Genomic DNA, 137391 nt, shown 5'->3' with positions numbered 1-137391 from the left:
CATGCATTTCAATTCATTCCGGAACACCCCAAGAGCCTCCTCTGTGAAAAGGTACTCGACGCAGTCCTCGGAGGCCTCAGCGGTGTGGCGAACACATTGCCAAAGAGTAGCGACGAGACCCGGCACCGCGTCTCGCCACCTCTCGAGGTTCTGCAGAATGCCAAGCAAGATCTCGATCCACTCAAAGGTAACCACGGCTGGCTGCTTCGAAACGACGGCATCCATCACCTTAAGGGAGCCCACGATGAGGGCACCAATGTTCACAGGTGGTGAGTCGGCGATCGTGAACTGTTTCGCGAGAAAGTCGAAATCCAGTGCCATCGACGCTGCCATCGGGAAGGCTGCAGCGAGGTGTGCAAGAGCGTGCAGGCCATGATGCAGTAGAGCAGGAATGTCTTTGCCCTCAGACACGATCGTGCTCGTGGACGTAACAATGGAGCCGTTGAAGACGCTCGCGAGTTCTGCGTGATCTAACGCACACACAAGATCGAAAGCGTGCTCCAACACCGCCCGCACTGCCTTTTTTCTGAGATCAGCCTTCACAGAGTTTCTATTAGCGATCCCGGCCAAAACGTCGCCCACGAGAGAGAGGCTGGGAGTACCGAGTAAAACTTGCCGCGTGGAGCACACGCGCGGAGTGCAGGCTGCGAGTCGCTGCAGCAGACGCACTACGGCCGCCTTCATGAATGAGTCACGCGTGTTTAACAGGCCGCTAAGCGACACACTCATCCCACTCACCCACAGCTGCTGCAGACAGAGCTGCGCGTACGCGTTGCTGCCACCAAGGGCGTTTCCGCAGCTCGTCACTTCGCTACGCTCGCCCTCAAGTAATGTACCGAATAGGACGTCGCTGAGCGCGTCCGTGATGGCTGTGACAACCTGCGGCGTTGGGGAATTCGCGAGGCCTCGTTGTAGCCACAGAAGCGGGTTTCCGGGAAGCGCGTGCATTAAGAAGGCGCGAGCGGCCGCCGGTATCTCACACGCCTTCTTGCGGAACGCTGTGACAGCCCTGGCGTTGAGGGCGGTGTCGTTGCAGCTGCTGCGGAGAAGGCGATGAAGCTCCGTGGCGGTTTCGATTGTCTGCTTCGCCTCTGCCCCGATTATCCACTCCAAAGGCTGCAGCGCAGGTGCAGTGGAGGCAGGCGGATGCGTCATGCACGCCCACGCATCAAGGAGCTGCTCGTACGTTTTTCCCACAGCGTCGCCCTCATCCGCTTCCTCCGCGACCGCGCATCCGTAGAACAACTTCACGGCCGTGTCGAAGTGCGCAGGGAGTGATAGCTGCGTCATCTTCGCCACAAGGGTCAGGAGGCGCTTGCTGAGTGTCGTTGAGAGGTCAACGTGGAGTGCCAAAGCACTGAGGAGGTCCAGCAGAACGGGCTGCAAGCTGACGTGTTGCCCCATCTGCATCACCTCCAACTCTACGAGGAGCCACAGCTCTTCACAGCTTTCCACGAGCGCCGCAAGAGACGTGCCGATCGCCGAGTACCGCAACCCCCACGAAAGCATATGCAGCGCCGACCAAATCTCACTTATTGTGGCCTCGTCGCCCTTCTCGATGTGGTGCAGCAGCCGTGGGAGAGAAGCAAAGGCGGTGAGCGCGTGGTCGCCAATGTCTTCTACAGCGCATGCGTTGCTCAACCACGTGCTGCGCCACCACAGGTCCCATTTGACGCCCGAGACGCGCATCTGATCCACCTGTGTGACCCCGAGGTCTCGCTCTAAATCCGCAAACGCGGAGAAGAGCAGAGGGAAGCGACCGGCAACGACCGCCACAACGGCAGGAAACCCCGCTAGCTTGAGTAGTTTGTGCTGCACCGCCAAAAGCACTGTGGCGGAGGGCTGCGCCCGCAGCTGCTCTAGAAGCTGCTCGACTTCAGCGTAGACACGGGCATCCTCAGCGTCGCCGAACGTGAACGGGGCACAGCCTATTTGCCCAAACACCGTTTCGGCCCTTGCCAACGTCGCTTTATGCGTTGCCTTCAGCGGCTTCTTCGCCATGAATGGGAATGCCAAGTGCGAGCGGTTTGCGTTTTTTTTTGCCTAATGTGGCTCAGCTGGCAATCCACAAGTGGCACGCGCACACAAGCGCAGGAGGTGAGAACCGATGGGCGCCCCAATAGCTGAGGAGGGGTGGTTGGAGGAGTGAGGCCTGAAGAGAAGGGGACGGTCCGGGAAACAGCCACACGAGGCGCGCGTTAAGTCATGGGCCCGACTGCGAGAGAGGTGCGGGCGTGTGTGGATGAGTTTGGGGAAGCGGGGGGGGGTTCAGGTCGGACGCAGGATTAGCAGTTTTGAACTTCGCCGCGTAGTAGGGCGTAAGCGCGCATGTGCGTGACAGAAAGATACAGTTTTGTGGAAGATTTCGAGGAATAGGTGCAGTGCGGATGAAGTGGGGTGAACTGAAGCCAGCAGGTCAAACTGGCCAGCGAAGCAACCCAAAGCCGCGTGAACACTACAACGTGTCAGGCGACAGAGAGGCACAGATGTACGCGCATGCAATATTATACACATTGTGTAGAACGGCACGCAGACAGACGGACCAGGGCGCAGTTTTGCTCTTGAAGAGAGGAGTGCTCGGCGTGTGTGCTACAAATGCTGTCCGTTTCCACCGCGTACGTTAGGAACGCGGCACTCGATGCAGGGAAGGCAGCAAAGTACGTCGAAGCCGAGGAGCTTCGATGCGATTATGGAGCAGGGGAAGAACGAGGGCGGGCGCGCGAGAGGAAAGGATTGTATGGCGATGCAAGGATGTGACGCGTCACTCACGCCAATAGCTACACAAGCAGTGAAGTATTTGACGCCGGAACGCCCCCGCTCCCTTCTGCTTCCCCCATACAAGCACACACAGAGACTGAAAGCACTTTCGGGAAAGAAAGGATTACCATGTGTACGCGCGCGCCTCAACGAGGGTTGGGCAGACTAGCGAGTATCTTGTCGCCATCCTTCACATGTGGGGCCATCTTTCGAATGGTGCTGCGCATGTCGAGCGGGGCATCCTGCGAGATGTCCGGCATGCGAGAGTTGAGGAAGGCGGTGCCGTCGTAGTCCATGGTCATCAGCTTCGCCTTATAGAAGCGCGCCTTGGCGTCGACCCTATCCCAAGTACCTTCAATGTTGGAAGGGTCAAAGCCATCTTCGCGGTCCTTCTCCGCGTCCACCGACGATGACCCCATCTTCTTCTTCAGCCATAGGTCGTTGATAGGTTGGCCGGCGTCCTGCATCGTCTTCATGTCCTGCAGGATACCGTACGCGTTGGAAAACCTTTGTTTGCACTGCTCGTAGTCGGCACGAATGTCTCTCATCGTCTTTTCGGCGCCCGCCTGGCCGACCCCCAAGGCGCCTTCTGCACGTGCAAAGTCACCGCCCAGTACGCCCTTCCCCTGGACGTTCTCCATCGCTGCCGTCAAGAAGGTATCGAGCGGACGCTGCGGATTGAACGTGTCGGTAAGGGACGGCTTCTGCGCGTTAGGGTGCTGCAGTGCTGTCGGCGCTTCTTCACAGTCCTCAAGGTCTCGGTGCTTCGCTGCTGCCTCCGCCAGTCGCCTGCCGGCAAACTCCACGCTCTGCTCGAGTCGCTCCTGAAAAACGCGGCTATCGATGAGGTTCGGGCTCAGCTTCCACAGTTGCACGCTAAGGCGCATGTCGGTCTCCACACGTCTGCGAGTTCCGTTGGGGGCGACGTACGTGTGAACCTCCTCTGTCTTCTCACCGAAGCGGAAGCCCCAGCGCGCCTCGCCGGAGACGCGCAGGAGCGCGCGAGAGGGCAGCAGCACCTGCCCCCGCCGGCCGGTGCTCTCGTCGTCAAAGTCTAGCACGGTATCACTCAGCAGATTGAGATAAAGGAAGGCGGTGCCTACAGTGGGGTGCTCGACATGCATCTCGTAGCCGGGGATGCAGTGCTCCACAACCCGCGCAGTGTCTGGCACTGCGCCAATGAGCGTTGGCGCCACCTCACTCAACACGTGTAGCAGTGTCGGCGACCACAGCAACCCCGGCAGCCGGCGCACCTCCCTCTTTTGCCAGCTTCTTACTTCCGTGAACTCTTTTTCAGTGCCGAACATCTCCAGGTAGACGTGCTTGACGACCCTGTCTTCGGGCGTGGACCCCTTCCAGACAGTCGTCTGCCCTTCTCGTTGCAGAACACGGCTGAGTTCGGCATAAATGCGCTCTTCCTCATTGAGTGACACGGCGTTTCGAAACACTTCGCACCCCTGGACGTTTGGTGGCAGCGAAACGAGCGACGCATCAGATGACAACGCACGCGCCAAGCGTGAAAGGCCCCGCCGCAGCATTCGTGTCTCGAAATGTGTCGGGGGCGTTAAGCGAGAAGGCAGAGGCAAGGCGACGCCGATGGCGTGTAGGCGGTGCACAGATATGCAATGAGGGGGCTCGGCAGCAGAAACTTAAAGAAGCGGCGATGATGGCTGCGTATCGGGTTGCGTGATTCACCTCATGCACGCGCCGCTACGTATACAATAAGAACTGCTCTTCAGGGGAGAAGAAAGAGAGGGGGAGAGCGCCACGGGTGGTGATTGTGCGGCGATGCACAATCGCATGGGCGCGCCACCTGAGGACTGCCTCTGCACCCACAAGTGAGTTGCCGGAGAACATCCGCGAATGGATAACAGAGAGAGAAGAGGAGACGGCGAAAATGGCAGAATCGCAAAGGTTCCACCTTTGCTTGTGAAAGAGTCTCGAGGGCGTGGCGCGGCGCGCACTTATCTCAGCCGCACAATTCGCACTGAGCGCTGTCACTTTCCCGGCACAATGCTCAGTGCATGACTGAGTCAAGGCGAGCCACGCCGAGGCGTAGCAGCACGCCGGTCGGTGCTGCCCCTGAAGAAGTCCTCCGTGAAGGTTATGCGGCAGCGTGGAAAAAAGGGAGTGCGAGGTCGGGCATAGACTCTTACTGCCATGCAAACGGTTGGTGATGGCGGTGGCTTACGTTAGCTCAGCAAGCGACACGGTGCCGGAGAGAGAAATGGGCGGCACAGCCTCATCGGCACGCACGTACCACGTCCAGGCACCGACAGAGATAGATAGAGAGGGATACACACACACACACACGCACACACACAAGCGTCTGCAGTGGAGCACAGCACGACCTACACGATCAACCCTCAACGCTTAGTTAAGCAGAGGCCCCTACCTGCTACCCCCTCCCCTGTAATGCCATAGCGGGGCTCTTCTAACGTGCGAGGGGCACGACCGCGATTCACTTAGCGTACCATGTATCTCTTCCTCTTACCTCCCCACGTATGCTGTCCATGCGCCCGTCCGAACGCTGCGTGCAGCGTGCACGCGCGCACACTTAGAAGCACTCCATAGGAGCCACTAGTGTATCTTGCCGTTTGCTGACCGCCTACTCATCACCCGGGCGTAGTTCTTCACGGTCTCGCTCACCTTCTCCGCACTCTTGCACGGCACCCACTTGTTGCTCGCCTTCCCTTCGTGGAAAAAGGGTAAGCGGATGTAGATGAGCTCACTCGTGATGTGGAGCGGGAAGTGGTAGGTTTCGCTGCCACCGGTCGAGTACACTTGGTAGAGGTGCCGTCTGCTCTCCGTCTCGGCGAAGACGTAGGCAAAGCCACCGCTCACTTGGCGTTGGCCATCGAGCGCGGCTTGTACGTATTCGGTGCTGTCCTCGAAGCGGCGGTGCGCACGAATCGACTGGATGAGCTTTACCATGGGCTCCACAAAGTTGCACAGAAAGTCGTCCACATCGGTGAACTCCCACTGCCGATCCACGACGCGATCCTCAACCCTGTAGAAGAATTGACCGCTAGCGCGGCGCTCCTCGGAGATGACCCAGTGATTGGTAGCATTGCTACCGACCTTTACCTCACACACCACTCGGTGCACACTTCCGGTACGCGGGCGCAGGAGCGACTCGCCGATTTCCTTGTCACGTAGCATCTCGGCTGCACCGTTCTTGGAGACGTCTCGGAAGAGCGGGTGGCGCGACATCTTCGTGGCGAACACACGTACCTGCTGCTCTACCTGTGCCGTATTTAGCGAATTGACGCTACTGCTGGCGGCACCGCGCTCCATATTGCCGTACGATGGCATGCCCGCCTCCCCTTCGTCGTTATCATCACCCGCTACTGCCAGCTCCTCGCGTGGTTGGCACCACTGAAGATGCAGCTCACAGCGTGTCCAGACACAGCGGCGCACGGTTCCCTGCAGAAGTGCACCGCGACGAAGCCACGCAGGCGGCTCCACACGCTCCGGAGGACGCGCGTCACCGTTCTCGTGGCGCATCCAGTCTCGCAGTGTCTCTGACCGGCGAATGTACTCGAGTAGCTCGACGCGCATTGCCTCGTCTCGGATATCCACTGCGGCGATGAAGGCGGTCACGCCACGTGAGGTAGCGAGGCGGATGCCAGGCGTGGAGCCTCCTTGGACGTTGGTGATGGTACCTGTGATATAGTCCCCCTCGCGTACCACAAATGTGCCGCGGCTTCCGCTGCCTCTTCCTACCCCAGCCCCCTTTGACAGCGCGTTGACATCCGCACTGGTGAGGTATGTGATGCCGGTAATGCAGCTCATAAACTCGACGCTTGTGAGACGGCGATACGGGCGACGCGCGAAGGAGCGCCCATTGGCAACAAGCTCGTCTACGACCAGCTCCACCTCACGACGTCCTACGTCGGAGAATCCCGCTGCACGCGCCTTGATTTTGGCCACCACAGCAGACACGTCGACGCGGTAAAGGGCAGCCCGGCGCTCTTCCTGCGACATTTCAAGCAGCCCGACGAGTAACGCCTCTGCGGGCAGCGTCGAGGAGGATGCGGTTGCCTTCGCCACGAGGCACGCAATCCAGTACCACTGCGAAGGGATCAGCGTCGCGTCAAGAGGGTGCCACGGAAGTTCCGCGTCGCACTGCTCTGGCGAGCGGACGCGCAGCACCGGCGCAGCGTTCAGCACGATGGCGGTCCCGTAGGGTTCCAGAAACCTTTCTACGTGCCGTCTGCTCGGCGAGACGTCGGAATGCAGGAGGGTGCTGGCGAGGGCGCGCGCTTTGGCAGGTCCGAGGCCGGGCACGAACTGCAGCATCGCGGCTGCGTTGGGGCGGAAAACGATATCGCTGGCCCACAGTCCCACCGCCGCTATCCACAGGCTCATTTCCCACCCAAGGCGCTGGTAGAGCAGGCGGTCGTGCGATAGCGAAATGCGCATCGTGCGGCACAGCTGCAGTGCCGTCTGCTCGCCATCGAACAAGGAGCACAACACCTGTAGCGGGTCTTGCACGTAGCGGGCAAGAGCCACGCTCGTCACTACAATGTTCTCCGCCTGCGGGAACTCCAACCGCGCATATGTCGTAACACTGTAGTACCGCGGCACCTCCACATTCGCCCACACCACTGGCACGTCGACAAAGGTGCTTTGATGAACAACCTCGCGCACAAAGCTCTCGAGAGTGCGTAGCAGCGGCAGACATGCAATGGAGGAAGCGCCAACGGCCACCACCGTAGGTCGGCACTGCGTGAACAGCTTTCGCAGCTGTGCTGCCTGCAGCACAGCCCGCTCCCGCCCGCTTAAGGTCGACACAGCGCAGTCCACCCAGCGTGTCGTACCCAGCACGGTGCCATGCTCGTCGATGAAAGTGAAGGCTGTGACGCCGCTACTGCCACGATACACGGCGCAGACGCGGCTCGCGTCGTGCGTGTCTTTTGTTGCGGGAAGCGCCTCCACAACGTTCCATTGCTGCTCCCACACCCGCGCGGCACCGTCGAAGTCGCTCAGCTGTAGTCGAGTCGCAGCGTACGGACCCTGGGCACAGAAGCTACTGAGGCGCTGCGCGGACGCCACGCTCACAACGTACTCGGCGTTCATGGTGAGCTGAGCGCGCACCTGTGTCGGCAGCACCTCCAGCAGGCGAATGACAATGAAGCTCATCGCCTCGTCGCGTGCGCGCCACCAGTCCGTGTCCTCACGGCGCTGATAGAGGCCGTCGAGATTGAGGATGTCGTACACGAGTTTCTGATCCAACACAAAGTATAGCTTGACGAGGTCGTTGCGCTCCATCTCCAGAAGCTCCAGGAAGTACTGCGCGTGCTCCGTAAACATGCTGGCGAGGGAGAAAATCTGATCCGCACGCTCTGCGCGCTTGTAGCTAACGATGAGATCGCCTTCAGCGCAGAAGACCTCCACCACCATACTCGCCAGCACCGGCGCCTTGGAGAACTGCGATACCAGCGCCTTGGTAAACAAGGACAGAATCTGTTCACCGTCTAAAGGCCGCGCCAGCGTTCGGCCAACATTTGCAGCCCATTCGCGCAGGTTCATTTGCGCGTTGCTCTGGCACAGCACCACCGCCGTGTTGGAGCGCAGGTTTTCCTGGTACTGCAGGCCGGTGATGCTGAACTCTTCAAAGGCGTCCTCGAGGCCGAGCTCTCGAATTCGAAGGTAAGGGTCGGAACCGTGCAGGCCCTGCAGGCTGTCCACGAAGGTCAGCCAAATGTCAGCCTCCACTGCGCTCTCAAAGACGAGAGAGCTGAGGATCGTCCGCTGGTCCTGCACGCGGGCGTCCGGGTGGTCCTTAAGGGAGGCAATCATGCGCTGCCGACGGTACTCGAGGCCGCGAAACAGGCGGTTCAGCTCCACAAGCCTAACGAGAAGACGGCCGAGCTCCATGAAGCACGGCTTGCGCACGGTGTGCTGACGATCGCGGCGGCCGCCGTACCACAGTGGGTCCCCTTCGCCGATGGAATGACGCGCCAGGGAGTCAAAGCCGACGTAGGTCTCGCTGATGGCCGGCTCCTGGCGCTGGCCCGTAATGACGTTGTACGCATAGGACGCCGGCGCGATGGTGTGCTTGGCGTCTTCGGTCATCACAGACCCCTCCAGCAACGCGCACAGCAGTGGGTGAAGAGGCGTCTGGCAATACACCATGAGGTGTCCAGGCTCGTAGTGCTCTACCGTCATCTTCTGCAGTGCGTAACCCAGAGCGACCACCACCGGCTCGTCGACAATCTCGGAGAGCGGACGACTGGCGAGGGCGCAGATGCGCGTATTGTGTGCAAAAGGCTGGCCCGCATTGCGCAGCTGTCGCAGCACCCAGTAAACCTCGCGCTGGAGGGAAAACTCACACACGCTGCCGTCTGGAAGAGCTCGAGGCTCCACTAGCGCCTCCTTAAGTCGCTCCGGACAAGCTTCACGCACGGCAGACTCTGTTATCTTGCCAAGCCCAGTCTGCTCCAGCTTGAACTCCAGGTCGGTGCGCAGCACCCCCTCATCGATGTGGTGGCGCGGTGGAGGAAAATGGTCAGAGGCGCCGGCCTCGATCCACCGCATAAACTCGTTGGTTTCAAAGTCAGCGAGATTTTCATCATCCGACCTCTCGTCTTCCTCGTCTTCACTACGATGCTCCGAGTCGTCAAGGTTGCTCAGCGGCTCGTTGCGCAGATCCTCCAACTCACGGCGCGCCTCCTCGCGCAGGCGACGGTCACGCTCCGCCTCCTTCCGTCGCTCCGCCGCGGTCACCAGACGGCGCGCGGCATCGCCCTCGCCGCTGTCGCCGTCTTCTGACGGAAGGCTGAAGATTACTTGTACAAATGCGTTGTGTACACGCTCCGCGGAGAGAGTGGCATCAGTCAAACCGCGCACCCATGTCAGCGCGGCGAGCACACGCTCAATGGAGGCGGCACCATTGGTGGAGGAATGCGCCGGTGTAGGAGGGGCATCTGCGGATGCGTCCATGTTAACCAAGGTATGTAGGCCTGCTTGTAAGCGAAAGGAAGTCTTCCGAGACGGTAACTTCAATGCGCACTCGCTCACCACCCTCTCTCGCTCGCTCGCCCTATGAATTCTGCTAGTTATGCCCACAGAGGGGGAAAGGAGCTGATTGGGAGCACAAAGATGGTGCTGACACGTCTGCACAGGAAGAGAAATGCTTAGAGGGAGAGAGAAGCGACGACGAAAATTCCGCTGAGCGCGCCTACTCGCGAAGGAAAGGGTGGAAAATGTTTTTTTTCAAGCTGTGCGGGTCTCGTGCCTCACTTACCGATCGCGTACCGTACACTGTCTTGCCCCCAGAAGCACCGGTACATCAATACCAACGAGGGGACGGAGGTTGTGAAACGTGCGGCAGTCTACGGGAGGGGCAGACCCCACCCCAAACGAAAACAAGCGCTGCCACTGATGGAGACGCCCATCGCAAACGGCTCAGCCACAGATCAATGGCTCAGAGAGCCTAAAAAGGAGAAGAAAAGCTGTGAGGCTTTGACCTCTCCCTCCGCCTGTCCCACCCTATTGGGGTTGTGGCGACGCAGGTGATCCTTGAGGAAGGGTGGCGGTCGGTGAAGGTGATTGGCGCTGTGAGCGTTTCCTTCTGCTTTCTCTCGGGCTCGTTGCTCCCACCGCCTCTCTTATTCACTTCTTTTTTCTCTGCCCTCTCACAGATGTGCAATACGCACTCGTTGATAAAGAAGAGCTCACCCACTCACTCACCCACTCTGCTGCGGTTGCCGTTGGCCACAGAATAAAAAGAAAGGTCCATCAGCGTACACCGGGAGATGTGCAGTCCGCTGACTGTGCTCAGCGCACACGCAAATAGAGGGGACGGCGACCCGTAAAGAGGAAGAGAGAGAGAGCAATGCAAGTGAAAAATAGCAGGAAGTCAGCCTACGCAGGGCGATAGTGAGCCGCATGCAGGGAGCGCCTTCCATTAGCCTGTGGAGCAAAATTGTGGTGCCGCTGCTCGAGGGCCTTCCAGCATAAACCTACTCGATCGGTGCAAGCATGGGGCTGAAGAAGCGCTGACTCAGGGAGGGAAGAAGGCCACTAAATGACGGCTCTCCAGCCCGGGGAAGCTTCAGCAACGAGGTTCCTCGAGGGAGTCGCTGGTAGCGGCTGCGCACGCCCATCACTCATGCATGTGCTTCCAGTAAGAGATGTCGCACACGTTCACTCGTCTAACAGGAGACGATTGGCGCCACACCCGCTCTCCTAGAGGGAAGGTGAGTGAATGGGAGAGAGCACCGAGTCAGCTGTCCCCTCCCCCTTTTGCCCTCCTCCTCTTATTTCGCACAAGCATGACACACGGCGTTTAAACGCGGCGGAGAGGCCCGCAGCCGTCAACAAGAGAGACCAAAAGATGAGATGAGCGCCCGCAAAAGGGAAGGGAGCACATTAGACAATCACATGCACATGAAATGTGCACACCCACCAACACGCGGAAAAGAAGGTTAGCCGTACAGAGTCTACAGCGAGCAAGGGAGCAAACGCAAGCATTGATGGCTGTAAGAGATGAGGGGCGATGCCGGAGCAACGAAGGGTGTGACGAGAAAGCGAGTTGACATGAATGAACAAGCTAGGGAGGGATGAATCGAGGGTAGGACGGCTGTGGCTGTGGCTTTGGCGGCAGAAGAGCCTGAAGAGAAAGAGAAGAGCACCGGTGCCGGGAAACAGCACGACAGAGAGGTATACACATTTGACCATTTTCTCCCCCCCCCCCCCGCACTCTGCGCCGGCCTCTCTCTCCCTCTCCCTTTGCCCTGCACAGCAGGCACGCTAAGAGCCCAATAGCGACGAAGAGAGCGGGAAGTAGAGGAGTGCGCAAGGGCGCTCAGGGAGGAGCGCGGCATCCATTGCGTCTGACGGCGCGCGTATGGCGTCAAGAGCAAATATGTTTGCCCGGCGTCCTGCACATCGTGTTCGCGGACTCGCATGACAGAAGGCGAACGCACAGAAGCAGCAGAGGGACAAAGAGAGAGACCTATGACGTCTGCGTTACACAGACTTGCCTGTGCAGACACGTTCGGACCACAAAGGAAACCGCGTCCGTCGCGAGGGAGGGGGTGGGGAGAGGGATCGTTTCGCACTCCTGTGTGATGTACCGCGATTTTCACCGGCGGCTCCTCCATTCGTGTACATCACCGAAGAAAGGGTAAACGACAGAGAGAAGGGAAAAGGCATTGGCGCAGAGAGGCAGACACGCGAGGAAATTTCAACAAAACACATGGACGGCGTCGACAGGAAACATTGGCAAAAAAGGGGGAGGGGGGAGGGCGGGCGGAGGACTCTCTGCAGAGAGCAGGCGGCAGGAGAAAATAAGAAAGAAGCACGTAAAGCCCGCCGAAAAGCAACAATCGGAGCACGCACTTCGCCACCTCGAGTGGGTAGGCCCCCCTCATCTCCCCTTCTCGCGTTCCCTGCATGGCCACGGGCAGGTCAAGTACACGCGTACAACGGGGCAGAGGCTGCCCATCGAAGGCGCCCAGCAATTCGCCACCGTATCCTCGAGGGAGTCTAAACCGGCACCACGAATCATCGCCTCTTCCCTAGCAGCCAGAGACGGTGAGGCGGCGCCGACAGCCCGACATACGCGCGCCTTGCGAGCAGCGGCCAATCACGACCCACAGCTCCTTCCTTGGCAAGAGCAACAGCGACAGCGAAGACACACTCTCGCACCTAACTCCTGCGTTCCACGGCGCTTGAACTGATGGTCTCTTCACGAGCTGGGCAGGGTGGCCGCTGCCGTCGCGATCATGAGGTCGCGCTGCAAGCGAGGGTAGCGCGTGCGAATGGCCTCTTCAACCATGTGCACGTCGTCCCGCAGCCTCTCCAGTAAGCTGTTCGGTTCTATAGAGACGACAACAAATGACGACGAGCGACTCGGGGACATGCTCGTACCCTGAAGCGGGGGTGCTGAGGTGCTGGCGACGGCTGACAGCATGCTAGCCGCGCTGCCGCAGCGGGAAAGGGAGGACGCGGGAGTGAGCAATGGGGAAGAGCGGCTGTGATAGAACGAAGCCGGGACGCTACAGTACGGACTCGGCACACTGAACAGCTGAGTCGTCGCCTTCTCGATCTGGCATTTATGAAGCAGCTCGTGAGGCGCCGCGGATGCACCTACGTGATGATACGCGCTGTACTGAGGGCGAAACACTGTGGGAAGGATGCATGCGGCGAGCTGCGAGTCCGCCACACCTTCCAAAGAAGAATGCGTCATGCACATGTCTAGAAGCGTGATCGGTGCCTCCGGAAAGACCTTTCTAAGGGGCAGCCGCGACCGCATGAGATGGCACTGCTCTGCCTGCAGAGCACGTGGTTTCACACCTCTGGCCTCGAGGTAGAGCCTTGGCAGAAACGCAGCCTCGTCAGCAGCGGTAATGGAGGCTGGATGAGACAGGGAGAAGACGGGTGGGGTTACTACGCTTTTCGGTCTCGGAGAAAGGGGGGCGGGCACCTGGACGGCAGGAGACGCGCGAGGCTCGACCGGCTCGGCGCTGCTGAGGACTGTTATGAGCGATGATTGTGAGATGGGCGTGGGAATACCGAGAGAGGCCTGGGCAGCCACTGGAGAGGCGAGCACTCGGACTGTCGCTCTAACGACTGGGCTGCTGCGCAGAGGCGCAGCCCGCGGCGCGGCGGCGTGCTCGACAAGTCTGTCACTCTCCGAAGACGTCGTGGTCTCTGTTCCTTCCTCCTCTTCCTCGGGCTCCGCCTCCATCGATGACACAGCTGCAGCGTACCTTGACGCTCGCTGTCGGCTGCGCCGCTTGTGCTTTGCGCGTGTGCTGCGACGATGTCGGTGGCCACGCCGCCACCGCTGCTGCTGCGCCTCCTCCTCCCCCTCCAGCGATTGGCTCTGCTGTTGTGGGGAGTTCTCCAGAAAAGAAAGTGCGGGTGGGGGGGTTGCGGCACGTCTCTTCGCTCTTGCGCTCTCACCTTCCCTGGAAGCGGCGCGCATATCAGGAACGACGGCTCCCAGGGGAACCTCCGCGACGTCGGCATGCGACGACCGCGTGGTGGTCACGGCTGCAGTCTCCAGCGGCACTAGTGACTCCAAGAGCTCCGACACCGCCGTCGGCGTCGGCAAGTACTTGAGCACGTACTCCTTCGCCTCCGTCATTTCCGGAGTGCCCTCGAACGTCCATTGGACGTCCTTTTCGATTTCTTCAGGCGGCGTGACGGCCGCCACATCCGTCTCCAGGGGGCGTGAAGATATCAGGAGCCCGGAATCCAGATGTGAGAGCCGGGGCTCAGTCAGCTCTTTGGCGACCTCGTAAGCGGTGCTCAGGTTGCGAAGGCGGCGGGACGCGATCCACTGCGCGTTCTTGGTGTACTTGAACGGACCTCGGGCCAGCATGAAGGTGTCGTACACCTTCCACAGTTCGGGAAAGGGGTACTCCTTCACCGCATCCGCTACTCGGCCTCGATCTACGTCAGTACCATCCGCCGTTTTCGTAATCTCGTACGCAATGGTCAGCCCGCCTGGCTTCGCCGCCACGTCCGTCACCGAAACGCTGCCTGTCACGGAGGCGCTATCACTGCCACGCAGGCACTGCAGCATCTCCCACGCAAAGGTTTCCGCTAGGAGGCCACCGTGCTCCTTTACCACCTGCTCCCACGCCTGCCCGCCCAGCTGTAGTGCACACGTAGTGTCTGTGACTTGATGACTCATGGAGTGGCGTGAGACTCCGTGGAGGCGGCGGTAAAGCTCCCAGACAGCAGCAAAAGGACACTGCTGCAGCGCGTCCTGTGCCGCGCGCCCCGGGCTAGCACCGCAGTTCCGGAGAAGAAATGTGAACAATGCCCCTTGGCCAAACGATGCCACGCTCACTCTCTGCACAGAAAGCTCAGAAGCGGACAGAGAGACATTCGTATCTGTGATAAGAGCCTCGCGTAGTACATCCGCTTGCGCATCTATGACCCCTGGCCACAAGGAACCCTTTATGTAGACAGCGAGTGAGGTGGTGTCTCCGCCGTCTGGCGCGGAGATGGATGCTATGCTGCAGAAGAGGTTCTCGCAACTTGCTTCCTGCGACGCTGCGTCGACTTCTATCGGATCTGGAGCCTGCGGTGATTGTGTCGCAGCTGAGCGAGCTAGTAGCTCGCTCAGCTGCGGGTAGTCATACGCCATCAGTACGGAGCGCCATTCTTCCCCCAGGTCGCTGTCCAGCACGCGCAGCGTCACATCCACCGTGAGGTTGCCAGAAAGCTGCACCTCGTCCACCAAATTCGGTGACGCGTCAAGCGCAGCGCACGCCTCCGAGAGAAAAAGAGAACGTGCCTCCTCCAGTATGCCGGCAAGCTTCTCCTGAGTGAGACCTGAGACGGAGAAGAAGCGACGAACGCGCACCCGAACAGTCGCAGCGGCTGTTGCGAACTTGGGGAGCTGACGGCCGTGAAGCAGGCGACACCGTTCCAGCACCTGCTGGGACTCCGGCGAGTCAAGCTCGCAGGACAACGTGGGTTTTGAGACTGAGAGGTCGGCCTCGGGTGAGGGTTCTTCAGCACTGCTCGTGGCCCGCATTTTCGCCTTGGCGGACCTCAGCAGCGACGGAACACCGGCTACCGCTGCCTCCGTTACGTCATCGACGTGGTCAGCCACCAGACGTTCCCCCGGGCTTCTGGGCAACTGTACCTGAAGCGTTTGCGCACACTCCGCCAGTGCAGAGGGTGCAGAGGCAGAGGTTGGGGAGAAGCACTCTAACGGACTGATATCCGTACTCTTCGCGGAAGCGTTCAGGATGCTTCCGGTGAGAAGGGCGCGGCGCTGCGTCGTCGACTCCACGATACCTGGCGAAAAGGCAGACGAGGTGGTGGCGGAGTTGGGGCTCACCCCAGACATCGGTTCACGGCTGTAAGGCTGCAACGGTTCATCCGATGCCGCCACCGACTCCGTGTAGAGCTTTGGGTCGCGCCCGACGATCGCCTTCTCTACGGCTGCCATCAGGAGGCCAAATGAAATCTGAACGTCCGTCTCCACCGCATGCTTCGCTAGCAACGGGCTCTGCACTGACAATGCCGTCCGCTTTTTCCCCGTTTTGGAGGAGGCGCACATTCCTTTCGTGCGACTCAGGTGTGCTTTCTGCACCGCTGACTTCGTCTCCACTCCAGAGTTCAGAGAAGGGGACGGGGCCTCTCTTTGGTCCTTTGCAGTGCGGTCGCCGCCTGCAATCCTTTCGCATTCAGTTGTTTCTCGGCTACCACGCTGCGGCTTGGCAGTTGAGTGGCGCGCTGAAGGCTCGTGCTGCAACGGGGCTATCGATTTCATCAGCGACGGCAGCTCAAGTGTCTGCTTCAGCGCGGTGGCGTGTGCAGAGGGTACGATCGGTTCAGGTGACTCACTGACAACCGTCCCTTCCTCTCTGTCACTGATGGCACGCATGATCTTGTACACACGCAGCGATTTCGAGCGTTGATCGACTGCGTCAGAGGACCTGTGCGAAGCGAGCGGCTCCTGCGCAACCGCTGCCGCCTGCTCCTGAGAGTCGTGCGGCACCAGCAAGGGAACAAGAGCGAGATGCAGCGAGGAGGTCGTCCGCATCTCAGTTACCTCCATGCAAGACGATCTCCGCTCGGCCCCATTATCGCTCACAAGCGAGCCCGATCCATACGCCTCCCTCTCCATGTGGACGATGGTCGACCCACGGACTCGCTCCGCAGATGAAATCGAATTCAAATCACCCAGCCAAGAACCCTCTGTGGCGGCAGAGGACGCCGAGGACAACCGTGCTAGCGCTCTCCGCACTATTCCGGAGCGCAGCCTTCTTTCATACTGCCGCTGGGCGTCGAGGAGCACAGGAGAAGAGAGCCGCTCCTGCACGACGTTTGCCGTGTGGTCCGACGAATGTGACGATATGGGTCGCGCGGGCCGACAAAGGAGGGGTGACAGGAGGGCTCTATTCGTCGTCCTTGTGTCGCTTTTCGTCTCCATCGATTGCGACGCGTGAGCAAGGGGACGAGGTGATGTACTTTTGGTGGTCATTGAGCGTGAGGCAAGTTGCTGTGCAAAGTATTTGGCCGACTCGGTAGACTCCTGCACCTCTCGTTCCAACTTATCGATCATCAAAGCAGTGCGCTCATTTGCCGAGCGTGCCCGCGGCAGGTGCTGCAACGTGCTTGTTGAGACGGCGCTCGCAGAAGGGTGGGCAATGCTTCTGGCCTTCAGTGCTGAAGAGGCGGAGGAAAGCGACGACCTTACCGAATCGCTCTGCATGAGCAGTGACATGCTGGCCGACGCCTTCATCTGTCCCGCTGCCACAGCCGTCGAGAATTTTGCAGGCATTTGGGTTGTTGCCATGTTCATTGCGCGCCATTTCGATTTCACCGCTGCCAGTTCACGGGGCGTTGTCGTCGTCACAGTGCTCGCTGAGACGGCCACTGCGCTTGGGCTCACCCGGGGCAGCTTCACGCTGGGGTGGGCACCGTTTCCAGCAATGAGACCGTAGACTGTGTCGGAAGGGTTCCCGCAGTTCTGCTCACTCTTTGCGTGCTCAGAGGCGCTAAGGGAAGCACCCGCAGGCAACAGCCACGCGCTCTGCTCACACACAGGGTGCGGTGAGGAGGAACACGCAAACGTCTGCGGCTGTGACGCGGTAGCGGTCTTGGTCTGTCCCACGGAAGAAGTCATCGTCAGCACACTCGTCTCCATCGACTGCAGCGACGGTGCACGGATGGGCGCCCTTGAGGCACCGTGCTTCACAACAAGTGGCACCGTTACGTTCACTGATGCCATCCCAGTGGTGTAGGCTCGAATCACGTCCCAGGTTTCCATGAACGGGCAGCGATCGATAGCTGTCTCGGCGTTGAACGCAAAGTATGCGTCGCTGCCGTCAGTACAGCGCAGGAGGAGCTCAACGTATAGGCCGGCTGGATGAACGGCCCATGAGTAGACTTGCACTTCGGCATCCGACACAGCGTACATAGCATCCCGGCGCAGCGCCAGCCGCAGCGGTGATGGCGCTGTATCGACAAGTCTCTGCAGCTCGTCGGTGTTCTCCGCAGGGAAAAGCAGCGGTACCCTCATGTTCAGCGGCCGGCACATCGGCAACGCTGCGGCAGTGGGCTCAACGGTTGACAACGATGCCTTTGTAAACGAGGTCGTTCCCATCTTAGACTTGTGCGGCGCTGGTAGGGGAGGCAGTGGTGACACTATCACCGGTTGCACTGTGGTTGCGGCTTTGCCCACCGCTGCAGGAGTCGTTGCAGCGCTGGCGCAAGCGGCGCTCTCGTACGAAAGTGGTGGCGACAGCACCGACGGTGGTGGTGGTGGTGTTTGGGGTACCCTGCGGGAAAGGAAGACCGCCACCGCGTTGTACACCTCCCACGCTTCGGCAAAAGGGCTACGCGAGAGGGCAGCCGAGATATTCGACCGTGAGGCGGGAGACTCCCTTACAGCCATAATGATTTCGATCTCCTCCTCCGCAGCGTACAGGCTGAAGACCTCAACCGTCTCACCGGAAAGCAGGGCAGCATCAGCATCATGTCTCAGTGCGTGGACGAGCAGCTGGCGATGATAGCGGAGGACAAACGGCCAGAGGGCACCCGGAAAAACAAGCCGAAAGCGGCGCCACTCGCCAGCTGAAGCCGTTCGTCTTCTGCCAGCCATCTTTGCTTTTTTTGACGCACGAAGCGTTCGCCTTTTACTGGTCGATCGAGAGGGGTTGATTCCTGGCGGTGGTTTACTCATGAGTAACCTCGAGGCGGTGGATGCAGTGAGCTCTGACTGCCGCGGCGGCGGGGGCGGCACCACCCCAACTGCAAGGCGGTTAGGGTACGTGAGGTAAAAGTCAATCATGAGATCGCGCCGGCAGAGCGCCTCGTACTCGATCAGCATTCGCTGCACAGAGGCGATGGAGGAGGCAGCCGCGGCAGGCCATGGGACGGATGCCTTTTCGATTGGAGTGGGGCTCCGCAACGACTGTTGCGAAGGTTTCACGGCCTTCGAGAGCGTTGGGATCGGCATATGAGGTGTCGAAACATCACCTCGCGCACTATCGGTGACTTGGCATGGATTTTCGCCGTTATACGGGTGATGCGCTGTGACGGTCACGGAGGCCATTCCTAACGCTGTGCCGTGCGCTTGAAAGGCAGGCGTCCACCTCGCTGGGAGAAGTTCGTGGCGAGGCCTCTCGCCTGTCGTAGCACGTGATGGAGACATTTTTGGCAACAACTCACAACCCGGCTCGGGTTCGCTGAATGCCAGTGCAGCGTCGACTGCAGCCGGCTCAGTGCGCTTGAGTGCTCGCCCGTTCACTGTCCCTGTGATGCCGAACCGCTCCGTCAGCGCCCCCCATCGTCGCGCAGGGCTGCCGGAGAAGCTGGCGACAGCCGCTGGCGCCAGGGTTACAGAAGAAAATCCGAGCATTTTCCCATCTACCGTTGGCGTCTTCGATGGGCGTTCCGTTAGTGCGCCATTCTTTCCAGCGCTGACAACTTGGTCGAGGTATGTACTAGGCTCTTTGTTCTTGACTGAGGGTGCCAGTGGCGGGGCTGTGCCACACACATACAGGTGTGCCGCGTGCATCCCGACAATCTGGAGGAAGGCCCTCCACTGCGAGGCGAGGTCGATCGGCTAAGTGGGGTAGGAGTGACCACATCGACCAGCGTACAATCAAAGCGCCGGTACCCCTTGGCGGGGAAGGTGCCCGTACAATTTGTACAGGAGAAACAGCGAACAGAGTGCGAGACGTGGAAGGCTGGAGAGGTGGCGGTGGAGACGAAGGTGTTCGCGCGAGAGACGCGACTTACACTCACAACCTCAGTAGGCAAATAAGGGGAAAGAGATTCACCCAATGCACGCATGCAACGAGCGTGCGAGCATCCGCGCCTGTGTAAGAAACTTCCAGTTGGTCTGCGCGTATGCAGGTGAAAGGGCATGGCAGCATGACGGTGTGGTAGGCTCGCCTTCGGGGATTGCATTACAGGAAGGCGCAACGGGAGCATCCGCGCCGCCGCACCTTTGTACTTGAATTATGCGTCATCGTCGTCGAGAGAAGAGAATGTGGAGGCGCTAGCTATCTTGAGCCATCTTGCCTGCGTGCTCTGGTCTTCCATAGACATCAGCTAGGCAGGAGAAGAGGCCGCTGCAGCAATGAATCTGCAGAGCCACTGGTGGTACTTCACTATACATACACGCGCCTTCTTGTGCTCGCATTTGGACAAATATGCGTGAGGGGGCGGTGGCGGATGAGAAGAGTGTATTCGGAGAGGCAAACAAAAACAAAGCGGGGGAGCCGGAGGGAGACGGTGCGTGTCTGTTCGTGAGTGTGTGAGGAAGACACACACTCACGAACAGATACAGAGAGGGGGAGGGGAGGGGAGGGGGCACAAATACCGACGGCCAAACAGAGTGAAACAGACTTGGAAACAAAAACAAAAAAGGGCGAGGGAGGGAGGAAGGCACAGGCAAGCGAAGACGTCAAGGAACTGGGGCACAGCCAAGAAGAGAGGAGAGAGGAGGAAGAGAGACGCAGGTGTGCGCACCGCCGCCGCCCCCCTCTCATCTTCCTTTCCTCTACACAGATGCGCCCCCCTCACACAGAGGCGCATCCTCGATGGCGTACGGACGAGGTCTGCGTGCTTCTCTGCGTGTGTGTGGTGTGGTGGTAGGGAGAGGGGATGAGGCAATAGAGAATGAGACAAATAGAAAAGGCTCTACGGGGACAAGATGAGGGAAGAGGGGGATGAGTCGGAGATCAAAGGGCGCACAGAGCTCAGCAACAGAGATGACACAAACACACGCATACATACATAAAGGGAGGTGAGCGAGAAAGTGAGACGGAGGGGAGAGGGAGGGGGAGGGAGGGATAAGCCGAAGCAATAAGAACGTGGCCAAGGGCGGGACGAACGGGCAGCCCTGCATCGATTTCCCACTGAGACACACGGACACACACATTCATACAACAATGGATCATACGCGACAGAGAGAAAAAAAATCCAATCGCTGGAAGACCGGCGGCCGTCTAACATCAGCGAGGAAGGGGAGCCAACAGAAACGTCGAAAGGACTCTGAACCCCCCGCGCGCCAACGTGAAAGCGAGAGTTGGAGAGCGTCTCGGTGTGCGAAACAGGAGAAGGAGGTAAAAAGGGAGTGGCAGAGAAGTCCCCTTCGGGGAGTGGAAGAGAGAGCGCGCGACCTGGAAACTGGAGAAAGACAAGAGCACAGACACGGGTACGTCCGAAAAGCTTGTGCGGTGCTTTTGTCCGCTATTTGTGCGTGGGTAAGACAGGCGCACACGCACCGACCCCCACGTGCGCGTGCGCGGTGAGCATTGCTGTACACTTCGCTACTCCATCAGATATCCAGGACCATTCATGTGCTGCAGGCCTGGCCGAACCTTTGTGTAGCGGGCAGGAATGGGTGGCAGGAAGCTGCGCGGCAAATTGGCGGTGGTACCGGGAGGCAGTGATGACCGGCTGCAGTTAAGCGAGCGGCGCATTTCTCGATCGAGCTGCTCTTGGCGTTCCTGGTGCTTGCGCTGACGCTGCTTACGGGACAACTCACTCTCCAGCTCACGCAGATCGATTCGACGCTGACGTCGCCGCTTGGTCTTGCTTGGAGAGCGCCTCCTCGGCGGGTGAGGAACGAGATAGGTATTGCCGCTAGGGTACCAAGGTGCACGTGGGGCTGTCTGAGCGCCGCGCGTGAGCGAGGTACCACGCGCTCGTTGCACGTTCGGCGGCTGCCAAGTCTGCAACTCCCAACTTTCGCGCGGGGTGAGCTTCTTCGCTACCGGTGGAAGCGGTGATGGCCGGTCGAACGCCACGGAGTTGCCCTCTGTCAGCGTGGCGCGAACCGTGTCGCCCACTGAGCTAGCGTGGCTGTGCACCGGCTGTGGATACCAGCCACCACCGTTACCCAATTGGGGCAGCTCCTGCTGTGGGGAGAAGCGCCGACGACAACTTGGGCAGAAGCCGTCGACAGGAAAGAGGGAGCTCGAGAGAGGCATCCGCAGTAGGGCAGGGGAGGAGGGCGATGTGCGATGGGACGTGGGGCTGCGCTTCATCACGCACGGAACGACGCGCTGCTGCTCGTCTACCTCGTTTGTGGTTCCGTAGAGCTCCCAAACGTGCTGGTAGTCGAACTGCTCGAGCTTAGCATCAATTAACTCCTCCGAGCCTGTCACTGCGTGGGCGACGTAGAAGTCAACGACAATGTCATCTGCGACTGCATAGTCGGCGATCTTCACCGCTTGCGGGGTGACACTCAGGGCAGTTGCCGTATCAGCTACGAACGCGTCGTTAAAGCGAGCCAAATCACGACTGATCAAGTCCTTCCACTTACTCCCCACAAAGCCGACGCGGTGGAATGTGGCGACGCCATCGTCGACCTCCTCCTGTGACTCCGGCGGGGCGTTCTCGTAGTAGAGCTTCCACACATCGGAGTAGGGTGCACTACGGAGGAGGAGATCGATGCGCTTGCTCGGCAGCGCGCTGGAGTGAGTAACGTGAAAAGTAACGATGGTGTCGCCTGTGTCGTCGTTGCACTGCACCTTGTCCACGGAGTCCGGCTCAACTCCAAGCTTCTCGCCAGTGCCCTTCCTGAAGGCGGCGACGAAATCGTCCCGCTGCATTTTCAGAATAGTGGTCCATCGATGCCCCACAAAGCCGACACGGTGCTTTGTACTCAACGTCTTCTGAGGCTCTGGTGACTGAGCCGTCTCCGCCACCCCAGTCGGTGTTGCATCCCTCGGCAAGTCCATCGATGGCGTATTCACAGCGTTGTTCATGTCCTCCAGAACGGCAGGGGTGGGAGAGCTACTCATAATGCCCTCTTTCTCCGTAAGACTAAAAGCAGCGCCCGCCATAAGTGGTGCCGTGAGGCTCTCCCGCGCTCCCTGTGCCGTCATCGGTGCCGAGTAAGTCCGTCCACACGACGACACCACGCTTTTCGAGGCATCTTCCAAAACCGGTAAGGGTGGATGCGGCTTTCGTTCGCCAGAGTCACTCAGTAGCAGCTCAGCATTAGCAGGGGCTGACTCTTTGTTTGACGCGCAGTCGAAATTCCGTGAGTTCTCATCGGTGACCGAGTCCCTCTCGCCCTCAGCGAGACACACTACCGTAGTCTCCTGTGTCACTGGATAGTGCCTCCACGTCAGCGGGAAAGGGTAGACTCGAAGTACGTCATCAACCGCACTGGCCGTGAGCGCATCGTGCGTGTGCACAACATCAAAAGCACCTACCAAACTGCCGGGAACTAGCACCAGATGCTGGACATCCTTTCGGGAAACACCAAGCGCATTAGCCACATCCATCTCGAACGATTCAGCCACCAATGGAGAAGAGCACACCATAAACCAATATCGTCCTCGAAGCTTTACAGAATGATGTGTCACAAGAGCTTCAGTTGATCTTTCCTCTACGCTCCACTCCCGCAACATGCTTACCGCCTCGTCAGGCACATTCGTCACTACAGAACTGTCATCTGCAGCTGCCATCGACTCCGTTTGCCGCTCACCAAGCACACGCAATCCCGCACCTACAATCAACCTGGAACTCTCTGCTGACTTCGTCGCATAAATGTCTGAGGGCTCCTCCTCCTGCTCATGCAGCACTGCGCTCTCCGCGTCTGCGAGGTCGTAGCGCGAGTAGCCCTGCAGCTCCGAGGGACGGTGCGCCAGCTCGCGTGCAGGCGGCGTCTCGACAGACGCAGGCACGCCGGCCTCCTGCGGCGGGCCGGACTGCCGCGCCCCCTGCAGTGGTTCGCCCTCCAGCGACATGAAGCTCTCGGCGTCGCAGAGGGCAGCGAGCGGCGCCACCCCTTGCTGCACAGCAGGCAGTAGCTCCTCCGGCGTGCCGACACGGTGTGGCGCAGGCGGCTGCTCCTCGGTCTCGAGCGACATGAAGCTCTCGGACTCGTGGAGGGCAGCGAGCGGCGCAGCGGCGGCCACCGGCGTCGCCTCCCGCTCCACATGGCGCTGGTACAGGACCCACGTGCGGGTGAAGGGCGCGTCGGCCAGCTGCTCATCCAGCCTCTCCGCAGAGAGGCCGTCGTGCGCCAGCTCGAAGTCGGCGATGAGGCTGCCAACTGTGAGCACCAGCTGCTGCACCGACGCTGGCTGCAGCGCCGTGGCATCGCAGACGTCGCTGGTGAGCTCCTGCATGAGCAGGTCGCGCCACTTCAGCAGCACGCCTGCCCAGGCGTCGCCCTCCAGGCGGACGCGGTGCTTCGTCACCGTCAGCCGGGCAGGCGCCCCCGCAAGCGTGGCGACGTGTGTGCCCCTCGGTGCCTCCTCCTCCTGCTCATGCAGCACTGCGCTCTCCGCGTCTGCGAGGTCGTACCGCGAGTAGCCCTGCAGCTCCGAGGGACGGTGCGCCAGCTCGCGTGCAGGCGGCGTCTCGACAGACGCAGGCACGCCGGCCTCCTGCGGCGGGCCGGACTGCCGCGCCCCCTGCAGTGGTTCGCCCTCCAGCGACATGAAGCTCTCGGCGTCGCAGAGGGCAGCGAGCGGCGCCACCCCTTGCTGCACAGCAGGCAGTAGCTCCTCCGGCGTGCCGACACGGTGTGGCGCAGGCGGCTGCTCCTCGGTCTCGAGCGACATGAAGCTCTCGGACTCGTGGAGGGCAGCGAGCGGCGCAGCGGCGGCCACCGGCGTCGCCTCCCGCTCCACATGGCGCTGGTACAGGACCCACGTGCGGGTGAAGGGCGCGTCGGCCAGCTGCTCATCCAGCCTCTCCGCAGAGAGGCCGTCGTGCGCCAGCTCGAAGTCGGCGATGAGGCTGCCAACTGTGAGCACCAGCTGCTGCACCGACGCTGGCTGCAGCGCCGTGGCATCGCAGACGTCGCTGGTGAGCTCCTGCATGAGCAGGTCGCGCCACTTCAGCAGCACGCCTGCCCAGGCGTCGCCCTCCAGGCGGACGCGGTGCTTCGTCACCGTCAGCCGGGCAGGCGCCCCCGCAAGCGTGGCGACGTGTGTGCCCCTCGGTGCCTCCTCCTCCTGCTCATGCAGCACTGCGCTCTCCGCGTCTGCGAGGTCGTAGCGCGAGTAGCCCTGCAGCTCCGAGGGACGGTGCGCCAGCTCGCGTGCAGGCGGCGTCTCGACAGACGCAGGCACGCCGGCCTCCTGCGGCGGGCCGGACTGCCGCGCCCCCTGCAGTGGTTCGCCCTCCAGCGACATGAAGCTCTCGGCGTCGCAGAGGGCAGCGAGCGGCGCCACCCCTTGCTGCACAGCAGGCAGTAGCTCCTCCGGCGTGCCGACACGGTGCGGCGCAGGCGGCTGCTCCTCGGTCTCGAGCGACATGAAGCTCTCGGACTCGTGGAGGGCAGCGAGCGGCGCAGCGGCGGCCACCGGCGTCGCCTCCCGCTCCACATGGCGCTGGTACAGGACCCACGTGCGGGTGAAGGGCGCGTCGGCCAGCTGCTCATCCAGCCTCTCCGCAGAGAGGCCGTCGTGCGCCAGCTCGAAGTCGGCGATGAGGCTGCCAACTGTGAGCACCAGCTGCTGCACCGACGCTGGCTGCAGCGCCGTGGCATCGCAGACGTCGCTGGTGAGCTCCTGCATGAGCAGGTCGCGCCACTTCAGCAGCACGCCTGCCCAGGCGTCGCCCTCCAGGCGGACGCGGTGCTTCGTCACCGTCAGCCGGGCAGGCGCCCCCGCAAGCGTGGCGACGTGTGTGCCCCTCGGTGCCTCCTCCTCCTGCTCATGCAGCACTGCGCTCTCCGCGTCTGCGAGGTCGTAGCGCGAGTAGCCCTGCAGCTCCGAGGGACGGTGCGCCAGCTCGCGTGCAGGCGGCGTCTCGACAGACGCAGGCACGCCGGCCTCCTGCGGCGGGCCGGACTGCCGCGCCCCTGCAGTGGTTCGCCCTCCAGCGACATGAAGCTCTCGGCGTCGCAGAGGGCAGCGAGCGGCGCCACCCCTTGCTGCACAGCAGGCAGTAGCTCCTCCGGCGTGCCGACACGGTGCGGCGCAGGCGGCTGCTCCTCGGTCTCGAGCGACATGAAGCTCTCGGACTCGTGGAGGGCAGCGAGCGGCGCAGCGGCGGCCACCGGCGTCGCCTCCCGCTCCACATGGCGCTGGTACAGGACCCACGTGCGGGTGAAGGGCGCGTCGGCCAGCTGCTCATCCAGCCTCTCCGCAGAGAGGCCGTCGTGCGCCAGCTCGAAGTCGGCGATGAGGCTGCCAACTGTGAGCACCAGCTGCTGCACCGACGCTGGCTGCAGCGCCGTGGCATCGCAGACGTCGCTGGTGAGCTCCTGCATGAGCAGGTCGCGCCACTTCAGCAGCACGCCTGCCCAGGCGTCGCCCTCCAGGCGGACGCGGTGCTTCGTCACCGTCAGCCGGGCAGGCGCCCCCGCAAGCGTGGCGACGTGTGTGCCCCTCGGTGCCTCCTCCTCCTGCTCATGCAGCACTGCGCTCTCCGCGTCTGCGAGGTCGTAGCGCGAGTAGCCCTGCAGCTCCGAGGGACGGTGCGCCAGCTCGCGTGCAGGCGGCGTCTCGACAGACGCAGGCACGCCGGCCTCCTGCGGCGGGCCGGACTGCCGCGCCCCCTGCAGTGGTTCGCCCTCCAGCGACATGAAGCTCTCGGCGTCGCAGAGGGCAGCGAGCGGCGCCACCCCTTGCTGCACAGCAGGCAGTAGCTCCTCCGGCGTGCCGACACGGTGTGGCGCAGGCGGCTGCTCCTCGGTCTCGAGCGACATGAAGCTCTCGGACTCGTGGAGGGCAGCGAGCGGCGCAGCGGCGGCCACCGGCGTCGCCTCCCGCTCCACATGGCGCTGGTACAGGACCCACGTGCGGGTGAAGGGCGCGTCGGCCAGCTGCTCATCCAGCCTCTCCGCAGAGAGGCCGTCGTGCGCCAGCTCGAAGTCGGCGATGAGGCTGCCAACTGTGAGCACCAGCTGCTGCACCGACGCTGGCTGCAGCGCCGTGGCATCGCAGACGTCGCTGGTGAGCTCCTGCATGAGCAGGTCGCGCCACTTCAGCAGCACGCCTGCCCAGGCGTCGCCCTCCAGGCGGACGCGGTGCTTCGTCACCGTCAGCCGGGCAGGCGCCCCCGCAAGCGTGGCGACGTGTGTGCCCCTCGGTGCCTCCTCCTCCTGCTCATGCAGCACTGCGCTCTCCGCGTCTGCGAGGTCGTAGCGCGAGTAGCCCTGCAGCTCCGAGGGACGGTGCGCCAGCTCGCGTGCAGGCGGCGTCTCGACAGACGCAGGCACGCCGGCCTCCTGCGGCGGGCCGGACTGCCGCGCCCCCTGCAGTGGTTCGCCCTCCAGCGACATGAAGCTCTCGGCGTCGCAGAGGGCAGCGAGCGGCGCCACCCCTTGCTGCACAGCAGGCAGTAGCTCCTCCGGCGTGCCGACACGGTGTGGCGCAGGCGGCTGCTCCTCGGTCTCGAGCGACATGAAGCTCTCGGACTCGTGGAGGGCAGCGAGCGGCGCAGCGGCGGCCACCGGCGTCGCCTCCCGCTCCACATGGCGCTGGTACAGGACCCACGTGCGGGTGAAGGGCGCGTCGGCCAGCTGCTCATCCAGCCTCTCCGCAGAGAGGCCGTCGTGCGCCAGCTCGAAGTCGGCGATGAGGCTGCCAACTGTGAGCACCAGCTGCTGCACCGACGCTGGCTGCAGCGCCGTGGCATCGCAGACGTCGCTGGTGAGCTCCTGCATGAGCAGGTCGCGCCACTTCAGCAGCACGCCTGCCCAGGCGTCGCCCTCCAGGCGGACGCGGTGCTTCGTCACCGTCAGCCGGGCAGGCGCCCCCGCAAGCGTGGCGACGTGTGTGCCCCTCGGTGCCTCCTCCTCCTGCTCATGCAGCACTGCGCTCTCCGCGTCTGCGAGGTCGTAGCGCGAGTAGCCCTGCAGCTCCGAGGGACGGTGCGCCAGCTCGCGTGCAGGCGGCGTCTCGACAGACGCAGGCACGCCGGCCTCCTGCGGCGGGCCGGACTGCCGCGCCCCCTGCAGTGGTTCGCCCTCCAGCGACATGAAGCTCTCGGCGTCGCAGAGGGCAGCGAGCGGCGCCACCCCTTGCTGCACAGCAGGCAGTAGCTCCTCCGGCGTGCCGACACGGTGCGGCGCAGGCGGCTGCTCCTCGGTCTCGAGCGACATGAAGCTCTCGGACTCGTGGAGGGCAGCGAGCGGCGCAGCGGCGGCCACCGGCGTCGCCTCCCGCTCCACATGGCGCTGGTACAGGACCCACGTGCGGGTGAAGGGCGCGTCGGCCAGCTGCTCATCCAGCCTCTCCGCAGAGAGGCCGTCGTGCGCCAGCTCGAAGTCGGCGATGAGGCTGCCAACTGTGAGCACCAGCTGCTGCACCGACGCTGGCTGCAGCGCCGTGGCATCGCAGACGTCGCTGGTGAGCTCCTGCATGAGCAGGTCGCGCCACTTCAGCAGCACGCCTGCCCAGGCGTCGCCCTCCAGGCGGACGCGGTGCTTCGTCACCGTCAGCCGGGCAGGCGCCCCCGCAAGCGTGGCGACGTGTGTGCCCCTCGGTGCCTCCTCCTCCTGCTCATGCAGCACTGCGCTCTCCGCGTCTGCGAGGTCGTAGCGCGAGTAGCCCTGCAGCTCCGAGGGACGGTGCGCCAGCTCGCGTGCAGGCGGCGTCTCGACAGACGCAGGCACGCCGGCCTCCTGCGGCGGGCCGGACTGCCGCGCCCCCTGCAGTGGTTCGCCCTCCAGCGACATGAAGCTCTCGGCGTCGCAGAGGGCAGCGAGCGGCGCCACCCCTTGCTGCACAGCAGGCAGTAGCTCCTCCGGCGTGCCGACACGGTGCGGCGCAGGCGGCTGCTCCTCGGTCTCGAGCGACATGAAGCTCTCGGACTCGTGGAGGGCAGCGAGCGGCGCAGCGGCGGCCACCGGCGTCGCCTCCCGCTCCACATGGCGCTGGTACAGGACCCACGTGCGGGTGAAGGGCGCGTCGGCCAGCTGCTCATCCAGCCTCTCCGCAGAGAGGCCGTCGTGCGCCAGCTCGAAGTCGGCGATGAGGCTGCCAACTGTGAGCACCAGCTGCTGCACCGACGCTGGCTGCAGCGCCGTGGCATCGCAGACGTCGCTGGTGAGCTCCTGCATGAGCAGGTCGCGCCACTTCAGCAGCACGCCTGCCCAGGCGTCGCCCTCCAGGCGGACGCGGTGCTTCGTCACCGTCAGCCGGGCAGGCGCCCCCGCAAGCGTGGCGACGTGTGTGCCCCTCGGTGCCTCCTCCTCCTGCTCATGCAGCACTGCGCTCTCCGCGTCTGCGAGGTCGTAGCGCGAGTAGCCCTGCAGCTCCGAGGGACGGTGCGCCAGCTCGCGTGCAGGCGGCGTCTCGACAGACGCAGGCACGCCGGCCTCCTGCGGCGGGCCGGACTGCCGCGCCCCCTGCAGTGGTTCGCCCTCCAGCGACATGAAGCTCTCGGCGTCGCAGAGGGCAGCGAGCGGCGCCACCCCTTGCTGCACAGCAGGCAGTAGCTCCTCCGGCGTGCCGACACGGTGCGGCGCAGGCGGCTGCTCCTCGGTCTCGAGCGACATGAAGCTCTCGGACTCGTGGAGGGCAGCGAGCGGCGCAGCGGCGGCCACCGGCGTCGCCTCCCGCTCCACATGGCGCTGGTACAGGACCCACGTGCGGGTGAAGGGCGCGTCGGCCAGCTGCTCATCCAGCCTCTCCGCAGAGAGGCCGTCGTGCGCCAGCTCGAAGTCGGCGATGAGGCTGCCAACTGTGAGCACCAGCTGCTGCACCGACGCTGGCTGCAGCGCCGTGGCATCGCAGACGTCGCTGGTGAGCTCCTGCATGAGCAGGTCGCGCCACTTCAGCAGCACGCCTGCCCAGGCGTCGCCCTCCAGGCGGACGCGGTGCTTCGTCACCGTCAGCCGGGCAGGCGCCCCCGCAAGCGTGGCGACGTGTGTGCCCCTCGGTGCCTCCTCCTCCTGCTCATGCAGCACTGCGCTCTCCGCGTCTGCGAGGTCGTAGCGCGAGTAGCCCTGCAGCTCCGAGGGACGGTGCGCCAGCTCGCGTGCAGGCGGCGTCTCGACAGACGCAGGCACGCCGGCCTCCTGCGGCGGGCCGGACTGCCGCGCCCCCTGCAGTGGTTCGCCCTCCAGCGACATGAAGCTCTCGGCGTCGCAGAGGGCAGCGAGCGGCGCCACCCCTTGCTGCACAGCAGGCAGTAGCTCCTCCGGCGTGCCGACACGGTGCGGCGCAGGCGGCTGCTCCTCGGTCTCGAGCGACATGAAGCTCTCGGACTCGTGGAGGGCAGCGAGCGGCGCAGCGGCGGCCACCGGCGTCGCCTCCCGCTCCACATGGCGCTGGTACAGGACCCACGTGCGGGTGAAGGGCGCGTCGGCCAGCTGCTCATCCAGCCTCTCCGCAGAGAGGCCGTCGTGCGCCAGCTCGAAGTCGGCGATGAGGCTGCCAACTGTGAGCACCAGCTGCTGCACCGACGCTGGCTGCAGCGCCGTGGCATCGCAGACGTCGCTGGTGAGCTCCTGCATGAGCAGGTCGCGCCACTTCAGCAGCACGCCTGCCCAGGCGTCGCCCTCCAGGCGGACGCGGTGCTTCGTCACCGTCAGCCGGGCAGGCGCCCCCGCAAGCGTGGCGACGTGTGTGCCCCTCGGTGCCTCCTCCTCCTGCTCATGCAGCACTGCGCTCTCCGCGTCTGCGAGGTCGTAGCGCGAGTAGCCCTGCAGCTCCGAGGGACGGTGCGCCAGCTCGCGTGCAGGCGGCGTCTCGACAGACGCAGGCACGCCGGCCTCCTGCGGCGGGCCGGACTGCCGCGCCCCCTGCAGTGGTTCGCCCTCCAGCGACATGAAGCTCTCGGCGTCGCAGAGGGCAGCGAGCGGCGCCACCCCTTGCTGCACAGCAGGCAGTAGCTCCTCCGGCGTGCCGACACGGTGCGGCGCAGGCGGCTGCTCCTCGGTCTCGAGCGACATGAAGCTCTCGGACTCGTGGAGGGCAGCGAGCGGCGCAGCGGCGGCCACCGGCGTCGCCTCCCGCTCCACATGGCGCTGGTACAGGACCCACGTGCGGGTGAAGGGCGCGTCGGCCAGCTGCTCATCCAGCCTCTCCGCAGAGAGGCCGTCGTGCGCCAGCTCGAAGTCGGCGATGAGGCTGCCAACTGTGAGCACCAGCTGCTGCACCGACGCTGGCTGCAGCGCCGTGGCATCGCAGACGTCGCTGGTGAGCTCCTGCATGAGCAGGTCGCGCCACTTCAGCAGCACGCCTGCCCAGGCGTCGCCCTCCAGGCGGACGCGGTGCTTCGTCACCGTCAGCCGGGCAGGCGCCCCCGCAAGCGTGGCGACGTGTGTGCCCCTCGGTGCCTCCTCCTCCTGCTCATGCAGCACTGCGCTCTCCGCGTCTGCGAGGTCGTAGCGCGAGTAGCCCTGCAGCTCCGAGGGACGGTGCGCCAGCTCGCGTGCAGGCGGCGTCTCGACAGACGCAGGCACGCCGGCCTCCTGCGGCGGGCCGGACTGCCGCGCCCCCTGCAGTGGTTCGCCCTCCAGCGACATGAAGCTCTCGGCGTCGCAGAGGGCAGCGAGCGGCGCCACCCCTTGCTGCACAGCAGGCAGTAGCTCCTCCGGCGTGCCGACACGGTGTGGCGCAGGCGGCTGCTCCTCGGTCTCGAGCGACATGAAGCTCTCGGACTCGTGGAGGGCAGCGAGCGGCGCAGCGGCGGCCACCGGCGTCGCCTCCCGCTCCACATGGCGCTGGTACAGGACCCACGTGCGGGTGAAGGGCGCGTCGGCCAGCTGCTCATCCAGCCTCTCCGCAGAGAGGCCGTCGTGCGCCAGCTCGAAGTCGGCGATGAGGCTGCCAACTGTGAGCACCAGCTGCTGCACCGACGCTGGCTGCAGCGCCGTGGCATCGCAGACGTCGCTGGTGAGCTCCTGCATGAGCAGGTCGCGCCACTTCAGCAGCACGCCTGCCCAGGCGTCGCCCTCCAGGCGGACGCGGTGCTTCGTCACCGTCAGCCGGGCAGGCGCCCCCGCAAGCGTGGCGACGTGTGTGCCCCTCGGTGCCTCCTCCTCCTGCTCATGCAGCACTGCGCTCTCCGCGTCTGCGAGGTCGTAGCGCGAGTAGCCCTGCAGCTCCGAGGGACGGTGCGCCAGCTCGCGTGCAGGCGGCGTCTCGACAGACGCAGGCACGCCGGCCTCCTGCGGCGGGCCGGACTGCCGCGCCCCCTGCAGTGGTTCGCCCTCCAGCGACATGAAGCTCTCGGCGTCGCAGAGGGCAGCGAGCGGCGCCACCCCTTGCTGCACAGCAGGCAGTAGCTCCTCCGGCGTGCCGACACGGTGCGGCGCAGGCGGCTGCTCCTCGGTCTCGAGCGACATGAAGCTCTCGGACTCGTGGAGGGCAGCGAGCGGCGCAGCGGCGGCCACCGGCGTCGCCTCCCGCTCCACATGGCGCTGGTACAGGACCCACGTGCGGGTGAAGGGCGCGTCGGCCAGCTGCTCATCCAGCCTCTCCGCAGAGAGGCCGTCGTGCGCCAGCTCGAAGTCGGCGATGAGGCTGCCAACTGTGAGCACCAGCTGCTGCACCGACGCTGGCTGCAGCGCCGTGGCATCGCAGACGTCGCTGGTGAGCTCCTGCATGAGCAGGTCGCGCCACTTCAGCAGCACGCCTGCCCAGGCGTCGCCCTCCAGGCGGACGCGGTGCTTCGTCACCGTCAGCCGGGCAGGCGCCCCCGCAAGCGTGGCGACGTGTGTGCCCCTCGGTGCCTCCTCCTCCTGCTCATGCAGCACTGCGCTCTCCGCGTCTGCGAGGTCGTAGCGCGAGTAGCCCTGCAGCTCCGAGGGACGGTGCGCCAGCTCGCGTGCAGGCGGCGTCTCGACAGACGCAGGCACGCCGGCCTCCTGCGGCGGGCCGGACTGCCGCGCCCCTGCAGTGGTTCGCCCTCCAGCGACATGAAGCTCTCGGCGTCGCAGAGGGCAGCGAGCGGCGCCACCCCTTGCTGCACAGCAGGCAGTAGCTCCTCCGGCGTGCCGACACGGTGCGGCGCAGGCGGCTGCTCCTCGGTCTCGAGCGACATGAAGCTCTCGGACTCGTGGAGGGCAGCGAGCGGCGCAGCGGCGGCCACCGGCGTCGCCTCCCGCTCCACATGGCGCTGGTACAGGACCCACGTGCGGGTGAAGGGCGCGTCGGCCAGCTGCTCATCCAGCCTCTCCGCAGAGAGGCCGTCGTGCGCCAGCTCGAAGTCGGCGATGAGGCTGCCAACTGTGAGCACCAGCTGCTGCACCGACGCTGGCTGCAGCGCCGTGGCATCGCAGACGTCGCTGGTGAGCTCCTGCATGAGCAGGTCGCGCCACTTCAGCAGCACGCCTGCCCAGGCGTCGCCCTCCAGGCGGACGCGGTGCTTCGTCACCGTCAGCCGGGCAGGCGCCCCCGCAAGCGTGGCGACGTGTGTGCCCCTCGGTGCCTCCTCCTCCTGCTCATGCAGCACTGCGCTCTCCGCGTCTGCGAGGTCGTAGCGCGAGTAGCCCTGCAGCTCCGAGGGACGGTGCGCCAGCTCGCGTGCAGGCGGCGTCTCGACAGACGCAGGCACGCCGGCCTCCTGCGGCGGGCCGGACTGCCGCGCCCCCTGCAGTGGTTCGCCCTCCAGCGACATGAAGCTCTCGGCGTCGCAGAGGGCAGCGAGCGGCGCCACCCCTTGCTGCACAGCAGGCAGTAGCTCCTCCGGCGTGCCGACACGGTGCGGCGCAGGCGGCTGCTCCTCGGTCTCGAGCGACATGAAGCTCTCGGACTCGTGGAGGGCAGCGAGCGGCGCAGCGGCGGCCACCGGCGTCGCCTCCCGCTCCACATGGCGCTGGTACAGGACCCACGTGCGGGTGAAGGGCGCGTCGGCCAGCTGCTCATCCAGCCTCTCCGCAGAGAGGCCGTCGTGCGCCAGCTCGAAGTCGGCGATGAGGCTGCCAACTGTGAGCACCAGCTGCTGCACCGACGCTGGCTGCAGCGCCGTGGCATCGCAGACGTCGCTGGTGAGCTCCTGCATGAGCAGGTCGCGCCACTTCAGCAGCACGCCTGCCCAGGCGTCGCCCTCCAGGCGGACGCGGTGCTTCGTCACCGTCAGCCGGGCAGGCGCCCCCGCAAGCGTGGCGACGTGTGTGCCCCTCGGTGCTTCCTCCTCCTGCTCATGCAGCACTGCGCTCTCCGCGTCTGCGAGGTCGTAGCGCGAGTAGCCCTGCAGCTCCGAGGGACGGTGCGCCAGCTCGCGTGCAGGCGGCGTCTCGACAGACGCAGGCACGCCGGCCTCCTGCGGCGGGCCGGACTGCCGCGCCCCCTGCAGTGGTTCGCCCTCCAGCGACATGAAGCTCTCGGCGTCGCAGAGGGCAGCGAGCGGCGCCACCCCTTGCTGCACAGCAGGCAGTAGCTCCTCCGGCGTGCCGACACGGTGCGGCGCAGGCGGCTGCTCCTCGGTCTCGAGCGACATGAAGCTCTCGGACTCGTGGAGGGCAGCGAGCGGCGCAGCGGCGGCCACCGGCGTCGCCTCCCGCTCCACATGGCGCTGGTACAGGACCCACGTGCGGGTGAAGGGCGCGTCGGCCAGCTGCTCATCCAGCCTCTCCGCAGAGAGGCCGTCGTGCGCCAGCTCGAAGTCGGCGATGAGGCTGCCAACTGTGAGCACCAGCTGCTGCACCGACGCTGGCTGCAGCGCCGTGGCATCGCAGACGTCGCTGGTGAGCTCCTGCATGAGCAGGTCGCGCCACTTCAGCAGCACGCCTGCCCAGGCGTCGCCCTCCAGGCGGACGCGGTGCTTCGTCACCGTCAGCCGGGCAGGCGCCCCCGCAAGCGTGGCGACGTGTGTGCCCCTCGGTGCTTCCTCCTCCTGCTCATGCAGCACTGCGCTCTCCGCGTCTGCGAGGTCGTAGCGCGAGTAGCCCTGCAGCTCCGAGGGACGGTGCGCCAGCTCGCGTGCAGGCGGCGTCTCGACAGACGCAGGCACGCCGGCCTCCTGCGGCGGGCCGGACTGCCGCGCCCCCTGCAGTGGTTCGCCCTCCAGCGACATGAAGCTCTCGGCGTCGCAGAGGGCAGCGAGCGGCGCCACCCCTTGCTGCACAGCAGGCAGTAGCTCCTCCGGCGTGCCGACACGGTGCGGCGCAGGCGGCTGCTCCTCGGTCTCGAGCGACATGAAGCTCTCGGACTCGTGGAGGGCAGCGAGCGGCGCAGCGGCGGCCACCGGCGTCGCCTCCCGCTCCACATGGCGCTGGTACAGGACCCACGTGCGGGTGAAGGGCGCGTCGGCCAGCTGCTCATCCAGCCTCTCCGCAGCGAGGCCGTCGTGCGCCAGCTCGAAGTCGGCGATGAGGCTGCCAACTGTGAGCACCAGCTGCTGCACCGACGCTGGCTGCAGCGCCGTGGCATCGCAGACGTCGCTGGTGAGCTCCTGCATGAGCAGGTCGCGCCACTTCAGCAGCACGCCTGCCCAGGCGTCGCCCTCCAGGCGGACGCGGTGCTTCGTCACCGTCAGCCGGGCAGGCGCCCCCGCAAGCGTGGCGACGTGTGTGCCCCTCGGTGCTTCCTCCTCCTGCTCATGCAGCACTGCGCTCTCCGCGTCTGCGAGGTCGTAGCGCGAGTAGCCCTGCAGCTCCGAGGGACGGTGCGCCAGCTCGCGTGCAGGCGGCGTCTCGACAGACGCAGGCACGCCGGCCTCCTGCGGCGGGCCGGACTGCCGCGCCCCCTGCAGTGGTTCGCCCTCCAGCGACATGAAGCTCTCGGCGTCGCAGAGGGCAGCGAGCGGCGCCACCCCTTGCTGCACAGCAGGCAGTAGCTCCTCCGGCGTGCCGACACGGTGCGGCGCAGGCGGCTGCTCCTCGGTCTCGAGCGACATGAAGCTCTCGGACTCGTGGAGGGCAGCGAGCGGCGCAGCGGCGGCCACCGGCGTCGCCTCCCGCTCCACATGGCGCTGGTACAGGACCCACGTGCGGGTGAAGGGCGCGTCGGCCAGCTGCTCATCCAGCCTCTCCGCAGAGAGGCCGTCGTGCGCCAGCTCGAAGTCGGCGATGAGGCTGCCAACTGTGAGCACCAGCTGCTGCACCGACGCTGGCTGCAGCGCCGTGGCATCGCAGACGTCGCTGGTGAGCTCCTGCATGAGCAGGTCGCGCCACTTCAGCAGCACGCCTGCCCAGGCGTCGCCCTCCAGGCGGACGCGGTGCTTCGTCACCGTCAGCCGGGCAGGCGCCCCCGCAAGCGTGGCGACGTGTGTGCCCCTCGGTGCCTCCTCCTCCTGCTCATGCAGCACTGCGCTCTCCGCGTCTGCGAGGTCGTAGCGCGAGTAGCCCTGCAGCTCCGAGGGACGGTGCGCCAGCTCGCGTGCAGGCGGCGTCTCGACAGACGCAGGCACGCCGGCCTCCTGCGGCGGGCCGGACTGCCGCGCCCCCTGCAGTGGTTCGCCCTCCAGCGACATGAAGCTCTCGGCGTCGCAGAGGGCAGCGAGCGGCGCCACCCCTTGCTGCACAGCAGGCAGTAGCTCCTCCGGCGTGCCGACACGGTGTGGCGCAGGCGGCTGCTCCTCGGTCTCGAGCGACATGAAGCTCTCGGACTCGTGGAGGGCAGCGAGCGGCGCAGCGGCGGCCACCGGCGTCGCCTCCCGCTCCACATGGCGCTGGTACAGGACCCACGTGCGGGTGAAGGGCGCGTCGGCCAGCTGATGATTGAGGGTTATCCGCGCGAGACCTTCGTGCGCCAGCTCGAAGTCGGCGATGAGGCTGCCAACTGTGAGCACCAGCTGCTGCACCGACGCTGGCTGCAGCGCCGTGGCATCGCAGACGTCGCTGGTGAGCTCCTGCATGAGCAGGTCGCGCCACTTCAGCAGCACGCCTGCCCAGGCGTCGCCCTCCAGGCGGACGCGGTGCTTCGTCACCGTCAGCCGGGCAGGCGCCCCCGCAAGCGTGGCGACGTGTGTGCCCCTCGGTGCCTCCTCCTCCTGCTCATGCAGCACTGCGCTCTCCGCGTCTGCGAGGTCGTAGCGCGAGTAGCCCTGCAGCTCCGAGGGACGGTGCGCCAGCTCGCGTGCAGGCGGCGTCTCGACAGACGCAGGCACGCCGGCCTCCTGCGGCGGGCCGGACTGCCGCGCCCCCTGCAGTGGTTCGCCCTCCAGCGACATGAAGCTCTCGGCGTCGCAGAGGGCAGCGAGCGGCGCCACCCCTTGCTGCACAGCAGGCAGTAGCTCCTCCGGCGTGCCGACACGGTGCGGCGCAGGCGGCTGCTCCTCGGTCTCGAGCGACATGAAGCTCTCGGACTCGTGGAGGGCAGCGAGCGGCGCAGCGGCGGCCACCGGCGTCGCCTCCCGCTCCACATGGCGCTGGTACAGGGCCCACGTGCGGGTGAAGGGCGCGTCGGCCAGCTGATGATCGAGGGTTATCCGCAGCGAGACCTTCGTGCGCCAGCTCGAAGTCGGCGATGAGGCTGCCAACTGTGAGCACCAGCTGCTGCACCGACGCTGGCTGCAGCGCCGTGGCATCGCAGACGTCGCTGGTGAGCTCCTGCATGAGCAGGTCGCGCCACTTCAGCAGCACGCCTGCCCAGGCGTCGCCCTCCAGGCGGACGCGGTGCTTCGTCACCGTCAGCCGGGCAGGCGCCCCCGCAAGCGTGGCGACGTGTGTGCCCCTCGGTGCTTCCTCCTCCTGCTCATGCAGCACTGCGCTCTCCGCGTCTGCGAGGTCGTAGCGCGAGTAGCCCTGCAGCTCCGAGGGACGGTGCGCCAGCTCGCGTGCAGGCGGCGTCTCGACAGACGCAGGCACGCCGGCCTCCTGCGGCGGGCCGGACTGCCGCGCCCCCTGCAGTGGTTCGCCCTCCAGCGACATGAAGCTCTCGGCGTCGCAGAGGGCAGCGAGCGGCGCCACCCCTTGCTGCACAGCAGGCAGTAGCTCCTCCGGCGTGCCGACACGGTGCGGCGCAGGCGGCTGCTCCTCGGTCTCGAGCGACATGAAGCTCTCGGACTCGTGGAGGGCAGCGAGCGGCGCAGCGGCGGCCACCGGCGTCGCCTCCCGCTCCACATGGCGCTGGTACAGGACCCACGTGCGGGTGAAGGGCGCGTCGGCCAGCTGCTCATCCAGGCCTCTCCGCAGAGAGACCGTCGTGCGCCAGCTCGAAGTCGGCGATGAGGCTGCCAACTGTGAGCACCAGCTGCTGCACCGACGCTGGCTGCAGCGCCGTGGCATCGCAGACGTCGCTGGTGAGCTCCTGCATGAGCAGGTCGCGCCACTTCAGCAGCACGCCTGCCCAGGCGTCGCCCTCCAGGCGGACGCGGTGCTTCGTCACCGTCAGCCGGGCAGGCGCCCCCGCAAGCGTGGCGACGTGTGTGCCCCTCGGTGCCTCCTCCTCCTGCTCATGCAGCACTGCGCTCTCCGCGTCTGCGAGGTCGTAGCGCGAGTAGCCCTGCAGCTCCGAGGGACGGTGCGCCAGCTCGCGTGCAGGCGGCGTCTCGACAGACGCAGGCACGCCGGCCTCCTGCGGCGGGCCGGACTGCCGCGCCCCCTGCAGTGGTTCGCCCTCCAGCGACATGAAGCTCTCGGCGTCGCAGAGGGCAGCGAGCGGCGCCACCCCTTGCTGCACAGCAGGCAGTAGCTCCTCCGGCGTGCCGACACGGTGCGGCGCAGGCGGCTGCTCCTCGGTCTCGAGCGACATGAAGCTCTCGGACTCGTGGAGGGCAGCGAGCGGCGCAGCGGCGGCCACCGGCGTCGCCTCCCGCTCCACATGGCGCTGGTACAGGACCCACGTGCGGGTGAAGGGCGCGTCGGCCAGCTGCTCATCCAGCCTCTCCGCAGAGAGGCCGTCGTGCGCCAGCTCGAAGTCGGCGATGAGGCTGCCAACTGTGAGCACCAGCTGCTGCACCGACGCTGGCTGCAGCGCCGTGGCATCGCAGACGTCGCTGGTGAGCTCCTGCATGAGCAGGTCGCGCCACTTCAGCAGCACGCCTGCCCAGGCGTCGCCCTCCAGGCGGACGCGGTGCTTCGTCACCGTCAGCCGGGCAGGCGCCCCCGCAAGCGTGGCGACGTGTGTGCCCCTCGGTGCTTCCTCCTCCTGCTCATGCAGCACTGCGCTCTCCGCGTCTGCGAGGTCGTAGCGCGAGTAGCCCTGCAGCTCCGAGGGACGGTGCGCCAGCTCGCGTGCAGGCGGCGTCTCGACAGACGCAGGCACGCCGGCCTCCTGCGGCGGGCCGGACTGCCGCGCCCCCTGCAGTGGTTCGCCCTCCAGCGACATGAAGCTCTCGGCGTCGCAGAGGGCAGCGAGCGGCGCCACCCCTTGCTGCACAGCAGGCAGTAGCTCCTCCGGCGTGCCGACACGGTGTGGCGCAGGCGGCTGCTCCTCGGTCTCGAGCGACATGAAGCTCTCGGACTCGTGGAGGGCAGCGAGCGGCGCAGCGGCGGCCACCGGCGTCGCCTCCCGCTCCACATGGCGCTGGTACAGGACCCACGTGCGGGTGAAGGGCGCGTCGGCCAGCTGATCATCCAGCGTTCTCCGCAGCGAGGCCGTCGTGCGCCAGCTCGAAGTCGGCGATGAGGCTGCCAACTGTGAGCACCAGCTGCTGCACCGACGCTGGCTGCAGCGCCGTGGCATCGCAGACGTCGCTGGTGAGCTCCTGCATGAGCAGGTCGCGCCACTTCAGCAGCACGCCTGCCCAGGCGTCGCCCTCCAGGCGGACGCGGTGCTTCGTCACCGTCAGCCGGGCAGGCGCCCCCGCAAGCGTGGCGACGTGTGTGCCCCTCGGTGCCTCCTCCTCCTGCTCATGCAGCACTGCGCTCTCCGCGTCTGCGAGGTCGTAGCGCGAGTAGCCCTGCAGCTCCGAGGGACGGTGCGCCAGCTCGCGTGCAGGCGGCGTCTCGACAGACGCAGGCACGCCGGCCTCCTGCGGCGGGCCGGACTGCCGCGCCCCCTGCAGTGGTTCGCCCTCCAGCGACATGAAGCTCTCGGCGTCGCAGAGGGCAGCGAGCGGCGCCACCCCTTGCTGCACAGCAGGCAGTAGCTCCTCCGGCGTGCCGACACGGTGTGGCGCAGGCGGCTGCTCCTCGGTCTCGAGCGACATGAAGCTCTCGGACTCGTGGAGGGCAGCGAGCGGCGCAGCGGCGGCCACCGGCGTCGCCTCCCGCTCCACATGGCGCTGGTACAGGACCCACGTGCGGGTGAAGGGCGCGTCGGCCAGCTGCTCATCCAGCCTCTCCGCAGAGAGGCCGTCGTGCGCCAGCTCGAAGTCGGCGATGAGGCTGCCAACTGTGAGCACCAGCTGCTGCACCGACGCTGGCTGCAGCGCCGTGGCATCGCAGACGTCGCTGGTGAGCTCCTGCATGAGCAGGTCGCGCCACTTCAGCAGCACGCCTGCCCAGGCGTCGCCCTCCAGGCGGACGCGGTGCTTCGTCACCGTCAGCCGGGCAGGCGCCCCCGCAAGCGTGGCGACGTGTGTGCCCCTCGGTGCTTCCTCCTCCTGCTCATGCAGCACTGCGCTCTCCGCGTCTGCGAGGTCGTAGCGCGAGTAGCCCTGCAGCTCCGAGGGACGGTGCGCCAGCTCGCGTGCAGGCGGCGTCTCGACAGACGCAGGCACGCCGGCCTCCTGCGGCGGGCCGGACTGCCGCGCCCCCTGCAGTGGTTCGCCCTCCAGCGACATGAAGCTCTCGGCGTCGCAGAGGGCAGCGAGCGGCGCCACCCCTTGCTGCACAGCAGGCAGTAGCTCCTCCGGCGTGCCGACACGGTGCGGCGCAGGCGGCTGCTCCTCGGTCTCGAGCGACATGAAGCTCTCGGACTCGTGGAGGGCAGCGAGCGGCGCAGCGGCGGCCACCGGCGTCGCCTCCCGCTCCACATGGCGCTGGTACAGGGCCCACGTGCGGGTGAAGGGCGCGTCGGCCAGCTGATGATTGAGGGTTATCCGCGCGAGACCTTCGTGCGCCAGCTCGAAGTCGGCGATGAGGCTGCCAACTGTGAGCACCAGCTGCTGCACCGACGCTGGCTGCAGCGCCGTGGCATCGCAGACGTCGCTGGTGAGCTCCTGCATGAGCAGGTCGCGCCACTTCAGCAGCACGCCTGCCCAGGCGTCGCCCTCCAGGCGGACGCGGTGCTTCGTCACCGTCAGCCGGGCAGGCGCCCCCGCAAGCGTGGCGACGTGTGTGCCCCTCGGTGCCTCCTCCTCCTGCTCATGCAGCACTGCGCTCTCCGCGTCTGCGAGGTCGTAGCGCGAGTAGCCCTGCAGCTCCGAGGGACGGTGCGCCAGCTCGCGTGCAGGCGGCGTCTCGACAGACGCAGGCACGCCGGCCTCCTGCGGCGGGCCGGACTGCCGCGCCCCCTGCAGTGGTTCGCCCTCCAGCGACATGAAGCTCTCGGCGTCGCAGAGGGCAGCGAGCGGCGCCACCCCTTGCTGCACAGCAGGCAGTAGCTCCTCCGGCGTGCCGACACGGTGTGGCGCAGGCGGCTGCTCCTCGGTCTCGAGCGACATGAAGCTCTCGGACTCGTGGAGGGCAGCGAGCGGCGCAGCGGCGGCCACCGGCGTCGCCTCCCGCTCCACATGGCGCTGGTACAGGGCCCACGTGCGGGTGAAGGGCGCGTCGGCCAGCTGATGATTGAGGGTTATCCGCGCGAGACCTTCGTGCGCCAGCTCGAAGTCGGCGATGAGGCTGCCAACTGTGAGCACCAGCTGCTGCACCGACGCTGGCTGCAGCGCCGTGGCATCGCAGACGTCGCTGGTGAGCTCCTGCATGAGCAGGTCGCGCCACTTCAGCAGCACGCCTGCCCAGGCGTCGCCCTCCAGGCGGACGCGGTGCTTCGTCACCGTCAGCCGGGCAGGCGCCCCCGCAAGCGTGGCGACGTGTGTGCCCCTCGGTGCTTCCTCCTCCTGCTCATGCAGCACTGCGCTCTCCGCGTCTGCGAGGTCGTAGCGCGAGTAGCCCTGCAGCTCCGAGGGACGGTGCGCCAGCTCGCGTGCAGGCGGCGTCTCGACAGACGCAGGCACGCCGGCCTCCTGCGGCGGGCCGGACTGCCGCGCCCCCTGCAGTGGTTCGCCCTCCAGCGACATGAAGCTCTCGGCGTCGCAGAGGGCAGCGAGCGGCGCCACCCCTTGCTGCACAGCAGGCAGTAGCTCCTCCGGCGTGCCGACACGGTGCGGCGCAGGCGGCTGCTCCTCGGTCTCGAGCGACATGAAGCTCTCGGACTCGTGGAGGGCAGCGAGCGGCGCAGCGGCGGCCACCGGCGTCGCCTCCCGCTCCACATGGCGCTGGTACAGGGCCCACGTGCGGGTGAAGGGCGCGTCGGCCAGCTGATGATTGAGGGTTATCCGCGCGAGACCTTCGTGCGCCAGCTCGAAGTCGGCGATGAGGCTGCCAACTGTGAGCACCAGCTGCTGCACCGACGCTGGCTGCAGCGCCGTGGCATCGCAGACGTCGCTGGTGAGCTCCTGCATGAGCAGGTCGCGCCACTTCAGCAGCACGCCTGCCCAGGCGTCGCCCTCCAGGCGGACGCGGTGCTTCGTCACCGTCAGCCGGGCAGGCGCCCCCGCAAGCGTGGCGACGTGTGTGCCCCTCGGTGCCTCCTCCTCCTGCTCATGCAGCACTGCGCTCTCCGCGTCTGCGAGGTCGTAGCGCGAGTAGCCCTGCAGCTCCGAGGGACGGTGCGCCAGCTCGCGTGCAGGCGGCGTCTCGACAGACGCAGGCACGCCGGCCTCCTGCGGCGGGCCGGACTGCCGCGCCCCCTGCAGTGGTTCGCCCTCCAGCGACATGAAGCTCTCGGCGTCGCAGAGGGCAGCGAGCGGCGCCACCCCTTGCTGCACAGCAGGCAGTAGCTCCTCCGGCGTGCCGACACGGTGTGGCGCAGGCGGCTGCTCCTCGGTCTCGAGCGACATGAAGCTCTCGGACTCGTGGAGGGCAGCGAGCGGCGCAGCGGCGGCCACCGGCGTCGCCTCCCGCTCCACATGGCGCTGGTACAGGACCCACGTGCGGGTGAAGGGCGCGTCGGCCAGCTGCTCATCGAGCGCTATCCGCAGCGAGACCGTCGTGCGCCAGCTCGAAGTCGGCGATGAGGCTGCCAACTGTGAGCACCAGCTGCTGCACCGACGCTGGCTGCAGCGCCGTGGCATCGCAGACGTCGCTGGTGAGCTCCTGCATGAGCAGGTCGCGCCACTTCAGCAGCACGCCTGCCCAGGCGTCGCCCTCCAGGCGGACGCGGTGCTTCGTCACCGTCAGCCGGGCAGGCGCCCCCGCAAGCGTGGCGACGTGTGTGCCCCTCGGTGCCTCCTCCTCCTGCTCATGCAGCACTGCGCTCTCCGCGTCTGCGAGGTCGTAGCGCGAGTAGCCCTGCAGCTCCGAGGGACGGTGCGCCAGCTCGCGTGCAGGCGGCGTCTCGACAGACGCAGGCACGCCGGCCTCCTGCGGCGGGCCGGACTGCCGCGCCCCCTGCAGTGGTTCGCCCTCCAGCGACATGAAGCTCTCGGCGTCGCAGAGGGCAGCGAGCGGCGCCACCCCTTGCTGCACAGCAGGCAGTAGCTCCTCCGGCGTGCCGACACGGTGCGGCGCAGGCGGCTGCTCCTCGGTCTCGAGCGACATGAAGCTCTCGGACTCGTGGAGGGCAGCGAGCGGCGCAGCGGCGGCCACCGGCGTCGCCTCCCGCTCCACATGGCGCTGGTACAGGGCCCACGTGCGGGTGAAGGGCGCGTCGGCCAGCTGATGATTGAGGGTTATCCGCGCGAGACCTTCGTGCGCCAGCTCGAAGTCGGCGATGAGGCTGCCAACTGTGAGCACCAGCTGCTGCACCGACGCTGGCTGCAGCGCCGTGGCATCGCAGACGTCGCTGGTGAGCTCCTGCATGAGCAGGTCGCGCCACTTCAGCAGCACGCCTGCCCAGGCGTCGCCCTCCAGGCGGACGCGGTGCTTCGTCACCGTCAGCCGGGCAGGCGCCCCCGCAAGCGTGGCGACGTGTGTGCCCCTCGGTGCCTCCTCCTCCTGCTCATGCAGCACTGCGCTCTCCGCGTCTGCGAGGTCGTAGCGCGAGTAGCCCTGCAGCTCCGAGGGACGGTGCGCCAGCTCGCGTGCAGGCGGCGTCTCGACAGACGCAGGCACGCCGGCCTCCTGCGGCGGGCCGGACTGCCGCGCCCCCTGCAGTGGTTCGCCCTCCAGCGACATGAAGCTCTCGGCGTCGCAGAGGGCAGCGAGCGGCGCAGCGGCGGCCACCGGCGTCGCCTCCCGCTCCACATGGCGCTGGTACAGGGCCCACGTGCGGGTGAAGGGCGCGTCGGCCAGCTGCCGATCTATTACTTTTCGAGAGCGGTTTGCGGGATGGCAAATGTCGGTCTCAACGAGGTGTTCGTCTGCGAGGAAGTTGAGGTTGCTGATGTCGTCTGGGCATACTCCGAGCGCTGTGGCCACGTCGCTGGTGATTGTCTTTTCAAAGTCAGGTTGGTACTTCGCGAAAAGAGTGTCGTAGGTAGCACCTTCGAACTTTACACGGTGATGCGTGAGGGTCGTTTCAGCGATCGTTTCCCGTTTGGCGGCTGTGAGGTTGAAATAGCGGGTCCACGTTCGAGGGAAGTCGAAAGCGGCGAGGCGACGGTCAATCTCCGCGCGTTCAATAGTTGGTGCGTGGACTAGCTTGAAATCTGCGACGGGACTGCTTACGTGGAAAGTCACAGACTGTACGGCGTCCCCAGGCACGCCGAGGGCAACCTCAAGGTCGGCAGAGAACGTTTCCTGTAGTTGTGCCATGCCTTCTCGATTTACAGTACTCCAATCTGCTCCGTCAAAGCGGGCACGGTGATGGCTGGTGACAACGTCAGTGGCACTGGAGTTCATGAACGCGGCGGTGGTCCCTGAAGCTTGCATAGACTCTGTCGCCTCATCATCGGCGTCAGGCAACGTATGAGGCCTTTGCAGTCGCACCGGGGGTTGCACATCCATATATATTGCCCACATGCGAGAGAAGTTGCCTTCACCGAGCGCTTTATCGACCGCCCGACGCGTGAGAGCTGGAGCGTGAGAAACGGTAAACGTCGCCTTGAGAGCACCGCTGAAGGAGACGTCTGTCACATGCGATTCTTGAATCGACAGCTGCTCTGCCACATCCGCGACGAGCGCGTGACGAAGAGCGGTCTCTTCCACTCTTAGCACCCGCTGCCAGGAGGTGCCGGGAAAGCGTAGATGGTGGCGAGTCGTGACGCAGTCTTCGACATCGTCGCTTCTGTGACTGCGAGAGCCTGCCTCGTTCTGAGCGTCCGAGGTCATAGGGCTCTGCGACAGCGAGGCGGCTCCGAATGAGGTGAGCCCGCTTACTGCCTCGTAGAGGTGCCTGGTGCGCTCATACTTGCACGTCCTCAACTCAGCATCGATTGTGGTCTTAGACATGTCCGCCTCGTGCTCTATGGCGAACTCGAGCTCTAATGAGCCCGTACACGTTGGCGGTTTCACTGCGTCCACGGAGAGGTGCAGCAGGACGGCCACGTCCTCCCGGAAGGCGTTGCTGATCGCTTGAGGGTAGGCTGCCAAGACCCGCTCCCACGCATCGCCCCCAAGGAAGATGCGATGGCGCGTCTCGACGGGGGTGGCGACTGTGAGCTGCGCGTACGTTGTCCATAAATGCGGGTACGCGTACCGCACAAGCAGCGCTTTTTGCTGCTCTCTCTGGTCAGACGTGAGCTCATGCGGGATGTTGTAAGTGAGCACTACCCCACCTTCCTCAGGTTCCAGAGTCACGCCAGATGTGCTGTGACTATTGACCGAGTCCGCATTTCCTACGTCAAAGCCACCGTCTTTGAGGGCGTTGGCGATGTCTAATGCGGCCGCTTGCTGAAGGTCGAACATATGCAGTATCAGTAAACGTGCCCACTTGTCTCCACGAAACTTGATCGACATCGGACTGCTCGGTGCGCCTTCGGTGCCACCGTCTCCGTCGTCCATCTGGCTCCTTGCCACGGCCGACGATCCCGTTGCCGCATTAGCACCCGACGCTCCAGCCGCAGCCGTCTCCCTCGCTCGTTTATAATCGAAGTAGAATTGCCATACCCGCACATAGTCGCCGGCGACGAGAATACGCTTTACATCCGCCTTGGAGAGACGAGCGTCGTGCCGCACTGCGAAGTAAACGGTGAAGGCGTTCTCAAAAATGGAAACGTCAAACACGTCGTCGCACGAAATGCCGAGTGCCTCGGCGGCGTCGCTTCGGAACGCCTCTGCGATCGCTTCTCTCTGCCCAAACACGATGTCAGACCATTCCGCCCCTTTGAATCCGATTTTATGCCGGGTCACGGCAAGCTCAGAGGATGCTGGCGTAGACATGCCTCACAACGCCCACACAGGTGCAATAGTAGATGGGTTGCGCACGGTGCGGTAAAGGTAGGGGCAACGGGGATGAAGGACACTGAGAAGAGGCGACAGCAACGGGAGCGTTCCCTCCTCGGCTGACTTCGTGTTTGATCGCACGTGGGCAGACGGCTGATTTCTACGACAAAAAATCCATCCAGGACGAACGCGTTTTACATCTTAAAGAGCGCGCGCGCAGTAAAATGCGGTGGTGCATCGAGGAGAAAGAGGGGAAGGAGCGCAGTAGGAAATTAATTACCGAGAAGGACGGGAGAGCGTGTCATCGCACAGATGGAATGCAGTGAGCTCGACGGGGGAGCCCGTAGACGAGGAAGACGAGAGACGCTCCCCTCAACAGAAGCGCGCATTTCTTTCGCTTACATCTATACATCTATCTGTTGTATCTGCGTGGCCCTCCTCCCATTCGAGCGCTACCAAAATCCCGATTAGCCGCACCCCGAAGGACCCTAGCTTCATTTTGGTCATCCCTGGAACGCAGCGCACTCCCATCACCGCGCGGTGTGAAGCGGCCGTAGACGCACGCATGACAGTAGCGCTGCCCTCCGTCGTGGAAGGAGCGCCTCTACCGAATATCCTACGCACCCCGCCACCTCGCAGGTCGCCTCACAGCCGCTGTCCTATCATGCCGGTCGCCACCGAGTGCGTCCCCCTGGCGATGGCTCAGGCTCTCCCCCGCACCAGTTGGCCATGAGGGCAGCGTGCGACGCGTTGCCGTCGCGCCGGCACGTCGGCATCGCGTGAATGGTACAGGCACGCTCACTGTCGCAGCAGCCCTCCTCCGCCTCCCTTTGACGCAGCGCCGGCCAGGGGCCTAGCTGCCCACAGCAGGAGCGGTAGGCTGCTGTGACCCCGTATCGTAGGCAGGTTGCCGTGCGACCACCAGTGGGGGCTTGGCATGGGTGAGGACAGGGAAGGGGGGTGAGAGGGGGGTGGTGGTGGCCGCTTCGCTCTCCCTCGCGCGCACACAGCGATCGGGGGCGTATTGGATAGCTACGATGCAGCGTTGAGATGCCTCTTCATCACCGAGAATACGCAACGAGCGCTGGTGATCACACACACACACACAGACTGTCAGCGAACGCAACGGAGCCGAAGGGGGAGAGAGAGGAAACGTCTACAGGGAGGAAGAAGCGGAATGTCGGCGGAAGGGGGAGGATAACAGCAGCGAAGAGCAAAAAAAAAAGAGGGGCATAGTGGCGGGCGAAATACACGTTGAGTCCATTTTGTGTGCGTGTGTGTGTGCGCGCGTGTTAGTGATGGTTTATCGGTTGCTGATGTGAAGAGGAGGGGGGGTAGGGCACCTACGTGCACACGTGTCAGTAGGTTGTGATGCGTCTCTTTCTTGTAGGGAAGGATAAGGATGGAGAGCTGTCCGTTGCGTGTCCCGCCGCTCTGGTGCACTAATGCTCTTCTGTGAAGTTATTAATGGACCTGTAATAAGTTGCATGCACATCTGCATACCTTTGCACCCGTGAGAGCGAAGGCCGAGGGCGTCGAGGCGGGCGAAGAGAGACAGCGGCTGCCTTTTGAAAGAGGCGCGGACGGGGCGCCGGCAAAGGGGGTGGGGTGGGGGGTCGATAGTGACCACAGATAAGAAAAGGTGGGGGGCTCAACCTGTCAGGAAAAAATAAAACAGATTTTCACCCCACCCTCGGCGCTGCATTTCACACCTCCATGCGCTGATACATGCGCGTGTGCGCGCTGAATACACTGTCAGGGAGCTGTTACGGTATCTACTTCCCTCACTCTCGGCGCTCAGTCGCTATCACTGCACACGACGCGTCTCGGCGCGTATGACATGACGCCAAGGTGGACTACTGTACTCGCCTCCACCATAGCCTCAGAGAGAAGTGACGTCCAATGGTAGCGGCGGCGTGGCGAGGCGGTCGCTGTGGCGTGTAGGAAGACAATGAAGCGAGTGCTTCTCTCAGCTACTCCATACACCGGTACGGCGGTAGAGTGCTCGCATGCTGGCGGCCTTCGCACTACTTCGCTTCTTCGCGAATCAGTGATGCCCGAGCCATACGCGCGCAAAAGGTTTGAGCGCACGTCAGAGCAGCCACTTAAAAATTTATGGGTGTGTGGGGGGGAGTGGGGGGAATGGGGGACATCGGCACCACAACCGCGTAAATAAAGGATGAGGTGAAAAGAGGGAGAGCCGAGGAGGACAGCGAAGGAGATGATAGGCACATTGTGGCGAGGGGGTGTGAAACGAAGCGCAGTTGGCCTCACCTGGGGCGCAGGGATGTAAAGGGGTAGAGACTCATAGTGGGGCAACAGAAATCCCTCGCTAGCTGGGGCGAAGGGCTGATGGCACGAGGCTCTCGAGGCACTTAATCCTCACTCCGCTATTCAGACTTGCGGCATCTGCGTCTCTAACGACTTTTTTCGTTGAAGGGGGTGGGGCATTTCCTTTGGCCAAGCACCTGCGTTTGGGTGGTAGAGCGCGACGGGAGTGCCTCCTCCACGCTCTGTTGGTCGGTAATGCGGAGAAACGAAATGGGGCGAAGGGGTCAGACACGTCTCTTCCGTGGCGGTTGTCAAGACGACGCAAGACGAGAAACGCTCCGCCATCATAAGCGCACGCTTGCCCGTTGCTCTCCTACTTTACGCCTCGCGCGCGCGCTTACGTGGGCCCTCGGTGTTGAGCGGTGGTGGCATCGCTATGGCGCGCGTACGCGGCCGCCACTTTGATAAAGGCGGTGGGAAAGTACTCTCGAACGCTTCCTCAACTTCGAGACCGTAGGCGTCCCTGCCCCGGTGCGGAACGTCTAGCACCCACGGCACATCACGGCAGTCCAGTGCCGCGGTCGCCACAGCGGCAACCTCCTTATCAGTCCCGCACCTGCGCGCTCGCAGCGCGCTTGTGCTTGCGTACGGGGTGGGGTAAAGGAGGTTGTACGGCATGTAGAGGCACGCAGCACTGGTGACGGCACCGAGAGGCGTCTCGTATAGGATTGCACGAGAATTACGGGCGGTTGGGAGCTCAATGGACGATTTGGCCACCACACTAAACCAACATGATGCTGACGGGTCAACGACAGAATGGGAATCGTATAGCACACCCAACTCGTACGACCTCACAAGCTGCTGCCGTGGGCCGCGCTTATTGGCCCTCCTGCTAAGACTGCCCCATGCCGCCTGGGAGAGGTTGGCGCTTGTCAAGAAAAACCATCGGATGTGGGAGCGGTCTGGCGCGACGGCCGCGTAGGACTTGATATGGGGGAGCGCGAACTGCCGGTAGGCCGTGCAGCTGCCGATCAGCGATATCGTCGTCTCATCACTTCCTTCTCTATCCAATTCATCTACATCCACGGCGTTCTCACGGCTGGTGTGCGATGCTATGACTTCGGCCCTCGGCCCAACTTGGCGTTTTCCTGTGTAACTCTCTACGCAGCTACCCCAGCGATGCAGGCGCTCATTCACAAAATCATCGCAGCACTGCACGCGCAGCGGGAGCGACGCGCCGCCGCGCCAGCCCTCCCAGCTGTTCCGCACCTCTTCCTCGGTGGGGTACACCACCTGCACCTCGCGCACGCCACGAGGAGCATCGCCAGACTCGACCGCTACTACCGACTCTCCGCACATGGCAGCCTGCAGCGAGTTCAGAAAAGTCGGATTGAGGGAGCCCTGGGAACTGTACTGCCAGCTAAGGTCAACGGATTCTGGCGCCCTTGCGGTCGTCTGCGCCGAGCGCCGCAGCACCTCCGCCAGCCGGCACATTCCGACACGGTAGCCATGGCTCACCTCTCCATGGGGGTAGGTGCCGGGGACGCAGCTGACAAGCCATACGGCTGCGGCGGAGAAGTCAATGTGAGGAAGGAAATTTGTTTCGAAGATCCCAAGTGGTCCAGCCGCCGATGTCGATGCTGCCAGTGAAGTGAACGCGGCAGAAAGACTCAGCCCGCACCGAATCAAGTAATGGCACAGATGCGCGGCGAATTCGGCGCCTCTTGTCGTGGTGCTGCTGTTGTCCCTGCTGCTATTGCCCGCTGCTGCGGTCACCTTCGCCGCGTCCGCGGAGTCGCCTTCTAGGCCATCCATGGCCGTCTTCCACGGGAAGTCCTGCACGTAAATGCCTTCTGACTTCCAGCACCAGTCCTGCTCGAGAAGGTTGGCGGTGAAAATCGACACACGCAGACCTCTGCTGTTGACTAAGAGTGCCATTTTGGTGTGGTGCGTCCCAAAGGATAAGGGCAGCGGCGGCTCGAGAACGGTAAGGCGCTCGCGCGAAAGAGTGGCGTGTGAAGACGGCGTTGCCTGCGCATGTTCGCGCAGCGCGGCTAGGAACGGATTCACCCGATCCAGCGACGGGGGCGTTGCTGTGTACCGGGGAGGCGACTCCCCGATGGTGTGGCGCAGCGTTGCGGTCCCTCTCTCGCCGCTGAGCAACACCAGTCTCCCCGTCACAGCGGACAGCTCCGGTACCGTCGTCAGGAGCCATCGAAAGTCAGTCATGTAGCTCGAGAGCAGAATATGCTGCCAGCACTCGCCAGGATCGGTGACGTCGCAGCGGAACAAATCACGGAGACGAAGCAGGGAGCATGGCTGAGTCGGACGACGCTGCATCGTGGAGGCAAAGGGGGCAACCTCGTTGACCCAAAATGGGAAGCCCACCGCCGCATGCTGTCCAGCCCCGTCCCCACGCATGATTGTGAGGCGAGGGATGTGATGCGGAAGCGGCCCCTCGACTCCGTATGCGTCTGTTGTGAGAGAGGTCTTTCTACCCCAGCGTAAGAAGGTAATGTGCGGTAGGTAGGGGTGGGAAGCGTATTGGCCAACGGATGCGCACACACACACAGAGCAAGACAAAGGGGGGAAGACGGGGCATATGAAAAAAGAGCGGCAGTCGAGAAGGCGGCAAATAGAACGAAGGAAGAAGAGTAGAGGAGAGTCGTGGAGGGAGAAGAATGGCGCAGCAGCCGCTACGGTGGCGTGCCTTGCTGCGGCGGCTATAGGGTGGAAGAGGGAGTGTAGATGAGGGAGACGAAAAGCCCAAGACGGTGACAGCGGGCCCTCTGCCACCATCCCTTTACGGGGCCGATGCAGTGAGGAGAGAAGCAGCGGATGGGCACCGGCACACGCGACGCCGTTGGCGTGCACCCTATCGAGTAAATCAAAAGTACATTTTGCATACATTTTTATTACCTTCGGCGTGTATTCGCGTGCACCTTAATAACTGCTTGTGTTGGAGGTGCTGAGTGCACCACAGCGAACCGCCTCACCCAGAAGTCACACGAGCGCCTCGGGGGCTTCCAAAAAAAAAGGGGGAAGGATTACTGTTGCGCCATGGCGGAGAGGGAGGAGAAAGAAAGAGGCAGTTACACGCATCGCCATTCTCTTCAACTCTCTGGATTCCTCGGGTACAGTACCCCAGCGAGGTGCGCACCTGAACAGCTTTGCCTCCCCCCTTGCGTCCCTCCCCCTCTCCCCACCGTCGAAGTCACTGCCTATTTTTTGCTGAAGGGCTTCCTTGGCGAGCGCGACAGCGATGCGTCCGGCAGCTGCTGCAGCTGCAGTTGTGTCTTCGCGAAGCGATTCGCTTTCGTGACTGATGCAGAGGGCCCGCTCGCGGTAACGCGGCCGTCTTCAACGACCAACATGTGCCGCGCCGACTGCAGCGACGACATACGGTGCGAGACCATCCATGTGAAGAGGCGCAACCCCGATCCATCCCCCGAATCGGCGCTGCCGTCTGCCACTTGCAACGCTGCCAGTGCGCCGAGGAGGTGCTGCTCATTCGCGGCGTCGAGCTTGCTCGTCGGTTCGTCAAGCACCAACCCGCCGACCGCAGCTGCTGCTGTAGCCGTGCCACCATCACCATTTCGAAGTGGCATGCCGTGCAGCAGTTCTACGCGAGTGCGCGCGAGCACGATCGCTACAACGCTCGCCAAGGCAAGCCGCTGGCTCTCGCCGCTGCTCAAGGGGCCAACGGCGTCTCGAAAACTGCGGTGATTTTTCTGCAAGAAGGCGTCGCAGCCGCACAAGCGCAGGGCTCGCTGGACATCGCACATTGTCACGTGCACCCCTGCACTGCGTACGATAGACAAAAAGCTCTGGTGTGGTCGCACTTGCGGCGTCTGCGGCAACCAGCCGAGCCACTGGCGAAGATATGTCGCTGAGAAAAGAGTCAGTGGAATGCCGTCGAGGGCAATGTAGCCCGGCTTCACTCGCAGGCGATAGCGCTGCGAGTTCACCAGGGGAGCAGATGCGCTCGGCGAGGGCTGTGAGGGATTTGCATGCCAATGAGTCACACTGTGGAGGGATGACAACTGTGGTGACTCGCAGTTGCAAGGCGGCGGCAGTGCACCCTCCACGAGAGCGAGACGCAACACCTCCACAAGAACGTCCTCTGCGTCAGCGACCGCCCCGACGCGATTCAAGTCGAGGGGCATGCGCCGATGCTCATCGGGGGGCGACCATGCCGTCCCATTGCCGTGATCGCACTCCACCACGGCTACAGGATCGTAGAGACGGCGAAGCAGCAGATTGAGTGAGCTCTTGCCCGCGCCGCTTGGGCCAACCACGGCTGTCATGCCAACGGCCGGGCACGCAAAGCACACGTCGGTGAGGGTGGGCCGCACACTGCAGCCGCTGCCTGTACTCGCCCGCCCTGTGAGTGGTGAGCCTGGGGCTACAAACAGTTGAGGGTAGGTAAAGTACACGTGGTGCCAGCTAACGCTGCGGAAGAGACGCAGCCCTCCAACAATGCGGTCATCTCCGTCAAAGCACAGCTCTGGCCTACTCGCAGTCAACACCTGGCGCCAGACGCGGCGGCGCCGCTGAAGCTCAGAGTGAGAGACCCTCAAGGGGCCCTTGTCCTGCGACGAGGGGCGCAGCAGCGTTGCTGCTTCCGACAGAACGCTGTGAGGTAGGCATTCACACAACTGTTGTAGTGGGGCTACGCCGTCTTCGAGACGCTGTAGCGCCACACCACTGCGCAGAAGATCGCGGTAGGTTTGGATGGCGTGCGCTTTCTGGAGAAGAGCCGGCAACGGGAGTGGGCAAACCAGCAACATCCCATCTACCAACTGCGAGCACAGAAGCAGCACAGTTGCGCAGGACGCAGCGAGCTGAACGACCTCGTGCAGGGCCGAGGTGAGGGGGTTGAAGGTGCTGTGGAAGAGCGTCTGCATCCACCATTCTTCGGCCATCTGCCGCGACTCCTGTTGCATGCCCGCTGCCGTTCGATAGGCAAACACCATCTCCAGCCCCAGCTGCCGCAGAACAAAGCGGTAGGGTAGGGAGAAAAGATCGAAGTAGTCCACATGCGCAGGGAGGTAGGACAGCGCACTTGGGTGCTGAAGCAGCACCGTCTCCTCAGGGTCCAGAAGCGGGTGAAGAGGCGGCACAGCACCATCAGCATCACCGCAACGCCATTCCCTCCATGTGCGCTCCATCTGGTAAACGCTGTAGTAAAGGACACAGCGAGCATCCTCCTGCATGGAAGCGATGGCGTCTGCTGCCGTCGTGCTGATTTTCACCGACGCGGCTGCATACGGGTGCGCACAGACGGCAGCGTACAGATCCTTCAGGCGGCATACGTGGGCGCGGAGGTTCGCAACGCTCCTATTTGTCCCTCTCAAGAGGTGTTCGAACGTCCAAACACGTGAACACATCACAAGAGACAAATACGGACGCCGCAGTCGCCGTCGGCGGCGCTGCAGCCAGACGGGTGGCGACACTGTGTCGCTCTCTTCGTCCACAAGAATCTCAAGCAGCAGCCGAAGGCCGACAGGGCTCCTGGTTGGCAGGCTCTCCTCCTTGCGCGACAGCAGGCGCGCAACTTCGGAGGGGGTCGAGTAGCCCACGGCGACAGAGAAGGAGGAGAGCAGCCTCGGGGGGTCCACCCACGCCGTAACAGCCGCACCGACAAGTGGCCGCCACTCTCGCGTGACAGCGGCGCGACATAAAAGCGCAGCACACTGAAGAGATCGCTTGACTACCGCGTCGTGCAAGGCGAACACGCGCTCACCACCACGCCGCCCTACCGCGAGAACGTCATCGACTGTAATGAGCTGGCGCGCTGGCAGCATACCACCAGGTGACATTCGCCCCCAGGGCGACGCTGTCGAGCAATTGGTTGCCACACCATCGCCTTCGCCAGGCGTGGCACGAAGCCAGCGACAGCAGAAGGCTTCGTCGACGCACAGCAGCTCTTGTTGAAGCCGTCGCGTAGCGGCTTCAGCCAGCAGCTGCGACAGCTGGTGCCCAGTAAGCCCTGTGAAGCGAGTAAGCAGCACCTCCGCTACGCCCGCTAGTAGTGCCCATCCCATGTCAGAGGCCATCGAGCTCAGAAGCCTCTGTACAGGTGACGCTGCCGCTGCCTCGACGGTGGTCGCCTTTGCAGATAGCGACCAGCTCCCTCTCTGCGCGCAGTAGCCAGCCACCGCCACCTCCGTGACATACCGAACGGAGAGGCGAGGGCAGCAGACCTGCAGTGTGACGACAACGGCCTGGGAAAAGGCGCGCAGAATCAGCACACGGCGTACAAGCGCGGTCGTCTCCTTGTTTTGAGCGGCAGTGCCCACTGGAGGAGATCCTGCTGATGGCGCAGCGTCGTGACAGGTGCAAGAGCTCACCAGACACCGCCACAGAAGCACAAGAGAACCGCGAGGAAGGCCGCTTGCGGTGTCGCCGCTGCACCCGGCAGCGGTGCTCAGTTCTGCGATGCAGAAACAGCGGGCGTCTGCGCGCTGCTGCTCGACACAGGCGCGCAGCAGTGGGGCTGTATAGCGCAGAAACCAGTAGTGGATCTTGACGGACATCCTCTCCGCTCGCGTACCACTCGTGAGCGCTGGCACAGCGGAGAAGGATTTGTGCCTCTGCCGCAACGACCACACACAAAGATGCTCCCACCGGGGCAGCATCGTACTCAGCAAACGATCACTGAGCCACGTCTCGCGCGCGACATACGGCAGCACCGCCTCCACTGGGAAGTAACTCAACGGTAGGCAGAGAAACTGGCTGCCTCCGGGAAGTGGTGCCAGCCAAGTAGGGCGGTGGTACAATCGCCACGCCGCAGCCCACGTGCTGTGCTGCGTGCCTTGCTCTCCGTGGAGGGATACCCAACTCCTTTGCGTCGGCGAGTGGCGTGGAAAGAGGGCACGCTCATACCAGCGTCGGTACAGTCTCACCTCCTCCATCTGGGAGACGCGGCGGAGTAGCACATACTGGAGAAGGACCACGAAACGCTGCAGCCACCGTCGATCTTCAGCGAGTCGCAAGACGCTGTCAGCCACGTAGGCGAGCTCCAGCATGTCCTCCAGCACCACTTCGTGCGAGAAGGCCATCGAGGGTACAATTCCGAAAAAAGACGATGATGATGCTAACGGCGGTGGGCACGCTGAAACGTCCACCGTCACCGACGCTCTCCACCACGCGTCAAACCTCCTTGCTGATCGACATCCCATGTAGCGAGCAAGCACGGCAGCAGCCTGCCCGTCAACATCCGCGCAGCAGGCTTCGACCTCCGCCAGGCAGCTTCCCTCCCATCGCAGGACAAACGCGCGAATTCGCGCAAGGAGGAGAACGCGCTGGCGCAGGTACACTCTGTTCCCAAAGCATAGCGCCTTACTCAGGCGCAATCCCGAAACGACGGCTGCGAGCACGAGGACGGTGGCGCTTAGTGGAACTCTGCCCCACACCCTCGGCTGCCACTTCGGTTCACGCAAGTAGGCGGTGCATGTGGACCATAGACGTGCAGTGACACTAAAGATTGCCGGCAACAGCGATAGCGGTGATTCAGATGTCATGCACAGCGGCTGCAAAGCGTGTGCGTCTATGCGGTGCTTTCGAGCGAAAGAAATGGGTACGCCCGGGAAGCGTGCATTCGACAACCCAGAGCGTATGAAGAAAACGTGAGGAGAAGGGGGTAATCGGCGATTGGGGATAGATACGAGAGCGATGGGTGAGCTGACAAGAGTGACGTGCTCATATAGCAATGCACCGCAGTTGGTCGACTTGACCTCCTGTGAACGTTGGCGCTTCCGGAGACGCTCATGTGGGTGGGATTACGCATACCGTCAGCACACAGAGCGATCCAAGTTCGCGCGGGCTCCATAGCACCTCCGTCGTCATGCCCGGTCCGACCCCTCCCTAAACAACTTCGAAGGATCCTTCTTAGTTAGTGGGCCCCACACACACACCACCACCTGGGCGCCGGAGAACGCTGGCTTGCGCCCCGCTGGTGGTGTGCTTTCGGTCTCTTTACGGCATCTCGTCACGCCTTCAGTGCATGCGGGAAGGCCGGCTAGCAAATCAGAAGCGGTGAAATGCCCTGGCAACGTCGGGGAGGGGCCGCGAGTGCGGCACCATAGGATGGGGTGAGCTGATCGTGAGAGCGGCCGTGACAGAGACGATGAGGAGACCATAAAGAGAAGAACAAGAGATAGATCATCCCAACAACGGCCGCACCGACCCGCATAAACGCGTCATCCTTTCATCGTCGTCGGTTCGGTGGTGGGCCGCACGCCATCACACAGAGCGCCCACGCGCACATCCCGCGACTCCCACACGTGCTTAAGACAGATCAGGCTGCCAACTTTTGAGTCTCCGCTTTTCCAGACGCACCTTTGCCACTCACGCGGGGAGCAACTGTAGCCGACGGCTGCACCGTCATCCGCCACAGTCGCGGCGGTCTCGGGCGAGGTGTTAAAATGAAAAAACGAGCCCAGGCGGTGAGAGAGGGGCCAGTAGCACTGATACCTCGTTTCCGGAGACGAGAGGTGAGGAGGGTTCAATGCTGCTGTCCCTTTCTCACCGCCTGGGCTCCCCGCTGGCCGGCCGACAGGAGGGGAGAAGGGGCTGTGGGATACCGGCCTTCGCATCGAGCCCGCCTCTCTCGACAGCCTCTTCCGCCTGCTCCTTCTGCTTGGGTACAGTGAGGCCAGCGGTGGCGGTCGTCACCGTCGATGCTACGGCTGTCGGCTGCTGCGTCAGCGCGCAGGGCCAGTTATGGTCAGGCACAACCTGAACCGTGCGTAACGATGGCGGCATACTCACAGTGGTGACGGTGCCCCCCTCCTTATGGTACGCGGAACGCGTCCCGCTCACTCCTGAGTGGAGAGAAAACGGGAACGGGGCCTGAGCCACCGCACTGAATGGGCTCACCTTGGGCAGTCGCTGTGGCTTGGTACTCCCTTTCGCACGGCTGCCGTGATGGGGCGGGCACACCTCAGTGGTGCTTAGAATGTTGGGTGAGGCGAGATGCGCGTGGGGGGGCGGTGCGTGGAGGGTGAAGGATGTACTCCATTTCTGCAGCACAATGGCGTCGTTCGCCCCTGTCGCGACCGCCATGGCAGCCTCACGGCGCTTCTTGGACGCCTTCAACATTTTACAGCCATAACACCGCCGTTTCCGCGGTTCCTCGGCGTAGACGAGGCTCAGCTGCGCCACAGTCGTGAGCGGCGGCCCTGGGGGCGGTGGCATCGCCTTGACGACCGAAGTGGGCGTCACCGACGGCTGTTGTGCAAGGTTAGCGGACGTGGAAGCCGTGAGCAGTGAGGTGAGAGGGTTGTCATCCCCTTCAGCCTCGCGCCGCGAAGTGTGTTCCGCAGATACGCTCGACGCCTCCTGCCCCGGCGTCATCGACAAAGGCTTCAAAAGCACGGCTTTGCCAGCGGAGGCCACAGGTGAGTCTTTTGTGGCTGCCAAGCCTGGCTCCTCCGGCCGTGCCCTGGCCTTCCATCCCAGACGCAGCAAGAGCGGGGGAGGCGGTGACCCCCAAGTGACCGAGTCGTTGGCATCCGCAACACCGCTGCTGAAGGCGATGTCAGTGCTACCGCACTGCAGCGTGAGCGGCGACGGCGCACGCTGAACCAGGGCGCCGGTTGGTTGCGGAGTACCACGATGGGGTGTGTGCACAGTGCCACCGTCCTTGGTGTGCAGCTGCTCTATTCCGTCAATGTTAAACACCACCTTCCTCTCTTGTTTCTTGAAGGTTCTCTCCACGGCACTCGCGAGAGCCACTACAGACGTTCCGTTGTTGGCATGAGTGCATGGCTGCGACAGAGTAGACACACTTGCTTTGCGACCGAGCGCGAGACCGTTGGCAGCGGTGTCGACGCCGAGACTCCATGATTCCTGCGCTGATGAATAGGTTCTTGTCGTTAATCGTGGAGGAGAGAGGCCGCATGCTGACACTCGGCTCTTGGCGCCGTCACGATGCTGCCGTACCACTTTCGAGTAGAAGTGCTTAAGCTGCTCAGCCTGGAGTGCGCGCATCTCGGGATTCTCCGCTGCCTCCTCCTCCTCCACTGTGTTGTTCCCGAGAAGTATCGCGCGCAGCCCCGTGATAGGTGCACGCACGAGGTCGAAGCCGTCCGTCAGTGACAGGGACGTCTTCAGAGCTGCCTCACCGTCGCAGCTCGAGGGGCTCGCAGAGGGAATGCTGGGCACCCTTCCTTCCACTCCGCCACCACCATCCACAACAGCATCCGCGTAAGGGCGACGCCCCGTATAATTGTGTTGGTGGTGGCACGGGTGCGTGTGTCGGTGCTGTCCGTGGAGTCGTGAAAAAAGCGCCATCTGATCAGAAGAGACAAAGTGCGGGCCGCTGACAGTCATTAGTGCGTGTGACGAGACGTCAGCCGACACCTGCGGGGACCGGATAGGGCTGGTCACGGATTCGTAGCGGCTGACGCCGAGGATGGGAGGCGCGTTCCTCCCGTTACGCGGTTGTCGCGGCTGGACGGCGAACTGCGAGTTTGCAGAGGACTCTATCCTCTTGGGTGAGCTGCTCATTTGGAACGTGGCCCCACTCCCCTCAACGCTGAAGCTGTCAACGGAGCTGCTGCACACTTGGTCATCCTGCGCCATGCCACGAGTTCTGCCGACGCTGAAGTTGCTGTTCTTACACATCTCCCTACCATGCACGGGCAGTTGGTAGACATCCTCAAATCGCGAGCTTTGTGAGAGCGTAGGGTAACGCCCGCCACCCTGCTCACGTGATCCGCTTGAGCAGTTGCAACGGCGGCCGGAGGCCCCACCGGCAGGGAATTGCATTTTGAGCACCGCCGGGGGAAGGGGTGACTCCTGGCACGAGACTCTCTCGGGTTGGAGCCCCGCTTCCGGCCTGTACAGTCTCAAGAGCACCCCGTCACAGTGCCTGTTGCCTACGTTGTCATCCTCCGTGTTCCTATCTACAGCATCTTCAGCGTCGACGTCGTGGTCGTCGTCCATGAGCGTCGCCTTCGCAGTGTCGCTGGCAACCTTAGTCGGGGAACTACTGCTGCAGAGGCCTTTGTGGTCGCTGTCGCTGAGGAGGCCGGACACCATCATAGCGGCGGCTCGCTCGCACGAATGGAAGACAATGGCACTTTCAACGCTATCGGAGGTACTCACCGTCATGTATCCGCGCACTGGCACGAAACCCTTCGTGGAGGTGGCGTCCTCCTTGAAGCCGTGCGTTGAGTTCGGCGAGGTCACAGTATTCCGTCGTTGGAGGGTGTCGTCAACGCTGATGTGCACGTCGCTACGCTTCTCCGTCGGTCTCGTCGGCATTGCTGGCGGTTCTTCGAGCACTAGCTGCGAGGTAAGATAATAAGCCTTCATCTCCTCAAGGCTCTGCGTGGCTTCTTCATTAGAAGAAGCGAGTTTCGGCCGCCGCCGGCGCGAAGAGTGCGTCTGGTGGTACGTTGACATGAGTGGGTGGATAGGGGTACGAGAGCGGAAGGAAAGGGACAATGGGTCGACAGCACGACAAAGAAAAAGATATGCAGACCTGCCGGCGCTGCCAACGAATATGCCGAGAAAGATACAGAAAAGAGTCGAGGGGTTGCTGAGCGACCGCTGAGGAGCAGCCAAGACCAACGCACACGCACTGCCACGCCGAACACAAACAGACAAACGGCCAGCCTAATTCAGGACAAAAAAGGAGGACCTTTCTGTGTGCGTATGTGTGGGGGAAGGGGCGGGGCCGCAGGGCACCAAGTGCCTTCCGCCCTTTTCCCTTCCTATTGGGCAATGGCCGCTAAAGAGGAAAGGGAGGAGGAGGGGAGGGAGGCAGAAAGACAGTCTGTGTCTCACGATGACGTACGCGTGTTGATGTGGGTGGAGATACGGAGTATGGCGAGGGGGGAAGCAGAGGTGAACGGAGGGGGAGGAGGAGGTAGTGGTGGGAGGGAAGCACGGAATCTTCCGCGCTGCCGACCTCCCTTTCGTTTCTCCGAATGGCTGCGCGTCTCGTAAGCGTTCGAAGCACCATTACCACCGGAGCGATTCGCCACTGCACACCTTTTTATGGTGGCACACTCAATTATATCTCCTCCGATTCGGCTTCGCCTTTGCGTATAAGCGCTCAGCCGCCAACGGGCAAGGGGAAGAGGGAGGGGGGAGGAGGAAGCGAAGGCGCACAGGGCTTTGCTACCGGATGCTCTGGGTGCAGCGACAGAGAAAGAAAAAAGGGCTGGGTGGGAGAGGACGGGCGGAGGACAGGCGCGAGCGCACGCGAGGAAAGTAAGGAGACAGTGGATGATACACGAGGAATGAGAGAATCAATGACAACCACGAGGACACATGTGGCAGCGCACCAAAAAGCAATGAGGCTCAACGAGAAATATACATATGTGTGTATATGAATATGTAGCGATAGACGCCAGCAGTGAGGAGTACACGAACAGAACAACGTAACGGAGAGCCAATCCAGCGACCATGCGAAGGGTCGTGCGGAGGTGATACGCCAAACGAATAGAAGCGACGCGTCAGCAGCAACAGAGAAAGACGCCTTTGCAGCGCGCAGGCGAGGGTACAGCGGAGGTGGGCGAATGGCGGCGTGCCACGTAGAAATGGGCGAAGAGAAAGGGGGAGAAAGAGAGGGGAGGGCGCTGTATAGCGGGGAGTGAGAAGGGAAGTGAGCAGCCCTGAGATGGTCTCTGGTGTCTCTCGCCGCTCTCCTTGCATTCCGTTGCTTTGCGGTGATGGGGGCCTCGCGCACGGCACCAACATACAGAGTGCGGGAAAAGAGCGCGAACACCGAGTTGTTCGGCCGCGATGGCCACCATAACACGAGCGCTGAAATTGTCCTCTCAATCAAATACTAAGACGAGAAATAGGCAAGCGCACAAGACGAGGAGGCGCCGCACTCCAGTGCGCGACACCAAACAGGTGCCCGGACGCTGAAACAGGGTCGCTGCAAAGAGGAAAAAAGAGGAGGAAGGGGAAGCAAATAGAATTCACTTGAAAGGCGCGCAGGAGCGTTAGAGACCTCTCTTCGCCACCATCGCACTGCCTTCTGGTATGTGCTGTGCAAAGGGTCAAGCGACACCCTTGCACGTCGCAACAACACGCTTCTCAAATATCAAACGAAGATCGGGCCGAGGGGAGAGGCAGTGGATGCTAATGCCGAAGAGCGGCCAAGAGAGTGAAGGAAAGGGGTGGGAGGAAGGGGCAAGAGGGGCCGCAGACGACCTGAGAGAGGATGGCAGCGGTGCGAAGAAGCAGGCTTGCGTACTCGGCACTCCTGTTCCTTCTACTCCGCAGCTTCATGCCCTTGCTGCTCTGTCTTTGGATGAGCCGCCACCGCTGTCAGCACGACGGATAACGACGGCACAACGATGTCCAGCTCCGACGCTCGTGCTTCGCTCTGCTGCAATCTGTACTCTGCGAGTGCACCTGATATTCCCCCGTCCTTGGTGCTGCCTAGCTCCCCTGTCACCAGCACCGGAGGGCGCTATCGCCAATTTCAACGTCACTGATGGTAGTGAATAAGAACAGAGAGTGTGGCTCAGTTGGGTGCTAACGATCTGCAGTGCGGCAATGTAAAGGGGGGAAGGGGTGCGCCTCTGTGCGACTGTGGCTACGTATGTGTGCGTGTGTCGAGAGCTTTAAGACCCCAGAGGAGCCGCAAACGAAGAGAAGGCGGCCACGCGGCGAGAGTAACAGAGAAAGACGGATACACACACACACACGCACACGCGGAAGACGAAAGAGCGAAGGGAGGCGAACGCGTTGGAACAGGTGGGGGAAACGGAAGTACTTCAGAACAAAGCACAGGATAGGGGAGTGAGGCCGTTGGAGCAGCTACACGAACCGCATGCATGAAGGCGTCCACCGCAAAAGAGAGAAACAAAAATAGACTACGCCACTCCCCCCGATGACAGGCGCACCACAGCGCAGACCACGCAGAGGAGGCGATGCGCAAAAAGGGTGAGGTTGACAGAAGTGGGGCAACATGGCTGCAACACGTGCGTTGTGTGTCTCTTTCTCTCATGATAGGCAGGGGTACAGGTTAGGTAAGGAGGGCAGGCGCCGATGAATAAGTGCCTGCGCATTTTTAACTTCTTCCTCTGTTTTTTGGAGGAACGAGAGATCACCACATCGGAAAGGGGGGAAGGGGTAACGAACTATTTAAGCAAGACCAGCGCTGCCATGCGCTACCGGGATTGCAGCGAGCTGAGTGCAGTAGGGCGAATAATCAGTGGGAAGAAGGGCTGAGGAGGGGGTGAAGATAATATGCCTCCTGCCTCACCAAAGAGGGTAAGAAAAGCATAAATCTACGGTGCACCACCAATGTACCTATGTATGCATCGCACCGGGCATCGATTGTGTGGCCCGCTTTTAGCTGCCGAGAGCGTCACGCCTTCCTCCTCTCGTGCGTGATTGCACTGCTGATGTTGGCAACAGCATAGCCGATCTGCGAGCGCTATAGCGGCACGGTGTTACGCCTCTCTCTGCCCAAAAGGGCACGGAAGCACGAAAGCCGACCCCAAAAGCAGAAGCGACTGAAATGGAACAAGTGGACGTGAAGACACGGACGCGGAGGCAGAGTACACCCTTTTGTGCACCATCGCGGGCATGCAACGGCGCCAGACATTTTTTTCTTTGATCGGGTGCCCTGCTCGTTACCGTGGCGTCGCACCTCAGTGAGCGAGAGAGGCTACACAGGGTCGATAACGCGAGGACCGATACAACTTCTCTCACGCTGCCCCCCACCCTCCCCACGCTCACACACACACACACACAGTGTGCCAGGGACTCTTTCCCTCCAGAGTCTCTTCCTGTCTGTAGCTTGCGCGTGCGTCGTCCGCTACATCACCGCATCTCGTTCGACGCCTGAGTGGAAAAGGGGAGAGGAGAGCGTCCAGAGCACAGAAAATAGGCAGTGAAGTGAGCAACAGCTGAAACGGCCGACGCATTCAGCGCACCAGCTCCGCGAAAAGCAGCGCGAAGGGCTCCTTTTCTGGCCACAACCGCGGCCAAACTCGGGGGCTCTGCTCCTCGAGCTCGCACTGCGCATTGCACGTCATCGGGCGCGCATGCCGATGCGGCGCGAGCGTGTGCGAGGAAGAGCGTCTCCACCGCCTTCTCATCTCGCTCCGCTACTATTATCCGGTAAGTCAGCGAGGGATGCATACTTCATGTGCGCCGCGACAGAGCACTGGATGACGCCTTCGTGCCATTCTCCTGCGTGACCGCGTACTCGCCTCCTGAGGGGGAGTCAGGGGTGGAGCACAGTCATCGCATTCTGCAGCGCAGAAGGGCTGAGACGCTACCGGGAGCTCGAAAATATATATGAGTGAAGGCACGGCATTGCAACGCATTGCGACTGTGTCTGCCAGCCAACGGCAGAGCCCCTCCCCACCCCTTCAAGGCAGTCGGTAAACACAGCGCCAGCGCCCAACAATGAGGCAAGAACAGAACAAAAAAATTATAAGTGAAGGAGAGGGAGCCAAGGGGGGAGGGAGAAGGTGTGTGGGAGCGCGTGGTGGGAACTCTGCGCTGGTAGTGATCGTATATCACGCATGCTCAACGGAGACGACGAGCCGGCCATGACACATCTCGACGTCCCTTTCGCTGGCCCAAGACGGGCGCTGCACACCTTTCAGGAGGGGGAGGGAAGGGGGGAAGAAGACAGAAGAGAAAGGGGCTTGCTCAAGCACACATGCATGCACACGGCATGCACATCGATCAACGCAGCCACGCCCGGTGTGAAAGATCGAGGGGGGAGGGGAGGGGAGGGGGTAGAAGAGTCGAAAGCAAAACGAGCAGCAGTGGCAGCCTCCCATCTCTCCCTTCCGCACACCAAAAATAACAGTGAATGCAGCGAATGGTATTTTCGTTACACTCACAGGGAGAAGAATGCCCAATGAGGTGTGCACGGCAACGTGTGCAGCTAAGGGAGAGCGACCCCCTCCTCCCATAGGTCCTTGTGCATCGACACCCACGACGCACTCGAGAGTCGAGAGGAGTCGTTCTTCGATGAAGCGTGAGGCACAGATTTCAGAGGGCGTAGAGAAAGAAGGCGCAAACCGCCTTGATGGCGAGAGAGGTGGAAACACCCGGTGCTCCCGAGACGCGTGACGCGGCCAAGGCGGAACCAAAAGAGAGGAGCGCAGACGCATATCGGCATGTGCAGTGCCTGCGGATGCGCAGGGGAGACAAGAAAACGATTGCAGGAGACGTGAAGAGAGGAGAGGTGAGCGCGAAGAGGGTGGGAGAGGAACAGGTAAGGCCAAAGCCGACGCTTGTCGGGCGCGTTCACGGAGGAAGGCTGTTCTCGGAGTTCGGCGAGAACGACCCCAGTGCTGGGGCGTAGGACATTGTGAGCATGGAAGTATTTGTGCACCGGCTGCCGCACATGAGTAGAGTGCTGCTCCGGCTCCAGATGCCACTGCCCCCGCTCGCCTCAATCTGCGGCGGCGACGATAACGAGGGGCACGCAAAGCTGCGGTCCAGCGCATGGCTGCACCATGGCGTGGCGGACGACCACTTTGGAGAGGCCTCCGTGTTCAGGAGAAGCCCTCCGCCATCACCGCTGTCGAGCGTCGAACATCCAGAGAGGATAGGGCTGCGTGACGGCGGCTGGACAGAGCAACAGTATCGCACTATGTCCGGCGGCCACCGAGCCCCGTCAAAGCGCTCTCCGTCTACAGGCCCTTCGACGTGGCGTGGGTTCGGTTCAGCGCTCAAGAGGGGCCCTCCGACCGGCCCCGCGTATCGTGTGGTCGACTGGGGGTGTCAGCCCAAGATTGGCGCACCAGAGATCGCTCGGAGGACCGCCGACGCTGCGTGTCAGCGACTCGGGATCAAGGCGCACACCGGGAGCCGGAGCTAAGGGACTCGAGGGAGGAGTTGCATCACTGAAGTCGCCTTTCCCGTTGCTGGTGAGCATCAAAAGTTCCTTTCGGCGAACAGCCTGCACCCAGTTCAGGACGCCACGCACTACGTGTGCGCGCATCCTGTCCGAGCCCGCCTGCCCCTTCGGTGCCACCGGTGGGGGTCGCACAACAGGAAAAACCAAGGACTGAAGTCTTCCTACCGTGCTGCTCAATGGTGACGCTGCTGACACTCTCGAGGTGAACGGCTTCCACCAGTTGCGCCGTCGTCGCCGCCCTCTCGCACAGGCAGCGCCCATTCATGCAACGGTGGCGACACCGAGGCCTCGAGCGAGGCAGGAGGAGAAACCAAAGTGGAGGTGTGCACGCTGCGCAGCTTGCTCGTGCTCGTCTCCGTCATGGTAGGTGGTGGCAGTGGAATGCGCCGCTGGCCGAAGCAGTCATCTGAGGTCCCAGGAGCATGCGGTGAAAGACAGCGCAGCTGAGGCTTTGCGCCTCGTGAAGATAAGTCGGTTACAGAGGTGCGGGCGCCGCAACATGCTGCCTTATCTGGCCGAATCACCCGTATGAATACTGGTCGGCAAGTCCCCGGCAATGACGGTGGCGCCAGAGCTGAGGAGGGCGACAGAAAGAGCGGAGATGTCGCAGACGCGGCCGGAGAGAACATTTTGGCCGCTTTACCACCCGAAGATGCCGTAGAATTTTCGATGGCAAGAGTCTTGGCGTCTGTTCTGTCGATTCGCGCCGTGCCGAGTGCAGCTCGGCTCCCCGTGCGTGGCACCGTGTCTTGCGCGGCAGAACGCGGCAATGTCATCAGACTCCTGAGCCGTCTCTGCTCAGGCAAGCTCACCGACGGTGACAAGGTGCGAGCGGGGCTGTCGGCAGAGTTCACTCCGGCCAGATCCGATGCGATAGATGGGCAGATTCCAAAGGAACACCGGAACCTCGAGCGTCCACCTCCTCCACCAGCGGCAAGGGCTGTCTTGCATAAAACGGCATGCTCACATGAATCCTTTGAATCGCACTGTGCAAGTGAAGGGACGTTCAACGCATCAAGACGGTTGCTTCTGCTGAGAGCGCGATCGGCCGGAGGGGTGTGACGCACCCGTGTCTCTGACATTGACGATTGGGGAGAGTATAATGCAGCACTCCCCAACAACGCGCCGAAGAAAAAAAACAAAGAGAAAGAATGTGTGCGTGTGTGAAGGAAGGCGATACTACGCCCTAACTGTGCGTATGCGCGTGCGCGTGGCTGCAACTGAGAAGAGTAAGAATGAAATACAAAAAAACACGACCACCACCTCCCCCCTCCCTCTGTCATCGAGCAGCGTTTAAGTGGATTGCGGTGAAAGAATAGGTTTGCTGGGGCGCTGTGCAACAACTGTGGCATTCTGTGTGGGAGGAAAAAAAAGGAGCGTCGGGAGGACTGCATGTGTCTGTGACTTTGGGGTAGGCAGCATAGACCTTCGCCGAGGATGCCGAGCACCGACACGAGCATCCACCCAAGAAAAAAAGGTGGTTCACCGTTATCCACTCCGCAGCCGCGTGCCACAGCGACCAAAGCGTCGAGAAAGGCAAGGGCAGCCGTTCCCGCAGCAACGAAGGAAACAGAAGATGTGAACCGAAGGGCCTCGTGGCACGCGCACAGCCTGAAGAACGCGCAAAGAAGAGAAAATGTTAGGCAGAATAGGCGGTAAGCAAAGATGTCGACCCGAGAAGCGAGGAGGCGACTCTCTACTGCAGTCCTGCCAGCTTCCGCTGCGGGCGATACAAGTTCACGTAAAGGCAAAACGGCAGGGAGGAGAGACGGCACCGTCAAGAACAGCGACTGGTCATGAACGGCATGCGGACACGCGTCCTGAGGAACCGACGAATAAAATGCCGAGTTACGGCCCGTTCATTTTTTTGTTAAAAATCTTTCGGTGATCGTCACGAAGACGTGTCCGCGCTCAGCAGCACAGAATCAACGCGCGTGCACACGCAGCCGCAGCTCACCCGCCTCTCCTCCACCCATGGCGAGAGCCGACTCACCTAGGACGAGCCGCCTGCCGTCGACCAGAGGGAGGCATGCATCCAACGGGCCGTATCCACCGGCCTTCTCGTGTGCGGAGAAGCACAAGCGCCCTCACTGTCGCAGCAGCCCTCCTCCGCCTCCCTTTGACGCAGCGCCGGCCAGGGGCCTAGCTGCCCACAGCAGGAGCGGTAGGCTGCTGTGACCCCGTATCGTAGGCAGGTTGCCGTGCGACCACCAGTGGGGGCTTGGCATGGGTGAGGACAGGGAAGGGGGGTGAGAGGGGGGTGGTGGTGGCCGCTTCGCTCTCTCTCTCGCGCACACACACAGTGATGGGACTTCAGTGGATTACGATGCCACACTCGGGTGATCGGCGTCCTCTCGAAAAGAAACCATGCGTGCACAATAGAGAAAAAAAAGATTGTTGGACATGTATATCAGCGCTGCAGCTACACGTTATGCACACGAGCAGACCTCTTTCCAGCCCTTTCTCTCTCTCCCCTCCCGCTGCCCGTACACCCTGCCGGCAGCACCTTCACTGCGGTGGTGGGAGGAGAAAGAAAAAGCAAAGCACTCACAAACCGAATTCTGCGAAGAAAAAATGCAATAATAAAGCAGCACCAACCCATTTAAAAGGAGGGGGAGGGAGGGAGGGAAGGGAGGCGCAAGCAAAGATGGAGAGGGTCATACCACACCGCGTGCATGAGCAAGCCTGTACACAAGAAGCTTAAGAGATCAGCGCAGAGAGGGCTTGGTAAGCGAGAAGCGAATGAGAGAAGGGGCGTAGGAAGTGGCGGGTGAATAGGGGCAAAGATGACTGGAAGTGATGGTGGGGGGGGGGGAACACGACACGAGGCGGCATCGGCAGGTGATGCCCGTTTTCCCGTCCCGAGAAATGATCTTGCCTGTGGCACTGACGCATTCGAGCTCGCCATTCACCCCACGAAAGACGTTTGCATATGCACGCCATCTCCTTTGGCCTCCCCTCACGAGACCTCACGCGGCCGCAGCACATGACGTGCGGCAGAGAGACGGGTAACATCAGGAGCGGTGGGAAGAAAAATAGAGGGGTGTGCAGGCATGGAGCGAGCGCAGGAGGGAGAAAAGGGTGAGCACAGCTATCCGGAAGAAGGAGGAAGGGAAGTCGCCGCCGGTGCGAGTTGCTTTGTCCTGCCGCGCATCCGCTAGCGTCAGACACTTTGCTTGCGTCCCTCGAGTTTAGTTCACCGCTATTGGCGCGTCGAAATGATTGTCATTCCATGGGAAGACAAGGTGTGAGAGGGTAGGGTCGTCTTCCACGCATTTTGGCAAGCCAAACACACAAAAGAAAATGCACGCACAGAAAAGGGAGACAGAAGAAAAAGCGGCACGTGTCCCTCGAAGGGGGGAGGGCGGGGAAGCGGGCAGCAGATGCCTCGGGAGAGGAGCGGGGAGAACTTCGGAGGTGCTGCTTTAAACACGCGTGTGTACGTGTGTATTCAGTTTTCATGTCATCGCCTTCCTATTGCTCATGACACAGGCCCCAGACGACACTTTCCAGTCACACACCTGCACACACGGAGAGAGATCCACCAGCCCTACATGAGCCCTCGAATAAGGCACTTTGAGGGAGAGGCATCCCACACCCGCAAGCACATCGCGAGCGGTCCGAGAGTGAGTAAGACCGCGCGCGGGGGGAAGGAAAGGGGTGCATGTGCGCAACTCTGGCGATCTCTCAGCCGTTGCAACCACAGCAGCATCCCCGCAGAAACTTACATGCCAGCATCCACAGCACATAAAACTAATGAGCAGAGAAAGATGAGGTGCGTTTCACAGACGCACCCGAACACAAAGGGGCACAGATGTGTGCCCTGCCGAATGAGGAAGGAAGAGGGGTAGGGAAAGAGATATTGCTGAGACTGATGGGCTGATCCCAGACAAGGCTACAGTGGCGGCAGACCCTCCCGTGGAGGTGAAAAATGCAGTGGGGGCTCGCCTTCACGCGCACTAATGTCGCCGTGCGTGGAAGTCGGGAGGCGTCCCTTCGGTGGCGATACGGTTCGCCGCCCCTGCGTTGGCGGCGCTAGTCCAAGTCGCCGCTCATCGCCGCTGCCACTGCTTCTTGGAGCACCCTTCAAGCCGTTTGGCACCCAAACCTTGGGCTTCCCTGAGCGCACCGTCACGCGGCGCACCGTTGCGGATGGGCTCGCAGAAGGCGGCTCCTTGAACTTCTCGAAGCGGTCAGGGCTCCCAGTCGACCCGCCATTCGCCTTTCTCTCTGCATACTGGACGCCGGCAGTGGAGAGTTGGGGCACGTGAGCACTCCCGGCAGCGCTCGCCGACTTCGCTGCTGAGTGGGGCGACTGCCGAGCGGAGCGTGTGCCGCAGTTCACGGGCACGGTGAGGATCGGTGTCCTGAAGGGGAGTATCCGCATCTGCTTACCAGCAGTGGTAGGGATCACACCCCTTCTTGGAGACTGCGGTTGTAAGATATGGTTGTGCAGCGCCGCCTGCTGTCGGCCAAGAAGTTGGCAGCTTGCCTCTACTCTGCTTCGAGCACCACCTCCCTCCGGTGAGGCACCCGCGTATCCACCAGGGCAGCTCGGCCAACCGCGAGTCCCCTCAGCGGGTCGCTCGGCTGGGGCGGCTCCGGCGGCGGTCGGGCCGCCCACTTCAGCCGATGACCGTGTAGCGTTTCTCTCCTGGCCCATTCGTGCCGCGCTGCCGCGGGGATCTCTTTCTTTGAGAGCGTCACGACCTGTCGGCGCGCCACTCCCTGCGCCGTTACCCTCGTGACCCTTCTCAGCAGCGGGGCGTGGCCTGCCGCGCTTTTCGTGGCTTCTGACCTTCTTGCCCTTCCTGCGCTTCTTCTTCGGCTTTCCGTTGTGTGGGACGTGCTCAACATTTGAGAGCGGTGTGTCGTCCTGTTCGCGGAAGCTGAGCAGTCGCCATCCTCTGACGAGCGTCTGCTGCGAGGGCACAGGGACGAGGCCATGCACTTGATCGGAACTTAATGATCGAGTCACAGAGAAAGACCCGCGCACATTGCCAGAAGAGACCCCGCCAAAGATACTCAGAATCGCGTTGCCAGACGGTCGGTGGCGCACCGACCCGTCGACAGGGCGGCCCGATGAGGCTCTGCTCCTGCCCACAGTCTCCATGCCTGCGGCGTGGCCATTGGCGGCACTGCCTGGTGCTACTGTGCGCCCCGAGGATGCCGGTCGCGGACGCCGAAGCCCCTTGTGCTCCTTGCTAGTCAACCCCGGCTTGGGAAGGTGATCGCTATCAAGGAGTCGGCTATCAAGACTGGCATCACGTTGGTCAAAGTCACCGTGAAGGACTCGAACCATAGCGGTGGAGAAGGATGTCGTACCGGTGCGGAAGACGTTGCCGTTCACGCCGCCACCAATACGCGCGCCTGCGCCAAAAAATGAAGAGCGCCTCGGCAGAGCGTTGCTGGAATCGACGCTGTTGCGCCTACTACCGATGACACCCTCCTCAGCGGCTGCCTTGCACGGCGTTTCACTTGGCTGCGCACTCACAGACGGCTTTCGCGCTTCTTCCCTCATCGTGCCTCTCGTGCGTGCGTAGAAGTACGTCATGAAGGAGGGAAACATTCGATCCCTATTGCTGCCCGACGGTCGCCTCGACAGGACATCCTCGACTTTCTCGTCGTCGATAGACCATACGCCGTAGAAGTCGCCAGCGCTGGAATCCTCGCTGCCGCTGGTGCGGCTCAAACGTGCATGGCGTGGCTGCGGCATCTCCCTCTGCATTGCGCCTACTGCTGAGGGTACGTTGTCAGCCGTGGACGGTGGTCGGCGGTCGCCGCCGCTTCTTCGGGCATTATGGCCAGAGGATTGGGGCGCCAACACCCCGGCGTCACACCCTTCAGGGGCAACACAGAGGTTCAGCTGCGAGAACATCACTGAGTTGTGCAGCTTCGGCGACTGTGACCGCCTCGCCCGAGCTGTGACGCTCTCTTGCGTGCCCGGATCGATCGGCTGATCCTCAGGCGATGCAGACGGCCAACTGTTGAAGACATGTGAGGCAGACAACGCCAACTGCGGACTCATCTTCTGGCCCACCGCCGTCGTGGCGCATCTCTGCAGCATCATCAGCGAGGGAGCATTGCCGCTGGCGCACCGTTTTTTGTTCGCAAGTGTGCGAGTCACAAGCAAATAGGTAAGCGGGCCCTGCGAGCTTCGCGCGCCGGCTACCACAGTCGACGGCGGAGCGCTCACAGAGTTGGTCACATCGATGCCACCTCGCTCCTCCGGCGAGGCGGCGCTGCGGCGAGCCTCCGGCAGGATGCTATGATTGCCTAGGGTGATTCTACTGAAGCCGCTGTTACTTCTGTTGTTGATATGAAGCGCCTCAGCGATAGCCATCGCCATGTCCCCCTCGACCTCTTCCTCAACTCCGTCGTGCTCCCGGTGCGGCCGTGGTCGCCTACCATCTGCGGCGGTAGCTGACTCATCACCGCTAAAGATGGTGGAGAAGGAGTAGGCGGAGTCGGACGAATCATTGCTGCCGTTCGTGAACCCGTCTGTGCGGCACGAGGCCTTGCTGGACTGGTCAACGGCGTCACTCCCTTCTTAGCTCGAGTCTTTACCGTGTCCTGTGTGAGGCTCACAATGCGTGCTCCGTCTTTCAACGGCCGCGATGCCCTCAGTGAGCTGATCTCGCCACCCTTTTCTCTCACTGAGCTGATATTGTGCGTCGTGGTGTTGTCACTATTCATCAGGGAGGAGGAGCGCCCTTTGGGTATGCCCAGTCCGCGCACCTCTGGATTGGCCTCCAGGACGACGGAGCCCTGGCGCATTCCCACTCGGTGCATGGTGCCCCACCACGGATGTCCTCAACAGAAAAGGCTACACACGAGACAGTACGGAGCGCTAGAAAAAAAAATAGGCAGCATCCAAATGAGGCGCGCTGCATGTTCATAGAGGAGAGCGAGCAGCAGGGAGAGGGAGAATGGGCCACTCGATGCCAGGGCTGACGCTTCTCCCTTTTTCACCTGCGCAGTAAAAGGCTCATGCACACACACACACACCGAGAACGCACAGGATGCGCACGCAACACCAAAATGATCCACGATCCCGAAAAGAAGAAACGCATCACACGTCGCAAGCAGAGAAGTCCGGTAGGATCGGGAGCGGGGAGCAGATCGCGTAACCGGGCAATGCAAACGACATGAGAACAGGGTGACGAAGGAGATGGGGATTGGATGAGGGAGGCACCAAAGAATGCCGCGGGCACCGTCGCGCTAAAGCGCAGTCCAAAATCCCACTCGCACACACACGCACACGCACACAAAAAGAGCGAAAGCGGAGAACCGCGACGAGTTCGCTTCGCTGGCGAGAGGCACCCAAAGTGGCGCACCTCACCTCCGGCACAGAGGCGCGTCGCATAGATGGTGGATCTAGGAGCTGACACAGGACACAGCGGCTTTGGTGTGATGGGAATCGACCGAGATGAGACCAGGATGTCGTCGATTCATGGCAGGAGAGCCTCTCTCTCAGCCGGTGCAATCAAAACGAGCCGACTGCCAAATTCTGTCGGAGGCGCGCGCGTGCCCTTCGACGACGTTGCGTACCAGTGCACGCTTGCCCGTGAGGCCACTTTGTGGCACTCTCAGCTTCGCCCCCTAAGCTGCAGCGCACTCTTTCCTGTTCCTTTCCCGTCCGTGTTGTGCAATCGGCCTTGCGCCTTGAGCTACACGTGAAGTCCACCGACCGGCGAGAGCAGAAGCGGTGCGTATACGTGATACCACGGTGGTGGGAGGCTGATCTCACGACGCCGTCGTCCTTTATTTCCTTTTCGCTAAACAGAGATAGGCAGAGAGAGAGGCGCGTCTATGCAACTGCGCAAACGCCCCCACATATAGGCTGCAGTAGCACGAAGAGTGGCGCGCAAGTGAGCGTGCGCGAAGAGCGAAAGGTACAAGGAGAAGAGAAGTGCGGCACAGGCTCAGCATTGAACGTGAGAGAATAACGAGGCTTGCCTCTCAGACATGGTGGACGCATGACGCGACAAGGCGCCAAAGCAGCGCGTGTGCGTGGATGCACGGTCGCTGACACATGTGATCTCATGCAAGTGGGTATAGCGTTAGTCACCAAGCCTTTCGCCCCCTCCTACGACACTTCCTGCGCGACGGCACACACGCCTGTGGCAAGGGTAGCGAACGCCGCGCAACAGCAGCAGCATTGATCCCTTGACATGCACATCTGTCTTCCAAGCGCCTGCTCACACATGCAGGCCGCACACCAGCAGTGGCACACACACTGTTCGCCTTGGCTCAGCGCTCAAACGGACTTAGTGAGCAGAAGAGGGAAGGGAGAAAGGGGGGAGAAAGAGAGCCTGGCGCCACCTGAGAGGCGGATCGAGTCCGTCTATGAAGTACCTCAGGTTTTCGTTTTTTTCAATTTCGAGAGAGGCAAGTTGTTCACACTTCGTCTGTTTAGGAAACAAACATCTCGCTTGACCATCAACACGACAGAGATGAAGGAAGGAGGAGAGCTCGCGCAAAGATACATGCACACGTGGTCGCGGGCGACATCGGCGTCCGCGTGATCACTCACCGAGAGACGCCCGGTGGGCACACCTAAGTGACTATTGAGGTTAGACGATCCCGGAAGGGAGAAGAAACGATTCGCATGCAAAATGGGAGCGAAATGTTTTACAAAGCAGTACCCGTCCGTTTCCTTCACCCTCTGCGCCATCTACCGTCGCTCCCCTCACCCTCATGGCAGGAAACGCTCCGCTTTCCGTGCGGGTGGCACCTCGAGGTAAGCTCCCTGCCTCACTCTGTGTGCGCGCGAGGGAGAGCGAAGCGGCCACCACCACCCCCCTCTCACCCCCCTTCCCTGTCCTCACCCATGCCAAGCCCCCACTGGTGGTCGCACGGCAACCTGCCTACGATACGGGGTCACAGCAGCCTACCGCTCCTGCTGTGGGCAGCTAGGCCCCTGGCCGGCGCTGCGTCAAAGGGAGGCGGAGGAGGGCTGCTGCGACAGTGAGCGTGCCTGTACCATTCACGCGATGCCGACGTGCCGGCGCGACGGCAACGCGTCGCACGCTGCCCTCATGGCCAACTGGTGCGGGGGAGAGCCTGAGCCATCGCCAGGGGGACGCACTCGGTGGCGACCGGCATGATAGGACAGCGGCTGTGAGGCGACCTGCGAGGTGGCGGGGTGCGTAGGATATTCGGTAGAGGCGCTCCTTCCACGACGGAGGGCAGCGCTACTGTCATGCGTGCGTCTACGGCCGCTTCACACCGCGCGGTGATGGGAGTGCGCTGCGTTCCAGGGGGAAGGAGTGGGGTCGGGCGCACGTTTTAGTGAAAAAGAGGTACAATAAAATCACGAGGCCATTCTCTCTCTCTCGCTCGTCCCCTCTCGTGCCTGACGGTCGAGGCATTCAATGACAAGCGCACGCGTGAAACGTTCCTCCCGGCAAAGAGAGGGAGGCCGGGGGAGGGGGAGGGGGGAGAGGCAAATAACATGGGCCAACAGAGGGGCCCATCACCTTGATCGACTGTAACGGAAGACGGCGTCAAGACGACAGGGAGGTGAAGCGAAGGAAGCAGAGTCGAAAAGGGTACAGACGACATACGGAGAGGAGCTAAAAAAAAGTGTGCACAAGTCATCGAAGGAAATTGGCACCGCAGCTGAACATGTGCTCAAGAATAGGCGAGACGGCTTGACACAGATGAAAATAAAACACGTAGACAAAGTAAGCGAATAGACAACAGCAGACGTACACTTACACAATAACGATGAGTCCGCGCTCACAGAACAAAAAAAAAACATAAATGCGATCGGCAGAAAGAGGCGACAATCCCCGAGTCCGCGTTCACGGGGGCTTTCTGCTGGCTGGTTGCCTTTCTGCTTTTGCGTCTCTCTCTTCCCTCTCGTCCTCTTTCTCGCGCTGCAGGGACGTGCTCGCCCACCGCCCACACTCGTCTGAGGGGGGGAAGGGAGAGGGAAGAGGGAAGAGGGACTCTCAGGTGCTCACCAACGTGAGCCCATGCATCGCCTCGAAACAGACATGCGCACGCATCCATCCATGCAAACATAACAGCGGAAAATATCGCGCACAGAAGCTCGCGCGATGAAAAAAAAAAAACACAGAAAAGAGAGAGGCACCGCAGCGCAACAGAAATCGAAAAAAAACAACGCAGTGGCCACGTGAGATCGGCACCCAAACAGAGTGCCAACTATGACATCGCAGCAGCGCGGCAATGGGTCAGGTGCACTCCCCCCACCCCCTTGATGAACACCGGGGGCGTGGCGACCACTTTGGGGGAAGGGAGGGAAGGGGGAAGGAAAGGGGGAGGGAGGAATACAAAAAAGAGAAGAGACAACATCAAGTCCTGTTATAGCCACGAAACTGAGACGGAGAACAGGCGCGGGTCGGAAAAAAAAACGCTCCTGTTTTTTAAGTGGTTTGTGCTGCCGCTGCAGCGCTGATTCTGTGAGTGGGGCATCACGTTCGCAGGCTCGCTCGGCCGTGCGCATGCGCGTGCTTCTTCGGGTGTTGGCAGGCATCTGGGCGCAGAGCAGCGATTTGATCTCAAACACGAAGGGGCGCTGCCTCACGGAAGGCATCATAGAAGACATCGAGGGAGAAGGTTCCGGTGAGCACTACCACCACAACCATTCAAACAAAAACACTGCACAAAGGAGAAAGTGGAAGAGGTAGAGAGGTGCGTAGACCGACACCAACGTCGTGGCCGGGGAAGGGAAATGTATCAGAGAGGTGGCAGCGCCGAATATACAAAAAAAAAATGGGGGCAACAGGAATGTGCTCGTGATGATCATACATGGGGAGGCGGAGCATGGGCGACACAAAGGAGAAGACAGTTGCAAGAAACTGCTTCGGAAAAGGCAGTCAGATGAGAAAAATAAAAAAGTCGGGCAGAGTCACAAATCTAAAGCAAATGACTCGTCGCGTAGCAGCTGCTGCGCCTTCGTTTCGCCGGCTGCCGCCCTCCCCTCCACCGCCAATTTCTCCTCCCCCATTCACGTAATCAAGACAAACACTAAACAGAAAAACAGAGCATATCATTAGCTGAGCATGCCGTCGATAGCGGCAGGGAGGGGGAGGACACTAAAACTTAGTGAAAAAAAGGCGCGTCAAGGGGTCAGCACCTGTGGCAGCGAGCCCGCCCGCATCCAAGCGCGCACACGCATGCACGCACGCAGAGGCAGATAGAGAGGGGGAGAGCGATATCTGAATGAGCTCAAGAAGGGAGATCAAAGAGGAGGTTGAAAAGAGTCGAGATTAGGAGAGGAGAGTAGGGGGGAGGAGGACGGGGCCATCAACGAAGCAGCATGTGAGGAGCCCCTCACCCTCTCCACACTCACCCCGCGAGAGCGAAAAAAGGGAGAACACACAGAAATGGTGCAAAAAAAAGGACATCAACATCCCGCAGCTGCGGTGAACAGCAACGCGCAGAACAGGAAAAAAACGCAGCAAGCAAAAAAGGAAACGATGATACGTTTGGTTACCTCCAAAAGAACATATTTGCACATGCATTTGTCGCCATGTGGGTGAAGAGGGGGGGCGTAGGGAGAGCTGCACGCGGGACGCGAAGCGTGAGACGGTGCGAGTTGGCAACGGTGCATCCGCAGAAATGCATCCGCGGAGATAGAAAACAAAAAACAGAGGTATCGATGTAAGCACAGTTGCAGGCGAGAAAAAAAAAGGAGCACGGAGAGAGAGAGAGCCGCTGTGCTTCCACCCATAAACGTCATAAATGCTTGTCGGTGTCTTTAGAAGCTTACAGTTCACTGCCACAAACTTCACAAGTGCATCCCCGTACTCACATGCACACCTGACAGCAAAGGGGCGGAATGGGGCCCGCTGAGGGTGCCCGATGGGCACGAGGCAGAAAGGGGGGAAGGCTGAAGATGATGTCTTCCCTCAAAGACACAGGCAGCAAAGACGGCAGAGAAAAAAAGGGAAGCAGAAAACAGATAGACACATCAGTTGGAGAGGAGTCGCTCTCCCCCATTGGTAAACAAAAGTTGTATGCAGCTTGAAGAAAAAGCGAATGAGAGAACCGTCGTCGGCGTTCACACCCAAGAAGAAAGAGACAAAGACTGAAAAGGAGGAGAAGAGGGGGGGCAAAGGGAGCGTTGGAGGACACGAGAGAGACTCCGTTGGTGAGCGGATGGGGGAGGGGGAAGGGGATAGAGGCGCAGGTGGCCCGCAAACAAGTGCGGCTCGGGCCAGGAGAGGGAGAGAGAGACCAGCCTAGCGTGAGCCTTCAAAGAAAAAATAGCGAGCCGAGAAGCACGGCGGGCGCAGTGTGATCCGCACGCAAACACACGTGTGCGACGATGACAGAACAGCGAAACGGCACTGAAACAAGCAAGAAAAGAAAAAGGATGAAGCGCGCCGAATGGCGGCACGCAACAGAAAAGCTCATCTGAGGGTAGGGGAGCTGAGTGTGCGGTGGTGTGTGCAGACACACAGCTAACACGCGGGGAAGCGCTCTCCCATATTTGTACGCCTACACAAAGGAAAAGAGTCAAGAAGCAACGGAGAAGCCTTGAGACGCCAACGCAACCAGTGGCAGAAGGAGACAGAGAGATAGACCAGCGCAGGGCACCTTCTGACCCTACCTTCATCTCTGCTTCCCCAGCACCCGCACACAGAAACACACAGGAAAAAAAACAAGATCCGAAATTCCCAGTTGGGCCGCAAAAGCCGAGGAGTGCCGCTCACTAGTACTTTTGCCAGCAGCCAGCACTCGATTAGAGCCCCTCGCCGTAGCTAATGTTCGCCTCCTGCAGCATACTGTAGGCATCTTGCAGAAGTCGTTCCTGCTCACGGAGGTAGCGCTCTATCTTGCGGCGCTGCACCTCATCCCCTTCCTTCTCTAGCCGACCCTGCGCATTGGTGTGAGATAGCTCAACGTACTTGATGAAGCGCTTCACAGAGCCACTGCGCAGGTCGTAGTTCTGGAGAGTAGACATACTGTGTAGAAGCAAGAGCACACGCTCAAGTCCCTGCTGCATCGACTCCTCTCCCTCACCTGCTTTACGAATGGCGTCGTCGTCGGCGATGTTCAGCATGAAGCATGTGCAGCTTGGACCACCGAGAACGAGGTGGAAAACCGTTGCGTACTCATTTCGGGTGTGCGAGATGGCCGACTGGTAGGGGAACGTGTCGGCACCGGCCGTCGCCACCACAAGGGAGGAGAGGTAGATGTCAGGCTTGCCGTCCGTCTCGCGGGTCTGCATGATGAGGACAAACGCGGCCAGGACACCCTCCCTCAAGCTCTGCATCGTCGCGTCCTCCGCGGCGCGAGAGAGCGTGGTGGTTAGCACCTCCTCGAAGGCAGCCGAGTCCGTGATGGCGTCATAGCTGAGGTTTGTAAGACGCGGTCCGTAAATGGGCGACGGATTCACCCCGATTTTCGTGAACGGTGCTTCCGCCTCGGCGGTCGCCAGCAAGTCCTTCGCCTTGTCTTGGTGAAGGTAGCCCATGGCGCACGTCAGCTCAAAGTCAGAACGCAGCTCGCCGGCCTCATTGCTGTTCTCCTGCAGCAGTGTGCGGACAATGCGGTTGAGAATAGACCACACGGGCGAGTCGAAGCGGCTAGCAGTATTGGGGGCGTCAACAGCAAGCACCGCAGCATTGTAACCGCCACATACCGCCTCGCAGACGTCGTGGATGACGCTGGATTGGTAGTTGAAGTTGTCCTCAGGGCGTGTCTTGACCTCAGTCACCTTGATGGTCTGCCCGTGGTAGCTGATGGAGTTGTTCGTGATCGTCACGGCGTGGTTGCTGCCACGCACCTCCTCCACAAGCACCAACGTTTTGACCATGTTTGCGGAGCGCGGAGCGCTGCTCTTGCCCGCTGAATGCGCACATTTGTCTTCCTTTGGCTGAGATAGGCGCACATTCTTAAGCCCCTGCGGCTGCTGCATCGGGTTGGAGCTCGGCGACGCAGGCGTGGCGCGATGGACTGGCTGTGCCTTCGCCACTACTCCTGCCACCGCCGGTGGCTTCTTCTGCGGCTCTGGACGACGGGCCGCCTCTTGCTGCGGTAGAGATGGCTGGGAGCGCCGCGATCGAGTCACATGCTCCATCCGTGCCGCAGTGAGGGTTTGAGGCGCCCGTTTCACATCCGCCGGCCTCCCACAAGTGCTCCGCTCCTCTACGGGAGGCGCCGCCTTGCTACTGGCGTGTGCCGCACGCGGCCCCTCCACGGGGTGCGAATGGTGGCCTTCGCTGTGGGCGTGCACCGGCTTCCCCAGCTCCTCGTCTGCTAGCGTGTCCTTCATCTGACCAGCCTCCACATCCGGAGGCTGCTCCGGAATAGCACCGCGCAGGCGCGAGGCAGGGCGACTGATAGGACGTCGACTGCGTTGACGCGAGCTGCTGCGCGCCGTTTTCTCCTGCGCCTCCTTCTCCTGCTCCTCGAGCTCGCGGTGTCGCTCAGCGATGAGGGCGGCGGCACGCGCGGCCTCCTTCTCCTCCTCAGCGCGCCTCCTCTCCTCGAGGCGGCGCTTTTCCTCCTCGCGCTGGCGCTCACGCGCGGCATGGGCCGCATCACGTTCGCGCTTGCGCTCCTCATCCATCTTCGCCAACTTCTCCTTCTGCTCGCGCAGCTCATCCTCCTTCCTCTGTCGCCGCCTTTGAGCCTCCTCTTCGCGCTGCCTTTGCGCCTCGTCCAGTTGTTTGCGCTGACGTTGGCGCTCATCGCGTGCCGCCCGGGCGGCGCTCTCGCGCTCGCGGCGCTGCTCGGCGCGCGTGGCCGCCTCCCTCGCCTCCTTCAATGGGTCACGAAGGCCGTCTTTGACCATCTCGTCCTTCACCTCCTCCGCTTCTGGAAACTCCACAACGTTCATCGAGGGGAGGCGGCTGATGGAACGGGCCACCTGGCGGCTACGCGGGCGAGATTGGCGGCCCTTGCCGTCGGCGGTAGACTCGACTGTTGCGCTGGCCTCTGGAGCGCGACCTACGGCTTTAGCACCTTCCAAAGCCTCAGTTGATATCTTCGTGGCGGCCGGCGCCTGCTTGGCCTCCACAGCTCCCGTCGATGCCGCCGGATTTTGTCGGACATCCTCGGCCAGAAGTGGAATGTCATCGATCGGCTCAGCGGTGCACGGCTTCGCTTCCTGCGCGCTAGCAGCCTTTGCATCCGCGCTCGCATGCTCTTTGGCTGCCGGAAGAAGAATGGCGCCGCTGTCATCGGTACCCAGTGACGGCGGGTTCGTCTCAGTCGCCTGTGGCCCCTGCGGTCCACTGGGCTTGGGCCCCGTGTTAGCAGCACCGCCAGACGCACTGTGGCCTTTGTCCCTCTTGGCGTTCGCTTCGGCCGCAGACGGGCTCGGTGCCGGTCGCACCCTGCCATTTCGGAACGTGCCGCTTCCAGGCGTTTCCGCGCAGGGCCTCCGCTGAGAAGCGCCCGCGTTTGTCTCGCCACCTGGCCGGAGGCTCTGAGAGGTGCGGTCGCGCTCCACCGCTAGCTCCTCTTGTGCGGCGACCACCTCCTCTCGTGCCAACTTCGTGGCGGTGCTGGGGTTGTCGCCGTCCGGACCGATGCCGGTGGCCCCCTTTCCGCAGTCCATCGTAGATGAGGTGCCAGGCTTTCCGCTGGAGTTCATGAAAGATCCGCCAGCCGCGCAGTTCGCGCCGTAGAGGGAGCCGCCATAGCCGTCCGCGCCGACGCCGCAGCAGCTTCCCCAGTTGGAGTCGAACCGACGTGAAAAATCTCGTGCGGAGGCGAGGCAGTCAAGGTCGCGGCGGCTGGAGAACAGCTTTGTGACAATGATCTCCTCGTGCACACTGCCCATCCCCGGCCCCACACATGGATGGCCATACATACTGCCGCCACCAAATGCAGCGGCACCACCGTAGCCCCCAGCACCGTAGCCACTCTGGTAAGCACCGCCACAAAAGTTCCCGTTCATAAGGCCGGCATCGCCACCAATGCCCAGGCCCCGTCCTTTTACCTTTGCTGCGCCATCCGCGCCGTATGCCGCCAGCTGCTGTTGCTGAAACATGAGGCGCCACCAGTTTGTCAGGGCGCGAATGTGTGAGTGTCTCTCCGTGCTGCCTCTTGAACTGCGCCAGGGAGGAGGAGGAGGAGGCAAGCCAGGAGTGTGAATGGAAGCGATCTGGTGAGAGTGTCAATGCACACGTCAGGGCACACGCAAAAGAGAAAGAGAGGGAGAAAAGACAGAAAACAACAACAAAAAAAGACAGAACGATGAGGCGACTCCGTTAAGGTCTGTGTGAGGGGTACAAACAGCACGTCGGAGGGAGAAGAGGGCGGGGATGGTGCGTCACTCATGACCCGGATACGCTCAAGCCTCCAGTCAGTCTCTTCAGACAGACAAGAAGAAAGCAGTGTCGGTGTGCGTGTGTGTGAAGGGTGGGGGGAGGGGACGCGTCGACGGATCGCTGAAGGGGAAAGAGGACGACCGCGGGTGAGTGCAAAGAAAAAGGGGGAGGAGAATGGGGGCGCATACGCGGGACAAGGGCATTGTAGTGAAGGCCCGTGAAGAGAAAAAGTAGCAGAGGCAGAGGGTAAATGGAGAGAGGACGGTGAGAAGTGCACAGAGGGTGAGGACATTCACCAAAAAAAAACATATGCTTGGATTCAGCTGCATGTGCGGCAGAGAACCGAGGCAGAAAAGCGCGCATGTCCTGTCCAACGCATGCCGGTCTTCGCGTACTTCAAACGCTAAGAAGAGAAAAAAGACAAGGCACGAAGGCGCCGCTGCAGCGGCGCGTATGGCAACTCCCACCTGCCCAGAAATCGCGTCTGGTAGGGCCCATCCTCCGGCGATGTCGCCATCTGCACTGCTCTTCTCCCCCTCCACACACAGACACACAGAGCCTTCCCCTTCGTTTTCCCGTCCGCCACCGCTTCTATCCTTCTTGTTTCTCGTGAAACCTATGCAGATGCGTAGGTGGGCAGAGGAGCCGACCAGCACGCACGCGTTCGGGTCACTTCATAGCGAAGCAAAAAAAGGCGGCGCATTCTTCATGAGGAATGTCACAGACGCCTGTGAAAAAGCGCTGCTACACGCCTGTGCATCGTTTGACGTTTCTTTTTTTCTTCGCATTCTTTGCTCCAAAGACTTTCCAGCGACTGCAGCAGCAGCTTGCATTGCCGCTCCTCTCTCGGCCACGCGCCGTTCGCTGAGGATGGTAAGAGGGAGAAAAGAGGGAAGATGTGGAGTGGGTGAAAGGTGCGAAACGATGCGTGCGCACATGTGGCGACGCGCACACTGGGGAAAAAGGCTTCCGAGGCAGAGAAGTAAATGTACGCAGCGGCACACGGAAGAGGTGAACATTGGGTGTGTGGCTGCCGAGGAATCCCTCGCGTACAGCCATCCACTGGTAATCCATACACTCCCCTCTCTCCCAGCTCATCGATAATAGGGCATGCTCGTGAGAACTTTGGGTAAGCACATAAACTGGAGATGCGCCAAGCTGCAGAGAAGCTCCAAAGAAAAAAAAACGTCTTGCCAGCTGAAGAGAAGAGGGAGCCACTTACAAAAGAAAAGATCAAATAAATGTATAAAGTGGAGCGCTTGAGACAGCCATGAAGCGAAAGTTGGCCACTGAAAAGCGTCTGCATCACGAGCAAGACGAATCGAGGGCAAAAAATACACCGTACCAGAGTCAGCACGCCGCGTACACACACACACACACACACCGTTCGTGCATGACAGGTTGGTTTCGTCGCCTCCCTCTCCTGCCTATGGCACTGAGCTCTTTCACCGCGGCGCAGCCCCAATCATCGAAAGGCCGAGCAAAAGGCGTCAGCATGCCACCGCACGTGGGAGCGAGACAACAACTAAGGGCACCCCAAAACAGTGCGTGAGACGTGCCACAGCACCACACGAAAGCGCGCATTCGTTGATGTCCGTGACTCGATCCATCGCGAGAGTGGAAAAAAGAAAAGGGCGAAAAAAATAGGTGAAACGAATGAGCGAGAAAAATGGACGTAAGTCAGCATATGTACACACCAGAGAAAAATGCGCACCGAGACACGCACAGAGGCTGTCTAGGAGAATCGATATGAAACGCACAGTGCCCTACAGGAGAGGAGCGCAGCACGTGAGGGAGGAGGGATGTGGTGGTGATGCAACGCGAGGAACGCCTGCGTCACTGCAGCAAGGGGACGAAAGGTGAGGGGGGAAGCGTGTCATGAAGCGCAGAGCACGCGAACGTGCGGTCGGGACCCTCAAGGCTACATGTACACCAGCGTCAGATCCTGCAAGATACATACACTATTTGTATGTTCGAATGAGGCAAGCGAGGGAAACAGTCGAGGATCAAGGTGCGGCGGAGGAGAGCAAGAGAGACGCGCCGACGAAAAAAAAGAAGGGGCTACGGCACGTGCGACGAACATCTTCATAAAGGGTCAAGGTGAGCCAAAACGGTAGGAGCGAGTAAATTCCACCGCGCAGAGGCGTACGCCTACAGGTGTGTGTGTGTGTGCCCACTTTGGAGGGGAAAGACGAGAGCGGGGGGACGAAGCTAGGCGGTGGCGGGGCAGGGGAAAGGTGAAATAGCGCCACTACGAAAAAAGGAGCGAGCAGCGAGTGAATCCTCCAAGCGATTGAAGCGCATGAGATGAAGACGGAGTCGTTGTCATGTCGAACGGCCAACTTCTCCTCCTCATCCTCACCTCGCCTCTTCACATGCACCACCACCACCACCAACCTGCAAGTTCCGCAGACGCATGCATGGCCTCGCCCTTCGCAAAGAGGAAAAAAACGTCTGACGCTGCCTGTAGGCTTGCGTGAACGTGTGGCTAATCCTTTTGGGTGCGTATGAAAGCGCCTGTCGCGCCGTGCACGGCTTCTCGACGGACTAAGTGGCGTCTAGTCCACTGAAGCGACGTGTCTCTATCGACTCCAGGACTTGGCCCAGCGCATCGAGTACCGCGGCGTGCTTTCTGATGCCAGACTTCAAGGAGTGCTGTTGGCTACCAGAGAGGCACTTGGCGTCCTCCACAGTTTTGTGCGTGCCTGCCATCAAATACTTTAGGGTTTGAATGAGGCGGCGCGCAGACCCGTTCAGGGGGCGGCGGTGCCGCTTGATGGCCATGGCGGACTGCGTCTCGAGTGCTGCGGCAGACTCGGCCGTGGTCGGGTCCACACTGGCAAGAACCACCGTGTAAGCTGGACCGCCAAAGGCGCTGCCGAAGAGGGCAGCTGGGGCCATGCTCTCCTTGCGCTCCAATGCCGCGATCCACAGGTCGTGGCTCTGCTGCGCGCCGATGCAGGTGAGGCAGTTCATAATGATGTCGCTGTGATTAGAGGGCGTGTTGTGTGACCGGAACGCGGCACGCGCCTCCGTGTCATCTTCGTCATCCGACGAGATCACATGACATTCCAGCTCTCGTTGGTAGACCGCCTCTGCAGGCTCCGCCATCTGCTCCTGCAGGGAGATGGCGCCCTCCTTGCGGTGCAGCAGCACGCACGTTATCACCTGAAAGACAGACGCCTGCTCATTCACCGCCACCTCGTCGTCTGGGTCGGCTGCGACGGGGTCGGCCAGGCGGCCTAAAATGATGTTGGCTTTGGCCTGCGCACTCGCCAGCGCTGTCATGAACTCGGACTCATTGCGCAGTGTGCGGTACTGCACGCCAGCGAGGCGGTCACCATACAGAACGCAACTGTGCATCTTGAGCGGGACGATCGTCGGCTCTGGCGGAAGAAGGTCCACCACCTCGTACGTCTGCTGTGCAGTGGCCGGATTCGCACGGTTCTGCTCAGCCGCCCGCTTCAACGATACCTTCTTCACCAGTGCAAAGGAAAAGTGCGCCTCAAAGTACTCGCCACTGCCAGCCCTCTGGCTGTAGGCTGACTGCCTCTTCTCGACCGCACCTAAAACATTCATGAGCAGGCGCTGCTTAGCGAGCCACGCAGCGCTGTCAAAAGCAGAGACGGGCTTGGAAAGCCCCTTCGAGTCGAGGCTCAGCACGGACGCGCTGTAGCCAGCGACAAGCACCTCAGTCACCTCCTGTAGGATCTTCGAGTCGACCCTGGTCGATCCTCGCCGATGCGTTACGAGCTCGTCGAGATGATATTCGTTCGTCGTCTGCCTCGCAACATCTGTGACACGCAGCGTTCGGCCGTATAGTCGCAGCGGAAACTTCGAGTCATCGATCTGCTCTACGCCATCGCTGTTCACTGTTTTCGTGCAGCGCAGCGGGATCTCGTACAGGACAAGGGACGTGCAGCGGTGCCAGAGCTGCTCTGTCGCCGATACCGCCGTATGCAGTGCATCGGCCGCTGTGGAGGTGGCGGCATCTCCGGCAGGGCCACTATCCTGCGCAATACCGGCTGGCGACTCACAATCAGGCGCTCTCACCTTGTCCTTACCTACAGGGCCCCGTAGCGCTGAAAACTCTGACATAGCAGGAACGGGCGACGTTCTACGGTCTTCCATCGCCTCCATGAGAAGGTTCCCCTTCGTGGCGAATAAGCCGGCGGAGCTCTGCGAAATGGCGGCCGGCGGGGAACGCTGAGGCTTCAGTGGCGCCTTAGAAGAAGCCGGTACATCTGCCCCTGGACGGCTCGCGGGCGAGATAATCCGAGTCGGCAACTGCGCCGGGAACGAAGACTTGCATGGAAGCTCTGGGCCTCTCTCCCAGGTGCTGTTGCCGCTGGGTTCATTCAGCTTTGGCAGCTCTTCCAGCACGCGTGGAGTGGGATCTGCCGACGACTGTTGAGCGAAGTTGCGGGGAGGTCGACACTGCTGCAGCTCACGAAGTCGCTGCTCTCGCGCAGCCTTATCAGCCGCCAAGCGGGCCTGCATCTCCTGCTGTAGTCGGACCCGTTCTTGCTCCCGCGTCTGGAGTCTCTGCTGCATGGAGATCTCCTGCTGAAGCGCCTGATCGCTCACTGATATAGGCCGCCCTGCCTTCTTGAAGCTTGACACACGGTTAAGAATACTGGTGGTGCGTGGGAGAGTGATGGGAGGGTCGGTAGCAGGAATGTCGGCCTGTTGCTGCCCCTGGCTCTTTCTGAAGCTGGAAGTGTGCTTACGAATGCTCGCCGTGCGTAGCAGTTCAGTCCCAACAGCGGCCGTCGTTTGCGCAACCGCCGCTGCCTGCGGCGCTGCAGCGAGGGTCATGCTCACCGTCGCTCCGTTCGCCGCAAGGACAGGTGCATCTCCCACCCGTGTCGGCTGCGGTGACGACACCGGATTGTGATCCAGTGCGCTGCGCTGCTGATAGTCGCGCGGAGCCTGCGGTGAAACAGTCAGCGCGTCACCGCTCTTTGCGTAGCACTGTAGAGGTACCGCCCCGTTGCGGTTCTCCGAGGACTGGCAGGGCAGCTGCGGTGGCGGCATGCAAGGGATGATAGGGCAAATTTGCTCGGCGAACAGATAGAGCGGCGGCGGTGCCATCAGACCCTGAGGAGTCATTACATAAGGGAGCTGAGGCAAGTGGCAGAAAGGATTCAGCGGCGGCGGCAGCGGAGATTCAAAACTGCCGCAATAGGGCGGGTGGGGCAGCCCCTGAGCATCCGGTGTGGCCCGGCTCCGATTCCTCTCAGAGCCTTCATGTGAAGGATGCGGGGCGTACGGCCCTGGCGGCTGGCAACATTGCGGAGAGCACGGCTTCTGAGGTCCCTGACCTGCGCCACCTGTGTCCAGGAGCACTTGCCTACCGTGGCGGAACCGCGAGGGACTCCCCAAGGGCTCGCTGGGCGAGATTGAGCCCGTAGGGTGCTGGCGGCGTGGTTCGCCACCACTGCCACAAGCTTGATCGTTGTTATCGCCTATCGGGTATGCTGCAAAGGGCAGCGCCACCCCGTGCGGGCGCCTTTGCTGCTGCTGCTGCTGGTGAGTTAGTGGCGGAACAGCGGCAGAGGTGTGGTGGTGAACTGGGTCGCCGCCGCCCTGCTGCCGAGAGAGACGGCGAAATGAATCACCGCTCTTGCGCTGGTTTCGAGTGAATTGGCTGCCTCTGCGGTCTTGAGCCGCATCGCCTCCTCGTACACCCAGAGAGCCCTTGCGGGAGAGGTAGCCACCACCTTCATCACCGGGCACATGGGTGCTGATGGCCTTGGACTTGTCTCCACTCGCTTCATGCGCACTTGCAGAGCAGCGACGACCGGACGCACCCATGTACCGCGTCTCCACATCCTTTTCCACCGACTGCACATGCTTTCGCCGCCCCATTATGTTTCTAAAAGCAACGCTCGCGGACGCAGCGGAAGAGAGTTTTCCGACACGTGCGGGGCCGACGAAGCGGTAGCGGTGCGAGACGATGACGGCTTGAGGGAGAGCTCGTGGCGGCTCGCCTACAAGAGAGCGTCGAAATAGGTGGGGTGCGCACGAGAGGGTTGACGAGACAGAAAAGGCTAACTCTCATCGCGGTTCGGGCAAGGGGGCGACGATCCACCTGAGAGGGCACGAGGACTGGAAGAGGCGGGGAGGGGGAGCGGGAAGGGCAGGTTAGGCCAAACGGGAGAAAGGGAGACGAGCGACGCAGCGAAGAGGGGAAAAATGCAGAGAAACAAAGCACATCAGTGGGGGAATTGCCGTCGAGTGATGTCGTCTACGCGCCCGCCGAGAAAGAGGAGAGCCATAACCTCAACGGAGAGATGGAGGAAGGGCTGCGGCGAGCCACGAGAGTATGTGTGCGAGGTGTGCTTCGGGGCCGCTCGCGTGATAGCACCTCTCCTGCGGAGAGGAAAAAGGAGCTCGACTGTAGTGGTTTACGCGTGTGCGCACACGTGAGAATAAAGCGAAGCAGGTACATTCGAGCACCACGAGAAAAGCGAGAGCGAGGGGAGAGAAAGCAAACGGGAAGGCCAAGTGAGGCGACGCGTGTGCACACACGAAGGAGACAAGGTGGCGTGCGCAGTGGAAGAGGCAGCAAGGACGTATTTGGGCATCGTTCACGCCCTCCGACATAATGTGCGCGGAGACGACTCATTTTAAGGTCATGGCAAATGCCGCTCCTTAGCGTCTTTGGCATTTCTGAAAAAAGGAGACGAGCACGAGTGGCTTGATGAGAGCAGTCCGTGCGCTCCGTTACCCTACCAGTCCCAGACGCGCCCTCATCCTCCTCACTCACTCCTGCTCGGATGAGCGACCTGAGACTCGGTCCGCGACGCGAGCAGTCCTTCGACTTCCCTTTCTCATTCTGGCTCCGCCAACACGCGACAGCAGTCTTTGGAGTACATGTTCATGTGTCGGCTTCGAATCCGCTACAGAGGCACATCCCTGCGATCACGCGCTACAGATACCCACGACGCAAGCACAAGACTGCAAGCGATGGAGCCACCGGGAAGGCACAACACACAAAAAGGGCCGGAAAGAAAACGTCAAGAGAAGAAAAGGAGGACACGTGAGAAGCGCCAGAGGAGACGAACCGAAGGGGTGAGAGACCCCCGCAGCAAGTGCAGATCACGCGTGCACAATGAATCGCAACGAAGAAACGCTCACACGCACACATACACAAAAGCCGTGTCAACGGGCGCAGCAGCGCCGTTTCCCCCCTTTGCTACTTTTTTGTCTTCATCATCGAGACGTGTCCGCGCTCAGCAGCACAGAATCAACGCGCGTGCACACGCAGCCGCAGCTCACCCGCCTCTCCTCCACCCATGGCGAGAGCCGACTCACCTAGGACGAGCCGCCTGCCGTCGACCAGAGGGAGGCATGCATCCAACGGGCCGTATCCACCGGCCTTCTCGTGTGCGGAGAAGCACAAGCGCCCTCACTGTCGCAGCAGCCCTCCTCCGCCTCCCTTTGACGCAGCGCCGGCCAGGGGCCTAGCTGCCCACAGCAGGAGCGGTAGGCTGCTGTGACCCCGTATCGTAGGCAGGTTGCCGTGCGACCACCAGTGGGGGCTTGGCATGGGTGAGGACAGGGAAGGGGGGTGAGAGGGGGGTGGTGGTGGCCGCTTCGCTCTCTCTCGCGCACACACACTGCGCTTGGGAAGCGTACTAGACTGCGGAGAAGCTGCGCCGCGATAGAGCCTCTATGGATGGGGAGAAGGCATCGGCGCCGCACACGACGCGTAAGCAATCAGAAAACCGGGAACGAAACAGGCTGAGAGGGAGCAATAGGGGATGCCGCGTCGGCCCCGAAGAGATGATGGAAGCACGGCGGCGCAACGCGCCTGGTTCTGGCGACCGCGAGAGCTCGTGACGCGGCGGCTCCATGAGCGAACCTGGCACACCCACAGAGCGTTTCCATCGAAAGCAAAGGAAAGGAGAGACAGCAGCAAGAGGGAAGCGAAGAAAACGTTTTATATGCACATGGGAGAGTGAAGATGGCGCGGCAGAGTGCCGAGTAGCGTCCGGTACGTACATCAGCGGACGCGACGGAGAAGTGGGGAGTGGGTCGCCAATAGGGTCTGAAGGGACTCGAAAGGGCAAACGCAATCACACACACATAGAGAGAGAGCGCCAGAGGGAGGGGGGAGTGGTAGGAATCACAGCTTAAAAAAAATAAGGAATACACAACGCCGATGGAGACGGCTTTGGGCTCTGTGGCACACATTCCACGGAGGCGTCCGCGGTCGAGATGCGGACATGAGCAAAAAGGCGGAGATGGAAAAGGGGGTGCGTGAAAGCAAGGCACCCATGGGCACGCAGACATACATGGAGGAAGAGGTGCTGTACAGGGTGGCGGATGGCCAGCGAATGTTTATGGGCAAGAAACAAGCACTTCGCGTGCCGGAAAATGCAGGCGCCGATTTCTCATGTCCACACACGCAGACACAGATGCCAGTCGAGCGTGTAATGAGCGCAAGTCCGCCCGTGCTTAGCAAGTACATAAGAGGGATGGATCATGGGTTGATCGGCACCGACATGGGCACGAAGCAAGGACAGAGAACCTTTGATAGGCGAAAGAAAGAGAGAGCAGCTACTGCAAGATAAAAAAGCGAAGTACAGGCGGCACGCCCACTCTAGAGAATGAGGAGAGGCCCACCGGCAACGTAGTCGTCGCTGCAGCCACCCGTGAACGCCGAGGGGAGACGGGAAAGAAAAATGCGGAGACAGGGAGGATGCGGTGTGTGTGCGGGGAGGGGTGAAATGGCTGAATGAAGTGTGCCGTGTCACGACATGCTGGCGGCAGGGCGAGAAAGGGAGGGAGGAAGTGAAGTGGAAAGCGGACTTGCTGACGCCCTCGTGGTCATGCGCACGCCTCAGCGGGAGAAGATAAGGGGGGAGGTAGCGGCTTCCAGCCCCGCTTTTCCATGAGCACTACTGCTGCCGCATGCTCGGCAGCCGCTTGAGGCCGCCCTCATTCTTTGTCTGGTTGACCTCATTTCGGCGCATGGAGTTCTGCCGCCGCAGCGAGCTCTGCCGCTTCAGTCCCCCGCTGAGGTTCGACGCGGTGCGAGGTATGCTATTTGGGGTCTTGGGCTGCTCCACTGGTGGCGCCGGCTGGATAACGGGCTGGGGTCTTTCTCGGATGTAATGCTGGGGTTCCGTCTTCTGTATCGGCGGCGGCTGCAGCGGCAGCGACTTCATCTTTGGCTGCTTGGGGCGGGCATTGTTCTTTTTTGGCTGCAGCGGCTCTGGGTGGTAGAGCGGCTTATAGTAAGTCTCGTAGTAGTCGACATACTGCTGGTATAGGTCTGGGTACTGCAAGCGCAGTAGGCGGTAATAAAAGATGAGCTGCTGCTGGTAATCGGTTGGGTACTGTGCGAGAAGATTTCCAGGAGGAAACGGCAGCGGCTTGCCGTCGTCCTGCGCCCCCACAGCCAACTGTATCTGGGGGTCGAGTGCGCTATTGAAGATACCATTGAAGTTGATGCTGTTCCAGTCGGAGTTGCTCGCAGCGCAGCCCTCCGCGAAGAGAGCAGGATGGGTGTTCTGTGAATAGGGCATTGCAGCCGGGCCCGACACGCAGCCACTCGCACCATACCCCGTCAGATGCGTACCGCGCACGCTAGGCGGGACGTAGGCAGCACCCCCAGTGAAACCTGCTGGAAACGAGCTCGGGCGACCTTCTTGCGCTTCCCCTACCATGGGCCCTGGGCCGTACGCCGACATGCCACCCATCACGCACCCACCAGGGTTCTGCCCCGTCATTACTCCCTGCGAGCTGCCGCGCTTCGGGAGGGCGGCTATCGGCTCTAGGTGATATGCGCGCGGCGCGACTGCCGGCGGGACAACCTGCATGCGTTGTTGCATGAGCCACTCCATGTGCTGAGGGTGAATGCACCCCTGCATATGCGCGCAGTCGGCACGGCAGTACATCCGGATGTAAAAAGGGCGACGCGCGCGTAGGAAATGGTGTGATAAAGTCGATGAAAAAAGGGGGACAGCCTCGGCGCGCTTCGAGACGGAGAAGACAAGCGCGCACAACTGACGAGGGGCACACCACAACAGACGCACGCACGCCTGATCCCTTGCAGGTGAGTGAGGGGAGTCTGGGTAAAAAAAAAACGGACGCCCGCACGGTACAGGAGAACCAAGGTCTCCCCCTCCCCCGCAGTGCACACGTTCCTATACGGGCACCGGGCTACGCTGTGGAGCTGCGTGGATATGCGAACCTCTGAGAAAAGGAGGCGGTGCTTTTCAGCAGTTCGCAGTATGGGGGGCCAAGGTGTGTATGGCGGCCGAGTGAAAACTCTTTGTGTCGGAGGGCGGCGAAGCCTATTTCTCAGCCGAAGCATGGCACAGCAGAAGTGCGGTGAGGGCCGGGCGGCCGGCCACACACGGCGCGCCGCGTGTGGCGCGAGCGGAAGAGAAGTTTCAATAAAGACGAGCAACAGAGCGAGAGTCGAATAGGAGTGACGCGCGCACCACTTCTCTCTCCTCCTCTCCACCCACCCACCCCTCACCCCCAGAAAAAAAAGCTCAGTGGCGGCGGGGGGGTTTCCAGGGAGTGGGCATTGACAGAGAAGCATAGGCATTCGGTGGTGCGCAAACCTTGGCGGACAGTTCACGCACCAGTGCACGGTCCATGAGTGCTTTGCTCTGCATCACGAGCGCCTGAATGGAGGAAGAGAGCGAGACCGAAGTGCCCTACTCCACGCGAACAGTCTCGCGGCGCAAGATGAAAAAGAGGCGAGCGGAACACGGGAGTAGCTCGCGTTGTCGGAGAGCACTCCAATCCGCCGCAGTATGTGTCCCGCGCCAAGCCAACACGGGCTATTTCGGACCCCTTCGTGCACCACGCGCGAGCACAAGGCCGACCCACGCAGAAGAGAGGGGCCTGGGGAGGGGAGGGGAGGGGGTGAAGAAGAGGTATCTGTACTGTTTGTGTGCGCCTCCGTCTCTGGAAAAAGGGAGGGGATTTTGCTGAGGGCAACTTCGCATGTGAGTGCAGTGCGCCCATAACAGCAACAAAAGAATAGACAGGGGAGGGGATTAAACAGAAGCGAGTAGGAGGTGGGCAAACGACACATGCACCGATGCACTCATGTGCTCACGCAGGCTGGAAGACAAGTGTGTGGGGAAGGGGAGAGGGGAGGGGGGCAACACCAACAAAGGCGTACACAGAGAAGCCGAAAGCGAGTCGTTCGGGTCGCGCATCACTGCCAAGGGTAGGGCACGAGCAGTCACACATACACACACACACACACAAACGAACATGAAGAAAAGGATTGAGCACAGGCAGATAAATACAGATGTCTTCGATTCCCATAACAAGCCTCACTCCCCCCTTCCTCACACGGAGAGAGACGAGTGTGGGAAGAGGAGGGACACGAGAGGAAGTACGAGGGGGAAGCGAGCTACACCGGTGAAAAAGAAAGCGCTTCGCAGAGGGAAGAAGACGGAAAGCGTCTGCATGGATATACATGTGTGCCGCTGCACATACATGCCCGGGGCGAGGCAGGAGAGAGGAGCCAAAAAGAGAGAGAGCAAGAGAGGGAGGGAGAGCGCGCGCACGCAAACCTGCACAGAGAGTCCTGTCAGCCGCTCATCATAATAAGACAGTGAGAAAGAAAATAAAGACCGCCCAACAAGGTGAAACGCTCTGTGTATATGCGGGCGAGATGAAGTTCAACAAAAACAAAATGTAGCGCAGGAGCGAATCTTACGAAAGCTTCTCCGTCCTCGCCGAGGAGGGAGAAAATTGATGAAAAAGGGCGAGGGCGAGCTTTACCACACTCATGCGCAGGCCCGCCCGTTCATCTCGATCGATTTCACCTCTGGGAGTGCCATATGTGCGATCATGCCGCTTACGCCGAGGCCGTGCCGGCAGGAATTGAGTGCCTCTTGCTTGCACGATCGCAGATGCGCGTGACTGCAGCGTGTCTTTCCACGGAGACTGCTGCGGTGCCACCCACTCCTCCAGCGTCATTCACCACCGCTTGGGGGGAGGGGTCACGAGGGGTGAGTGGGTTCGCGGGACTAACACTGAGTGCACACACAGGGGGAATAGCGGGGGAGTGTCGGAGGGTCACTACGGTTGCTTGCCAACGAAAAAGAAAGAGCGATAAGTGGCGCCGTGAGAGGTGGCCTCAAGATCTCACCTGCACTTGACACTCCAGAAGCCGCTAGAGTGCCCCCTCACCCCCGAGCCCGTCATACCATTACATCCCAAGAGAAGGGCGGCACAACGAGCAAATGCGCACACAAATACGGCCGTCGCAGAAAAGTGCATTTTTTCCCGCCGGGGTCTGGTGGAGTTGCCTGCGCACTTGCACGAGGCGATGCCGGGGGCCAAGCGCCCACGCTCAACCCCCCCCTCACCCCCCCAAGAAGCGCCTTGGCAAATATATAGAGCTGCCGATACGTATAGACTCGCCGAAGTAAAGGATATCACAGATAAAAGGGAAGGAGTAAAATGGCACAGAGATTAGGTTCACATGCATACAGTGACGACGGGGAAGGGACGTGGCTTGAAGCGAGCGCAGACCATCAGGAGCAACGAAGGAAAGAACGGCGAGCGCAAGGAGGAGGGCCTACGGAAGAGGTAACACCGAACGAAAAAAAATAGAGGAGGGAAAGATTACATATCAAACGTGAAGAAGGCAACACAAACGGCCACGTGTGCAATGCGAAGAAAAAATCAGCCACACGAAGGGAAGAGGAAGGGGACGGCGAAGTTGTTCTGGTGGTGAAAGAAGCGTCAGCGAATAATATGATTTCATGGTCGCCTCACACGGGCGATTTTCCGCACCCGCCCAAGAGAAGATGAGCGCCAGTGCGTGTCCTCCTCTTCTATGCCAACAGGTCACTCTTGAAGCTGTGCATCTTCCTATTTTGCGGCTCGTGGGCACTCGTGAACGTCTTGGAAAGAAGATATGCTATGCGCCTGTTTGTCTGTGTGTGCGTGTGTGTGCGAGGGGGGAGGGAGGGGCTAACAGGAGAATCGAAAACTCAGAGAAGAAATGGCATTAGGACAACAGAAAAGAAACAAAGGAGGCACATATGCGCCATCTCACCGCAGCGACGCTTAGGCACACAAGCAGAGGCAGCGCAGTGCGAGGGGCAACAGGTGACGAGAGAGCACATCAAGTCATCCATGCGATGATCACGGCAACCTAGGCATGCGCACAGGCGCATTGGGACTCGTCAAGCACATGAAGCAAAAAGTGCAGGCCGGTGTGGCGTCCCTCTGAACCGCTGAAACGGGAAAAAGGAGCGGCTGAGCTCGGCGGAGGAAAGAGCAGAGACGCATCAGTGCTTGACTAACTGCACGGAGAGCACACAAACTGTCCTTACAGATCACATAATAATCGTCGCGGAGAGGCACAAGTGACAAAGCAGCCGCCTGCCATAGGCCCAATAGGTGGCGACAGCAACAAAAACGTCCGCCACATATGAAAACAGAGGCACCTCACACCCATCGATTGCGGCTCGCACAAGGAACCAGTGTTTAAGGAGCCGCATCTGAGCCCGTAAAACGTACGCGTACCTGTGGATGCAAAGCACCGAAGAAACAGATTTCGGCCATCGTGATGCTGGCACTGGTCGCACAACGAGCGATGGCAGGCTCGCACCTCTGTGAGCGCGCCTGTGTCGGCATCTCTGTGTGCATGAATTTCTGCAGGCATTCGACCTGTAAACGGGAAAGAGAGGGTAGTCTTGGTGGTATTCATCATAATGGATCGCACATAGTGAGATGCATTGGTGAAAGGAATATATCCCCCGGTGGATGACGGAGAAGCGCGAAACATTCATGGCACCAGAGCTTCCAAGTGCCTGTGTGAAACGTCAACGCGCTCTGACGTTGCTCTCCTCTACAGTTCCCCTTCCCCACCCACCCCCTCTCCTCTTTTTTTCACCTCCGCTGCCGACCACGAACCACTCAGCGTGTCCCATTCCACTCTCTCGAGCCTTCCACTCCCTTCCTAGAGAGAGAGGGAGCAGAGGGAGGAGGGGGGGGGCAGAGGGTGGAGCGGGAACCGACACGAGGGGAGAAGAGAGCGTGAGAGAACGGCGGAATCCATGGCGAGGGTGGGCGCGCGAGATCGGAGGAGAAACGGACTGTTCACATGGACATGCACAACCCATCAAACGACCTCAAGAAAGAAAAGAATTACGAGAGAGAGGAAGAGAGAGGACAATACGAAGGGGCGCGGGCGCCTTACTTTTTTCACATGCAAGAGTGATGGCCGGCCGCAGCCATCAACAGACACCGTCACGGTAATAAAACAGCGGTCTAGTCAATGAGAAACGGAAAATCATATAACGCACCCAAATAAAGAACCGAAGGGGTGGAGGGGGAGGGAAACAGAAGCAGCAAACGAGGGACTCTACACATGCATGCGCACATTCAAATCATGAAGGGTATGGGAAAGGAGAAGGGGAAGGGCACGAAGAGGGCATGAGTCTCCCTTCGGTGCGAAAGAAAGACGCCCCAAGAGGAGGGCGTGCGCGAATCAGTCGTTGAACCAATGGAAGCGCACGGTGAGGGGAGAGAAAATCGAAGCACTTATGCGTGCCTAGGGATTGGTGTACGTCGAGAAGGGCGATCATGCATGAGAAAGGGGGCGACGTTGGCGGCACGGGGAGAAGGAGGGAGGCCTCGACTACGGATGCGCCCTCACACACACACACAGGAGCGCTAACACACGTGGCAAGGCGCACACACGTCCTCGACGTTCCAAACTGCACCTGTTGGCTAGAGAAGGCGAAAGAGAGAAGCGCGGACGAGCGTGTGAGAAGGGATGACGAGCAAAGGCGGTCGAGGAAAACATGGCATCGAGAGAGAGGGCTCGTATGCACGCTTAAGAAGAGTCGCGGAACACGATGGTAACGATGGCAGCAGCAACTACTAACAAAATACAGCACCAACGTGCGACACACACACACACACACAAACAAACGCGCATGTGTGAAGGGAGTGCGCCACAGCCCACCCTCCATCACGGACGTGAAGGAAAGAAAAAATGCGAAAGGGAGGAGATGAGCACGTACACACACACACAGACATGCAAGAAGCAATAAAAAAAAGAGGTAAAAGAAACAGAAATAGCAGATACCGATGCAACAGTATCGCCGCCAACAGTAGAGCAGAGGTAGCAGACGTACGAAAGGCAAAGGGCGGCGGCGTTTCGCTGCACGGCCCGAGTCGCGTGTGGCCATCGTAGTAGCGAAACCGAGGGGAACGAAGGCGACGATGGCGATGCCATCTCGGCGAATGCTTTGTCTTCCCCTCTTGCATTCAGGTTTGCGAGTACGTCCATGTGTGTCGCACTTGGTGTGCGCGTATGTATGTGTGTGTGAATGTGTCTGCTGCTTTCTCGGCTCCGTCTCGGTCTGTCGTGGTGGGAAGTGCACAGAAACGAGAAGAGAGGGAAAAAGGGGCCGAAGACGGAGGAGGATAGAGAGAGCGTTGGCAACCAGAAAACCATGCGAGGTGAACGCGAGCGATGAGAAGGAGAGCAGCACGCAGTAGAAACGAACCCTGACCACATCAGCCGAAGAGGTGAGAAGAGAAAAAGAATGCACATAAACAGCAAAGATTAGGCAACCAGAAGGTGAAGGCCTACACACACAGAGAGAGAGAAAGAGAGAGATACGTTCACTGGCGCGAACTAATGCAGAGACGGGCACCTGAGAGCAAAGGGGAGGCAGCGCTGCACAAAACCTTCAGTAAAAGACGTGCGGCTGCCGTGAGTGCGCCAAGAGAAGCGGATGAGCGATATAATGAGATGGGAACGAGACCATACGAACCTATTCAGCAAAAACCTAGAGCCGGCAGTGCCAGAGAGAAAACATTCCACCTGCACCCGGTGAGGCAGTGCAGAGGCAGCCGATCGAACGCTCCTCTCCGTGCAATCGTGACACGCAGGTTGATGCTCATGCGCACGTCTGCGCCCACACGTACATCATCCCTTTCTGCCTGCATTCACAATCGGCCTGTAAGAAGACGAGAGCGAAAGGACGGCATCGGTGTCTGACAGGCGCTCACAGGCGAACGATATATATATATATATATCAGAAAAACAAAGACGAGAACATGAGGGTAGACGATCTTCTTCGCACCATGGCGCGCCCTCGATGTCAAGTTGGAGGACGCACACCAACCGAGAGCGATCCAAGGAAACTGTGCCATGGCGACGGCGCTGTGCCTTCTAACAACAAAATGAGGTTTGAGGGATGAATCGAAAGCGACTGAAGAACGAGGAGAAAATGCTCACAGAACGCTTTCTGCGGTGCGTGCGCGTCCAAGCTGCAAAGAGGGAGAGGTGGGAGGGGGAGAGGAGCACACGAGCACATGAGCTGAGCTGGGGGTAAGGGAGACGTCTATAACAACGTCCGGTCTGCAGAAGCACCTCCGCCAACACTGAACCACACACTCACACGAAGAGAGCACAAAGACAGGGGGGGGGTAAACAGACGGAAAAGCAACAACAAAAGAGAGTGGTGAAAAAGAGAAGAGGAGTCGACCATGAAGCGCGATCGAGAGAGAGAGGGAGAAGGGGAGAGGTGGGGGGAAGAGGTAATCGGGCAGTTCAAAGCACGGCTCAGACGAGTACAGCCGTGCATCGATACATGTACTCACGCCTGCATCGCTCTTGGGTGTTCTCTGCCCTCTTGTACGATTCACCGAAGGAGACTTGAACTTAGTCACCTGCACGACTGAGATGATCAGCTCTGCGACACCTTGGACGGCCTGTGATGGCGCTTGTGAGAAGAAGACGTGCGCGGCTTCGAGCCGGAGCTGCGGCGGCTACCAGACGACTTGGCATCGTCAGTCTTCCTGCTTGGCTCGCTGCTCTTCTCCGTGTCGCAGTCGGCCAGCCTCATAGACTTGCCGGCCGGCATCCCGCCGGTACTCGGTGTCGCGAGGGTGCGCAGCTTGCTCGTAAAAGGGGTGATTGAGGGCGCAGCTGCGGCACCGGAGCCCGACGAGCCGATGCCCCCGCCGCTGCGACGGTACGTCTTGGGGTCGTGGTGTTCGGGATCCTCGATGAGGGTCTTGTACTCGGCGTGGAACACTTCCATGCTCTTCTTGCTTCGGAGGACGATTTCCTTCTCAGTCTCCGACTTGGCAGCGGCTGCCTTAGCGTCCGCCTTTTTCAGACTCTCCTCGGCAAAGGCAATAAACTTCTTCACGCTGCACGTCCGAACGCTGCGGTTCTGAGTCGCGTTGAGGCGGTTCATGAGTTCGATCACCTCTCCCACGTTCGTGTCGCCCTGAATGATATCAGCCAGGAACAAGGTGCAGCACGGACCGCCGAAAGCGTACTCAAAAAGCTCATGTGGAACATTCGGCTTCTTGTCGAGGATGTCGATGAAGACGGTCGGGTCCATGGCACTGGCAGCCAGCATCGAGCTTGTGTACACATCCGTAGCTGTCACACCCTTCATGACGGCCGACGCAACGATGACGGTCCTTTTGTTCGGATGCTGTTTCATTATCGCCGGGACGTGGTAGAGGGCACTGTTAATGGTGGATTCGAGCTGAAGTGCCGTGGGCTGCTTGATAATCGTCGCCTTGTACACGGTAGGGCCGAAGAGTGGCGAGTACGCCACGGAGAGCTTCTGCGGGGTCAGCGCCGCTGGGGCGGCCAAGTCTATGCCCGATAAAAGATCTGCGAGCACTTCGTTGCTGCCGACAAGCGTGACGCTGAGGCTTACCTCGGCAGAGTTGTACTTCTGTGTGGCGACGCTGAGGAGGGAAGAGACCATGCGCTTGTAAGCCAGCCACAGCGGCTGCTTGCTAAGGATGTTCACCTCATTGGGCGAGACCGTTCCGACGATGGCAGTATTGCTGCCGTTCTGGAACAGTGTCTGCACTTCGCTTACCTGCCCAGACGTCGTGCTGTGCCAGTCCTCCGGCGCACGCGTCACCAACTCTACCGCAGACGCCATGGTCCCACTCGCGGAGTCCACAATAGACTTGCCGTCCGCGCCAATGCTGAAGGTTGGCGGAAGATTATTGTTGGCCAGCGGGCTCGCGACGACGGTCACGCGAATCGGATTGAACGCATCGCGGCCCCTCTCTGTCGCATGCGCGTTGATGTCGCGCGACGACAGCTGTGGCGTGTTCAGTGCGCGGCTCAGGGAACGCTGCAACGAGTTAGGGTACGCGACTGGCACAGTACTGCGTGGGTTCTGCAACATGATGCGCCCATCCGCCAGCATCGCATCCACCTTATCTAGAACCGCTGGGTCCACGTCCGGCTTCTGCCGAAGCCTATCACTCTCGCCAGCAGCGAAGGCGATAAAACGAGCGAGGTTGCCGCTACGGGGGGGCGCATTCGCGATGCTTCGGATTGCGTTGAGGGATGCCATTGCCTCCTTGAAGGCGGAAGGGTCCACGCAGCTGGGCAAGCAGAGCACCGCAAGGGTGCGGCATGCGCCGCCAATGCAGCCTTTGATGAGGGCCGGCAGCACGTTTGCGTCGTTGCGAAGTGCTTCGAAGAAGGACTGCGGGCCCGCCGTCACGTTGCTGATGAGAAAGAGAATCGAGGAAAGCAGCACGTCCGTCGGGCTGTCCCCTTTCTGCGACGGCCGCGTCTGCTTCACAACCGCCTCGATGGCCACCACCTTAGCCTCAGATGTAGCGCACGTAGCAGCGATAGCTGCATTGACCTCGGGCATTTGTGTCACCAAGTTGCGCACCGTGATGGTGCCAACGTTGATGAAGGCGGGGCCAAACACCGGGTGAGAGCCGATTTCAAGGTTCTTGAGAGCGCCGCCCTCTATACAGTCGATCGCCTCTGTAGGGCTGTGCAGCGCGCAGGCTGACACACGAGCGTCATAGTAGCCCAGCTCGCCGTGGCTGGCAGCCGCCTTCGCCGTTTCTGAGAGCGCTTCAGCCAGCACCTCCTTCACCACCTCCGCCGCCATCAAGCGGGACTCCTTTGTGCCGTCCGTCGAGAGCAGCAGCGCCGTGTTGTGGCCCACGCTAACGCTGCTGCATATTCCGCGGCAGTGTGGGTGGCGCTTCACCTCGATAGCGGCTGCGTGCGCGTCGGGGCCCGCGCGCAGCACCTCATCCGCGGCCATTGCTGTTGGAGGGTCGCTTGACAGCATTACCGGTGCCGACGGGTTCGCGGCAGCAGAAATGACCAGCAGGCATGCCACACCGTTCTTGCGCTCGCTGCTCTTTCCCTCCGTACGACCGACCGGCGTGGCCGTCGGAGGCGCCGCACCGAGGCTCTGGTTCGTCTCTGCGGGAACCTGCTGCGGCGCTCCCGCAGAGGCAGCCTCGCCGAGCACAGCTACCGGCTGCCCCTTAGGACCTGGGAAGGATGCGTCTTTGATGGTGACACCATTGAGGTCCGTGGCATCGCCCTCGCCATTTACGCCGGTGAGGCCCTTGCCGCACTGTAGGTGGTAGTCGCTGCCGGCGGCGGGCGCACCGTAGTGGCTGGTGACGTTGTGCAGCGAGCCGCACATGTCGTTCTGGAAGTTACCGCTGTAGGCGCTGCCGAAGCCGTTAGGACCAAAGTGGCTGCCAGGATGCATGCCATACATCGACCCCATCAGACCGCCTAGCACACCTATCGGGCCCATTACGGATCTCATAGGCATCCCCATGCTGTACATGGATCCCATGCAACTTATCGGGCCACCCATGCCATACATGGACCCCATTGGTCCCATGCCATACTGGCTGCCGTACATGCTCTCGAATAGCGAAGCGGGACGGGAGATGTTCATGCCGCACATGCTGCCCATCCCGTACATTGGCCCTGTCGCGCCGCCCATGCCAAACATAGATCCCATACGGCCCATCATCATCGAGCTTGGCATGCAGCCATGAAAGGAGCCGGCGCGGTAGGAGCCGCTACGGTACGCGTCGTGCGCGAAGGAGCCGTGGTCAGCGTTGAAGGTGTAGCGCGCCTGATCGCCCATCGCGCGAGGGAGCATGGGGCAATCACTCGGGAGGTTGCTGTTCACTCGCAGCGGGTCGGTGGCACTCCGTAGCGGCTTCTCCGCGTGCTGCACCCCGTCCGGGGGGGCGCATTTGAACTCCTCGCCCAGGCGCACACGCTTTGCGTAGGTGGCCTTGTTCAAGTTGGCGTCGTAGCTGGCCCGCTCTGCCGGCTGCGGGCCCCACCAATTATTTGGCGGACACCCGGCCTGTACGCCTGAGGGGTTCTGGCCCGCCCCTTGGCCCTGAGTCATCGACATCCGTTGCTGCTGGGGCTGAAGCGGGATCGGCGCATCCTGCGTTGCTGTTGGCACACCAACTGCCATCGCCGAGCTCATGGCGGGCGCTGGATTCCTGGACAGCGTCGCTGGAAACGGCTGCATCGCTCTCGGGTGGGCCTGGGCCACGTGGACACAGAACTCAAAGAGCGGATGCTAACAGGCGGCCAGTCACAGGGGACGCAAGGAAAGAGGGCCCCAGCACACAGACCCACAAGCAGAGAGGCACGCACCGCGTCGGCTATCAGAAAGGAAGGAGCACACGGGGGCGGGGTGGGGGAAGCAAGTGCTGAGAGCGCGAGAGGAAGATGGCGTGGGTGTCGGACGATTTGTGGGTGCGAGTGCAGTTTAACGGTAAGAAGACGCGTCGCGCATGAACAGATGGAAGAGATATGGAGAAAGAGAAAAAAACGAGCAATCGCCGCGAGAACGACGACGGCGGTGACAGAGAAGCCGAAAAGAGAAATCTGCGCGGAACTGATCGCCATTCCACGTAGGCGGTGATGAAAGTGGTGCAGTGACCGTTTGAGACAAGAAGACACGACATGGCAAGACGCACAGAATCATACAGAGGGAAAGGGTGGGGGGATATGGAAGGGGCGAAGGTGCCCGGTGAAGAAGCATAGGGAGAGCGGCATTTCCACAGAAGCTCCTTTTCTTGCTACCCCCTTCGTCTCGTAGGCAGACACACACACACACAAGCACACACAGACTTGCAACTGAGGTGGCGTGGGGCAGACGGCTGGGAAGCGTGAGAGAGAGAGAGCGAGGGAGGGAGGCGGGGGTGCGAGCAGCCAAAGATTCGCTTCCGCTTAAAAAAAAACAAGCGAGGGTGAGCCACAAACGGCCTTTTTCTCCCCGCCCCCTTCTAATTGCACTGGCGTCTCGTGTTGATGCTCTCTACGGCGTTCTTAGGCTGAGGTAATATGAACACGGGAAAGCGAGGCAGAGCATCGAGTCGGGCGCTTTGGCGCACTCGTCCTCGACTCCTTCCTTTACTTCAGAAGTGTCTGCTGAGACATCAAGCCCGGCGTGTATTCATGAGCGCGTGACCCCCGATAGGGAGGGTCGTGCAGACGCGAAGGAAGACAAAACAAACGGATACGCTCGCATGAGCGAGAAGGCGGAGGGCTGCATGCGAGATGTGAGATGGAGCGAGAAGACTGAAGTAAATGCGTCCTCTGAAGGCTCTCCCTGTCTACGCAGCTCCCCAGCTCAGGTATACCGCACGCTTTCCAATTCTCTCTGTCCACCTTCTCTCGCCCTCTTGCCTCCCTCGCACGCTCGCAAGCCACCAGAAAAGAGAGGCGCAGAGAGGGTTGGATGAGGTGTTAGGCCTTGAAGAAGGTGCACCAAAGGAGAACGCGAAACCAGCGCTGGTGAATGGCCAGACCGCAGCGCCCATACCCCATAGCAGTAGCAGGAATCACCCCAGACGCAGAGACGCGCGCACACACGAGAGTGCACCGGCTCACAGCGAAAGAGATGAGGGGGAGGGGGAGAGAAAGACATTTGGACAACAAAGAAATAGGAGCTTAGAAAGCTTCTCGCAGGGGACGATGACAATGTGAAGGGCCCACGCCAAAGAGGAGATCCAACCCTTCCATCGACACCCGCACAAACAGAAAGAGAGACACACAAAGAGCGGGAGGTGATTCTTCGCTTGGGCGGCAACGGAGCCTTCGACAGAGTAAGAGGCTAGCAGCAGTAGTGGAAGAAGCGACGCCGTTTCTGAAATGCTGTTGTCGAGGAAGCGCCAGTCGATATCCTGGAAAAGAGCAAGCGTTCGCGGCTGCTGTGCATCCACTCACGCAGAGTGGAGAGGCCGGGAAGAAAATGAGCCAGATATTCACACGCACACGACTAAAAGCAACTCCGACCAGCTGCCGCCGCTTCCTCCCCATGTGTGCGCGGCCACCCCTTCGTCCTCGCCGACGAGCGAGAAGTGAAAAAAAGGGCGAGGGCGATCTGCGCCGTGCTCATGCCGCTTAAACCGAGTCCGTGCGAGCAGAAATCGAGTGCGTCGTGTTTGCGCGACCGCAAATGTGTGTGTGTGCAGTGCGTCTCTCCACGGAGACTGCGGCAGTGCCCCCCCGCCCCTCCAGCTGCCTGGCCCGCCCTCCCGGTAACGCCGGTTGCACTCCCTCCACACACCGCCGCCCTTCGTACCCGCCGATCACGGATCGATTCGCCCACAAGCTTTTCGATGAAGTTTGTGTAGCAGGCCGAAGCAAAGGCTGACGTGTCAGCCGCGTGAGCGCGTGGCTGCAGCTCCAACATATGAACGAAAAAAGGGCAGGAAAGGCTCACAAATCCGCTGCGCACCGCGTCGGCCGCCATCATCGGCGTGGCGCGCCCGTGGTCTACGCCCTGCGGCGCCGCCAGCGATGGGCACGCGATCAGCCGTCCCAGCAGTTCAGCCGCCCTGCGTCTTTGCTCCAGCCGCATCACCGAGGAGCAAGTGGTGCCAGAAGCGACTGTCCTGTCGCAGCCGATCAAAAGTGAGCCCATTAAAACCTGATAATGTTTGTGTATGCCGGCACGGCATTCGCCCCGGTGCGCATGGCGGCAAAGGATCAAAGCTGGGGGCCCTGCGGCAGTGAAAGCCCCGTAGCTGCTGGCAACAATGTCTTCTGCACACCTGCCGGCCCGGCGCTTCATGTCCTCTGGAGAACGGCCCTGTGTAGGCTGCGCGCATTCCTTGCTGTCGCATCGTGCATGCAGCAGCCTGAGTGCCATGAAAGCGCCTGGTGAGGTGCGCCGAAAAGGATTTCCTTACGGGCGTATTGACCTGCGATTATGTTCCTCCAAGACTGCACAGTGCTTGCCCGCGTAGGGGCTGCCACAGTACGTCCCAACCGAGTACCGGCATCTTCTTCTGGCAGCATGCAACAGCGGGTTCCATGGGGTAGCGTGCTCGAGGTGATGGATGTTCTTAGGCAGCTGCGCCTCCCCACCACCACCTCTCCTAGCCTCATCAGCACAGCAATGGCAGCAGCTGTGATTTTGCTCTCCACGCGCGCTTGAGGTCCGCCTTTTCACAGGCCTTTGAAGCCCATCTTTCACGCACAGCGGCCGAGGGCAATCGCTGCTGAACTCCGCAAAAGCGGGGCTGCGCAAAGCTTTGCCACTCACTAGCAGACCATACATTGCTGGTTTTCAGCAAATAAACGATTGAGCCTGCAGGGGAGCGGAATCCACACACACATAACCTTCTGCGCCCGGAGTTCCACCGCCGCGTGCGGAGTACTTCTGTCGGGTGCACGCCTCCTCTTATAGCGTGAGAGAGAGAGGAGCAGAGAGAGAGAGGAGGGGGCGGACTAAAGGAACTGTGGCATGATGGGCTTGGGCGTTTCCTTTGACGCCTCCGCCAGGTGCAGTGCACTCGCCTGCTGGCGGGAAACGGTGGGGAGGGGGGAGGGGAGGAAATGGGCAGCGGCAGCCAATTGTCAGGATGCGCTGTCCACGGCACGCCCTCTGCGGAGCGCTCTCCCTCCTTGATATGCACACAACAGAAGAGGCAGACTTGGCTTCGGTGAGGGGATAGGGCGGAGCCAGGGAGGGTCCGCGGGAGATGGGGCCCTTGCTCACCTCGCACACCTCTCAGAAGAGATGGCGTGGACACGGACGATGATTATGAAAGGCGGCAGGCGAGGGAGGAGCTCTTATGCGAGGGAGGGGAGAAGGGGGGTGGGGGTGGCGACACCTCCACCGCACAACGACGAATAGCGAAAGCCAGGAGGAACCCGTGTGAGACGCAGGCGCACAAGCAGGCAAGTAGGTCACCAGAGGTAGTCCTACGCTCCCGTCTAGTGGCTGGCCCTAGTGGTTTTCTCTGCGCTTCCAATCCTTTCCCTCTGCGCGTTTCGCTTCGTACGCATGCCTTACCGGCGATGGCCACCTGGTGCAGCCGCGACTTACGATCCTCTCGGAAGAAAAGGGAGGGATAGCCCGGTGAGCGGATCCGGCTGCGTCGCTGGTATGATCTCGTGTGCAATCTCCAGCCGCTCCATCGATGGTATTTCGCCTGTCGGGGCGGCAAGGAACGCATCAAGCTCGGCGACCATCTTCTTCACGCAGTAGGCCGACCACTGGCTAATCTTTTTGCTGCACAGCACCCCAGAGAGGCGGCCACCTTTTGGGGACTTAGAAGTGGCCACGGCGCCCAACTCCGGTAGCCGCAGCCGCGCGTCCTGTTTCCGCCGGTGCTGTGACGCTTCCAGGTAGTCGTACTGTTCCAGAAGATACTCCAGGTAGTTGCGTACATTGCCGCAGTTCGGCGTGAAGTTGGCGATGCGCCGTGCGCGGCTTACCGCACGAAGCCAGAGAGTTGCGCGCGAGTCGTACTCGGACAGGCAAAGGCACGCCAGTGTACGGGTTCGGCCCCCCAGTGCGTCACACAGGAGGGACTCGAGGAACCCTATTGCATTCAGCCAGTTGGCAGGGTGAAAAGCCGGCTTCTGATGTCGCGACGGTGCGTTCGGGTGCACGAAGCCCTCAGCCTCCTCACACATTGTCGTGCGGTACGCCTGGCTACGCTGCACGAGGGTGTCGAGCACCATGTACTCCGTTCCAAAATACACAAGCAGAAGCGAAGACACAAATACGTCGGCCCTGTACTCCTCCGATCGGCTGCGTCTTATTTTGCTGCCGAACTTCCGTTCCCTTGACGTGCTCTCGCGTGCGCTCAGCCGCGCGCTGCGCATGTCCGCACCTCGGCAGATCGTCTTCAGTTGAAGCGTAGCGAAGCTGGTGTGCACCTTGCGCACAGCGACGCTGCTGAGACTGGACAAGTTCGACATGCTGTTGTTCCCGGAGGAGTGCGTGGACATGTTGAAGCGCAGAAAGCCTAGGGTCAAAACGCGGCCGATGGCACCCGTTGAGTGCGTGGCGTCGTCAATTTTGATGGAGCGCAGCCCCTTCACAAGGGTGCCCAGGAGCGGACTACGCGCCAGCTGCACGGAGGGGCGGCGGAGCACGTTGCTCTTGTTTGAGGTCTTCGATGCCGCCTGGCATCGCTGCCGTGCGCTCTTCTCGGGCTCGTCGCCTTCGTTCTCATCCTCCTCGCTGCCAGACGAGGATGCTAGCAGGTCCGCTACCGCCCCTTCACCGTTATCTTCGTCATCAGCAACCTCTCCCATGCTGATGCGCAGCTCGACACGACTGGCCGGGTCACGTAATCGCTCACGCAACATGCTCATGGCGTTTTCCACTGCCTCCACCGCGACGTCGAGCGAGTGCGTGCTGCGGCCGCTGCCGTTGCCCAGCAAGAGGCAGGTGTTGTGCCCGGTCACCCACGTCCGCATCAGCAGCTCCAGCGCCATGGAGTGGCATTCCTTCTTTCCAGCGAGGCGGCTGAGCGTCTCATCCACGTCAAACTTGTGCAAATACCTGTCAAACTCACCGGTGCGTGGGTCCGCCGCATCGAGCTCGCCAGAGCGGCTCCGGCGCTCCTTCTTATCTGGGAGTAAAACAAAAGACTTGAGAGTGGACGGCAGCCCGCCACCGCCGCTGCTCGCGGCGCGATTGCTCAGCCCAGCCCTACGGCGAATGCCAACCGCCGCGCCACCACTGTCGCTGGAGTCGTCGTCGTCATCGTTGTAGCTCCCGCTGCGCAGAAAACGAGAAGGTGCCACGACACAGCTCTTCTTGAGTGCCTTCATCACCCCATGAGCCATTCTGCTGCTCGCCAGCGTAACCTCCTTGTCCTCCTCGTACACACGCACACTGAGTCCACTGACGACGAGACATGGCTTCCGCACTGCATCCTCGTCGACAACAACAAGTGCGCACAGCGCGTTCGAGCGCGACACGAGGTGGGTGTATACCTCCTCGGTTGATGGCATCATTTCCTTCCCCTGCTCGCGCATGGTCGGGTTTCGGAACTCGAGCCACGATGGAACCGACACCCGGAGAGACTTCGAGTCGGGCAGCACCACCTCCATCGTCTCCTTGAACCCCACGCGCCGTCGCCGGCCAGAAGGGGAGCGAGTGGAGCTGAGTGCACCCCGCCCGCTCTCCCGGGCCCCAGCGGCCTCGCCGCTGTCCACCTCCTCGCGCAACTGCGGCGCATTCTTTGAGATGCCTGGCGATTTTGAGAGGGCTATGGGAATAAGCATGGCTCGCCCTGAGGGTGATCCCGCGCCACAGGAGCCCATTGGGCATTCCTTTGGCACATACTGCTGGGCACGGTCGTTTGCTTGGAGAAGCCGGCGAGAGACAGCTGCAGTGGGGTGGACGATAGCTCCGCCCCCAGAGAGGCCACGCGAAAAGGCGAGAGCACCCATTGTGGCGGCAGCCAGCGTCTCTGAAGCCGTAACAGTGAGAGGCGCGGGAGTGCAGCGCGGGGTTGTGATGTGCACTTCGGGCCTCTCCTGCAGGCTGACAGCAGACGAGTTCGCCTCACAAGCCGCGCGTAGTGTCCCCGACGGATCGGTGGCCTTCTCGCCCCAGCCCCGGGGAAGCGGTAAGGTATCATCGTCGAAGCTGCGGCGCGGATCGGCGCCTATAGGCGGCAACTGCAGGTCCATGGATTGTGCGCAGACACGCATAGGAGAGGAGCCTGAGGTGAGGTCTTCTGAGAACGTGCTAGTGCTGCTCGAAGTTGCACCAGCCACCGTGGTTGCTATGCTGTGGTTTTCGGCTCGATGCAACACGTCCGACGGGCACCCCTTGGCAGCGTGATCAGGCGCTAGGAGGGGCGTCAGCCTCCCGTCGTGGCCGGCGGGTGCGCGAGGGACCTCCGACAGAACTGAGCCGCATACGGTCAAACGAGGCTGCCGGACGGTCGCTACCGCCTCGGGCGGCAGCAACGGCAGCATGGACGTGGAAGGAACAAAGGGGGCAGGAGAGGATGCATGCGGCGGTGCATCGGCACCTCTGCAAGCAGGGGGAGCGCTGGGGGCCGGAAGAGGGGTGATATCGGATGCCAGGGGCACGGCAGACCTGCCTACACATGCAGTATCTGTGAAGGCGGACTGGCACCCGCGTTGGAGGCCACTCGAAATGCTACGTAGAGTCATGCGCGTTCCCCGGGTAACTGAAGACGTGGCGCTGTCGCCTGGAGAAGGGCGCGATGGTGGCTGCTGGAGAGTAACGTCTGCTGCTGGAAGTGGTAGTGCCTCATGAGCCGGCCCGCCGCCGTGCGAGGCCCGGCGGCAGCGTCGCCTAACGATTAGCTTCACAGAACCACAGGCAGAAGGGTCTTCCTCGGCTTCGCTTGGCTCATGGGCGGCATTGTTGGCAGCGATGCCGTCATACACGGCACTCTTTACTGGGCTCACCGTTCCAGCTCCTACACCTTCCACGGCGACGCACACTTCCGTGGCGGCGGAATCGCACAGTGGCGTAGACGCTGAGGCGACAACGTTCTCCTGCACTGCCACTCGCGACTGCTCCTCCACCTCCAGAGGAGCATCGCCATCAGCTGCACCGAAGGGCACCTGCGCGGCTACCGCACAAAGGGCACCGCGCAGCTTCGCGGAAGTGTCTATGCCAGTCGGACGCTCCCTCGCCAGCGCCGTGGTGGATACAGTGAGGGGCAAGGAGAACCTGCGGGATGACAGTGGCTGGCACATCAACTCTGTGGTGACATCAGCAGCAGCAGAGCTCATCAACGGAGCAGAGTGGCGCTCGTCGCCTGTAGCAGGGGCCGGCGCACCGGCGGGGTGAACGCTGAATGCCTCCCTCGTCGCTGAGTGAGGCGTCAGGAACCACTCACCGTACTCCCAGCTCACCGGTGCAACCACTCGATCACAGGACGTGGCGGAGGCACACCCTCCACGAAGAGAGATGCTGTCTCGCTGCTGATGTGCAGAGGGATTGGCACACACGCCTGTGGAAAGCTTCAAGACTGAGGCGTTCAGGCAGTACAAATCCTGCTGTGATGCCCGCGCAGTGCCGCTGCCGCGCTCTTCGTCGCTGTTGGCGTGCGATATGAGGTACATGGTCCCGGCCGTCGGCATAGAGAGAACGTGATAGGGATCATCGATATCGCCTGACGGCATTCCCCGCGAAGAGGCGAATACAGTCGATGTACTGCTCTGTGTCATTCTGGTTACCGGTTGACTCAAGGATGACGGAGCAGCTCCCCCTGCACTGCACCCCATAGCAAGCGGCTCAGCCGTGTCGCCAGTTCGCTCACTCGCTTGGCTACCGGGCGAGCGAAACATGCACATACTATAGAGATTCTCTGCAAGCCGCTGCTCCGTCGCACGCTCATGGGCAGCCTCTGCCAGCATGTGTGCGCTGAAGTAAGAGGAAGAAACAATGGAAACCGCTGCTGAGTACGCAGGGTCCTCGTCGCGCGTCCCCACATCGTTATCCCCGGACATTTGCCGCATGCCCCTGCGAGACGCACGCCACCGCAGCTCACCGTCTTTGTCGCCACCGCAGGTGCTAATAGCGCTGCTCGAGCGGCCATCGCTCTCTTCGTTGCCCGGCGTGCTCGGCAGGTTAAAATATTGCCCATTTGTGGAGACCTCCGATGCCTCAGTCACCGACCTCGCCAGCCGCGGCAACGCCTCGCCACTGCTGTGTGGCAGCGGCGGCTCTGTACCTCGACTCCGCGGAGGCGTCGCCGTTGCCATCCAGTGCCTGCAACCCTCCAGGGGAACCGCGCGAGGTAGGCCACTCACTTTGACGGCGGCAGACGGTAGGAATGTGGCAAGAAATCGCGAGGCCGCCGTACGAGCGCACCAAAGGAGTCAGATGCGGGAGCGGCGCTGTGGGCCAAGGCGCAAATAGTTGGGGGAAGGGGGGGCAAGGGACCCCCTCCTCGATGGAGCGCCAAAAAAAAAACGGCACAGATGCACACGAAAATAAAAGCGCGGAGACAGAAGTGCCGACGAGATGCGCTCAGAGTCATGCAAAAGAAGAGTTTTCAAAGAAAAGGAACGAAACAGCGGCGTGATAGAGGACGACGCCGCGCAGCAGCGATGGTATGAGAGAGAACGTAATGGGGCCTGACTTGTCTTTCAAGGAAGAAGTGGCATGTGTATGGGAGCGGGGGGAGAGAGGGTCTCTCTGTGGAGACGAGATAAGGAACAGTGGATTGCACCAGAGTGGGAGGGAGCCCCACACTCGAATCAGCAGACAGGTCGAGAGGTGAGAGAAAAAAAAACGATGAAATGGCCGTAGCGCAGTGTGCTCAATTGCCACCGTGCACATAAAGAAGCCACGTAAAGGAGAGACAAAGACGCAAGAGAGCCGCAAGTAAACGCGCGGTGCCTACGCGGCGTCGGCACCGGTAGAAGGGCGTCTGAGGCGAGCAAAGAGGAGCGAGCAAACACGAGAGATGAAGAGCAGGCGTGCCTGCCTTTCAGTATCTCTGTATATCGATCTAACTGTTTATTTGTGTGGGTGGGCCACTGCCGAGGAGAGCAGCACACACACACACATACACACGAGCACGAAGAGGCGGACAGAGAGATTCACGCCTGTGGCCACAGGCTGGCAGAGGAAGGGATAGTGTGATCTGGTCAGAAAAGAAAAGGAGGAAATATCTTCACAGAGAGAGCGGGAGTTGGCCGAAAGCAGAATGGAGAAGCAAAGTACGCTTATACGTATATGTATATATATGAACGAATGTATATATATATATATATATCTGAATATATCTGAATATATCTGAAGGAGCCAAGCGTGCGTGTGTGTGTGGAAGGAGGAGGGGGGAGGGGGGCTGTGGATGCAGGGAGAGGGAGAGAGGCCGAATTGCACTGGGACGGAAAAGGCAAGGGGCGAGGCGGGATGGAAACAACCGAGGGAGAGAGGCGGCGATGACGTCGCTAAGACACACTACGGAGCCGCGAGAAGAGAAGAAAAAAGCGCGATAGGGGGAGCGAGTAAGCGAGCACCTCAACACGTGCTAACCGAACATGTGGAGACGCCACGACGAGTGGGCAAGAGTGATGCGACCAAAAAGAAACAAGCGAAAAAAAGGTAAAGCGGGCAATACGAGTGGCGTAGGTTTGCGCTCTCGAGCGACAGCAGCGCGGAGGCGAAGACAACCAGAGAACAAAGTTGAGACGTATCTTGGGTGGCTAACCCCATAGAGAGGCAGATTCTTTTTTTTTCCGAGGCACTGTGTCCTTGCACAAAATCAGGAGCGAGTGGAAATCAGCGACAAAAAAAACAGAAATAAAACGTGAGCCGAATGATGGACAGTCCGAAGACGCGATGGACAGAGACAAATCTGAGGTTGAGAAGTTGTGGAGAGAGGGACAGAAGGAAGCGGAAAGGCGTACAGTTCAAATTTGGAGGGAGGGGAGAGATCGAAAAGGCAGCCGTCGACAATGAGACAAGACAAAAAGAGATAAGGAACCCAGGGCAAATCTGCGAATGGGAGACGCGCACACACTGTGAAAGGCGCGCAGCGCCAATGAAAAAAGAAACGACCACGGGGCTCAGGAAGGACGCCAGAGGAAGAGGGAGGATGAGAAGGTGTCAAGAAAGAGAGGGAGAGGGGGGGGACTGACCAAAAAGACCGAAGAAAAAAGAGTGAGAGTGCGAAGAAGTGCGGGACAACACGGGAGAGAAGAAAGGGGACGGTAGAGGAATGCAGAGGACACGAAAAAATAACAAGAAAACACCAAACAGAGCTGACACAATGGACAGGTGCACAATATGAAAAAAAAAAGAAAGAGCAGAGGAGAGGAGAGACAATCACGCCAGATAAACAGCAGCAGTAGTTCTGAAAGGAAGAGAGCCCCAGCAGCGGCGAACGCGCAGATGGGAAGACTGATGGGGAAAAGGAGATGAGGAACAAAAACCTTGGCAGCCAAACCGGCAGGGAATGGGCGGAGAGGAAAACACACACACAAACAAAAAAAAAAAAGAGGTTCAATGGCGGAGATAGGATGGAAGAGTCGTCGGTGAGAATAGCGGCAGCCCCCAGATTGTATGGGGGCATGACACGAAGGATTGCTGTCGATGTTTTCGTACCACTTTCGAAGCCTCCCCGCGGGGTAGCAGCAGTTCCCTCCAGAGCTTGCGTTTATGAGTGGCGCACAAGAAAGAAGGCGCCGGCAGGGGGAGGGAGGGAGGGAGGGGGGGTTGAATGAACGATGGGTGGAGTCGGGTCTGCTCAATGTGCGTGGATGCGCAAAAATGTCTCAAAGGACCCACCCCTCTTCTTTGCCGACGCTAGCTTGTTCTCTTGCTCCCTTCAGAGCCAAGCTGATGCGGCGCTGGCCAGCAGCAAGCAGAGGAATGATATTGTGCAAGACCAACCACGCAGCTAACACACGGTGGGCAAAAGGCTGTGGAGTAACGGTAGATGAAAAGAAGAAGGGTTATTGGCATGCGTGCGTGAGTGCGCCACATGAGAGTGGTGAGAAGCGAGACGACGCGCAGAAAAACAGAAGTACATGATGACGAATGTACGGTAGGTTGGTGCCAGAGACATGTGGAGGATGGGCAGAGGACATGATGGAGGAGGACCATATGCATCTGTTGTCAAGCGGCAAGTAAACTTGTGTGTACAGTCGGGAGAAGGATGCAGCTCAGGACAGCAGTGCGTGCATCTCCGGAGGTGGCAAAGCTCTCCCTGTGGCGTGCACCAGATTCGAAAGCAAGACTTAGGGAAGGAGACAGGGGAGAGGTGAGGGAAAGCACCTGTGTCGCCTACCTCTGAGTGACAGCCCGGGGAGCACACTACGAGGGGTGCTGCAGGCAAAGCGTGAGGTCAAGGAGCCGTAGCAGGAGCCCATGCGAGGCTTCTGGGACAAAGCTGCTGGACTTAGCGAGCACGTCACCGGTTCAGAATCAGGCCCTTGCTGTAGCGCCCTCCCGCTCGCCCTCACACACAAACCCAATGAGCCTCTTCTCCAGTCAGTCGTGGCATCGAAGGGGGTATTGCTCTTTCCGCTTCTAAGCTGTTGTTCTTGTTTTTTTTCGTTCGGGCACATTCATCACCAGTTGTTGGAGCGTTGCTTAGCCCTTTTCGTTTGTACGCCCTGACGCCTCTTCCCCACCCCCCGTACCACACACACGCACACATACACACACCGACGCGGCTGACACGACTGTAAAAGAAAAAAGGGGGTGTGAGAAGAAATGGAAAGGAGCGGGAGAAACAGTTAAACGAGCCGACGAGCAACGCACACGCACACACGCATAGGGAGGAAACAAATGAGGGGCAAAGGCGGGGAGGAAGAGATGAACGTGTGAAGAGACGCCGTTGTCTCTCTCACAGACGCTCACATACGCAGGGAATGGAACCAGAGGGCGACAATGGAAAGGCACAAACATGGAAGAAGCGCTTGTGCCGCTGCGTCCACTCCGTCCCCCAGACGGGCATGGGAGATGCGTGAGACAGGCGGAACAGAAAACAAAGAGACCCACACTCAGCAACTTGATGTTCATGTACGTGCCCGGATCTCTGATTCATCCCGCGCACTTCATGAAGAGGGAGACGACCACGACCGGCAGCATAAGGGCTCTGAGCCACATCAGGGAAAGAAGAAAAGGAAAAGGGAAAAGATCAGCGGTGGAGGAGAAAGGAGAGCGGCAAAGGGGGAAGCGTGTTGGGGCTTGCCGATGAGTAGGTGGGTGTGGCCGGCCCCTTCGCTCGTCTTTACCATCCCTCTACCTGCCACACTACATCCACGTCCCCTGCCCCATCGGCAGAGAAGCTGCCGCCGAAGGAAGCCGCCTTCTCATTTCTTTCCTCCTTTGGAAGGATGCGTTTCCTGCACGCCTGAGCTCCCCCCTCCTCACCGTCCCCCACTGCCTCCCTCCTGTTGAACAGACCCTCCAACCCCTCCCCTATCGCTGCCGTTTTGGGTCGCTGCTGTGTGTCCCCTCTTCCTCTTTCTCTCTTCTGTTGTACGCTTTTTGTTTTTCAGCCCGCGAGGCGGCCTCTGGGGAGGGAGAAGGGAACAGGATGCGTGAGCCCGCAGATTGCATGCGTAGCATCAAGAACGATGAAGCGCCCCTCCCTCCTCCCCTAGCACCTCCCGCAGAAGGTATATAAAAAAAGAAAAAGGTCAGTGACTTCCGCCTTCGTCACAAGCACACCTGCATAGAGGTATCTCTCTCCCTCCTCTCTCTATATAAATATTTGGGCTCCTCTATTCACATAGGACATATTGTAAGCACATGCACGCACCCAAAGGTTAGGTCAGATGGGACGAATCTATTCCTGGGCGTGGAAGCCAAGAGAAGGACAAACACGTTGAAGCGAGAAGCACGTAAGAGGAAAAGCACGTTAGAGAACAGAGTAAAGGCCAGAGGAGCTCAGCACACCTTGATGCGCAAGCATCTGTGTGCGATCGTGGGTCGCCCTGCTTGCACATCCTCTCATGCGACGCGCACAGCAACGGTTCTAATGACTCCTCCCTTTATCTTGCTGCTGCGCCTCCACCCACCCACTGCAACGGAGGTATGGAGGAAGAAGAAAAAAGAGAAGAAAACGTGTAAAGCGTAGCAACTATGTACGAGGTGATGGCGGCGCAGGTTCGAACTAGAGCGGAGGTAAGCGCTGGATGAAGTTTGTCGAAAAAGGGGGGAGTAAGGGGAAAGACAACAGAGGAACGTGTGTGGGTAAGGGAGGGGGGCGAAATCACTCTACGCACACACAAGCACACGCGCACAGAGGAATAGAGAGAGTCAGCCCAGGAATGAGAGAGAGTAGCATAGAAAAAGAATAGACAAGAAAGAGGAAAAACTGCGTAGGTCGGAGACCGCGTGTCTTCTTCGTGTGCGTGTGTGCGGGCGTCTGATTGTGACTTCATACGATCTTTTGGTTCCACTGCTGTACGGTGGTGAGACGGTAGAGAGGAAAACAACGAAAAAATTCGAGAGGTGGGGAAGACAAAGGGAAGGGAGCGACGACGGAAAGGACAAGGGGAGGGGGTGGGCGTGTGAAAAGGCTCAGAAGATGGCCGCGCATCGTGAGAAGGTGAAGTCGTATACACGTATGCAGAGGCGCATACACAACCTGGCTTCACCAGAGGCAAATGGAGGGAGGCTATGCCTCTGCAACCCGTTCATGAGCGAGGGAGCAGCGGCACACATGGTGCTGCTGTGCACTTGTGGGTTTGCTCCTGTCGGTGTGGCAAAGAAATAGGATGCGAAGGGGGAAAAAAAAAAGAATGGAGCAAGTCATGATCGGCAGTGAAGCACAGACGCCTCCGCACTTTCCTTTTCGAGTGCCCTGCCCCTTTACACTCCATCTCTGAAATCCATCACCCGCACAAATGTCCACGCGTGAGAACACGTGCACGTGCGCAGCCACCACCATGAAAAGAAATAGAAAGCGAACGTTGAAACATAAAGGAGGAGGCAATTATACACATGAGCGGAAGAGGCAGACGAACAACAATGGCGACGCGGAAGGAACGTGAGAGATGGGCGGCGGCAAGCAGGCTAGCACACAGACACGCAAAAAAAAAAAACGGGAAAAATAGCGGCCAACACCATCGCGTTCAACAGAATAGTTTAACTGAGCACATATACACCAATGCACACACACACACACACGCACACAGGATCCACATTCCAGAGACATGCATGAGTCCGTCGACGATCCGGCTCGTTTGTGCGAATGAGCCCATGTGATGATGTGCACAGTCGTGCGTGATCCTGTGCGTGCGGGGTGTGTGTTGCAACGGAAAGACGGAGCCTTACGGAAGATTCCTGTCAGCGATATGCACAAACAATCTGGGATTGTGGAAAGGGGGTGAGAAACGAGTCACAGGACAGGAAGAAGGGAAAAAAAAGCGCGTGACACGGAGCAACAACATGCACTCCCGAGCAGTGCGCAAAGGCATGAGAAACGTTGAAGAGCAGCGACTGTCACTCTCGCCTAAGCTATCGACGCGCAGAGAAAGACACAGGCACATAAAAAAAACGTGTAAAAGGGGGATATAGGCGGCGACAGGGTGGAAAACAGTACTCGCGGAGCGAACCCCATCGTGAAAAAAAGTGAAGAGGGGAGGATCGCGTGGGAGAGAATGGGGGGAAGAAGAGGCAATCGAAAGGCCCAGAAAAGCTGTCCCTGATCACCCCCTCCTTTGTTTCGCGTGTGTGTGCCAATGTGTCATGGCCATGAGAGTCAAATAGAAAAAGATGCCGTTGCAGGCGGTAGAGCCCCGTCGACGAGAGCGACCACGACGGATGCACACACGCATGCAGACCAGAGCCTAACAAGTGTACCGAACAGTAGGCAGAGAGCCTAGAGGAGAGACGACGAAAGATACATGTAGGAAAGGGCAGGAAAAGAAACGTGTCAAGAGAACTAAAAACAAATGCGAAGGCGAGAGAGAGGCGGGGGGCGTGTGGAATAGCTTCGACGAGGAGAAGCGAAAACAAGCACACATCAAATAGTAACGCAACAGAAAGACACACGGATATGACCTTCGGCAAGAGGAATATGGACGATAGAGGCGGCGATGAAGTCGGGTAGGTTGTGTGGAAGCCCCAAAGACTGCGGGGAAGGGGACGAAACGAGAACACAGCCACGGCGATGGAAAGAGGCGGACACCAGCGCAGCCAAAGGAAGCACCCGCGGCGTTTGCGACTCCTCATCTACCCGGCCAATGGGAACTGTAGGGGGCATTGGGACAGGAGAGGTCGTTTCGTTCTTTCTGCTGAGCCGCTGATCTGTCCGATCTCTTCCTGGAGGGAATTGCCGGCGTCACCTCGTTGCTTCCTTGAGCCTTCTCCTCCTGATCGGCAACCTGCATGCGCTCCTGTGCGCCACTGCACCCGCATCGCAAGACAGCAGTGCAGCAATACGACACCTCAAAAAGGCGACGAGGCGCCTCAAAGGACACCGGAGGCGGCACGCGCTGACGGAAGCGGTGAGCGCCACATGTTCGGAGCAGAAGGGCACACACTGAGGAAAAGATCGTAAACCAGCAGGACTGCTTTCGACGGAAGGGACGAAAGAAAAAAAAGACGCGCGCGAAAAAAAACATCCCTCGAAAGGACGACTCAGAGGTGCCACCGAGACAGACTGAGAGATTACACACCAGCCCACCGCCCACAGTCGAACGCTCGCGAGACAAATCGGGGAAATGGGTAGGTGGAGCGGAGGAAGACGGCGCTGAGCGGCAACCCATTATCCTCTTGTTGAGCACCCGTCCATTTCGTATGCGGCGCTCGTGCAGTGCACTTCGCTGTCCACCCCTCGCGGCTGCATTTTTTGTCTTCTTGCTGAGGCTCTCACACGTACGCCTTTGGGGCGACCGTTTTGGGGTCCCTCTCGATATCCTCGGCGTCCTTGAGCATCATCTCCATCCGCCGCAGCATCGTCTCGTAGTTTGCCTTCTTGCTCTCCTCCGTCGTCGCGGCGATCTTTTCTTTGCACTTTGGGATCTCCTTCTTGGTGTATTCGATGAAGCGCTTCACATTGCCGCTGCGTGGCTCAGAGTTCTCCACCTCGCGCATTTCCTTGAGCGCGGCGAAGACCTTGGCAGCGGAGGCCTCGTCATCGCTGACGAAGCCGACGCACACGGTGTGGCTGCCACCGCCGATGGAGTAGCGGTAGAGGCGGCATGGTTCCTCCGCTTTCTTGGCCTTGAGGCCGGTGAGATGCTCCACGTTTGGTCCGACGAGTGTGACGTTCAGCGAGGAAAGGTACACCATTGTGCCTGCGCTGCTCTTGCGGCACTGCTTCAAAACTAGGTAGCTGCAGACCATCTCGCTCTCCTTGGCGCGCCCCATGCCTTCCTTGAGCGCTGCCTCCATCGTCTCCTTCGTGTTCACCTCCTTCACCGTCATCTTGTTAAGCGCCGGGCCGTACACCGGCGACGAGGAGAGCAGAAGCCTCTCGAAGACCGCGCCGTCCTTTAGCAGGTCGCGGCCCTGGTCCGCGCCATCGAGCGCCGTCATCGTGATGTAGATGCTGAAGTATTCACCACTGGCGGCTAGCTTGCCCGTGCACGTGGACAGGTACTCGCACATGAAGTTCACGGCTTGCGCGCGTCGCGTGTCATCGCTGCCGACCATGATGGTGGTATTATGGCCTGATACCCACTGATTCCGCACTTCAGACAGCGCCGCCGCCTCCACAGGCTTCTTCGGATCCTCGATGAGGACAGCCTCGTCGAGCAGCGTCTCCTTGCCGTCCATGAAAACGGTGTCTCTGCCCTTCACTGTAACTTTTGCCTCCTTGCCCGACTTGCAGATGAGCGCCAGACTGCGAATTTTGGTGCCGCTAAGCTTCAGGGGGCCGTCCGACTTCGCCACTGGCGCCTCGCTGTCCTTCTTCTCTCCGCCCTTGTCCTTCAAGTCCTTCTTGTCGGCCTCCGAGGCCTTCGTGTCGGCACAGCCCTTCGCCACCTTGGCGTCCGCGTCCGCTGGCTTCGGCGGAGCAGACGGCTTCTTGTCTGTGCTCTCCTTCTTCTCGCTGCCTTCCTTCTTTGCCGCCACCTCGAGGTCCTTGGCGTCTTTCTTGCGCTCCTCAATCTGCGCTTCGCTGTGTTTGCTGTCTTTCTCGTCCCCCTCCCCCTTCCCGCTCGCCTCTTTGGCGTCTACGCTGCTCTTCAGCGGCTTCACCTCGGCTCGAATCAAGTCGTTCTTATTGAGGAAGCTGTCACGGCGAGACGCCGCATCGACTACGCTCTGGTAGCAAGCGCCGTACAGGCTGCCGCCGCCCATGCCGTACATCGAGCCCATCGGCCCGCCCATGCCGTACATCGAGCCCATCGGCCCGCCCATGCCGTACATCGAGCCCATCGGCCCGCCCATGCCGTACATCGAGCCCATCGGCCCGCCCATGCCGTACATGGAACCCATTGACCCGCCCATGCCGTACATGGAGCCCATCGGCCCGCCCATGCCGTACATGGAACCCATCGAACCGCCCATGCCGTACATGGAACCCATTGGGCAGCCCAAGCCATCCATGCCTTCGGGGCCACCGCCGGCCATGGAGCCGTAGCCACCCATGCCATCCTGGGCTGCGCCCATCGAGCCGAAAGCGTTCATCATGCCCTTCTGGTTGCCGCCCATGCTGCCATACCCGCTCAGGCGGCTGGGGCCCATGAAGCCACACCCGTTCATGACATTCTGCGCGCCGCCTATCGAGCCAAAGGCGCAGAGCATGCCGTTCTGGTTGTTGCCTAAGCTGCCGTAGCCGCTCGCGGTACTCGGGCCGTACATGCCGTTTAGGCCTCCCCTCATAGAGCCTCCGATGGGCTGAATGTTTGGCCCAGTCCCACCCTCGCCAGTACCGGTCGGTTTGGTACCAGAGCTCGGCATGATCGCAGGCGCACCGTTCGGAGGAGCACCGCCGGAATTTTGAGCCGAAGACGGTATCGTGGCGGCCGGCAAGGCGCGAGAGGCGGCTGGCTTCACGGCACTCTTCGATGCAACGGTGCTGCCGGACTTGGGAGTCGCACTGGCGGGGCGTGACGCCGTTGCCGTCGCGGAGGCTGCCCCTGCCGACGGTGCGGCCGGCTTGGAAGAGTAAGAGCGCTTGTGCTCCCCCGAGGACCGGCTCGAGGAGCGGTGCCTACCAGAAGATGATGATGCGCGATCTGAGAGCTTCCTGCCTGACTTGTGGCTGCTCGATTCGCCGCCCGACAGACGTCTGCCGGAAGCAGACCTGCTCTTGCTAGAAGAGCCGGTGCTCTTGCTGGTGTTCATGGCTGCTAATGTGGTGGTGCGAATCTGCGGGTGTAGAGGGAGAGGGTATTGCGCTTCACGATCCTGCAGGCCGCACCTGTAGCAGATGCTGCCGCTACGCAGGGCCCAGGGCTAAGGAACGAGGAAAAGATTAACAGCAAAGGCGAGGAAACTCCACAGGTGTGCACAGAGTTTGCCCCCTTTTCCTTTTTCTCCTTTTGTATCTCGGCCGTGAAAGGCGAACGGCGAAAAAAAGAGGTGTGTGTGTGTGTGTGAGGCGGAGAGCAGACTGGGCGAGAGGGAAAGGGATCGCCCGCGAGGAGAAAACACAGCGAAGGATGACAAAGCAAACTGAGAACGATGCAGAGACGGACTCGCTCGGGCGCGAAGAGGGGAAGGGGGAGGGGGGAAAGAGAACGTACTTGGTTACACTGGTCTGCAAAAGAAGACGCGTGAGCGGGACGCGTGCAATGGGCGAATCGAACAGCGAAGCGAGCGACGAGGAAGAGGAAGAAGTGAGAGTCGTGGGAGGGAGCAGAGCGGTGAAAGATCTTTGGTTGCGGGTGCTTGCACGGATGGAGAAGAGAACGCACACTTATGACAGCACAGACACAAACACATATGTGGGCGTCATTGCAGAAAAAGAGAGAGAGACGGGGAGGTAGAGGCAAGGGTGAAAAGAGAGAGGGCGTGGACATGAGAAAGAAGCAATGCCCTATGGATCCTTGCGGAGCAAGCAGGAGTGGCGCCCAGTGGGCAACACAGGCGTTGGTACACCAACTTGCTATGCTCCCACCGTTACTGCCCCGCGCGTCATACCCATCACCAGGAACGCCTATTCCTCGTTCACGAAGCACGCGGACGCTGGAGGTGAGAGAGGGAGAGCGCGCATGAAATCACCCAACGGCATGGGCGCGTTTGCCCCTTTCTTTTCTGTCACTTTCCCTGGCACCGACAGACAAAGAGAGCCGAGGCAGTCGATCAGCAGCCGCATCCGCGGCCAGAAATGAGCGCAATGTCACTAAAAGGGGCAGGCGCATCTGGCGTCACGACTTCTCTCGGTGCTCCACGGCAATGGATGGCGTCCATGTTCCGTTTTTCTCTGAGATTGAATGGTATAGAGGGGGGAGGGGGACAGCTGGCTCAGGCTCCTCACCACAGCACTCTGTACTTTCTTCTCTCGCGCCGTTAGGACGCGAGGAATGGCACATGAAAAGGGCCACGGTCACATATGTCCAGAGTCTCTGTTATGGTCACACAACGCCTAATGCCATGATAACCACAGTAGATACACACGTCCAGCCAACAACAAGCACCCGGCGCCCCTCAGCCAGCACGAGATGCGCACCGCGAGAGACGCTCCTGGGGAGTCAGGCAGAATGCGTATCCACTTGATGCAGTCGCATAAGGCCGAGCAGCTGTTGAACAAGAGCCCAACTGAAAGAAGAAAAAGTGGGGCGGCAACGGCGCGTCACCTGCCGATCGCCAGTGAAATGCCGAGGGATCGAGAGCCATACAGCCTTTTTGTTCTCTCCCTTGAGCGTGCCCTCCTTGCCGTGTAGCACAGGGGGTTCAGCTCCAATCCGCCAGCAGCCCACACCCTGCCATGGAATTCACCGCCGCGCGAGGCGAAGCTGCTGTGGACACCCACCTTGGATGAGAGCGCCCATTGCCGTCCTCAAAGCACGGCTCAGGCTTGAAAAACCACGAGGCAGTGTGCGAGCCGGGTGAGAAACGTACGCGAGTCACCTCGATGCCCCGTATGTCATGTCGATGTCCCAAGCGTGCTCACTGCCGCGTGTCGATTCCCGCGCAACGCGATTCCAAGTCTGAATGGTGCGGCCCGTACAGATAAATTGCTCTGGTATTGCTGCGCTGCAGATACTCGGCCCTTTCCTGCCGCCAAAAAGTGGCGCGGCAATCACACAGATAGGGTGGGGGGCATGGCTTGCGCCCACACATACACATACACAGTGAGAAGCTGGGCGCCCACACACACACACATATATATATACGCACTCACTTCAGATTTCAAACACACTCGGGGGGGCACCTTCACACATCATGAGGGAGACACGCGCAGGTGACAAATTGAAGGAAAACATTTTCCGTCAGCCGGTGCATCATGGCCGCTAAAAGAAATATATATATATGACATACACATGCACATGACAGTACCGAAATACAGTAAGGAATAACTTTGCACGAAAGGAGTTGCCAAACGAGCGGCGCGCCTCGGTCGAGGAGCCGCACCATCACGCGCTCTCCTTTACACTGTAGACCTTTGCTGTTTCTTTTCTGGGATGTCGTTGCAGCCTCTGCATATCCTCGAGCATCTGCTGGACGTGGCTCATCGACCTCTCGTACACCTTCCTCTTGTCCGGATTGGTCACGCTACCCAAGGCGGTACGGTACTTGGCTACTTTTCCCGCAGCATAGTCGACGAAACCCGCGACGCTGCCGCTGTGCGGTGTGCTGTTATTAATGTCGGACATGTTACGCACGGCGTCGATGGAGTCTTCCGCCGCCGCGTCATGAGCAGCCACGCACGTTGCACACACCGTACAGCTGCCACCATAAAAGGCGTAGCGGTACAAATGGCGAAGCACGCCCGTGGTGCTTTTCGCTTTGAAGCTGCGGAGGTAGGTGAGATTTTCAGCGACAAGGGTGACATTCAGCGCAGACACAAGGAGGTTCTCTTCGGCGTCGTCTTTTTTCTGCAGCTGCTTTAGCACACAGAGACAGACAACGAGATCCTTGCTACTCTTAACGCGTCGCATGCCCTTCTTCAGAAGAACCCTGAAAGCGGCGCCGTCCGCGACCTCTTCCGCTGTCACCTCCGCCAAGGCAGGCCCGTAGATGGGAGAGCTGGCCGTCCGCATCTTTTCGTATGTGGCGCCGCTCTTTAGGAGGTCTTGCCCCAACTCGGAATCCTTGATCGCCACGAGAGAGGCCGACACGCTGTGGTAGGTTGACCTCGTCTTCAAGCGCGCGAAGCAGGCATCCACGAACGCTGACATTAAGGCAAGGCTAGTTTCTCGCTGTCCCGCGCCGCAGGCGATGACCAGCGTGCTGCAATGGCCACGAATCCACCGATCCCGAAGCTCCCTCAACGTCGACCCTTTCACCGCCGCTTTTGCCGCGTCGGCTGCAGCCGCTACCACCTCAAGCTTCCCAGGCACAGCCGCGACGGGCGACCCCGCTCCTGTGACCACGGCAAGAGCGCGCACGGTGTTGCCGTTACCGCTACTCTTCTTGGCCTCCGTGGTGGCTGTGGGCGCTTCGAGCGCGCTTTTGCGCTGAGTTCTCGCAGGAATTTTTGTCGACGTCGGAGGCATGGCGGTGGCATGAGCTTTTCTGCCCTTCATGTGTGGCTCGGTAGCAGACCTCGTGGCATTCGCCCTCCCCCTCTCACTGTCCAGCGTTCGGCTACTCCGGGACGCGCTCGCCAAGGTGCTGCTCCCCCAGTCAGAGTGATTACTTGAGGCGAAGAAGGAGCCCATAGGTGCCGCCCCCTCTTTCACCCACCACCCACCGGCACCACTATCGTACACGCCGCCAAAGTTGTGGTTGCTGCTGTGCGTGGAGGACATCATACTCATGGGCGGCATGCCGTATATGGAGCCCACCGGGGCTCCCAGGCCGTACATCGCGGCAAAGCTGCCGTAGAGACCGCCTCCGTTGTAGAGCGAACTCGCGGGCACGAGCATCATGGGAATCATTCTCATGGAGTCCACCGGCATGATCGCACCCCACATGGTACCAAACCCATTCGAGCCCATCGACCCGCAGCTGTTCATCTCACCAGGGCTGAGGCTGTCGTAGCTCGGCGGTGGGGCGAGCGGGCTCATCAGAAACGAGCTGGTGCTGCCAGCACCATCGCTACGGCCGCTGTAATGGCCACCAGCGCCACCGCCCATGCTCCCGTACGAAGGCATACGCGACGAGCCAGCGGAGTTCGCACAACTCCAGCTGCCAAAGCCGCCTTGGTTCAGCGAGCCGTGGCCGCTCATCCCATGTCTTCGTGGCAAAGACGCGCAGGCGTCACCTCTACTGCCGTAGGCACTGTCCGTGAGCCCGCCGTTGCGGCTGAAGCCCTCCCTCAGGGGGCCGCCAGAGGGCCGCGAAAAGTCCACTGATTTTGGCGCTGAGGATGGGGTGGCACGCGGCGCCGCAGTGCCGCGATATGACACGCGTCGCTGCAGCATCGTCTGCTCGGTAGCAGACGCAGCTGCTGCACGGTCAATGGTGGGACAGACAAGACGCCCGGGCGCTGTGGTTGTGGCAGAAGTCGATGTCGATGACTGGGGCATGCGGGCCGCCGCCGAGGACGGCAACGACCGTCGACTGGTGGTCGATGACTCGTGTCGCTGGCTCGACCCGTGTGAACTCATAATGATCCCCGTGGTCTTCTCTCGATGTTCCCTCCGTGAAACAAACTGTACGAGAGTTCGCGCTGGGAGACGAAAGGGAGCCCAAACAAACGCAAGCTCGACGAGCACAAGCACACGCAGAGAAACAAAGTATGTCGGTGGAGAAACAAGAAGAACAGGCGCCCTCTGTGACACGCGCGGACGTGGTTCGGACAAGAGTTCCTATCACGAAAGGGCTTTTTGTGGGCAGTAAACAAGAAGAAGCTGAAAAAAGCGAAGCGCGCCACGAAAAAAAAAGTAGAGAATATTGGATGAACGGGGGGAGTGCGGGTGGCATGCAGGAGAAAGCGAACAAAAAAAGAGGTCCAACGGGACACACGCGAGAGCGGAAACAAATGTGCGAGGAAAAGGCAGGAGGGAGAGGGAGGAGGAAGAACACACAAGCAAAGGAAGAACGGATGCTGCAGGGATGAAGAGGAGAAGAGACAGAGGGAAGGGGAGAAGCACTTGTGCAGACGGGCGTGAACTGTGCGTGTTTGTGGGCCGGTAGACGTCAATAAAGGGAAAAGAGAGCCCTCTTGCGGAAGCCCCCCACACCCCAAAAGCAGTGGCAATGACAGCCTTGCCGCCCGCCCACAGGGACACACGTGGAGAGGCGATCCCAACGAAAGCAAAGCTGTAAAAAAAAATTGCTTGGACGTTCTTGCGAGAGAAGAGAATAAAAGAAAAGAGAAAAAGCAAATGGAAGCGTCAGCACCTCAACAGAGACACGCTCACTGGAAGCAAACAATCAAAAGAAAAAGGCAGCTGGGCGATACGTCGCTCGATTCGAGCTCAGAAAGGATTGCTGGGAGTGAGGTGTGGTCGAAGAAGCGTACCGGTGAGCGCGCAGTGGCTAAACGGCGTTCCTTGACGCGCAGACAAGAAAAAAGAGACACACACTCGCGCCAAAAAAAGAGAATCGGGCCTTACTCAGCAATTCTGACGAAGAAAAAAAGCGCCAGGCAGAGACTAATGTTTTTTCTTTCCCTGTCCCCTTTAAAGGCACCTAAAGGATGAAGTGGCAAACACACAGGCAGACGCCGCGAACAAAGGGGGAAGGGGGAAGAGAAATCTGTGCTCGAGAGAGGGTGACGGACAAGCAGATCGACGCAAAGAAGCAAAAAACGACACAGAGTAAAAATGAAAAGAAGGGCACAGCTTAAGCGCGGACCTTTATTGAGGGCCTTGGTACCTTTTGGAGGGGGTTGTGTGTGTGTGTGTGCGTGTGTGCGCGCGCACCTACTGAGGGGGTGCTTCTCAGCACGTTTGAGGCTGCTCTCAGGATGCGTACAAAACACACACACACACGAGTATTTGGAAGAGAATAGGAGAGAAGAGAGCCAGAGAGAGCGAAGACGGAAAAAATGGCTTTAAAGGGCACAAGAAAAGAGTTGATACGCGCACTCAGATAGCAATACACACACGCAGATATCCAAGGCGTCACTGCAGCAAGCGCAGGCTTTGTCTATCCCTCTTCCGGATGCCTCTTTATTTTTTTTCTGAGTACGGGCGCGACAACGACGTTTACTTTTGCTTTCCCGTCTCTAGCGCGCGCGTCCACTCGCTCACAAGGTAGAGGAAGGATTGCCTCGAAACAAAAAAAAACGAAATGGGGGAGGAGAGGCGAGTATACACTGAAAGACAGGCAGGCAGACAGACGGAGACTCTCCGAGCGGTTTTTCGCGGCTCAGGAACGCGGTGTGACAGAGGGGTGCAATGCCGCACGAGCGGGTGGTTTCTGTGCCTGCGTGCGTGTGTGTGTGTAAGTATGCGAGCGTGTTCGGGGAACGGCGTTTGAGAAAGGGAAGAGAGCCTCAAGGGAAACAAAGCTGCCTGCTGCGCCGTGAAGGGGTCATGTGCCCTCGCGACAATACGATGGGAGCCGCCCGCGGGGATAGGAAGAAGGGACGCAAGAGATGAAACACAAAGTGCAAAAAGACAAAGACACTAAGTGAAGAGAGAATGGGGGAGTAAAAAAACGTCGAGAGTGATAAAAGGGGAGGGGGCAGGAGGGGGGTTAGCGGCGATACCGCGAGAGGGACACCGAGAGAAAAAGCAAGAGAGCGCGCGCGTTGGATGCTGCGTAGGCTTCGTGTGGAGAAGCAGACTCGACGGATGGCTCCAATCGTCACTGCGGTCGGGCCGGAGAGTCGAGCCCGACGTGTCGATGTCGTTTCGTACCTGCTGTCGGCCCGAAAAGGCTTCTTGGCTTCCAAGCAGCTCTTCGGTGTCGGTCTGCGTCTGTGCTGGACAAAACTCTTTCCTTCTTCGGCCTCGCGTCTTCGCCGCTCTGGGCGCGGTGCTACGCTTATGATCGACACGTGTGCAACGCGCGTTGTCACGGGCAGTCGTCAATGTCGTTGGGAGGAGGGTGAGAGGCGCATAGAGAGGACCCCCCCTCGCACACAGACCTTCACGCAGAGGGAAGGGAGCGTGAGCCTGTGGCGTCAGGTGTGAGAAGGAGGAAGAATGGGAGAGAGTACGCGCCTCGTGGGTGTGTGCATACCTATTGTGTACGCTCCTTGCTAGAATGCGGGTGTTGTTCCCTTCGCGTGAATTGTACGGTAAGCAAATAGTGGTGGACGACGAGGAGCGCAAGCTGATGTGATGCAGGACAGAGCAGGGAGGGGGGAGGACGAAGTGCAACGATGATTGGGGAAGGCGGAAAGAGAGCTGGAGAGCGAAGCACGGCTGCAGCAGTAGCGCCAAAAAAAAAGAGACAAAGAACCGAAGACAAGGAAAAGCAGATGCAATGATTGATGCGTGGAATGCGACTGCGAGAAGTGGGAAGGGGGGAGCTGCTGAGTGTCAGGACAGACAGAATGGCGGCCTGCTTGCGATGCGTTGTTTTCCTTTTTCCCTCGTATGCATAGGTGCCAGCTGCGGTTGTACAAATCAGCTCGCTGATTGGTCCAGGGCAGAATATGCGCCGTGAAGATCTAAAGAAAAAGAAAACTATGCACACATAGGCACATGTGAGTGCGCGCACGGCGCGGTTGACACGAGTAGCAGAAGGGCAGAGGAAAGGGTGGCCGATGCCAAGGGGCGGGGGGGAGGGGAGAAAGAGAGAGCGAGTGGTGACCCGCAGAAGGTGATGTGGCGGACGAAAGCAAAGGAAAGCAGAGAACGAAAAGACCGAGAGGGAAAGAGGAGGAAGAGAGAGCGAGCCGATGCTGCACAAGAAGGGCATTTTATGCGAGACGTTCGTGGGTTTCATGGCCGAGCGGGGATGCGTCAGCGGTGCCCTTTTTGGCGTATCGAGCCAGCCATCCGTGGGAGACAGCGGGTAGCAGCGCAAGCGCGCACACGCATACAGGAGAGAAGAGCTTACCTGCCATGGGATTTCCTGGTGAAACACAGCGTAGAGAACGACAGCACCGACACCCGAACGCAGGCGATCAGAGCCACAGCATCGAATAGCAGAAAAGCTGAAGCACGGCCAATGGCGTTGCCGCTTTCTTTTCGAGCACTTTCGCTGCAGCATGCGCGCTGCAATGCAGTCGTGCGAGTGTACGCGTATCTGTTTCCGCGTGCGTTCTCGTCCTCCCGTACGGCGACTCAGCACCACGCCGCTCCCTTTTTTCAGGAAGGCTCGTGTATGCGTATGTGTCCTTCGATGACTCTTCTCGGTATCTTTTTTGCTTGTGTGTGTTCACTTCGGCGCGTCTTACACCGGCGCTTTCGCACGAGCCGTGCGTCATCAACGAAATTGTTTAAAAAAGGGGGAGGGGGAGGAGTGGAACGAGCGACACACATAGTGTAAGCGGCCAAAGAAGAGAACGACGAACAAAGTGCGCCCACCACTGGGACAGTCCCCCCCCTCCCTCGCCACAAAGACGAAATACGCACACACACATATATATATAAAGGCGAACATACGCAATGGTCCACATGCATGCGCGAATAATAATACTAAAAAAAGAGGGTTGCCACTGCGAAAAAAAAATGGGAACGTAAGCGCACATAATTCGCCGACCGGAAGAGAGCGAAAGAGAACTAGAAAACCAACGAAAAAATGAGAACCAGCCAAAGACGTACAGAGAACAGAAATCGGCGGCAGACGAGGTGTCAAGAGCAAGGAAACCTCTAAAAGAGTTCACACCAGCAGCAACGATGTACCCAACCACATGCACATCCTTTGTGAGGGGAGGCCCTCATACGCGGCGGGCATTCAGCATCGTCAGCTATAGCTCGCGAGCGCAGCCCATGTCTGTATAGCACACATACACACGCGCCCAGCTGTGCACAGAAGCAAGATCGTGCGCACAGAGTGAGAGCTGTAGCACCCGTCCAAACGCGTACAATAGTGGAAAGAAGCGAAAGGGGAGAGGAAAGAGGGGAGCATAGGCACATCGGCCGCAGCACGTCAAGGTGCTTTCACCCAGACAGACACCAGCAGCAAATACTGCGACACCTCAACGGCCCGTCACATTCGCTTTTCGTTCATCATCAGAAGCAATAGAACAGTTGACGGGCATGCCGGCGCGACGTCAGTAAGAGCGACACGTACGCAAAGAGAAGCACGAAAAAGGGGAGTGAGGGGTGGGCGAGCGAAAATAAAAGGGAGAAGAAAAGTCAAGAAACGATCAATGTAGAAAAAAGAAAAAAAGGCGGCCAGCAAAAAGAAAGAGGGAAGATGGAGAGAGAACTGGCCGTTCTGCACACATGCAGCGCCACCCTCCCGGCGAACTTGGAAGCAGCGAAACAAGCAATCTATACAAATATATAGATGTGCACACATACATAAATATGTATATCAGAGGAAGTACAGGTGGGCACATAAGAAGCGAAAAAAAAGAAGAGAAGGCGTGGAGGAGGCGAACAGCATCCCCGTGAGAAAGAGCAGGAGCATCTGATGATTGGCACTCTCACCTCCCCCTCCCCGCATCGGGTCCACTTCGCCTTAAAGAGATCGCGATACATTGGCATGCAACTACACCTGTGCATCTGCTCATTGACGTCTGTGTCGAGGAAGTGAGCCAACCAACACTGCTGGGCGCTGCTCACACCACACTGCGCCTCCGCCGCGTACAACGCAGGCAAAGGTCCAGAATGGCGCTCAGCATCACGGCAACGCGGTAAGCGTAGAGGACTAGGAAAAAATGCGTGTATTAGGTGCATGGCCGACACGACAGGACATACGCTATCCCAGTCGTGATGATGGCTGCACCTCAGTGTGGTATAGCGCCTGCCCACGCCTCTCCTTCAAGAACAGAGAGAACTCAGCCGTACCTACGGGCAGGTGCAAGCTGCATCTACCCTATCGAGTGGATACGAAGCCCCAGCTTCATCGTGACGTGGACACGAGCATCTCGTCCTCACCGAAAGCGACCGAGAATGCCTCTGTCCTCGAATCCACGAGCTCATTCGGCCATCTCCGCGACTCGTTCGCCGCTCTACCTTACCCCTTTTTTCTCCACGTATGCGCGCAGCGCCGCTGCCTTTCACAACACAGACCATCAGCTTTGCCGTCCTCAGGTTATGCTCGTTTCTCGTGAAGTCGCCACTTTACGCGTACCTGCTGCACCGCTTTTCATGCGGAGGTGCTTTTCTCTCCGAGTACACGCTGTACATGCCCATCCTTACCGCATGCCGCCCACAAAACGCACGCAGGAGAGCGGGGGGCGGTGAGCTCGGCGATAAGCGAAGAGGCATCCACAAACTCGAAAAATAAAATAAAATCAATTAAAAAAACGTGGCGCACAGAACAGAGACTTCGACGCCCAACGTGTGGAAAAAAGCTCCTATACGCCGCGAAAGATGCGCATGCACTTCAGGGCAAGCGCGCTCCTCGGCTGAGAAAGCAACGACGATCACGCAAAAGAGCATAGAGAGCTACACAAGCCGTGAAGAGGCCAGAACACATAACGAGGGAATCGGGCGAAAGGGCACATTTTTTCTTTTGTTTCTCTTCCAAGAACGGTCCCGGTACCATAGAAAGGAAAAACGCCCATTCTTTGTCTTCGTTGCCTGCCTTTCGTCAGCCCTGCGCACGCTTAGGCAAAGAGAAAGATGAAGGGAGAGGGGGGAGGAGGCTGAGGAAAGGGGTCGGGGGATGGTGTCGCACATGAAGAAATGGCAAGCGATGAGTAACGAAGTCGGAGCAACAGAGGCCGGAGAGACGGGAGGAAGAGAGGGCGGAAGGAGGGGAAGAGGACATACAACGTCACGAGCAGACGCACACCGTGCAACAGAAAGAACGTCGGCAGAAATCAAGAGAATAGTGTGAGAGAAAGGAGGAAAGCGCTTCGGTGCCCCTCTGCCTGGACCCTCGAGCCTCCGCGCTGAGCTCTGCGCGCCGTCTCGCATGCGCAAGCAGGCGAGTGGGAGGCGGAAGGAAGGTGAAAGGAATCGCATAGCTGAGTTGGCCTTACCGCACCTCTCTCAACACACACAGAGAGAGATACACCTGTGAGTACTTACTTTCATCCGTTCGGCGCGCATGTCTTATTCGTGAATGCTTACGGCGACTGCGTGGGCGCGCTACGCGAGAGGCACCGCCCTTGCGCCTTTGCCTATCCTTGCCGACGCTGCACCGTCAAAGCCCTCGCATACGTATCCACGACAGTGAAAACAGAGAGAGACATCCCGGCGTAGAGGCGGAAGTTGATCAGGCTTCGTTAGTCTCAACCCATGCGCACACTGCCGGCAAGCATGCTAAATAAAAAAAAGATATAAATGCTCACGCATGCTGACTCCCGCACACACAACGTAATGACGAGGAGAGAGAGACAGACTGCAACGCAAGGCTCATAGACACTCTTAGTCCCACAGATAGACAGAGGACGCATTAGGCACTCTGAAAAGGGCGAGAGGAGCGTCGAGGTCTGCAAGTCGGCGAACCAATGAGCCACTGCATACGTGGAGGAAAGCGGAGCTGCGACAAAGACGCCATTCGCAACCACACACGAGCGTGCACATTTCTTCGCATGCGCTCTTCACGACTGGGCACTTACCATCGTGCCCGTCCACGTGCACGGTTTTTTCTCGCTGCGCAGCCTTTCTGCATTTCGGGCAAAAATGAATAGAGCAGAAAACATGAGCGATAAGCTCACGACACCTGCAGCACAGGAAACCAAGAAAGGGACAGAAAATGACATGTGGCGGAGACAGGAAAGGCCACAAAAGAAAGAAAGAGAGGGAGCGACCACAGCAGCGTGATGGAAGCCGAGGCAACATGAAGCGAAGAGGGATCGTGAGGAACAATGGAGAGAGGCATGAGACAAGTTGGGGGTAGGAGGAGGGGAAGGGGGGGCAAAAGAAAGGGAAGGCTGATGGAGAGGACTATGCACACAAGGCCAACAGGCCCTCCATCCCTCCCCTCTCTCCTAATCACGAGCATGCACAGAAAAAGAAAACAGCAGATGTAAGGCCGAGTCTTCCAACTTCGCTTACGGGCGCGTTGGCCATAGAAAACGAATAGCAGCACACCAAAATATAATCAAAAGGCCGTAATCACCCGCATCCGAGGCCCCCTGTGCGCCGCCGCGGTGAACGGCGATGTCGGTGATGCGAGGAAGGGTAAGAAGCGCACGTCCAACTGAAGATGACAAGCACCGGCATGCCCCCCCCACACACACACACGCACACGCACACCGAGGTACCTGGTGAATGATATGTTTGGATGAAAATAGGGGAAGGGCGCTAAAAAATAGAGAAGTACTTTTTTGTTCTGATGCGCAATGCAGCATGTGCAGCAGACAGCTTCGTCTGACGGCGTGCCTCAATGTGAAGCAGTCCTCACCACATCCCCGCACCCGCCCGCCTGCGCACGGACGCGAGAGGGGGACGGCATAGGCAAAAGAGCGAAGAGAAAGGGGGGTCGTAGGTCGAGGGCATGCCATGCGCCCGCAACCTTCGCAGGCCAGCTTCTCGCCTTTGGGCAAGCGTCAGCGGCCCATGGAGTATCCCTTCGGCAGAGTGTTCTCCGGTGAAGTGAGAAGATCTTTCGCATCTTTAATCATCTCTTCCATCCGCTCGATTTGCGCCTCACGCGTCTTCTTATCCGACCCGGAAGCTGACACCAACTTCTCCTTCTGGCGCAGGATCTCTTTGTACGTGTAGTCGACAAAGCGCTTCACGTTACCGCTGCGCGGCGGCTGGTTCTTCACCTCGCGCATCCTGCGCTCCACCTCGAGACCCTCTCGAGCGTTCTCGTCGTTTGAGGCAATCGACAGGCCGCTAACAGTGACGCAGGCCCCATCGACGGCGTAGCGGAAAAGACGATGCGGCGATGACGAGGCTTTGTCGCGGATGTCCGCCTTGTGCGCCACCGTCTCGCCGCAGAGCGCGATGCAGAGGGAAGAGAGGTGGACCTCGTCCTCCGCCCCCGTCTTCTTGATCGTCTTGAGAATGAGAAACGCAGCAACGATCTCTCTCTCGTCCTTTGCGTTCTTCAGTCCCGCGTCGAAGGAGCCGATGCAGCCGCTCGCCGTCTTGTGCACCTTCGCCTCCAGGTCCAGTAGGCAAGGGCCGTAGACAGGCGACGAGCCCATCCTCACCTTATCGTACGCAGCACCGGACTTGAGGAGGTCGCAGCACTGGTCGGCGCCGCGGAGCGACACCATCGTCATTGTGACGTCGAACTTGACGGCCGTGTCTTTCTCGTTCCTTTCCAGGCGCTCCAGGCACTTGCGCAGAAACTGGCGCGCCACCTCCTGCGTCGCCTCGATCCTACCCTCGCCACCACACAGCATAAGGCAAGAGTTGTGGCCGTTGAACCAGTTACCGCGCAGCTCTGAAAGAAGCACCGAGTCAATGTCATCTCTTGTCGAAGCAAGCATCAGCGCCTCGTCCACCTCGAACGTCTCCTTCTTGCCTCCTTTCTCGAAGACGATGGTGCTGGGGTCCTTGACAGCGACTACCTCGGCACCGGCGGCCTTGTCTAACAGAATGAGCGAATGCACGTTGTAGTTGGATGGCACTTTCGCGCGCGTCTTGCCAGTGGTGCCGCTGCCACCCGCCGCCTTCAACGGTGACGCGCGCGACGCTCCGCGGCTGGCCGAGCCCTCCAAATGAGAGGCCATGCTGTTACTGGGAGCAGCTGCGCTGCTGCCCACCCTGATCTCCGACTTGCGACGGATCGTCATGGCTGTTGAGTTGGCGTTTCCCGTTGCTAGCGGCTTCTCGTGCTTTCCACGGCTGTACAGGTGGTTGCCGCCGCGCTTGCCGCTACGTGGCAGATCCTTCGCGCCCTCAAAGGTTCCGATGTTCGGACACAGATCGTCCGGGTCGATACGCGTTGCCTCGGTCACAAAGCCTCCGTAGCCGCTAGAGATGCCACTGCGTCCCATTTGGCCGCCACAGCCGCCCATGCTCATGTTGGCGAGGCTGCCCCACTGCGCGGCGATGCCCACCGTGCTCATACCGCCCACGCCATACATCGACCCCATCGCGCCTCCCGCGTCGCACATGGAGCCCATCGGCATTATTATGGAGCCGCCCATCATAGAGCTGGGAACGCCCATGCCGTACATCGAACCTGTCTGACCTCCCGTCATCGAGCCCATGCAGTTCTCCCCACCCATAGAGCCGTAGGGGTTGGCCCCATGGCCGCACATGGAGCCGTACGCGCTTGCGCCGCCATCCATGCCTCTATTCATGCTGCCGTAGCCGCTACCCATGCCGTTCAGGCTGCCTGCCATCGAGCCGTATGGAGCGCCCATGGCGCCGTAAGCAGAGCCGACCATTGGGCCGCCCATGGATCCGTAGCCGGTCATCTGACCCGGACCCATGGAGCCGCACCCACCCAGCGCGTTCGACCCAAGGGCGATCTGACTGCCCTTCATTGAGCCCATGCCGTTCAAGCCTGGTCCCATGGAGCCGTAGCCAACCATTTGCCCCGCATACATCGACCCGAAGCCACCGCCGCTGGAGCTGTAGAGATTGCCGTGTATGCTGCTCTGGCGAGCCATGCGAGGCGGCTGGGAGGGCGGCGCTGTTGCGGCGGGAGAGCTCGCCGGGGAAGCAGTCGGAGGAGGCGCAGTAAACTTCGCTCCCGAAGCAAGAGACATGGCGGGAGCACCAGGTGCAGGCGCTGGATGCTTCGCTCCCGAAGCAAGAGGCATGGCGGGAGCACCAGGTGCAGGCGCTGGATGCTTCGCTCCCGAAGCAAGAGACATGGCGGGAGCACCAGGTGCAGGCGCTGGATGCTTCGCTCCCGAAGCAAGAGGCATGGCGGGAGCACCAGGTGCAGGCGCTGGATGCTTCGCTCCCGAAGCAAGAGGCATGGCGGGAGCACCAGGGGTAATCTGATCTTTGGGCCCCCACATGCCCGGCGGCGCAGCGAGTCGAGCCGGGTGGCCGGTGGACCGAGAGCCAGAAGTGTCAGGCGGCTTGTTCAGTGTGCCAATCGGATGCATCGGAGACACAGCAGGGGCGGGGCGCTGCACCGTCATTTCTGGCCGCTGGGCTGCGGTGCTCGGAATGGTTGCCGAGGCGTTGGCCGCGGGCACCCCAGCGGCGCTCCGATTCTCAGCCCCGGAAGTGGCGGCTGAGGCATTGGCCGCCTTTGGCCGCGAAAAGCTGCTCTGCTTCTGCAGGATGGATCCAGATGGCGGAGGGGGGACAACGGTGTTCATGACTACGGCAGTAAAGCGAGAATGAGTAGATGAAGGGCTGGCGAGGAAATGAGCAGCTGTGTGTGTGCGTGCGTGGGGAGGAGAGGAGGCGTGCAGGAGGCGCGCGTCTGCGAAGATGGCAAACGCGTGAAGATAACGATGGGAAAGGCGGAGCGACAAGGGAAAGAGGAGAGCACACCTATACGGCGCCGATCCGCACAGAGATGAAGTTGAAAACAGAAAGAGAGAGCTCGAAGAGTAAATCACACCTCAAATGGACGAGAGAAGACACGCTATAGCGGCAGTGTGAAGCGCGTAGCTGCTCCAATGATGTGCGCGTGTAAGGGAGGGCAGAGATAGTGACAAAAGGAGCAGAAGAAGGCAAGGACAGCGAGACAACGAGTCAGCCGCGGGAGAACAGATGAAGAGAGAGACAGGGAGAAGAGGATAGAAGCAACTACAGACAGGGCGGCAAAAGGTGTATCTGTAGCTCCGTTCCGCCACACCACCACCACGAAACCTTCCTGCTGGCCCCTCTCGAGATTGTATGGAGGCGGCAGCAAAGCGCTGCATGAAGCAGAGAAACAACCCCACTCGTAAACCTGGAGAAAAACGGGCTTCGCGTTCTCTGTGCAAGCGCGCCTCGCATGCGGCTCACACGCGCATGCCCAAGGGGCGTTAGGGCCGCACGCCTCGTCTCACTTGACACGCTTGTCCGTCTAACGATGCCTCGTTCCCTGAAGTTGCCATTTCAAAAACAGAGGGCACAGAGAGAAGCGGCTGGGGGAGGCGCAAAAGAGGATGGCGCAAAAACGCTGCTGTGCCGCCAACGAAAAAAAGAAAAAAATGAGTCTCAGTTTGCGGGCGCATCCGACGAGTAGGGGCACGCGTACGATGGGTTCTTTGCCTTCTCCCTTTTTTCTTGTTGTTGACTGCCCCCCTAGTGTGCCCGCTTAGTATATATATATATATATACTGGACGGGGCTCTCTTTCTCTCTCCCTCGTGGGGCGATCACAAGAGCCCGGTGCCACGCGAGCATGAGAGGCACTCACACTCACACACGCGCACATCGACAAAAGGAAAGGGAAAGAGTCAAAAGAAAATACACATGTTTGACTCAAAGGCGCTTCGGCCGCTTCTCTCCTCCCCCTCCTCCTCCCTCTCACTCCACATATATTCCCCCATGCTTGCCTGATGCGGTGCGCCATGCGTGATGAGAAGAAAGTTGAGTGCAGCTAAACATCACACACCGAAAAAAAAAAGAAACGCAGGTGCCGCGGCGTCCGGGGAGAGGAGGGAGAAAGGAGGGTGTGAGAGGATGGGGACCTTCTCCATGGCAAGTCGCAAGCGTGCGACTGCAAGGAAATGGGTGTGTAAATGCGAAGTCAGATACGGCATACGCTGCCTGCCTTCCGAGAAACAGGAATCCACGCGCGTCAGAGCCAGAATAGAAGCTGCACACAGCACCCTCAGCCCTACCTGCAGATGAGATCATGCGCCTTACATCCGATGTGTGCGTGCTGAGTCACTGCACACCCACCTGTAGCCTCAGCGAAACGTCTCCCTCACCTCCCTGAGCCGGCTCAGTGCCGCCTGGGCCAACTTTGTGAGCAAGACGGAAGGAACTCCCCCCAGGCCTGGCATCAGCCAAAATCGGTCACTGGAGGAGGACCGCTGCCCCTGGGCGCCATGCGGAATGAAGGTACTCTCACGCGCGCGCTCATCTAAAGCGGTGAACATCGAAAGCCCCAGACAGCGCTGCAGACAATGAAGCTCAGCGCAAGTCAGTGCATCCACCAACATGTAAGCTGCTCGTCGAGAGCATATATCCTTCACAGCCACACGACAACCACTTTTATATACAGAGAGTAGGGACTACAGCAACATGCACGCCTCTACACTTACACATACATATTTGACCGCAGCCATGCATCCGTGAAACTGGGGTGCGATTTCGCCCTACCTGACCCGTTGCAGTCCCATCACCGCGCGGTGTGAGGCGGCCGTAGACGCACGCATGGCAGTAGCGTTGCCCTCCGTCGTGGAAGGAGCGCCTCTGCCGAATATCCTACGCACCCCGCCACCTCGCAGGTCGCCTCACAGCCGCTGTCCTATCATGCCGGTCGCCACCGAGTGCGTCCTCCTTGCGATGGCTCAAGGCTCTCCCCCACACAGAGTAAGGCACTGAGCTACCGCCAAGGTGCCACACGCACTGAGAGCGGTGCCTTCCCTGCCATGAAAGGGTTCAACACCCGTGAAGTATACGCGGCGAAAAATAAAAAAAGAGACTCAGACCAATTTGAGCAAGCGGTGGAAACAAATCAGTCAGCGCGATGTCATGTGCAA

General features: G+C 60.7%; 16 protein-coding genes across 16 annotated transcripts in view; all 16 read right to left on the bottom strand.

Moving 5' to 3' along the window:
• The window catches only part of LSCM1_02827 (uncharacterized protein), a gene marked incomplete at both ends in the record, with an annotated part of 3042 nt that extends 1041 nt beyond the window's left edge, over positions 1-2001 (bottom strand). The window contains one exon of the mRNA XM_067320394.1: positions 1-2001. This exon is cut by the window's left edge and continues 1041 nt beyond it. Coding sequence (XP_067175769.1) covers positions 1-2001 — 2001 coding nt within the window.
• A 902-nt stretch (positions 2002-2903) lies between these two features.
• LSCM1_02826 (uncharacterized protein) lies at positions 2904-4295 on the bottom strand (the record flags this gene model as incomplete). The annotated part of the gene is made up of 1 exon (XM_067320393.1): positions 2904-4295. The coding sequence occupies one exon, from the start codon at positions 4293-4295 to the stop codon at positions 2904-2906; it is 1392 nt and encodes a 463-aa protein (XP_067175768.1).
• A 1042-nt stretch (positions 4296-5337) lies between these two features.
• On the bottom strand, positions 5338-9705 carry LSCM1_02825 (uncharacterized protein; the record flags this gene model as incomplete). Its single annotated transcript, XM_067320392.1, has 1 exon — positions 5338-9705. One exon carries the CDS (start codon positions 9703-9705, stop codon positions 5338-5340), a length of 4368 nt encoding a protein of 1455 aa, XP_067175767.1.
• Positions 9706-12457: 2752 nt separating this feature from the next.
• On the bottom strand, positions 12458-18799 carry LSCM1_02824 (uncharacterized protein; the record flags this gene model as incomplete). Its single annotated transcript, XM_067320391.1, has 1 exon — positions 12458-18799. The coding sequence occupies one exon, from the start codon at positions 18797-18799 to the stop codon at positions 12458-12460; it is 6342 nt and encodes a 2113-aa protein (XP_067175766.1).
• Positions 18800-21026: 2227 nt separating this feature from the next.
• LSCM1_02823 (uncharacterized protein) lies at positions 21027-25241 on the bottom strand (the record flags this gene model as incomplete). The annotated part of the gene is made up of 1 exon (XM_067320390.1): positions 21027-25241. One exon carries the CDS (start codon positions 25239-25241, stop codon positions 21027-21029), a length of 4215 nt encoding a protein of 1404 aa, XP_067175765.1.
• A 23288-nt stretch (positions 25242-48529) lies between these two features.
• On the bottom strand, positions 48530-50572 carry LSCM1_02817 (uncharacterized protein; the record flags this gene model as incomplete). Its single annotated transcript, XM_067320389.1, has 1 exon — positions 48530-50572. The coding sequence occupies one exon, from the start codon at positions 50570-50572 to the stop codon at positions 48530-48532; it is 2043 nt and encodes a 680-aa protein (XP_067175764.1).
• An 800-nt stretch (positions 50573-51372) lies between these two features.
• On the bottom strand, positions 51373-55677 carry LSCM1_02816 (uncharacterized protein; the record flags this gene model as incomplete). Its single annotated transcript, XM_067320388.1, has 1 exon — positions 51373-55677. The coding sequence occupies one exon, from the start codon at positions 55675-55677 to the stop codon at positions 51373-51375; it is 4305 nt and encodes a 1434-aa protein (XP_067175763.1).
• A 1003-nt stretch (positions 55678-56680) lies between these two features.
• On the bottom strand, positions 56681-59566 carry LSCM1_02815 (uncharacterized protein; the record flags this gene model as incomplete). The annotated part of the gene is made up of 1 exon (XM_067320387.1): positions 56681-59566. The coding sequence occupies one exon, from the start codon at positions 59564-59566 to the stop codon at positions 56681-56683; it is 2886 nt and encodes a 961-aa protein (XP_067175762.1).
• Positions 59567-68910: 9344 nt separating this feature from the next.
• On the bottom strand, positions 68911-71364 carry LSCM1_02814 (uncharacterized protein; the record flags this gene model as incomplete). Its single annotated transcript, XM_067320386.1, has 1 exon — positions 68911-71364. The coding sequence occupies one exon, from the start codon at positions 71362-71364 to the stop codon at positions 68911-68913; it is 2454 nt and encodes an 817-aa protein (XP_067175761.1).
• A 6369-nt stretch (positions 71365-77733) lies between these two features.
• LSCM1_02813 (uncharacterized protein) lies at positions 77734-80994 on the bottom strand (the record flags this gene model as incomplete). Its single annotated transcript, XM_067320385.1, has 1 exon — positions 77734-80994. The coding sequence occupies one exon, from the start codon at positions 80992-80994 to the stop codon at positions 77734-77736; it is 3261 nt and encodes a 1086-aa protein (XP_067175760.1).
• A 2827-nt stretch (positions 80995-83821) lies between these two features.
• Positions 83822-87145, bottom strand: LSCM1_02812 (uncharacterized protein; the record flags this gene model as incomplete). Its single annotated transcript, XM_067320384.1, has 1 exon — positions 83822-87145. One exon carries the CDS (start codon positions 87143-87145, stop codon positions 83822-83824), a length of 3324 nt encoding a protein of 1107 aa, XP_067175759.1.
• Positions 87146-90183: 3038 nt separating this feature from the next.
• Positions 90184-91185, bottom strand: LSCM1_02811 (uncharacterized protein; the record flags this gene model as incomplete). The annotated part of the gene is made up of 1 exon (XM_067320383.1): positions 90184-91185. The coding sequence occupies one exon, from the start codon at positions 91183-91185 to the stop codon at positions 90184-90186; it is 1002 nt and encodes a 333-aa protein (XP_067175758.1).
• A 14228-nt stretch (positions 91186-105413) lies between these two features.
• LSCM1_02809 (uncharacterized protein) lies at positions 105414-110084 on the bottom strand (the record flags this gene model as incomplete). The annotated part of the gene is made up of 1 exon (XM_067320382.1): positions 105414-110084. The coding sequence occupies one exon, from the start codon at positions 110082-110084 to the stop codon at positions 105414-105416; it is 4671 nt and encodes a 1556-aa protein (XP_067175757.1).
• A 7579-nt stretch (positions 110085-117663) lies between these two features.
• On the bottom strand, positions 117664-120090 carry LSCM1_02808 (uncharacterized protein; the record flags this gene model as incomplete). Its single annotated transcript, XM_067320381.1, has 1 exon — positions 117664-120090. The coding sequence occupies one exon, from the start codon at positions 120088-120090 to the stop codon at positions 117664-117666; it is 2427 nt and encodes an 808-aa protein (XP_067175756.1).
• A 2234-nt stretch (positions 120091-122324) lies between these two features.
• LSCM1_02807 (uncharacterized protein) lies at positions 122325-124277 on the bottom strand (the record flags this gene model as incomplete). The annotated part of the gene is made up of 1 exon (XM_067320380.1): positions 122325-124277. One exon carries the CDS (start codon positions 124275-124277, stop codon positions 122325-122327), a length of 1953 nt encoding a protein of 650 aa, XP_067175755.1.
• An 8096-nt stretch (positions 124278-132373) lies between these two features.
• On the bottom strand, positions 132374-135064 carry LSCM1_02806 (uncharacterized protein; the record flags this gene model as incomplete). The annotated part of the gene is made up of 1 exon (XM_067320379.1): positions 132374-135064. One exon carries the CDS (start codon positions 135062-135064, stop codon positions 132374-132376), a length of 2691 nt encoding a protein of 896 aa, XP_067175754.1.
• Between the last annotated feature and the right edge of the window lie 2327 nt (positions 135065-137391).

Source organism: Leishmania martiniquensis, chromosome 33 (assembly GCF_017916325.1).
Source record: "Leishmania martiniquensis isolate LSCM1 chromosome 33, whole genome shotgun sequence".
NCBI classification, from domain to species: Eukaryota; Euglenozoa; class Kinetoplastea; order Trypanosomatida; family Trypanosomatidae; genus Leishmania; species Leishmania martiniquensis.
Note: the sequence above shows the minus strand (reverse complement) of the source record. Positions and strands in the feature narration are given on the sequence as shown.